The sequence below is a fragment of the Gambusia affinis genome, linkage group LG07 (assembly GCF_019740435.1).
Source record: "Gambusia affinis linkage group LG07, SWU_Gaff_1.0, whole genome shotgun sequence".
Lineage (NCBI taxonomy): Eukaryota > Metazoa > Chordata > Actinopteri > Cyprinodontiformes > Poeciliidae > Gambusia > Gambusia affinis.
The window spans coordinates 11754671-11896670 of NC_057874.1; the positions used below are offsets into that span (position 1 = coordinate 11754671).

General features: G+C 38.5%; 11 protein-coding genes and 1 long non-coding RNA gene across 14 annotated transcripts in view; 10 read left to right on the plus strand and 2 right to left on the minus strand.

Moving 5' to 3' along the window:
• The first annotated feature begins 24321 nt into the window (after positions 1–24321).
• ip6k2b (inositol hexakisphosphate kinase 2b) lies at positions 24322–31196 on the plus strand. The gene is made up of 5 exons (XM_044123359.1): positions 24322–24922; positions 27919–28153; positions 28250–28407; positions 28521–28696; positions 29573–31196. Exons 1-5 carry the CDS (start codon positions 24703–24705, stop codon positions 30164–30166), a joined length of 1383 nt encoding a protein of 460 aa, XP_043979294.1. The 5' UTR covers positions 24322–24702; the 3' UTR covers positions 30167–31196.
• Positions 31197–32342: 1146 nt separating this feature from the next.
• Positions 32343–33466, plus strand: LOC122834686. The gene is made up of 3 exons (XR_006371234.1): positions 32343–32565; positions 33050–33282; positions 33367–33466. It is a non-coding gene; the product is annotated as an uncharacterized LOC122834686 (long non-coding RNA).
• A 9095-nt stretch (positions 33467–42561) lies between these two features.
• sec61a1 (SEC61 translocon subunit alpha 1) lies at positions 42562–47979 on the plus strand. The gene is made up of 12 exons (XM_044123360.1): positions 42562–42704; positions 43295–43362; positions 43474–43539; positions 44052–44130; positions 44201–44332; positions 44407–44516; positions 44776–44929; positions 45069–45229; positions 45955–46152; positions 47162–47353; positions 47448–47524; positions 47696–47979. Exons 1-12 carry the CDS (start codon positions 42698–42700, stop codon positions 47880–47882), a joined length of 1431 nt encoding a protein of 476 aa, XP_043979295.1. The 5' UTR covers positions 42562–42697; the 3' UTR covers positions 47883–47979.
• A 1434-nt stretch (positions 47980–49413) lies between these two features.
• Positions 49414–51492, plus strand: chchd4b (coiled-coil-helix-coiled-coil-helix domain containing 4b). Its single transcript, XM_044123361.1, has 3 exons — positions 49414–49656; positions 50138–50236; positions 50316–51492. The coding sequence occupies exons 1-3, from the start codon at positions 49635–49637 to the stop codon at positions 50642–50644; spliced, it is 450 nt and encodes a 149-aa protein (XP_043979296.1). The 5' UTR covers positions 49414–49634; the 3' UTR covers positions 50645–51492.
• Positions 51493–52462: 970 nt separating this feature from the next.
• uroc1 (urocanate hydratase 1) lies at positions 52463–60495 on the plus strand. The gene is made up of 19 exons (XM_044123362.1): positions 52463–52685; positions 53190–53320; positions 54883–54976; positions 55259–55318; positions 55411–55539; positions 55631–55692; positions 55958–56024; positions 56145–56288; positions 56378–56466; positions 57005–57067; positions 57179–57358; positions 57448–57545; positions 57634–57706; positions 57772–57961; positions 58051–58149; positions 58237–58336; positions 59179–59260; positions 59335–59434; positions 59526–60495. Exons 1-19 carry the CDS (start codon positions 52560–52562, stop codon positions 59664–59666), a joined length of 2028 nt encoding a protein of 675 aa, XP_043979297.1. The 5' UTR covers positions 52463–52559; the 3' UTR covers positions 59667–60495.
• Positions 60496–62361: 1866 nt separating this feature from the next.
• Positions 62362–71366, plus strand: LOC122834690 (MAP kinase-activated protein kinase 2-like). The gene is made up of 10 exons (XM_044123364.1): positions 62362–62981; positions 64637–64776; positions 67938–68002; positions 68085–68164; positions 68657–68783; positions 68922–68997; positions 69323–69447; positions 70293–70378; positions 70464–70544; positions 70655–71366. Exons 1-10 carry the CDS (start codon positions 62709–62711, stop codon positions 70892–70894), a joined length of 1293 nt encoding a protein of 430 aa, XP_043979299.1. The 5' UTR covers positions 62362–62708; the 3' UTR covers positions 70895–71366.
• Positions 71367–72660: 1294 nt separating this feature from the next.
• On the plus strand, positions 72661–76366 carry si:dkey-197j19.6 (neural Wiskott-Aldrich syndrome protein). Its single transcript, XM_044123365.1, has 9 exons — positions 72661–72813; positions 73548–73694; positions 73965–74051; positions 74643–74718; positions 74858–74918; positions 75004–75073; positions 75178–75331; positions 75468–75667; positions 75749–76366. Exons 1-9 carry the CDS (start codon positions 72715–72717, stop codon positions 75857–75859), a joined length of 1005 nt encoding a protein of 334 aa, XP_043979300.1. The 5' UTR covers positions 72661–72714; the 3' UTR covers positions 75860–76366.
• Positions 76367–77933: 1567 nt separating this feature from the next.
• pfkfb4b (6-phosphofructo-2-kinase/fructose-2,6-biphosphatase 4b) lies at positions 77934–95027 on the plus strand. 2 transcript variants are annotated; one of them, XM_044123367.1, is made up of 14 exons: positions 77934–78098; positions 87625–87741; positions 87833–87929; positions 88732–88798; positions 88883–88957; positions 89034–89090; positions 89245–89366; positions 89451–89658; positions 90458–90604; positions 90691–90795; positions 90894–91023; positions 91430–91492; positions 92682–92746; positions 94199–95027. In XM_044123367.1, the coding sequence occupies exons 1-14, from the start codon at positions 78056–78058 to the stop codon at positions 94256–94258; spliced, it is 1356 nt and encodes a 451-aa protein (XP_043979302.1). In that variant the 5' UTR covers positions 77934–78055; the 3' UTR covers positions 94259–95027. The 2 variants fall into 2 exon arrangements, with proteins under 2 accessions (XP_043979302.1, XP_043979301.1); XM_044123366.1 differs by lacking the exon at positions 77934–78098 and adding an exon at positions 85173–85383.
• arpc4 (actin related protein 2/3 complex, subunit 4) lies at positions 94932–98270 on the minus strand. Its single transcript, XM_044123368.1, has 6 exons — positions 98187–98270; positions 96732–96850; positions 96532–96643; positions 96341–96436; positions 95531–95701; positions 94932–95432 (listed from the first exon to the last, which is right to left on the minus strand). The coding sequence occupies exons 1-6, from the start codon at positions 98187–98189 to the stop codon at positions 95427–95429; spliced, it is 507 nt and encodes a 168-aa protein (XP_043979303.1). The 5' UTR covers positions 98190–98270; the 3' UTR covers positions 94932–95426.
• Positions 98271–99103: 833 nt separating this feature from the next.
• Positions 99104–110304, minus strand: LOC122834694 (ras-related protein rab7). Of its 2 annotated transcripts, none has more exons than XM_044123369.1 (6): positions 109908–110304; positions 104632–104691; positions 102733–102859; positions 102378–102596; positions 100647–100775; positions 99104–100529 (listed from the first exon to the last, which is right to left on the minus strand). In XM_044123369.1, the coding sequence occupies exons 2-6, from the start codon at positions 104682–104684 to the stop codon at positions 100434–100436; spliced, it is 624 nt and encodes a 207-aa protein (XP_043979304.1). In that variant the 5' UTR covers positions 104685–104691; positions 109908–110304; the 3' UTR covers positions 99104–100433. The 2 variants fall into 2 exon arrangements, with proteins under 2 accessions (XP_043979304.1, XP_043979305.1); XM_044123370.1 differs by lacking the exon at positions 109908–110304 and adding an exon at positions 109705–109796.
• A 4976-nt stretch (positions 110305–115280) lies between these two features.
• Positions 115281–119677, plus strand: si:ch211-157b11.8 (fibroleukin). Its single transcript, XM_044123372.1, has 6 exons — positions 115281–115772; positions 116892–117087; positions 117815–117895; positions 117975–118087; positions 118186–118448; positions 119082–119677. The coding sequence occupies exons 1-6, from the start codon at positions 115494–115496 to the stop codon at positions 119422–119424; spliced, it is 1275 nt and encodes a 424-aa protein (XP_043979307.1). The 5' UTR covers positions 115281–115493; the 3' UTR covers positions 119425–119677.
• A 13099-nt stretch (positions 119678–132776) lies between these two features.
• Positions 132777–142000, plus strand: part of gata2b (GATA binding protein 2b) — a 9520-nt gene continuing 296 nt past the window's right edge. Inside the window, exons 1-6 of the mRNA XM_044123373.1 lie at positions 132777–132934; positions 133143–133555; positions 133954–134550; positions 136295–136440; positions 139871–139996; positions 141308–142000. The exon at positions 141308–142000 is cut by the window's right edge and continues 296 nt beyond it. Of these exons, the coding sequence (XP_043979308.1) occupies positions 133327–133555; positions 133954–134550; positions 136295–136440; positions 139871–139996; positions 141308–141589 (1380 nt within the window). The 5' untranslated portion in view covers positions 132777–132934; positions 133143–133326 and the 3' untranslated portion in view covers positions 141590–142000. The remainder of the gene's footprint in view (positions 132935–133142; positions 133556–133953; positions 134551–136294; positions 136441–139870; positions 139997–141307) is intronic.

The following is a 142000-nucleotide window of genomic DNA, read 5'->3' on the forward strand; positions in this document are numbered from 1 at the left end:
TGCATTTAATACAGGTAAAAAGTGAAGGATAGGTACCTGGTAAAAACCAGTTCCTTGTTCTATGTGTCGCCTTGTACAGAGGGTCTGGACCCTCGACTATTGAAAAACAATTGATTACTGGAGGACTCTGTTGAAGTTTCAATACCCAATCACTACCATTTGACCATGACACATGTAATGCGACAGTTGGACGCTGCAAAGCTTACCGGAAATTGCATACAAACTTCTTCCACTACCAAGAGAGAAATACCGAACCAAACAAGGTGGTTGATAATTTTAGTTCAATATTTGGAGGCGTGGTCAACATGGACTGAACAGCTTTGTACAGTTCCTCCAATGCTAAAACTACAGGTAGACGACATGACAGGACAAATGACAAATGACAGGACCCGGGTCCTCGATGACTTGAGATGAGGATCCCTGGTCTAAAGACTGAACATGTTACAAAGCAATGCATTTGTTCACGGGAGGAACTGAGGGATTTTTTTGGTTGTTTGCTTTGTGAGCACTCCTTCTCTCATACACAGCCAAGCCCTCAGCAAAGAGCCATTTCAAAGCCAGTACTAGAAGGGAAGTCATTACGTGGAATGTGCAAGTGATTCCCAAACATACAGTACATTTCTATTTGCTGAGATCTTAGTACTCTTAGGCAACTGTTTCTATTCTGGTGCTCAGTAGATATTTAATGACTATCCTGACAGAAGACACGTTAAAGAGCTGTGGAAATAAAGGGACTTTAGCTCCCGGAGGATTCAGTCTCAATTCCATATGTTCCCCTGGCTAAATTTATCTGTTCTTGTCTTTTAGCACATTCTAATTTACCTGTCTTCCTGTCCAACTAAAATTGCTTCAGCTGTTCTTCCAACCATGTGATCATTATGTATGTAGGTGGTAAGCTTAAAAAACGTCTCAGCTGATCCATTGCATTATGTTAGCAGCGTGGTTTCTGCTGACATAATTACCTCCTAAGCTGACTTGTTTGCACAGGCTGTGCCACTTCAGTGCCCCTTACAAGACAAGTTAAATGGTCACGCTGTTCATCGGTTGTTTGTGTTGGCATTTGCTGCCACAGCTAAAGCCACTGTCTTTACTGGCAGCGAGCTTTGTCTGCAGTCTCAAAGCTCCCATCCATGCTGGGTCCTCAGTGCAGAGGACCAGATGCCCTTTTGCTGCCTGCCAGAAACAGCTTTACATCCTCTGCTTCTTCTGTTTCATTCATTCTGTCCATTGGCCTTTGTGTACTCTGTCTGATCAGTTTCTTGATCTCTGGGATTTACCACTGGTGGTTGTAACGGTGGGCCTGGATGTCCAGGGTTATGCAACCCCAGGATTATTCCTCAGGACAAATTGATTCAGACAGGCTGAATAACCAGTGCATGTACAGCAGATTTACAGGAAAGAATACACAGCATTTTATGTCAAAAGCTTGAAGCTGATCACACTACGACCTGCAGTACAAGCTTTGGGGATTATTTCCCCCCCTTTTGTGCTTACTTTTACAGTTTGCACAAAGTTTTTACTCGTGAGAACAGATGAGCAGGACCTGCTCCATTGGCCTACTTTGGCCTAGATCCCAGGCCTTAAAGGGATTCCAATAAAACCCCTCCTGCCAGAAAGGCTCACAGGGTCCAGTTTCCTTTGGCATCAGAAAGTGACAGAAAGAGAGCGATGAAAGTTTCAGGAGGGAGTGTTGGAAACTCCTCTCCCACAAAGCCATGATGGGTAATGTCTACAGACCTTGTACATGTCACACTTCAATGACCAATGTTTCTTCTGTCTGATGACAGAGGTCCATTTATATGCAGTTGATCAACACACCATCTTTTCATTAAAGGCCCTGTTGAAGCTGAACTGCCATGTCATTAAACTAATAATAATGAACTGAAGAAAAACATCAGACTTTTTGCCCCCATTAGTGACGGGATCAATTCGTATTTTGTGTTGTTGACATAATTTGGGATTCTTACAGTGAATAATTACTGTAAATTAATGCAAATAGTTGTTTTGTTTTTACATTTTCAGCAAACTGGTTGGATATTCATATCAAGATTTGGTTCTGCTTAATTCCATATTTCCAAGCTCATTAGTATTTGGTAGTAAACCTTTCAACTAATATAGAACCCCATCCCCGCTGTGTAACAAAGTCTTAAAATAGAAGTAGCTTAATCTCACACTCAAAACTTTGGAGCAGTTCATTAGCACTTGATGTTGAGTTTTTTTTATTGAGATATTTTATCATGCAGCTTACTGTGAATGGTAGCAAAATACAAATATTTCTTATTGGCCTGCTGTGTTAATTATAACTCTACTCATTTTAAAAGTTTTAATTATTACTCTAATTTCGATTTGTTTCAGTAAGTTGTTATTTGTAGTAATTTACCGTAGCCACAGGTGGCTTACCCGAATGATTTGTTCTCTTGTGAGTTTTATGTTGAACAGTTGCTGAAATGCATCAGCAGCAATAGGGATGCACTGGTACAAAAAATATGGTTGGATGGATGGAATATGTAATCATTTTTGTTTAGGAATTAATGCAGGAATGTGAAAATATCCAAAGTTTTAAATGATTCTGGACTTGGTTTGATATTTATTTAGTGCTGTGCACACTATCTAAAATAAAGAAAGAAAAAAAACACACCTGTTGGGAAATCCTCTCTGGTCAGATAGAAATGTGCTGTGCAGGATTTTGGACTGGTTGTAGCAGTGATTCATTACATAATGTGTACAAAGTTGCCAGAGATACAAATTGCCACAGATTTCTTCAGCCTTGACAAAAATTCAGTATCAAACTTTAATGAAGTACGATAGCAGTACGTAGGTCCTGATATAAAACAAGTCTTTTTAAAAATGTTTTTCTGCTGTCTTATGGCAGGCATGTTTGTGAAGAGAGTTTTACGTAGGATAATTACCCTATAGCTCTAGCCCTTGCAGAGAGCCTGCACAATTTTAATTGCCTCACATGTATGTTTCTGTTGCCATAAATCAAAGTCAGCTGTTCTAAGAAACCACTGCAAGCCGACCCTTGCTCCATGCCATAAGAAGGCAACGGCAAGTTCAGCATCGACCTGTTGTGCAAACAAACTTATAAATAGATCCCCAAACTTGTTTTTTGTTGGTATTCACTGTGTCTACTGAACTATTTTCTATTTATACAAGACTTTTATTTATATTACTAAATTTAAATAAAATGTTTGCAATTTTTATTGCTAAAATAAACATTTTTATTTTTATTGTTTAATTAAGTACAATTACTTTGTTAGATTTTATTTTATTAAAATGGGAAAATGACCAATGTCTAACAATGTCAGTTAGATTTTATTTTATTAAAATATAACAAAAGGTTACATTTTGTTAGATTTTAGATTTTAGATTTACATTGCGGATTGACCATAAAATATATTTTCAGTAAAAAATTTTGTAAATGTTTGGCTTCTCAAAACTTAAAATTCTTTTTTTGTCTTTCAGTTTGCAACTATGCTAAATATCTTCATTCAACTGTTTACCTCCACCGGTTAAAGATACAGAAAAAAATAATCTACAAAGTAACTTCACTGTTGGTTTCCTGGAGGTTTTTGGCTCCAGTATATAGCTGGTTCTTCAACTTGAATAAACAAATCATCATGGTTGATGCAGAAACTGAAGCCAAATCTTGAGATATGGAAGCCGTGAAACACAAAGTCTAGCAAGGTCTACTGCTGTATTATTACTGTCTATTTCTGTTTTACATGCCCTATCATATATTAAACAGTAAATCAAAAGTTACAGTATTCACTGTGGTGAATAAAGTAAACTATATCCATTAACAATAATTGGTTTTTGTACTTAATTCTGTGGAAATCTGAATTCCACGTGTTTTTTTTTTTGTTTGTTTGTTTGTTTGTTTTTTATCTACTGAACACCTAAAACAAGTAAATGTCTCACGTATAAATCAGAAAAAATCTTATGTGTCCCCTTTATGCAAGTGGATGAGTAATGGAAATGTGAAAATACTGTTGTATGAGATAATGTCATTATTTCATGTTCTTCTCATCACTCTTGAAACAGGGAAACATCCCTGATGTGAGATTGCTCACACGCCTTCCCCTTCCGGTTCTTGACTCCATCAATCTTGTGATTATCCACACTGACCCGACCCAAACCGAGCAAATTGTACCCTGAGGACGTCCCCAGATTGCACCTATTACCACAGACTCTCATTGTTGCACCAGCGTCACACTCACAGAATGTCATGAACACATTTGCAATCACCTCCTCCACTTTCACAGCAAAGATGCTGCAGTGTCTGACTGTGACTTGACTGTTTCTATAGATATAGTTATCAAACCCGGCAATGAATACAACTCATCCTCAACCACTTCTCTGGATATCCGTCTGAACATTGATGCACAACCTGCTGCTGCTGAACATGTGACCCCATATTTTAGGTTATTATGCTTATAGGTTATCATTTAAGTAATTTATTGTGTTTTTTATGTAATTCCAGTGTAACTTAAACCCACAGCAAAATAATAGAAACAGAAGGTTTTACAGTGTGAACAGTTTTGATGTAAATCTAGTGTTATATGTAGTAAAACTTTTAAGTTTATTCTTTTTAGTGGCTCAAATGATCAAATATATTTTTACTAGCTAAATGTACAGTCAGAAAAATTAATACAATTTAGGAAAATATAAACAAACGATGAGTGTGAATAGATTCATTTAAATACTATGTATGTAAAAGTCAGGTGCTTTCACTTCTTTCATGCTCCCCAGCTCCTCCAGCTATGTTTCTCTACCCATGTTTATTATGTTTCACTTTATTATCTTATCTTTTAAGTAACCTGAGTGAAGAAAGACGATCTCCAACTTGTCTTCTTTTTCATCAGTTTGCCCATCTAGTATTTTTCCATTGACATATAAGCTAGAAATGAGGTGATGGATCCTTCCCCTCAATGGCTCAGTCTCTTTTTTTTATATGTCTCAAACAGCACTCACGCTGCCTCCTTCCTTTCCATCTCTCTTTTCAGCATCACGTCGAGCCTCGGCACTGCAGCACTTGGAAAATTCCACACTGCAGCAAACAGAGGGGTGGCAGTGGAGAGCACGGCGCAGGTGCAGAGAGGAGGGAGCGAATGAGAACACAGAATGTGCCTGAACGCAGTAATCGATGATGGGGAGGTTGTCAATACATCGTGGGAGTAAGACTTTGGCTCTGTGAATGGAGCAAGTATCACAGGACCAGTGAGAAAATAAAATAGGGTAGGTAAGTTGCGTCATTAAACATTAATGAGGGAAGTAAAAACACCTTGTAAATGTAAAAAAAAATACATATATATATATTTAAATGTCTGTCATCCTCTAGTAGTATAAATAATGGGAAAAGCAAAAAGAGAGAAATGATAAATGAAAAGAGAAGGGGATTGCATTCTGGTAGGGCGAGGTGATGAGTAATAGATGTGGAAACCTCTACAAACGTGCATCCATTATCACGTGCCTCAGAATAAGCAGAAAAAAGCACTGCAGCAATTTAAAAGTGCTGCTCTGTTCAGGCAGCCACTGACTCTATAAACACTACAGAGCAAACTAACATTTCTCACATTATTCCTCCATGTTTAAGGGACATTTGTTTACATTCTCATTCATATAGCCTGTGAATACAAATAAATAAAAATAAATTAGGTCTAATTTATGGAAACAATTATCTTTTATTCTGGGAGTTTTTCTGCACATGATGGATATTGGAAAATGTGTTAATATTTAATCTTTGTATTTTCTGTCTAAATTGCTCTTCATGACATACTGAAGGAATAGCAGAGCTCTTTTGCTGTGGAATTTTCCACCCAGATGGTACACAGTACATTTATTTAAAGCTTAGCATTATTCCTTTAAAAGTTCTGGATGTGACAAAACTAGAGGAACATTTTGTGAATTTTTGCAACTCGAGGACCCTTATTTCTGACATATCTCAGTATAGTCTTTTATAAGTTGTAACCCTTACCTTGTTGAATTACAATGGTGAAAAATTACAAAATAAATTATTTTTTTCCAGATTCAAGAGCACTTATATCCTCTTTCACAATGGAGTTTGAAAGCCTTCAAAAACCAAATATTTAAGTTATTCAGCCCATTCAGATTGATGTGATATGATCGTTTACACATTTGATAACATGATGCATGTTGCACGATAATTTTCAAAGTTGTCTCAGGGAACCCTCTATATTCTTCTATGCCATGTGTCTAAATAGGTCAGCGAATATACTGTTGAAACCGAGTCTACCTTGTCTAAAATGTCTCATGACCTTTACTTCGTCACTTTAAATTAGACTTGAACCTAACCAACCAAAATGATTTCTCTTTGCTAAATGTTCTTTATGGCATTTCAGTTAAACAATAGCAAGCCTGGGGAGGCCACCCCTCAACCACACTGCTTTTATGTGTGACATCATGGAAAAATCTAAAGAAATCAGCCACAGTATCAGGAAGAGAATCACCGACCTCAACAAGTCTGGTTCATATTTTGCTACCATTTCTAAACATCTGAAGGTGCCATAATCATTGTTATAAAACACATTTATGCAAGTGTAAATTGGATGGAAATTTCTAACATTCATTCTAGTTGCAGGTTTTCCAGATTTTTGATAATCAATGAGATTGAATTATGAACATAAGCTCACATTCAGGTTTTTAAAAAGTTCTGATGGTCTCAGAAATGGGATTGTAATTGTTCTGAGGTAGCAATGTGAGAGCAGCCTGCACCGCTTTGACTGTGAATTGAGCAACCCACCAATGTCACATTGAAACAAAGTGAGCGCATCAGCACAGACGTCATAGTGGTAGAGATCAATCACTCCTACACCATTGTGATTGATTCACAACAACTAACCAGGTCTGTTATCAATGCAGTAGCACCCAGTTTGCAGATTGACTAATTAGCATTTGGAAAACTAGGAAGGACCCCAACATGTGAGAAGATGACACGTGTGCAGCGAACACTTATTAAAAAGCTCATTATAAACTCATATTGAGGTTAGGCCGCGAGTGACGCTCATTCTAACTTATTACCATCCTGTTATGAGCCACAGGGGAGGTTAAACGCTTTGAGTCAGTATTTTAAAGATCTGATCAGTGAAGTAAAACAAAGTTTGTGTGAAGCTGGCGCTGCAGCAGAGCTGCATTTCTGACTCAGAGCAAGCAGGTGAAGGGCTTTTTTTCTGAAAACTACTTTTATGAACATCAGAAAAGTCGCTGCATCCTGCAGACTGAATGGAAGGGAATGAGCAAACATACATTAATAACCTGGTTCTTATCAGTGGGCATTCATAAAATAGTCTTGGTATGTGTGTCAATTCCATGGCCTATTTATAGACACAATGTTTAAAAAAAAAAGTTATTACATAAATTGTGCCACTGCATTCCATACCAGGCAGGACTTTCTTCTTGTGGAGATTTTCAGTCTCATGTCCATATGAAAATGTAGAGACTGAATTGGATAAGTCTTTGATTTTGTATGCCACGAATTAAACTTTTTGCAGCAAATATTGATGTGTCCAATTCGGGATCACACCATGCAGACATGAAGCAGTAACCCCCTGCTATTTTCTGGGGTTAGTACATAGAAGAAGGTGTCCTTTCTGATCTCAAAGAACATCTTCTTCTGTGTATTGGGGTGGATGTTTACCCCAAGTCTCTAAATGTACAACCAGAGCTACAAAAGATAGGTCAACGTGTGTCTATGTGACAGAAGGACTCGGTCAAAGTCCAGAGCTAAATCTGACTCAGCATTTCTGGCAGGACTTGAAAATGAATGTTCAGAGCTGCTCTTCATCCAGTCTGACTGAAGAAGAATTGAAGAACCATTGACATAAAACCCCCAAACAGCTGTATCAGGTTTAGTGGGAAAACCCCAACTTTTTAGAGTTTAAATAGGTTGAATAAATAGAGTTGTAATAGTAATGAACTATCCTTTTCATAACACTGACGCTACAAACCATTTTTACTTTGAATTGTCTTCTTTGTGTACTACTCACTGTGGACATCTGAGTTACTGTTTTATAGACTGTGATGATGATAAAGTTTTACTGACTGCTTATGGGTGTGTGCTCTCAGGGAAACACATGCAACATGCCATGTTGTTTTGCAAAAGCAAAAAAAAAAAAAAAAGAATCCCCAAAATTCAGCTTCTGCATTTAGAGAAGCAAATTTCTGCTTTGCTCTCTGCTTTATAGCCCTCTTGAAGAAAATCTGTTGGATTAACCTGTTTTCCTGTTAGTGTCCAGGATAGAGATCAACATGCAGCAGAATAGTGAAAAGGTTGTTTTATGTTGTGTGTTGATGTTGGAAACCAGCTGGAGGCTCATGGGCAAGATAACAAGGAATAAACAAACATCATGTTGGCTCAGTCAAAAAAGGAAAAGGATTGCTGAAGATGGTGCCACGGCAGGATTTCTGAAATAGAAATCTAAAAATTCTGTGGAAGTGGAGCAAACCTGCCAACCTTCACCCGAAACAAACGCAGGATAGAACCATGAAGCAGATCTGGAAAAAACCCAAAACAAAACAGAGAGACCCGGTGGTACTTATACTGGCTAAACACAGATGGGTTATGGGTAACAGAAAACACGTGGGAGGTGGGATGGAAGCAAAACCAAAAGTAAGACAATGAGATATGAGTTTCATAATAAAAGGCAAGCACAATTAAACCAGGAAAGTACAAAGATCAAACAAACAAACTCATTATAGCGACGAGAAAAATAATTTGCCCTCTTTCAGATTTCTTCTGCTTTCTCCTGTTATCAAACGTTTTATTGTCAGACAAAAAAAACCCAATTAATGTTGATTTAATGCACTGAGGGGAAGATGTAGTCTTAAGCAGCCTGGTCCTGTGTGAAATATAATTTATCTTACCCAGACTGAAGTCCACACTCTCCAAAAATATTGTTTGATTTTTTTTAGTTTTCTGAGGTCACAAACTGATGGACGGAAATTTTCCTTTTGGATCTTCTGACAGAGACTAAAACTCCTGGTTCCAACACTAACTTGCAGATCTTCCTGGTTCTGACATTAACGGAGGCAAGTGCGGCTTTCAGTACTTTAGAAGAATTTAGTTTATTCTAATTTATTAAGGGCATTGATCAGTATCTGTGTACTTAAGGAAGCCAAAACAAGCTGAATATGAGGAAGGAATGGTCCAGTGCCAGCAACCCAGTGGTTCCGTAATACTTGCACCAAATATTCTGATTCTCTCTTCATGCTGCCTCTCTTGGGTAGCTGAACCTCTTACATAATGTCTTTTTTCTTCTCACTTGTCCATTGCTACCTACTGGTGACAACATTGGACCATTGTGCGAGTTGTTCCACCACACTGGTTCCGATGTTAAACCCGTGTTTGCTTAGCAACAATGTTTTCTGAAAGCACTGACTCTGGCACCATAAAACGGGTTTTATTCTGGCACCAAGTCTTTGTTGGGCTGGAGAATAAAACCACTTCCTTCAGCAGCTGTTTGTTGGCTCATGTAAATCAACAATCAATAGAAATGAATCATTTTTAAAACATTAGTAAGTTTTTCTTTTGCTCAGCGTGATCCAAAACAAAAACAATAAAAACATTTAACTCTAACATCAGTAAAATATCGGATTATTACTGGGATACCACAGACTCACTCCAGCTCATCTTTCCGATTTGTTTTCATTTCATCTGTCTTCTCGTTAACTATAATCAGAAATACTTTTAATATCCCCAGACAGTGGTAATAAATCTGTTTGAAATAGGCATGTGGAGCTACTGTTTGCATGGCTCTTCATAAAGTACGAACCAAAGGTCAGAACAGGGGAAAGGAGGAAACATTCAAACACACCGGCTGTTGTTCAAATCAGTGTTCATAAGCTGAGCTGGTGCCTACGCGTTTGTTTGCAAGGACTCTAAAATAAAACACTAGAAATTGAGTCGATAAACTGTCCCAGACTACAACCCGCTACTGAAATTTAAAATGCATCAGAGATGTGACCAAGCAATCAGTTAAAGAAATGCTGTTAGCGGCATGAGAAGGTGGCGCCGAGCTAGCTCTCTGGCTCTCAGTTGCACAGTGTGATCAGCAGGCCTCATTCATCACCACAAACTCAAGTTTTACAATGCGTCAAGTTGTCATCATGTTTGTCTGGTTTAGTCATTGTGACTGTTGGATGCTGCAGAGAGTTTGTGCTAATGCCATAAGCAATCCCCTCACCGTTCTAGATGTGCAGCCTCCATGCTGGTTGATAACATATTTCATGTCAACAAAGTTCAAAGAGCGTGTAACATTTTTGTCTTCGAGAAAGTTTTAACAGCGTAGGTTTTTCATTTGGAAAGAAATATTTATACTTAAGAAATGTGAGAATATGTTCATTATAACCAAAACTATCATCACATATTTCAGGAATTACAGTTTATTGATGTTGTTTAAGGAAGTTAAGTTTAGTTTACTAAAGTTTGGTATATTTTACTTTATCGTTGTGGTTTGTTTAGTCTGCAGGATGTTTTCCTTTGTTTTAATAAAGGAATAAGTTGTCACTAAGGCAATTATGGCATTTTTATTTTCCCTAATATCTGATTAGATGATCACATTTGACCTTCCTATACAGATGGTGAAAACAACAGTAAATGTGTAAGCAAATGCAAGGATAAACATTAAGCTATTGGTATTTGTGTGCAGGCAGGTTTGAAATATTTGAACAGTCTGTGCTCTACATCATGTCATGGGGTTCAGATATAGTCAGATTGGAACCAAAGGACTCTTACATAATAGCTATGAACACACAGAACCCGTATTCAGCCCTTCTTCTATCTCAAACACGCACACACGCACACAGAGGCAAGCACACTCATGTCCAGGAAGTACATAGACACACACACGCACGCACCCACGCACACACACACACACACACACACACACACACACACACACACACACATATGTGAGGAAATTAGGATTCATGACATTAGCACTGAGAAACAAAACACACCCGCCATGTGCAGCCAGGCGGAGGCAGAGTCTGGGTTCTGACTTTTAACAGATGATGTTTACTTTGTTTTTCCAGGAAAAAGGAGAACGATGTATGTTAAAGTTCATACAGTGAAAATGGAACCAGTTTGCTAAAAGGCTGCATTTTCATGAACTTTGCTCCTAAAAGATCTAATTTTAACTTTTTATCATAAATGTAAGGATTGAAGAAAACTTGTTTGTCTGCTGCAGCTGTAACGATCAGTTCCAAATGCAAAGTGCATTCTTTCATAGAATCCTTCTGTAAGACATTTCACTAACTATTTAATTAAAACTTTATATGACAACACATATTTTTTCAAAAGAATGTTGTAAAAGCAATACATTTCCAGGAATCAAGCCTTGCTGAAAGAAAATAAAAAACAGGAAATAACTGCTGTATAAATGCAAAGCTATAAAAATCGCCATGCGACCTGATGAACTGTTGTTTCTTGGAAGGCTTGGCTTGAAGCCTCCTGTTCATGTGAAACTCAGTTTCTGTGTTGCACGTCTGAGCGTGTAGAAAACATACATTTTCTGTGCAGGCAGACGTATTTTGAAAATCAAAATATTATGTTTCCAAATCTTGGCAATGCTTTGCGCCACGTGATTTTTATTTTCTTTTTCTTTTGCAGCACGTGTGGAGAAAAGGGAGGGGATATTCTTATACGAATAAGTTCTTCTCTCCTGCTGTTTCTTGACATACGCAGGGGTCATATGGAACGTGTTAATCTGCAGTGTGCTAAGGAGGAAAACACAAAGCTACAAACACATGTTTTACCACTTAAGCTTATTTGCAGCTCGGTAAACTCTCAGTGTCACAGCAGTCTTTAAAGCTGGCATTCCTGTTTTAACTCGGTGGATTTTTATGACTTTCCTGAGCTTCAATTTAACTTCAGTTTTAGGTTTTCTCTTATTAATTAAGTGTATTTGCTCTTTTCCTACTGTTATTTTTTCCCATAAAGCCCTTTGGAGGGCTTTGTGTATACAAAATAAATTTGACATGCATTATCTTTAGAACATTTTGGGGTTGCATGTGTAAAACAAAATGTAGTTTAATTTTGACAAGTTTAAGTTACCTTGTCGAGTTATGCTCTCTTCTGGTTTATCTTGAAAATATCTGCATGTGTGTTTGTTGAACTTAGGAAAACTTAGGAGTTCTGCAGCTGACAGGTGCTGACAGCTTGCTGGACTATGAATACAAGCAAAAGGGAAGAGATACTTTATTGAATGAAGCGAGAAACGATCTTTAGCCTAATATCCATTACATGCCCTTGGAGAATTAAAAGTTTTAATCTTAGTGCATGACAAAAAACTAAAATAAATAAAAAAAATTGTCTATCTGACAAATTTCTGAACTAAAACCCGATTTGCAGGATAGTCAAATGTTTGCTGCTTTTGTGAGGTTGAATGAAGGTTTCACTGGGGAGTTCAATAAATCCCTGCCAGCCTCTCTGGCACGCATGTCCAGCAGGATGTAGACATGACACTTGCCTACAGAGGAAGTGGGGCAGCAGACACCATGGTTCAGACCAGAACACGTGAAATAGATTTGGTGCGACTAGTTGGTCAGCACACAGAACCTGCCTGACCAGATCCTGCACCTGGAGATGTGGAATGTGACCTAATTTTGTCGCCAAGTATCCAGGAAATGATAGCTTGAGAAGCAGGTATCGCCACACGCCTTGAGTCATTTAAGAGTGGTCATATGTCAGAGGAAGGGACAGGCCATATTGGTCAGTGTGGGAGGGCGTCTGCTTACCGAAAATATTTCAGCACAAGAAGAGTTCTAACAGAACAGACAGGCCATTCCTCTCTTAAAACTATGCCAATAATTAACTACAGCATTTTCTTAAATATAAAAAAGAGTTTTTTTAAAAAGCCAAAAAATTAGTTACTAAAGTTTTTGTCATTTTCTAAAGAAGGATTTTGCAATGAAAGGAATAATCTTGGTCAGATGTCATAAATGTGAAGCTAACATAAAGAGAAGAGACATGATGCAGCATTTTCATGTGCAACATTACATCAATTAATTTAATCAGTGTGGGATTATGGTGCCGTAATAATAGATTATTTTATTTTAAGGTTTTTCACACATCTTCACAAGCTGTGAAGAGAGCTTTATGTACTCTGCTCATTTTTACCTACAGGATGAAATGTGTGTAGGATGTTGAAGCTAGGTTACTCAGCTTACCTTAAATAAATCCAACTTGAACACATTTTCTTGAACACTGACACACAAACAGACAATCCTCTTCAAACTGTTACCATGGTGAGGTGGCATGGTGCAGATTGATCTACTGGATGCAGAAACTGGGGCATAACGATAAGGCAATAAATATGATGTGCACTAACTTCAACAGAGACAGCATGCAGCAATGAGAAGTACAACACACAGCATTCTCATATTTTAATATATTTTAATTCCCCTAGTCTTGAGTCAGACTGACTGCAGTGAACTTAAAAAACATAAGAACCCACTTGATAGTAGGTCAGGATTCATCTGGTTTCCTACTGACATGCTGACAGACTGCAGCTACTTTAAACATTGCAATTATTTGCTCTCCACTTACCTGCTGATTGCTGTACCCCACCCCCACTAGCTTCTGTCCTGCAAATGCCTTCGCTATCATCAAGACTTTTTTTTAGCATGTCAACCGAAAATATAAGTGAACTATTTTGAGCATCAAGCTCTGCGTTGTAATGAAGCATGTACATTTCAGATGGGAACTTTGACAAACTGATGTCATGCTGCAGGTTACTGTCAACAACCTGGCAACGCTGCAGATTTAGTTGAAGGAAGTTTTTCTCTGCTCCTTCTCATTTCTTCTCACAGTTTGCTTTCTTTATCCTCCCCCAGTTGTTCGACATGCCTCTGATCAGAGTGACCTGGTCTCAAGGTCAGGGAAAGTATCCAAAGTTGGCTCTTGTTGGTGCCAAGCAATGCAGTGGATGACACAATCTTTCCACTTGACCTGAAGGACCAATCAGCCTTGTTGGCTGTGTCAAATAAAGACCTGACCTGTATTCACTAAACAGATTTATAATCTGTGTTCCCAGGTAACACCATCTAAATAATATATTAAATTTATGTAAACAGTATGCAAAAATAAAACAGTAAAGTTAGTAGTGGCATCCATAGAAAGTATCCATTTTCTTTCTTGCATGCTAGGCATTAACTGAGAAAATATATTTTGCTTTCAAAGGTAAACATTCCAGTTACACTACTTTATGTTTAAATTGGATGCAATTCTGTAATACATCTGGATTGGGCAGTGGAGAAGAGAGAGTGAAAACGGGACAGCTTTTCCTGGATCTTTTATGACTCATCAAAGTTTGTATTGGTTGAAGTATCTCAAATATTTCAGAAACATCTGCCAGTCCAAAACCAAAACAAACTAGACCAAAACAAAACAAAGCAAAACAAAACAAAACAAAACAAAACAAGGAAGATAAAAATTACTTTCTCAGTGGGAACTATTTACAATGTCTGGCACAATCCTCTTTGGGCCAAACAACAATGACTGTGAAGATTTCACCGGTTTTTCTTTTCGTGTGAAGCATTTTTAGTTTCCGCATTGTCTATTCTACTAAAGAATACACCTAGGAAAAAGTTGCTTTGTGGAGGTGAGTCATGTCGATAGCTTCCTTCTAGCAAATACCACTTCAGCACCGGCTGCACTGCATGGGCTCAATGAAGCTCCAGGAATGCATTTGAGGAAGGCATCCTTGTACTCAAAGGATCGGAGTTCAATGGTACAGCACTGCTCAGATGTTATCTCTAGATGTTAATCGTAGCCGTCATCTGAGAAGCTCCAGAGACGAGAGCTATTACTTGCAATCTTAGATGCTACTCCTCCCACTTGAACTTTGTCACATTTCATGTTGCAACCCCAAACTTCAAAGATTTCATCAGGATTTTTTGAGATAGACAAAATGAATAGTACACATAAAAGAAAACGTCACATATTTGTTGCAATTATTTACAATTAAAGACTCAAAGGAGCGATGTGCGTGTGTCTTCAAGTATTGCTCTGAATTTAACTACATCCATTTCCTCATTCGGATGATATGCAGCGCTGGTTTCCTCCACAGACAGAGTTTTGTATGTCGGCCAAAAAACTCAGTTTTGGTTTTATCTGAGCAGAGTGTCTTTTTTTCCCACTTGTGTTCCTGTGTCTTTTGTGCCTTCTGCCAAATTGCAAATCAGACTTCAGTTTTCTTTTAACAACGGGCTTTCTTTTTTGTGTGTCTCTCTCATAGAAGTCAGATTAGTAGCATGCACAAATGTGTGCACATAGTTGTCCTGTCGACAGATTGTCCACCTGAGCAGTGGATCTCTGCAGCTCTTACAATACTACCATGAGTATCTTGGCTGTAGCCCTGACCAGGCCTGTCAGTTTAATGTCTTGGTAAATTCACAATTGTTCAATTCTCTTTCTTTTTTTAGATACTGAACGATGCTCTTTGAGATATTTAAAGCTTGTGATATCTTCTACAGAACATTGATGAAATCTACCTGTAAAGAAACAATAAATAATACTCATTACATCAAGTTATAGTAGTAGCAATGTTTGTCATTTGCTCCTGGTTTTCTTAAAGCAAGGCTCTACAACAAAGCAGAACCAAAGACAAATTAATCTTGTTTGTGTGGACAAACTTGGTAAATATTTTATAGGCTTTTTTGAGGTAGCAGTGACACTAAACATCTGGTTTATTCTGGACAAATTGTTGTCACTGTTGCCTTCAAATGAGTCATACTGCAGCTGATATGGACATGTTTGTTATGGTTGTGGATTACTCCCTTTCTGTTGAGCTGTCCTTTCACATGTTTTAATATTTTCTCAAGCAGTAGCTGCTTTCAAGGAACTTATTCATTAAAATTGTATAATAAACTTATCGGCACAATCTCTTTTGTTGAAAGTGGAAGCATTAGGAAGGCTCATTTTGTCTCCTGTGGTCAGAGACTTTTATTTTGAAAGACGCAAAGTTAAGATTTAATTCAGACACATGTTTTATCGTATAAAATACAGTTTATTACGGCAGATGTGTTCTGATTTTTACTAAGCAGTGGTCAGCCTCCCTTTATTTCTGGCTAATTCATTGCAGATTTGGAAAGGGCAGTGGGTGTGTGGGAGGAACATGAAGGAATGTGGAGTAAACAAGACTGTCCTTGATCTGGCATTGGGCAGCCTACTGCCTGCAGCACTCATCTTTATCAACACACTTATTTTTAGTGGAACCGTTCAAAGCCTCATGGAGCCACCATCTCAGCTCTCTCCCTCTATATTCAGTGTTTTTGTAGCTGCAACAAATGCTTCCTCGCGTGCAAAGGGAGGAAGACAGAAGAGCATGCATATAAAAGTGTTTTTTAGATTTAAACCAGGAAACTATTGGGAATTCCTCAGCACTATATTTCCTTGATAGTGTCACCTACAGTTTCTGTTAAAAAGGCGCATACAGCTTAATGGTTCTAACACTGCTAAGATACTATCAGATTGTGCTGAAAAGATATAACTTTGTCACTTTCTGAAGATTAACTGGTTTACAAAACGTCTTTTTCCTATCAGTAATTTGATGATTAGTAAGATAATCCTCTTATGTAGATCAAGTCTTTAATTAGACTCAGAATTAGCAGTTTATATTGGAAAACCTGATATCGCATGTTAGAATATTCTACATTTTTTAACTATCATAAATCAATCTGTCTCATAATCTCTAAAGAAAAAAAAAGTCTATTCAATCTAAATGCTACCTTAACATTGAATGGGCTAAACAATCTGAAGATTTCAAAAGATTCCTAGGAATTTGAATTCACGCAACACAAAAATAAAATATCACTTCAACTTCAGCATAAAAAATTAATGACATCATAACTTAAGTATTAATCATTTAGTTCTAATCAAACTTACCAATTCAGTAATTATTACATGAAGAAACACACACACCAATTGAAAGAGTTACAAACAAAGTAATTACCCTAAATCAATCTTCTCACACATGAATTACTAAAAAAAAGAACATTTTTATCCCCAGAAAATAATGTTTAATAAATACCTTATCTAAACTGATTGAAACTTGACACATACTATAAGAGACGGAAGAGAAAGAAATGTTAAATCAAGAATCAATACAAGCTTTGCTCCATTAAATATAGTATCAGAATTACTTCAGCAAAACTGTCTCACTATTTCAATTCACGTATCTTTTTGTAAAACATACCTACAGTTTTTGACAGGAAATCCAGCTTAGGAAGCTGAATGTAAGCACAATACTTTACACAATATTGTTTGAAAAGCACCCACTCCAGGAGCGTCATTCGTTTTCCTTGCCACTGATTATCCCAAAGTACCCCAGAAGCAGCAATAAGGAAGATTGTAGACGTTAGCTTCTGTGATAGAGATAGTTCCACTGTTTGTATTAATGCATGACAACCTACATGGGGCAGTAATGTCACTTTTAGAGACGGTATGAAGTATTTGCGGGTTTTAGGAGTTTTCGGGGTGACTGTGGTTCATAACCACTTCAAATACTTGAGATCCACAACCTACTTGATTTCTGCTCCAACAGTAGTTCTGTTCACCAAGGACACTCTGTGAAAGATCAGTGTTACTGGTTTCATCTGGCACTGGACTTTTGATGCCTGTAATTTCCTACTTGAGATCACTTACAGAATCGCACTGCATATGAAGGGCGAGGCACTGAAATTAAGCTTTTAATTGACAGCACATGTCTGGAAACTTATTCAACTTTACACTGCAGATTAACCAAATTTAAGACACAATGTAAACAAAATAGCACAACTGAATCAAGAAAGACAAAATAGGCCTCTCTGACTTTGTTGGAAAATGCAATAAAAAGAGCATTGTACACTTCTGACGGTGTTATGTCAAAGGGCTAATCAGCCAAGGGAGAAATTAATTATGTTTTTTGCTTACTTTCTGGAAATGTTTCAATTTTCTCCTAGTTTTAAAAATGTCATCAATCTATTACTGCAGCTAATATACTGTTTTCAAATTCTTTACATTCATAAGCATTTAATCAGTATATGCATTGAATTCACATGTAAGGCTTGATACAATCAACAGTCTGATGCTCAAAGGTGCAAATAATTCTGAATTGTTTTGCAGCTTTCTAAATTTGTAAATTAAGAAAGTAGGATTATTCATAAGGAAAGAGCTTGACTTGAATTGACAGACATTTAGCCAAAACATTTGGGCATAACAACTTAGCAAAGTCACATGCGTCTTATATTTAGAAAGCCCCAGGATGCCAAATGTGCAAATAATAATCCCCTGACAATATAAATAAAATAAATTACTGTGTTGCTGTGGTGACTGGGAAGAACAAATTAAACTCGGCCTAACGGTCCACAAAGCCTTGATTTGACTCTGATTGACCAAAGAACGTGGTGGGCTAAAATCTTTAGGTCAAACTGGTTGGTATCAATTATTCACTTCACAGTTTGGCGCACCAGCCATCAAGAGTCAGAAGAAGTTCAAATTTAATCAAGTTAATTTATGACCGCTCAAACGATCAGAACATTGCTTGGATTAGGCCTATCAGCTGTGCTCTTATAGTTAAGCATTTACAGATTAAAGGTTCTTTGTCATATGTTTCTCAGACTTTGTTCAGTAGACCCTTTGAAAGGAGACACAAGAAAAGCTTAACCAAGCACCTTACATTAAGTAATTGACTGCTATCAGTACTGACTTTATACTAGCCGATTTCCATGAAAGAAGGCCACTTCCCTGAAATGTCACTATTTAATAAGTTGGGTTTCATCATCACCAGCATCATATGCTCTTCTTTAGGCCCATGTCTGACCTGATAATATTAATGCTCTTTATCTTTGATTATCATTTTACAAATTATGATGTATCAAACTTAAAAAGCCAAGTGGAGCCTATTTTAATTATATTTTCATCATTTTTCTTTATTTTAAATATCTGGTGGATATGTCAGATGAAGTCTGCAGTGACCGCTGTATGGCTATGTGGTATTAAATGTCCAGAATGGGTTTTCATATGTTATCACAGCACTGATTCACAGTCAGACCAGTGACCCTGTGGCACCACCTGGATCTGTTGTTCTGGGTCAACAGACCTGGAACGTGAGACAGTAGGTTGGAGCTGGCACAAAGCTGAAGTAAGGCAGGGCAGGATCAGGTAGAGATGACAGTGCATGAAAAAGAACACACATTTAAACTGGTCTGATTAAAAAATACCAGCAGCATTGGATCAGATAGTCTGGGTACTGGTTATTAATACATTACTATCACCTCTTTTGTTCCCCTTTCATTTTCCACAACACCATCTGAGAGACCAGATGAGCACCTGCTCCACGTGCTGATCATTTAATTCCCTCCCATCCTGGAACTGGGATATTTTCTTCCCATGTGTAATCCTGGAGAGGAACTGGAACATCAGAGATTAGAACATAATTAGGTTGTAGCCACCCAGTGACCGGAGCCTGACTGTACTTTCTTAGCTTTTTCTAGCTTGGCACACCAGTCAGACTCATTAGGTTTAGTGCCGCTCACAAAGACATTTTACATTCGGACCTCTTGATATATTTAAGCATGAATGAACCAGTTCATCAGAGTGCTCTGCCACCTACAAACCAGCTTTTTTAACGTTTTGTTAAAGCTCATTGTTCACAAAACCAGCAACCTACCGTGCATGTTTTTTAAACTCTCATGTTTGGCTTTGTTTGCTTATATTCTAAATTATGAAAGTATAGATCCTTTAAACTGTCGGCTTATTTTTTTTTTATTCATTCAGTTTTTAATTCACTCAATAATTGAAAAATCATCTGATCATCTGTATGTCAAGAACAATAGTATCAAAAAGGTATTCCCTCCTCTTTTTTCCCTCAATTTGTGACATTTCAAACTTAAAGAATAAAAAGTTTGTGTTTAAGTACAGACAGTAGCCTGCTATGACAATGTGGAAACATGTTTTGGGACAAAAAAAAAATGTGTATTTAATCTTTTTAAATAATACTTCCATTCTTATTCATATCCTTGGCTATGGTACTCGTAGGCATCAGATATGAAGTGATCATCTTCTGACAAATCTATTGAAAGATGGAAAACGATTCAGCAACATCAGAAAAGCACTGAGGTCTCCATGGTTCTAAATTTAAAGAAGAATCCTTTCTCTAGTATTGTCTTTGAGACTGGAGCAAGTAGCTGGTCCCTCTTGAAGGTATGGCTTTCAGACACATACATAATATATCACCATTTCTCCAGTCATCTCAACAGGCTACAATTAGTTTCTCATGAAACAAATAATTTTAACAAGTTTTGAATAAAATGCTCCAAATAACGCCTTCCTCGTCAGATCTGCGCACTGCTGGCTGCAAACCTAATTCGATAAAAAAATATATATATATATACATATTGTCTTAACTTTCCTTCTACTTGTTGTTTTCATTGACCCCATTTTCTCACACCTTCACCTGCAGTCTAATGGAATGCCTTTTCTTGTGTAACAGAAACTAGATAAAGGATTTTACGATTGTTCTGCCAGGAGTCTATTTATACTCAACAGGAAAGCAGTCCACCAAAACCATGTTCACTTTACAAAGGCGTTTTGAGAACGAGCGTCTCCAATGCGTTGTGAATTTTAACATTTAAAAAAACAACACATTGATTGTATTTAGCACTTTAAACTTTTATGAAAATGTACGGGCATCTAAAGAGCACATTATCTATGAGCGCAAACAATCTGTTACAGGAATGGCAAAGAGCTGTGACAGTTCACATTACTGGGATCTCAATCTCAATCTTATATATATATATAAAAAGTATGTGATAGTAACCTATATATATATATAAATAAATAAAAAAAATTCCCTTCTCACCCACCGCGGGTGGTGATTCTTCTTCCTCTTAGCTCGGGTCCTCTACCAGAGGCCTGGGAGCTTGAGGGTTCTGCGCAGTATCTTGGCTGTGCCTAGGACTGCACATTTCTGGACTGAGATGTCTGATGTTGTTCCTGGGATCTGTTGTAGCCACTGTTCCAGTTTGGGGGTGACTGCCCCGAGGGTCCCGATGACCACAGGCACCACTGTGGTCTTCACCTTCCAGGCCCTCTCCAGTTCCTCCCTTAGGCCCTGGTATTTCTCTAGTTTCTCATGCTCCTTTTTCCTGATGTTGCAGTCACTTGGTATTGCCACATCCACCACAACGGCTTTCCTCTGTTGTTTATCCACCACGACTATGTCTGGTTGGTTCGCCCTCACCATTTTGTCTGTCTGGATCTGGAAGTCCCACAGGATCTTAGCTCGGTCATTCTCCACTACCTTCGGGGGTGTTTCCCACTTCGATCTTGGGGGTTCCAGTCCATATTCTGCACAGATGTTTCTGTACACTATGCCTGCCACTTGGTTGTGTTGTTCCATGTACTCTTTCCCTGCCAGTACCTTGCACCCTGCTGTTATGTGTTGGACTGTCTCAGGGGCCTCCTTGCACAACCTACACCTTGGGTCTTGTCTGGTGTGGTAGATCTGGGCCTCAATTGCTCTGGTGTTTAGGGCCTGTTCCTGGGCGGCCATGATGAGGGCCTCTGTGCTGTCCTTCAGTCCAGCTTTTTCCAGCCATTGGTAGGATTTTCTGATGTCAGCCACTTGATTTGTTGCGGTGGTACATCCCATGCAGGGGCTTGTCCTCCCATGATGGTTCCTCCGGCACCTCAGCTTCTGTTCCCCATTGTTTGAGACATTCACTGAGCACATTGTCTGTTGAGGCTTTGTCCCTGATGTATCTATGGATCTTGGATGTCTCGTCTTGGATAGTGGTTCTCACACTCACTAGTCCTCTGCCTCCTTCTTTTGCGGTTCGTGTAGAGTCTCAGGGTGCTGGATTTGGGGTGGAACCCTCCATGCATTGTTAGTAGTTTCCGGGTCTTAACATCTGTGGCCTGTATCTCCTCCTTTGGCCAGCTAATTATTCCTGCAGGGTATCTGATTACTGGTAGGGCATAGCTGTTTATTGCACGGATCTTGTTCTTGCCATTGAGCTGGCTTCTCAGGACTTGTCTTATTCGTTGGAGGTATTTGGTTGTGGCTCTTTTTCTTGTGATCTCATCAAGGTTGCCATTTGCTTGTGATATTCCCAGGTATTTGTAACCTTCCTCTATGTCTGCTATTGTTCCTTCTGGGAGTGAGATCCCTTCTGTGCGGATGACCTTCCCTCTCTTTGTAACCATCCGACCACACTTCTCTAGTCCGAATGACATCCCAATGTCCGTGCTGTATATCCTGGTGGTGTGGATCAGTGAGTCTATGTCTCGCTCGCTCTTGGCGTACAGCTTGATGTCATCCATGTAGATGACATCAAGATGACATCAATATATGTATATATATATTTATATATATATATATATATATATATATATATATATATATATATATATATATATATATATATATATATATATATATATATATATATATATATATATATATATATATATATAATGTTTAGATCTTAGTTTGGATAAAGTGCCTCCGTGATCTGATGCACATCAACACAGCGACGGTGCCACAGTATATATTTTATGTACTGTCAACACAAGTTGTTATGACCAATAATATTTTTGTGTTAACCAACCTCTCAAAAACAGATGATACTTCTTGCTATTTAACTCTTTGCAGGTAAACACAGAATTGTATACAAAAGTGGTACAGTCGTAATCTGTGAATATTAAATATGCGCAAAGCTTTTCTAAAACCTGAAAATGTAGTTATTATATTGAGAACTCTGTGCTAACTGTGAGGAGAGCAGGAAGAAAAAGTTGTTTTTCAACAAGTGATCACAGCATGTCAACTGGTTCTATTTTGGAAAATGCCTTTAGTGACGGTTATGACTGGAATAATAATTTTGTTGCTTCTTAATATAATCTTGTGAAGACATAGGCCTACAAAAACAAGAGAGTACGTTTTTTATTGCTTTCCCAGCTGTGGTTTTCCTTTGACACTGTCCTATTTTCAGTCTGAACTTGGCCTTGAGTTGCCTCTCCATCAGCATAGTAAATGTTAGTATCGATGACAAAACTCTTGGATAGAGCTGTTTTGGCAATGCACCGTTAAGTCCACACGTGACAGACTCTAAGTCATTTATCTGTTGACATGCAGGCTTGCTTGTTTCACGCATCAGAGATGTGAAATATTGAAACCACTTGACCTTTATTTATATTTTGTCACGATGCAAAATCTTGCGTATTATAATTCATACAACAGAACTACACAAAGTAATGTGTAGTTAGATGTAGAAGCAAAGGAACAAACTTTTTTCCAAATAAAAATCTGAAAAGTGTGTCATACATAATCAGGCAACATTTTTCAGAACTACATTTCCTATTTTTTGTATATAAAGTACTGAGGTGTTCTGGGTTGTCTCTGCCATCTTTGCTCATCTGGAAACTAACAATTCTCCCATGTAAAACAGATAAAGCTCAGTCACATCACAGGGATCTGATCCTTTTATCAACTCTGTCTAGTCACTGTTAAAAGGAAGGATTGTTCCAACATGATACTGTCATCATGGTTTATGATAAGATTGTGTGTTTATGGTTAGTTTTCCCTCATGCACATTATATTGCATGGAGACCAAAACATTACATTTTGTTTACATCTTGCTGAAGCATTTCCTTCTTCAGGATTTCTTGAAGCTTTTGATAGTTTTCTTGTTGCCACTTTTCCAGATTTTCCCATCTCTGCAATACTCTGCAGCTCCATCAAAGTCGCAGTGGAGATCTCTAACCTTACTCAACCTTCTTTTGCAGAGCAAAGAGGTTTGACTAACAGCCTGCTACACTTTTTAGTTTTTCATTTAAAACTACAAATTACTTTACTTCCACTTTACAAAAATCTTAATACAATATACTAAGGATTCTGGTTATAAAAATTCTCAGTCTTAACCTTGTAAATGGGTTAGGCCATGAAAGATAACCAGATAAGCAACATCTGATATCTGACACCCTTTGAATTTTTTATTTTTTTTAATTACTAATAATATACTGCTGATCACTGAACAAAATAATGTATGAATAATTTCAGCATCTTTAAGAATATAAACACAAACGCAACGGTTACTTAATGATAAAGTTGGCGTAAGACAATTAAATTCAGTTAAAAATGTATTTTGTTGTTGTTTTTCCTGTACACCCATCCCCCCCTGTTTTCTCTCCTTCCTCTTTGTCTGCTTGATCTCTCCTCGCTGCCATCTCTCCTCCCAGCGACAGCCGCTGCTCTCTGATTGGCTGTTTCTGATGTGGGGGCGGAGCTTGCTGAGTCCTCTGCTGCTTTTCTAGCTTCAAGATCAGCTCTGTCGTCAGTTTCGGTAACAGCTACGCAAGGAGAGCGAGAACGGTGTACGTTCACAAAAAGAAACAAACGTTTCAGTAGCTTAAAAGGTTGGCTTAGTAACTGTAATTGAAACGTAAAAACAAATAGATTAGTGTTGGACCTTGGTAGCGTTCTCTTCCAGTAAGAAAAAGGGACAATATAAAGGATTTCGACGGTGGCTTTGCTTCTTCCCCTTCAGTTCTTTGTTTTTCGCCGTTCCAGTCTAGCAGGTGAGCAACAGCGCCCCCCTGTGAAGACGACTGGAAACAGCCTGAGGATAGGGAGCCTAACAAACGGCCGAGCAGCTAGCCTCCCCTGCGACGTGGGTCTCCACAGCCCAGCCGTCCGATGCGGAATGAGGATGAGTCCCGCTTTGGAAGCCCTCATGCAGGCGGACGGGACTCCCTATTCGGGGAAGGGGGTTATGCTTGAGCCCTTCATACACCAGGTGGGAGGCCACTCCTGCGTACTGCGCTTCGGGGAACAGACGATATGCAAACCCCTCATCCCCCGGGAGCATCAGTTCTACAAAAACCTGCCTCTGGAGATGAGGAAATTCACCCCTCAATATAAAGGTAAGATACCAGCGTTTAGACAAAGGGTGCAGCAGGAGGAGTGCTATTGTTTTGACTGTACTCAATGTGGGTTTGCAATCAGGGCCTGCACAAAAATATATGCGGCCTCGAGCAGAGTCTGTTTTGGGGTCTTATTTCCTGTTTGGGCCACTAAACCACCAATGATGTCTTTTTTGTTTTGTTTTTTGGTTTAGCTTAATTTAGTTGTTCTTTTTGATTATAAATGTTCCCTTTTTTACAAATATATAAAATGTTGGGAATATTCAATGTGAGAGGGGAGAGGAGGTCCAAGTTTTCAACTTTTAAATGCTGATCCAATATAACACCTGGTCAAAGAAATAAACAAGCCGTGTCTGATCTAATGCTATGTTATTGGTGCATATGTAATAAATGGAAGCAAATTATTTAAAGTTTCAATGTACAGCGTTGCAGTACAAACTAATTAATTGACTGATTAAGTCCTCCACAGACCCAAGCAGTAAAAATTATAAATGTAAGCTGAGCTGAAATGACTACAAATGAGTTAATCACTTATTTTTAATACTAAAGAAATTCAGACATTACCGTGTTTTCCGGACTACAGAGCGCACCTCACTGTAAGCCACACCCACAAAGTAAAAAAAAAACAACTTGCATATTTAAGCGGTATATATGGCTATCTACACCACTCGCAGAGAACAAGGATGCAGAGAGGCAACTTCCCTTTCTGCTATTAAGGATGCAGCCCTGCGTCTCCAGCGCCGATCCATGCATTCGTTCACGCCGAGCTTATGTGCAGCTTTCAACTTAAAAGCTGCATCATATGAACGTCTTTGTGTTTCCATGATGAGGGGATGCGAGTGCCTGCTGCTAACATGTGCTTGTTCTAAATGAAAATCAGCACTTTCTTCTTTGATTTACAATTTTGACTTCCAATGATGCGCTTCCTGCCAAAGAGCCCCCTGGTGGTTGAAGAAAAATCCACAGAAAAGTCTCACCAGGCTATAAGCCGCATGTGTCAAGGCATGGGAAAGAAGTAGCGGCTTATAGTCCGAAAAATACTGTAAATATTTTAGAAGTGCTCTCTGGGAGTCCCCTTAATTAGCAGCTTTGTTTTCTTCTGTGTTGTTCTGGGTCTGGTTATAATCAGTGGTTTAAAGAACATTGCGTACACAACAGGACACGTTCAGAGTGGACTGGATTCCTGCTATATTTTTTAAGATGCTGTTGAGCACATCTCATGTCCAGTGGGGAGGTTCAAATGGCACATGAATGTAGGAACCAACTTCCAGCCAGGAGGATGTGTAGCCAGGGGTGTCTTTTAAAACATCTACAGTTTCAAGATGAGAGTCAACCCCACCGCCTGGATCGAAAATAACTGGGCCACATCACCTGGAACGGAGAGAGGAGCTCACAAGTCATTTGAGTGGATTCTAGTTTCAGAGAGCTTCACACAAATACACATTTTCATACGCACACACGCAGGCCTTTAATGAAGGGTGTAGTGTTTCCTGGTTGCAGCCAAGGCCAACAAGCTCACATTCACACTCGCAGACAATGACACCAAATGCATGCGAAAGCAGACGTCTCCCTCGGCCAAGTTTGACGGAGCTTGGGCTCATGAGTGATATCTGACCCCTCGCTTATGCGGCTATAAAAAGATGCGGAGTGTGACTTAGATGATGGTCTTCTGGGCCTTTCGAAAGTACACCGCGTAAACTAATATTTAGAATTTCCTCACATTTCATATGCAATTAATGTATATAAAACCTAATGTTTTTAAAATTTTGCACATTTGTAGAAGTAAACAATGTCTTTTATGACTACTTTGGGTCAAGGTTCAGACTTTCAGGCAAGCAAGGAAACAGTAGTTGATGATAACCTGCATTTCAGTCATTCTCCTAATTTAGACAGTTTGTGCCCTTGGGTTGTTACAAGAAACCCCCCACACGTCTTCCTTGAATAATTCCTTATCACAACTTTCTAAGCATCCTTAATTAGGAGTGACTCAGAAGTTCCCACAATCTCCGAGAATGATTACGTTGCATCCAGTAGGATGAGTTTCAGAGGCGGGGCCGTTTGTAGGAAGAGGAAGAAGATTATGACGGTGACGTCAAAGCACATGACATCAGCCGTCCTTCCTCTACTTGCTGCAGACTTTTAGACACTAAATGTTAACAGAATACATGAATCACAGTGATGAATCAAATCCTTGGTCCTTTTGTTTATATCGCTAGCTCTTCCTTTTCAAACGCTTTCTACCTCCAGTTTCCTTCCTCTTTCTCTTTTATATGCGTCGGTCACTGCAGCTGCCATGTTTATTCTCAGTGCAACGCCTCCCCTCCCATCTCTGCAGCACTCAGGTCCTTGTAGGGAGTTTTATTAGGACCTAGTGGGGACAGACTTGGCTGGATGTTTGTTGGCTGTATCACAAAAAATTAATATTGGGATCACGTTGCAAAAGGTTAGTCATCAAGAGGTTTTCATAAGTTATTTGTTGAGCTAGTTTCTACTCAAATTTCAGCTTTTGAATTTCAGCTTTTTCATCTAACATAAAAAAAATTCACAATTATGATTATGATTTGTTTTTCATAGGCATCTGCACTAACAAAGTCAATTTTTTTTTTTGGACTGGTCAGATGTTGTGTAAATGTATAACATACATGGGGCTGAATTAGATTTTCATCTTACAACTTTGAGTACAAACAACAAACTGTTTCTCACTACCACAGAGTCTAAAAATATAGTTAAAGTGAAAACGGCAAAGATATCAATTAAAATTATTTCTAAATTGCAAAATGTTTTCTATTTTGCTTTTGTAAGTCAGAAGAAAGTGCTTGGACCAGCAGTAGGCAGCAATCTAAGGAGTTGGTCACATTTTTTTTTTGGCAATTGTAAAACTTTAACTTGATTTGGGTAGACCATACAGAATGTCTGATTAACATTTGAATGTTTGTTTTGTATGACATGTTGGTCATTAGTAAACATCTCTTCCTTTCTCCCTCCTCTTCTTGCAGGTGTTGTGTCGGTTAGTTTCGAAGAAGACGAGGAGGGAAACCTGTGCCTCATCGCGTACCCTCTCCATAGCGAATCTGTGGACTTGGAAAACAAAGACCCTTCGGCGGACTGCCAAGAACCCAAGAGCAAGATGCTGAAGTGGAGCAACAAGAAGCAGTCCCCGTTGCTGCTGGAGAAGGAAAACTACAGCAAAGACAGAGCTCGAAACAGCAGAAAAGAGGACAAAATCATGAGGTGAAGATGCTCGCTAGAATGAGAGTGGTTTCTTTATATTCTATATGCAGCTCAGGAGCTAAAACTTTTCTGTGTTTTTTTCTTCTCCCTGTGTAGTTATAATCGTGATGAGGTCCAGCAGCCTGAGGTTTTGTACTTCAGCTTGGAGAAAGGCAACGTGGTGTCGCAGATCAAACACAACCCATGGAGTCAGAAGTGTCACCAACAGCAATTACAGAGGATGAAGGAAAACGCAAAGCATCGCAACCAATACAGTATCCTTTTTTATGAATAACACTGCATTCAGTGACTTGCGTGGAGATGCATCGTTCAGCCGTAATGTACATGTCTTCTTTATTGGCGTGATCCTTGACTCCCCGTCTCACAGAATTCATTCTGTTGGAAAACCTGACGTGGTGCTACAGAGTCCCGTGTGTGTTAGATTTAAAGATGGGGACCCGTCAACATGGAGACGATGCTTCAGAGGAGAAGAAAGCCAATCAGATCCGGAAGTGTCAACAGAGCACATCAGCATCTATTGGAGTGCGGCTCTGTGGGATGCAGGTAAAGGGATCAGCTTATTTAGTTTGGAAAAGTCTGGAATTTGATTTCACTATTCTGCATGTCTGGATTGAAATGAACAAAGAAAATAAGAGTGTAGGGAAGACAAGTTCAGCTCAGTAAATTAGAGCATAATCAAAACTTTTAGTGTACAAAATCATGCCACTAAGAACTAAATGTTGTCCACTCCCAGCAGCTGCTACAATTTGATGGCATATATTATTATCAGGGCTTGCAGTTGATGGGAACTAAAATTCAGTTTTTATAGTTTCCATATATGAATTTTCTAGGATTCATTTATGAATCCTATAAAATCCATAGGACCAATATATAATCCTATGGATGTTGGATAGGACCTACAAAGAAATGATTTTTAGTTCAGAAATGTTAGCCTAGTTAAAGTTTGTCCATATATTGTATGTACAATATGTGCACTTAGTTCTTTGTGATGATGTGCTATAGATTCTGTGTTTTGGTCAGAGCAATACTGTACCTTTTAAACAAGATTTTGTTGCTTTATTAAACATTTTTCCTGTAGCTTGTGCACTATTTCAACTACAGATTTTCCTTCCACTAAGTTTTCCATTACTGTGTTAAGATGCAGCATTCTGAGCAGCCATTTTCTTTAGCTCTGTCGGGGAAATGTTAATACAAGATTTCTGAATTGAAATGCATTTTTGGAATTGGTCTTATTACTCTGACTCACACGGACAAATGTTTGTCAGATGAAGGAAAAGGTGAAATGTGAGATTTATAGACCATTAACCTGTTAGAAAAAAAATCAAAGGAGCTTAGTCCTTTTTTTGTTGACGGTATGATGTGTTGAAATGAAAATTGAGTAACAACCCTAACAGAGTGGATTTCTGCATGTCTCTGCAGGTGTACCAGTCAGACTCCGGCCAGCTAATGTTCATGAACAAGTACCACGGGCGAAAGCTGACCCTTGCTGGTTTCAAGGAGGCTCTCTACCAGTTCTTCCACGATGGCCGCCGCCTTCGTCACGAGCTGTTGACCCCGGTTCTGCGCCGGCTTCGGGAGATGCAGGCCGCCCTGGAGGCCTGCGAGTCCTACCGCTTCTACTCCAGCTCGCTGCTCATCATCTACGACGGCGACCCTCCCAGGACTCCTGCCAGACCCAGACACCGAGGAGGGGAGGAAGGCGATGAGGATGAGCCATCTGATGAAGAAGAAGAGGAGGAAGGCGAAGAGGAAGGAGCATTTGGATTCCCTCGCTCTTCCTCCACCAGTGCAGCCGGTGGTCTGTCTGGTGGCGGCGGCAGTCGCTCCTCGCATGGAGCAGAAGAGGCCAGCAGCCCCGAAGTGGACGTGCGCATGATTGACTTTGCTCACACCACATGTCGGCACTACGGAGAGGACAGTGTGGTCCACGAAGGCCAAGACAGCGGCTTCATCTTCGGCCTCCAGAATCTGATCACCATCATCTCTCAGCTGGAGGAGCACAGCACTGACTGAAGGCACATCGGAGATGACCTGGTTTAAATTTTTAGCATGGGAGAAAAGTTCTTTGGAGCTACAAACCCCACTGCTTCACCCTCTGAGGTGCTTCATGCCTGAACAGGGGTCCGCTTGGTGGAAACCCCAGATGCCTCTCGGTTAGAGGAAGAGTCTGCGAGGTTGATCCTGCGCTCTTGCTCACCTGCTGAAGGAAAGGGCTGCTACTGCCCTCTCTTGCACTTTTCTCTTTTATGAGACTGAGACTTTTTCTTTGTGATACATGGTAGGAGCATTGTTGCATGAGACGGACAATTTTTCTACAGGTTCTCTCCTTTGACGTTGTAAGACCTCCCTCCTCCCTCTCCTCTGGTACAAATCGGTATCTTTAAGTTCTCTCTGAGAGAGAAAGAAAGAGGCAGAGATGTTTGAAACTGTACTTGGGTAGGATGCCGCCGTGGTGCTTACCCTGTGATATTACATCCTTTTTGTTAATGAACTGCCCCCAACAGCAGAGCACAACTTAGTGGAGGAGGTAACTAGTTACATGAACAAGCTGACCTTAGCTGGCTCGGTCAGCAGCCTTGTAGCAACGGACAAATTAAACATCTTATAAGGACTTTGTGTTTCTATTGACGTCTTGTGAGAGAGATTGTTGTCTACCACATACTTGGATTTAGACTTTTTTTTTTTTTTGGGTGGGATATTATTTAGGTTTAGAAGAAGGGATTTGCCTTTTACATTATTTTTTCTGCACTTCCCACCTATATAAATATGTTTTGAAAAGGGGATTTTATTGGAGTTTCTTTTTGTCATTCATCTTCTTCCTCATTCCTGCAAATCTGACTTGAAGAGGATATATTGATAAGAACACTAGCTTCAGAGACTATAGACTATTTATTTGAAATGATTCTTTAAAAAAAAATGGAAACAAGCACATTCCTTATTACCACTTTAAATGTTCTGTCCTCCTGAGCGTCTGATTTATTGTTTTTTGCATACTTCTGTTAAGTGTCTTGGTAAATAAAGGCATTCATTGTGGTAAAATCCATCTTCTGTGTCATGCTTATTTAAATTCAGTCCAGAAAAGTCAAAAAGGAGAAGTGAAAGTGAAAAAGCAGATGGCACTCAGTAAAAAGGGGAAGCAGTGCTGTGATTCAGGCTTTTTACTTAAATTATAGATAAAATGTTTGCATTCTGGAAAGAACAGGTGAGTGCTATTGAAGCGAACTTTTCATTCACTTTTCTAGTCCATATGTTCATTACTTTCTCAACAAAGTAGCATTCCACTAATTTGATTTTTAGACTATGAAACAGTAGTCAAGACCACCTAACCCGAGACCAAGTCAAGACCAAGACCAGCGCCCCGCGCTACATGACACAATAAAATGTGAAATATGATTAAAATTGCTAATCAAATTGGTCTGAAAGATTCACATTCCCGTAAAAACACCTAGATATTAAATATTTAGAGCTGAAACAAATTTAACCAATATTAAAAGCAGATCAAACTCTTTGTTCTGCTTATCTAAAAAGATAATGTCCTGGGCATTTGCCCATATCATTCATGTCAGAGACTAAGTGAGGCTCCAGTCCAGGGCCGGCCCAAGATTAATCTAGTTATTGGTGTTGAGATGTTTGACCTGTGAAGATGAAGACAAATCAAAGCAATGCCAACTTATCCTGCAAAGATCAAGTTCTTCTTGTGACTTGTATTGCAAGTTTTTCATCCCTCCACCCTCATGTACCAGTGTGCAGGTGATCATGTACAATTGTAGCACACGCGAGTATGTTATCCAAGGATAACACACTTGGCCATGACTATTGCAGAATTAGCTTTTTTAAATTTCACTTTCTGTAAAGGATTTTATGGATGCTTAGTTTTTAGCACTGTTGCCTAGAATCAAACAGGTCCATGTTCTACCATTTCATTCATGAGTTCTCTCAGTTTACTCCAGTTTCCCGAAACAGTCCAAAGCCATGCAGGTAAGGGTTAATGGCTACTCTTGGACTAGAATTGGTGCTTAATTTAATGTCTGGAACTAAAATGATGTAGAAATTGCATTTAAATTTTGACCAGAATCCAACATTCCAGAACAGTTCCAAGACAATAGTCCTTGAGCTTAGTTTCAGTTATTTGCTGAAGAGTCGGTGAATACCAAGCTTCCCAAGCATGCGTCATTCTGGTTCCAGAGTTCATTAATAAGCAGTTTAGTGGATGTTCTTGGCCAAGCTCCCCACAGCTGTGACGACGGTGACTGATCTGCTTCGCATTGGAAGAAAGCTCAGATTATAGACTTCAAGCCCTCGAAACAAACTTCCTGTGGTTTCAGAGTGAAACTCAGGAAGGCATTCAGCAGGAGTGGATCAGCTGCAGAGTGAAAGCAAGAACCTGTTTTTCACTCTACACAGTTCATCAGGTGAGCAATGTGCGGCGAATGTTGCTGTTTTCCGTGGGCAGCATAATCAGCTTTGTAATGGTGGAAAATCCTATGAGTTAAACAGAGTGGCTCGACAAAGCATCATGGAAACTGTGTTCAAAATTTTCCGACATATTTTAGTAGCTATAAGCTCACCTGTTTTACACATCAAGGGTGGGGTGGAGTGAAAAGGGAGAGGAAACGTCATAATTTGTGACCAAGCCAGCTGCGTGACCAGTGCTGACTTTTACTCCAAATGTCTGTAGCATGTGGAGTAGTTTAATGACGTTTACTTCCTTGTAAGTCTTAAGAATAATCTACAGATTTTATTAAGGTTATTTGTGCATAATTTCTTCTGGCAAGAAGTCAAACTGTAGCTGTGTATCATGTACAAGAAATTTGTTCACATTCAAAACCACAGTTGGAAACAGTTCTGCTGTTTTCATGCTTTTAATGTATAAATTGTTTACAATTTTCTCAACAGCTGACTTCGCCTCCACTCTTCCTGTCATCGGTATTGCGGCACGCTAAAATCATCCTGATGAAATACGATAGTGTGAGGCCAGAGTTGTGTGGCACGAGACAGGGGGGATTATTAATTTCCTCTCATCAGATCTAAAAATAGCAGCAAAATCTCTGCTCATCTGCTGCCTGATGGGAAACAGATTTAGATTTATTTGTTTTGCTCCTGAGCTGCAGACACTCAACCATACACAGGTACCCCCTAATAAAGACACTCAAACTATATTTTCTGTTTGATTTGTATTCTTTATTTATTTATTTTGCTTTTTTTTTTTTCAGGATCAAGGGAATTATATTTCCATGTCCCGTATTATGTTCCAGTAAAAGTGATGCGTTGCTATTGAGACAAAGGCAATTTAACTGTCTGATATATTTTTTATGGCTAAACTGTAAAGTCTTAAAATCTTTCATGTAATTAAATATCAGAAAACATCACAGGCAGTGCCCTGTAAAAGTATTCACAACCCTTGAGCTTTTTCATACATTGTAATTTAAAACTTCAGTGTATTTGTTCGGGACTTTGTACAGTAGACCAACACAGAGTCTGGAGGACCTGGAGAGATCTACAGTCTAGGTGGTAGAAGTTTTTGCTTTTACAATTAATTGTTGGATTTAGACCGAAACCAAACTTTTTGGTCTAAATTCAAAAGCATATTTGTGGCAGAAAACTAGCACTGCATTTCACCCTGAACACATAATTTCCACAGTGAAACAGGGCGGCAGAGGCGTCATGTTGTGGTCAGAGTTGATTAAAATATAAATGGAGACACACAAAAGGCATTCCTAGAGGAAAAGACGTAAGGCAATATCAGAAGAGGAGTGAATACAAACGCATGTAAAAAAAACCCAAAAAAAACAAAAATTTTATTTCTTTCAATTTCACAATAATGCACTATTTTTCTTGGTGTGCCAGAACAAAAGATTTCCATGAAATATGTGAAAATTCCTAGTTACATTTTGAGACATTGGGAAATGTCTGAAGGAATCTAAATAGTTTTCCAAGTAAATCAAGTTAACCTGACACAAAAATAGACATCAGTCCTGATGTAAAACTGCGTGATTAGTCCTGGTATGATAACACCTGAATGCAGATGTACATATTTCCCTGCACTGGGATGAGCACGCAACTTGTTTCCGTGTGTTTGCATGGAAACCTGCACATTGTGGGGCCTGATATAACAAAGTAGTGCTTTGCAATTCACAGTTCAAGGGTTATGCAAATTTATTATCAGGTTGCCTGTCACTCCAGCTGCCTGCACTTTAGTGACTTTACAAGGACTCCTAATCCAAGCGTAACTTGAGACATCTTTTGTGAAAGGAAGCACTGAGAATAAATGGCTTATCTAGAGTGCAGCACATAAACTGCCTCTTTACCTGCAGCAACAAAAACAGAGTAAGTTGGAACTTAATAGAATCCAAACAGGAGCATAAAAGCATCATTAAATAGCCTTTGTGATCAAAGGTTCAAATAATAAACACTGGTTTACATGACACCCTCAGACAGGAATCGCGTTCTTTTTCTACACCTTCCTGTTCCTTTTTGTTGTGGTTGGTGATCAGAAATCTTGGCCTTGTCATCTTGGAATATTCCTGTGTGGTCAGGGAGGAAAACATCCACTGATGGAATAACCTGATCCTTCAGTGTTTTCATGGCCTCATAATGTTGCTGGACCTGGACTCAGCCAGTTACAGCAACTACAGATCATAGTGCTTCCCCCAAAGGTTGCTAAAGTAGACATTAGTCATGATGGGTGCATCTTTTCATCTGTCCCTCTTCTTACTCATTTTATCACTCTAAAGAAGTCAAATCTTAATGTACGTCAATCACAATTGTCCAGTTCAGGAACAATGGTTTGAAACTGGTGTGTTCAAAGTTCAAACAAACGTTTTGAACGCAGAAATGTACACACAGTCATGGTCTGTGTGAACAAGAGCTGGTTTAACAGGTGACAAGAGGAAAAACAGTGTGGCTTAAGTTCAAACCCTGACGTCAGCAGTGTGTTATGCAAGTCTCCTTGAAACCCTTGAAAAGATCCCTGAGATAAGTCAGCCACTGAGATGGGCTAATTGGACGTTGGAGATAATAACCTGAACACCTTGTACCAATATCTGTTGGCCCAAATTCATATCGGCCAGTTTTATATTACACATTTCTAACTTTAGGTTCCTGATGGCACTTACAGGCCTTTAAACTTCGACCCTGAATAATGAACATCTGCTGAAGTGTGTCACTTTACCCTTAGGGGCCCTTTAATACTGCTTTTTGTACCTAATTTAGTTAGTTAAACTTTTGAGGTCTACGCCCGCCCTGTGGCGGGCATGACGTCATGCATCTAAAAGACTTCCATTTAGACCCAAGACTCCAAAGGGTTAAGATATTAGATATATGAGTATACTTCTGTCTTGAACTCCCTAGCTTCTGTTATATGAAAAAGTGTCCTTCAGTTTCTTAATATTAAGGTCAGGCACATGGATTTCTCAGATAAAGTACTGTAAGATCTCAAAGATATCTTTTCTTCCCACAAGTAAATAGAAAATAGTGTTGTGTAATTCCTCAGTGGTGTCACACACTGTTTGTTTCATTTCTCCCAGAGGGGTTGTGTCAGGGCATCAGCAGCTGTTTATACTCCAAATCCACATGAGAAGCATGGAAGTGTTAGGAATCCACACTAAACCTGCAGGGCAGCTTCGACACTCTTGTAGCTTCTATAAAAATAAAATAAAATAAAAGGAACAGTATTTGGAAGGAAAAGCCAAAAATATTCCACTTATCTTTATCCTTTTGATGGTAATTTAAACATGGTGAAATTTTTTCCTCATTTTGATTTTAAAGCAAGTAATCATGGTAAAGTTTTATCTGTTTGCGATCGTGTCGTTTCTATTCAGAAAAGGGGAAATAATGTGTTGACTTCTACATCATGGAATGGGGAGTGTTGTTTGTAAAATAGGGAAAAAAAAGAGAGAGTGCTTTAGCCTAGCATGTCTCTGAATGTTTGGAGGGAGAAATCCGCAGAACACCAGCAAGACCAATTTGAAGTCCATTCCTAAATTAGCAGCCGAACCATTTGGATCACCATCGTAGGGAACAGCTGTTTTACATTTCCATGTTGACACATGAACAACACTAAAACACAAAAGATGTATTCAAGCTAAAAAGAAAACAAAAAGAAAGATTTTATGAGTTGTATTTTACTGTTCATGTCTGTTTCTGTTTATTTAGCGTTGTTAGTTTGATCATGAAGAGGATTATCTTAATAAAAGCAGCAATCGGTGAGGAGAATTTATTTTTTCAGCCAGATGATCACAGCAGAATATCAGAAAATAACCTGCAAAGCCCATCACATATCCAAGCTGAGTTTTTTTTTTCTTCTTTTTTTCCCCCCCTTTTTTTATTTTTAATGTTATTAGTCCTCTACTTATTAGTCCTCAATGTCCAAGTCTGGGATTGAGTTGTAAATGAAAACATCAGATGTAAATACCAGCTCTTGTTCTTGATTCACTGTCATTTAAAAATTTATTTTGAGTATCTCTAAAGGCGGCCCGAGTTGTTACTGCAACACTGTTTGTTTCATTTCTCCCCAACTCCCAGAGGGGTTGTGTCAGGGCATCAGCAGCTGTTTATACTCTAAATCCACATGAGAAGCGTGGAAGTGTTAGGAATCCACACTAAACCTGCAGGGCAGCTTCGACACTCTTGTAACTTCTACAAAAATAAAATAAAATAAAAGGAACAGTATTTGGAAGGAAAAGCCAAAAATATTCCACTTATCTTTATCCTTTTGATGGTAATTTAAACATGGTGAAATTTTTTTCTCATTTTGATTTTAAAGCAAGTAATCATGGTAAAGTTTTATCTGTTTGCGATCGTGTCGTTTCTATTCAGAAAAGGGGAAATAATGTGTTGACTTCTACATCATGGAATGGGGAGTGTTGTTTGTAAAATAGGGAAAAAAAGAGAGAGTGCTTTAGCCTAGCATGTCTCTGAATGTTTGCAGGGAGAAATCCGCAGAACACCAACAAGACCAATTTGAAGTCCATTCCTAAATTAGCAGCCGAACCATTTGGATCACTATGGTAGGGAACAGCTGTTTTACATTTCCATGTTGACACATGAACAACACTAAAACACAAAAGTTGTATTCAAGCTAAAAAGAAAAGAAAAAGATTTAATTTAATGTTATTAGTCCTCCACTTGTTAGTCCTCAATGTCCAAGTCTGGGATTGAGTTGTAAATGAAAACCATCAGATGTAAATACCAGCTCTTGTTCTTGATTCACTGTCATTTAAAAATGTATTTTGAGTATCTCTAAAGGCGGCCCGAGTTGTTACTGCAACACTGTTTGAGACCCAAAGATCTAAACAAAGACCAAACAGATAGGCAAACAAGAAGTAAGATGCTGCAAAGTGTTTGAGGGGCTGAGAGGATTTACGATGTGAGAGGTACTGACAGTTCTGACTACCTTCAACCTTATTTATGTGCTGCAACATGAAGCTGGAGCGGCAGTAGATGTGATATGAAGGATGGAAAGAACTGTTCATGTATGCATGCTGCACACAAACTCAATTCTCCCTGCAGCAAGCACACAGAATAGCATGACTGTGTGGTCTTAAAATAGCCCAGACAGAGACACTAGAAGCAACGGGAATGATGAGTGTACAACCAGCTCTTAGTCTGGAATAATCTGGATTAAGGCTGATGACTGCAGTCCAGTTAGGAGCGGTCATCTGTTGTGGTCTTATGTTGTGGCTTTCAGGTCAGGAGGGATTGTGTTGGTTCTCTGCTGGTTAAAGCTGTGGCAATTAATCCGCTTTGAAATATTCCACTTGCATGTTTGAACCCGTCGGGACACCAAACTCTTTCCCTGGCAGAGCAGCAGCTCTCGTAGGGGGATTACAGTAAAGATGTGTAAGGTGGAGGTGAAGGTAAAATGAGTCAGAGTGAGAGATTCATCTCACCTTGTGACACATTGTAATCCAACATGATTCCCGTCTTTTGCATCACAGAAGGGATTTTTTTTTTTAAAAGGTTTTGTGTTGAAGAGCCTCACTGAGCAGAATTTCTGATTTTTAAAACATACATCAGGCTTATATTTTATTAAATTACAGTTAATTTTTCCACTAATCTTTTTTCTACAAAGACATTTATGCTACGAAGAGAGCAGTCTTTTAAATGTCGACAATATTCTGGTGCATTTCCACTTTATTATCATGAAAGGTTCTTCATTTCTGACTGTTGGCCATGCAATTTGTTTAGAAGAGCAAAATATAAAAGGATAGTCTTGTTATGCAGGACATTTATACAAAGGCTGGTTTGTACCACAACTATTAAATTACAGGGGAAAAAAAGGAAAACAGAAAAGCAACTTCCCTTTCTGCTAATCCATTGTTTTCATGTTCTTCAACATTAGATATTCTACAGAACCAATTACTTCACAACACTTTATACACTAGAGGAACTGGTCTAAAGCTAGCTTTGCCCCAAAAACCTTTTAGCCTTGATTACATTGCAGCCTCTTGAATCAACCATCTCAGCAAGTATTTGATTAATAGCAGTGTCATTTTCTAAAGATATTCTGGATTTTGCCAAAGGTCAATAATGCAAGCAAAACACTTTCTAAATGTCAGAGCTTTGCCATTGTTTTGGTTAACATTTAGCTCTAAGAGGGCCTCAGTTTACACAATTTCAACTCTATTACCTTCTGTTGCAGTGGAACTTAATAGAAGCCATGACATTGCTACCTGGGCTTTCACAATTAGTGTAAAGTCAAAGTGGATGAAAATCTTTTGAATTTTAAGAACGTAATGAAGATTTTGTCTGTTATTATTGTGGCACTTGGATAATAGAGATAATTTTGTTATGTATGTGGCTGTAAGAGTAGAAATGTGCAAATCTCAGATTGAACAAAATGTGAAACATCCAACTGATAGTTTGAAAAACGCTTATTCTGTGGCAAGAAAAGACTTTCTTATGACTGTAAGAATAAGTGTAAGAGGTCAGAATAACTTTTAAGTAATTAAGAACATGAAAGAACTGCTCAAAATCAATCCATGACTTCCTGTTTCCTTAGGGAGTCGAGATATAAAGATAAATAGACCAAGAACTGTATATCTTTGCTGGACTTGTGAATTATTACTCGTGTGTAATTTCTGGTTTGGAAACTTTGTCTTGAATAACCAGTTTGAAGAGGTCCAAAAACAAGACATCACTGCGGAGTCTGACTTTGCAACAACTAGGTGAAACAAGAATCCATCTGGTTTCATATCCCTTGATTAAATTTTGTTTTAGATAAACAAATAACTCTTTCAGTTTTTATATTTAAAATACTAACATACTACTTTTAATTTTAAAATTGAATTCTAATCACGCAGCCATTACAATCTATATTTTTTGTGCATCTTTACCTTTGACCCTGCTCATGTCCTCATGTTGTACCAAGTTAAACTATTTTGTGTGAAAAAGACCAAGAGGCTTCTGGACTTCAGATCTTTATGTAACTTCAAGCTTGATTTCAAAGACACCTTGTTCCTCTGAATAGTGTAATGGATTACTGGGACAATTAAATCCCCCTGACCTTTGGCATGCTGAGTCATGAAAATTAGAGAGATTCTGTTTCTTAGAATTGTCCATAAATCAAATGAATCAGCTGTACGTTCTGACCCGTACAGACTGACTAAATCTTCACTTTCATTATCATGATCAAACATGATGAAAACATTTCTTTGTAGAAGATTTATGATAAAATAAAATACAAGGTAGTTTAAGGTCAGTGAGAGTCCAAACAAGCTTGTCTTGACTGAACAGCATTCTGCCGAGGTTATTCTCGACTAGCAGCTTGGATCAACGGGACAAGGGAGTGACTCACATTCCCAGGTCTCATGGTGAGCTTGTGACTTTACATTCCCACCCGCTTTCTTTTGTACATATTAGCATGCAAATCCATCCTACCCCCCTCTTCCAAGAACCATATGGGTACAGTACATGACAGAGAACAAAGCTAATCTCATAAACATTGGAAACTCTGAAGAGTCTAATTCACTCATTTCACCACGGTCACCGCTTGTTTATTTGCTCCACAGGTCTGATCATTTGTTTGCCTCAATAGACTAAAAGAAACAAACACTGATCAGATTCAGATTGTGTGCTTTTGATGTTCCTGGTGGAAACAGGGTGGTTTTAATCTCTCTAATCACATTTAACAAATGATAGAAACTCTCCTAAGTTGGGTCAAAGGAGGTAAATTTCAACAAAATAATGGCTGAAGTAAATCAAAAGAGACAAGAGGAAATAATATTTAAAAACGGGAGAATTATAGTTTCAATCTAAGACTGAAATAATGGAGTTCGGGGGCTTGTGCTAAGTGAACTCTTCCAAGTAAGATTGAAACAAAGATGTGTTGGGAAGTGGATCTATAAAGTAGTTTTTGTCAAACAGTTGATTAAATATCTTTGTGAAACTACAACAAATTAAAACCACCCACTAGTGGTATGGATTGGAACCACTTTGGAAATGTTTAAAATGTCATTTGGAAAACATCAATTTGGGGGAAAAAAAGAAAAAAGAAAACCCCTATTTTGGACCTGCTTCAGGGCTAACATCCATGCAGATTGTGGGTTCTCCAGAGTGTTATATGACAGATATGATGTTGGTTATGTCCACATGATAGCTGAGCACATTATCTGCTTCGCTCACCCCTCCCTCTGACAATAAAGTTATGACTCAAGTTACTTAAAAAGCTGGAAAACAAGTTTTACTTTTAATTCTCGAGAAAAGGGAAGTGGGTCAGCAACATATTTACATGACAAATATGAAATATTGAAAGGTGAAAACATTGTGATGAAGATGCAATATATGAACTAAAATACAACGGGAACTTAGGCAGAGGAGTACTTTCTGGTTATTCAGCATTTAATAAGTAGTTTTTGAATAGTTGTATTTTAGTCTGCTTCTAAAGCTGACATTAATGTTTTTGTGAGAGTCACTGTCCCAAACAAATTAAATATCCTATCTCCTCATGTAATTCTGCAGGTACTGTCTGGTCCTGTTTTGTCAGAGGAGTCTCTCTTTTATCTTTTCCCTTGTGACCAATTTGGACTCTTTGTGTTAACAAGAATTTCTCCAAAGTGACAAAGCTAAACATTCTCTTGAAAAGAATGGTGTCTGCTAGAATATGAAAACCCCTATTACACTGGACAAATAGTCAGTAGAGCCTTTCTCAGAGCAGCCTCAACAATGGCGACGGTTGCATGAGTTTGTCCCGTAATCAGGGATTTCAAGTTTGAATCTCCACTCTGACTGTTTGGGCAAGACGCTTCATTCATATTTCTTGTTGGTGGTCAGAGGGCCAGGCAGCCTCATCTCTGTCAGACTGCTGAAGAGCAGACCTGGCTACAATTCAGTAGCTCCATCACACCTTTAGCGTTATGTGTATATGAATGGATGGATGACTGAATGTAGTGTGCACAAAAATGCACAAAAGATACAAACATTGAAACAAAAAAGAATAAGTCACCAAACACTTTGGGGAAATGTGCTTGTTCATTAGTGAGAGACCATCTGGCATTGTAATCAAACATTATGAATCAACCACTGAATTTGTGTATGGATTTAAACATTGCGCAAACAGATTATATTCAACTTACGACTAGATTTGTTTTCTGACCCATTCTCAAAATGAAGATATGTTCTTTTCTACACATGAAACTCTTCCATTCAACAGAAGACAAGTTGTATTACTTGTAATGTTTCTTCAGCTGTTCAACTGTTAATGCAACTCTCTATTGCTTGTAGCTTCAAAGAGAACTGATTCAGAATATAAACTGTTTACAACTGAACTGAAAGCTTATTAATCACTTCTATTGAAACATACAGTTGTAGCTGCTATTTTGCCTATCTCCTAGACACTGTGTATTGGCAAGCTCATTAACCTGTGATTCAACAACTGGATGGTTTTCTGGTCTCTTCTGCTCTCTGGTGGCTGTTTCAGATCATTTGGACCCCAGAGTTGGGTATTTGTGAGGTAATAAAACTAACTGAAGTTATTTAGAGACCCCAAAGGATAGAGCGCTCTTTAATAGAGCTCATAAATGTATGAAATGTATTACTTAAATAATATTACATTATTTAATATTAATGTAATATTAAATAAAACATTTCACTGAAATATGGCTTTTTTATTATTATTATTATTTTTGTTTGTTTTCAACAATACGGTCCATTGAGATTTTAATAAAAATTGTATCAACGCCATTTGTTTGCAGTACAGATTTTCAATAAGCGCATTATCTGCTGGCACTCTTTGCTAAACCTGAACACTTCCACGTTGCTCAATGCGGTAGTAGGTACTTCCGTTTTAAGGAGCGAGAAAACCCCTACGAACATAACTTTGATCTTTTAACCCAATGAGAACAGGAGGTATGGCCACTGATGAATACGTTTTACGCGAAGCCGCTAAAATCGACGCTGTCTCTTTAAATCTTTGAGCTTCGTGTCTGTAACGGTGACGTGTCTTTCTCCTCCTTTTCCCGGTGGCTCAGTCAGTCAGTCATTGAGATTCACTCCGAGCTGATTTTCACTGGAGGGGAAAGGATATACGACAATTGTTAAGGCATCATGGGCAGTAAGTACTACTTTTTGAATGAATCTTCATCAGCCTGATGGCCGTAGCCTCTGAAGAAAACCTCAAGTTGTTGTTTAATCTGTTTTCTAACTTAGTTAGCTTACTCTATTAGGGTACACTTTAGCTTCTGTTGCTAGCTAGCGTGTGAATTGTTGCTTTTTTTTTTTACCGCTGTAAAATATTTCTGACAAAAACTTATTTGTGGAAATAATTCAGCAAACTAGAAATATTTTATAAATGCAGTTTTTTTCTTTTCTTTTTGTTCTAAAGTTCTAAGCTGCAGACCGAGTTAGCTAGAAACCTATAATGAGCTAACCACTCATTCAAACACTGCCATTCTAGTGATGACGATGCATAACAGATCTGCTCTTATCTTTATCTCACTGTCAATAAAATCAGCTACTACAATCATGTGATGCAAATGAATACTTGTAAAACAGTCAGCAACAGCGCAATAATGAATTTTTTTAATAATATTATGTATTTTGTGTATTTAAATTTTCCTTGAGTCCGCCCCACTCTCAATGCCACGTCCTACTCATCCCCACCAATTATTCCCAGTCAAAACTCTCATGTTTGATTGTTTCCAGTTAAATTCTTGGAGGTAATAAAGCCGTTCTGTGCGGTGCTACCAGAGATCCAGAAACCTGAAAGAAAGGTAGATATTTTTCATTTATATTGTTGTTATTTTCTTGTCATTGAATGACCTTTAATCTTGGTTTATGAAGCTTCCTTTTTTTTGTAATCCCTGACAATATGTGTCCAACAGATCCAGTTCAGAGAGAAGGTGCTATGGACGGCAATTACTCTCTTCATCTTTCTTGTGTGTTGCCAGGTAATTAGAAAAAATGCTTTCAATGTACTACAGTCTACTTATTATGCCAAGCATTGCTGTTTCTTTGACTCTAGAAATAACAGGTTAATCTTTATCTAACTATAGTTTGGAGTTTGTCAATTACAAATTTGTAATTGACAAACTCTATACTTTTACCTAAACATATTTTCCCCTTAAATTCACCTCTGGCAAACAATAAAATGAAAATTCCTCCAAATCCAATTCATTGTAAAAGCTGTTTGCGCGTCTTTAATTGACTGTGCTATTTATCTCTCATTCTAACAAATACATTTCATAAAAAGTAGTTATATTTATTTAGTTTTTGTCACGTTCATCTTTTTACCAAGCTGAATGTTGTATTGTCAATATCATATAAAATATGAAATCCGTTTAGTGGCAGACGCTAATTTCCTTCTGTCAATGTATGTCATTAATAGTTTTAGAAAAAAAAAGTGACTTTATTCATTAAATACTAACTAATTCAGTCTTTCTCATGATCTCTGTTCCTTCAGATTCCTCTTTTTGGCATAATGTCCTCAGAATCTGCAGATCCATTCTACTGGATGAGAGTCATCATGGCTTCAAATAGAGGTATTGGTCCAACATGCTAAGCAAAACTGAAGTCCTTCTGACATGAGCTAACGAATCTACCTTCATCTAGGTACTCTGATGGAGCTGGGTATCTCACCCATTGTCACCTCAGGCCTGATAATGCAGCTGCTGGCCGGAGCTAAGATCATTGAAGTTGGAGACACCCCAAAGGATAGAGCGCTCTTTAATGGAGCTCAGAAATGTATGAAACAGACCTGGCTATGATCTAAAACTTTCATTTGTATTTTGGATCATCTAATATTTCGATGTTTTCAGTGTTTGGGATGATCATCACCATCGGCCAGGCCATTGTTTATGTGATGACTGGCATGTATGGAGATCCATCAGAGATGGGTGCAGGGATCTGTTTGCTCATCATCATTCAGGTAGGAATGACAAAAAGTGTTTTGACTCATCAAAGCATTTGAAAGTAGGATGTGCAAACTAGAAAATTTCTAAAGAAATTTAGAAGAGGTCTGCCAAACAGTGCATATAGGTTGCATCGAGCTATTACTTACATGTTGACTAACATCGACTTGCTCTCTGTAGAATGCAAACCTCATGCCATATCACAGCTAAGCTCCCAGCAATCTTTTTTTTTATGTGTATATTTGTATTAACTGGACTGGTTGTATGTCTTTGCAGCTGTTTGTTGCCGGGCTGATTGTGCTGCTCCTGGATGAATTGCTCCAAAAGGGCTACGGCCTCGGTTCAGGAATCTCCCTGTTCATCGCCACCAACATCTGTGAGACCATCGTCTGGAAGGCCTTTAGTCCCACCACTGTGAACACAGGAAGAGGTAAACCACCAGAGACCACTCTTCCAATAGATTTCTTGATGTATTAAATATGTGCCTGTTTTTAGCTTTTCTCAAACTTGGTTTTGTATTCCTAGGAAATGACAGGAATATTTATTACTTTGGTAATTTTGTGTTGCAGGAACAGAATTTGAGGGAGCAGTCATCGCTCTTTTTCACCTCCTCGCCACGAGGACCGACAAAGTGCGGGCTCTCCGGGAGGCCTTCTACAGGCAGAACCTCCCCAACCTCATGAACCTGATCGCTACAGTGTTTGTCTTTGCCGTAGTCATATACTTTCAGGTGTGTTGCTTTCCTTCTGTTTCTAGCTGTGTTTCCATCCAACTGTCAAGCGAATTGTGAGCCAGTTTTTAACAGCCGCAAAAACAAAATTCATGCAAATTAGGCGTGTTTTTTGTCTTTGGTTTGAGGCTGTTCAAACCAGTAGACAGACCCAGGTCATGCAAAGCATTATTTCGTCAGATGTTTGCTGTAAAATAATACAATATAGAAATCTCTCCACGTTTAGTTCCTCTATAAAGACACAAAACCATCAGTGGATTAGAGCATCCTACCCAGAATACATTTTTGTTGCTCATCATCATTTTGATTTGACTCAGTCAAAAAAACTAACTGTCAGACTATTTTTCCCTGTCATTTAAAAAAAAAATGAAAATGTAAAATTCAAATTCCTCTTATGTTTATTCCCTTGAATTAGTATCCAACAATTGTGCACATCACAGATCAAGCAGATAAATACATGTAACTTTTTCTTCGTAATGACAAAAAACACTGACTGCAGTCCAGTGAATATATATATAAACATTAAAATTAAATGATTACTGTTAAAGTATGAACATGGACATAAATTGTTCTCCTGTTTGTGCATAAGCAAACGTCTCAATGTTTATACTGATGTCGAGGCTAAATCACACGCATTAAAAAAGTTGATAGAAAGATGATTTCTGTGACTGATTCTACTTTATTAATTAAGCCTCATCTAATACAAAAATCTGATCTTCTTATAGGGATTCAGAGTGGATCTGCCCATCAAATCTGCTCGCTACCGTGGCCAATATAACACATACCCCATCAAGCTTTTCTACACCTCCAACATTCCCATCATCCTGCAGTCTGCTTTGGTCTCCAACCTGTATGTCATCTCCCAGATGCTTTCTACACGCTTTAGTGGGAATTTCCTGGTGAATCTGCTTGGAACGTGGTCTGTAAGTACACCAGTATTTATGTGCTTTTAAGTTGTTTTTTTTTAAGCACTGAAACATACTTTATGACTCCCTGTGTGTTTTAAAAATATTATTTTAAAGTTTTGGGTTTTTTTTTCTACCATATACTAACATGTGATGAAGATGTAACATGGTCATGTCTGAATAAGGATCCAAATGTGAAGATGTATAGTTAAAAAAAAACAACAATATTTAGTACGTAAATGTAGAAAGATCAAACTTGGCGGGGAAATCCTAAACAAATATTCTCAAACGTTAGAATAACTGAAGTGCATCGATTGCAGTTTTCTGGCCGATTACCAATCTATTAAAAACTTACTCAATTCCGATTTTGGCCAATACCAGTCTTTTGTCTGAAATGCTGCTTGATGTATCAAGAAAGTTGCTGAACTGGCAATAACTATTGTTAACTGTAAATGTGCAGACATGACCTGTTCGGCCGGTTTGTCAGTTAAACCTCTCACAGAAGAAAAGAAAAGCATGGTGATTGATTTTTAAACATTTGCCGAGGTTGGTGACATCGGTGGATAAGATCGTCTTCACATATAAAAATCTGCCGATCAGCAATCTCCCAAAATTAAGAAAATCTGCACCGATAAATCGTCCGGACGATAAATTGGTTCTCCCCTGCTATAGAGTGAAATATTACAGGTTTGGTTGGCTGCTGAACTGACATATTAGCCTTATCTGGGTTTGAGAGCAGGATATTTCTACAAATGTTGGCACTGTATGGTTTGGTAATATTTTACTGTCTTTTATGATGAACACAGAGCTCGTCATACACTGAACGTTGCTGCATATAGTCCATGTTTTCACTCAATTCGCTTGTTGACTGCACGGTTTAAAATCAAAACCCAACCATAAGACAGTTTTCTATTACCAAGGTTTTTGTTGAGCAAAATAATTTCTAGGAAGCCTGTATTTCAAATAGTTCTAGGTTTTTGGGCTTTTTTTCTTTAATAAAATATTCTTTACCTGTTCACGATTACAGGATGCAACATCAGGTGGCCCAGCCCGTGCCTATCCTGTCGGAGGACTTTGCTACTACCTCTCTCCACCAGAGTCTTTCGGTTCTGTTCTAGAGGACCCAGTCCATGCACTAATTTACATCTTTTTCATGCTCGGCTCATGTGCCTTTTTCTCCAAAACCTGGATCGAAGTTTCAGGCTCTTCTGCAAAAGATGTAAGTCATGGCTGCAGTCTGTCGAGTGGTGGAGGTGTGGGTTTGTTTTCAACGTTATTTTAGTATTCAAGCTGTGCTCTTCATCACCATCCAGGTAGCGAAGCAGCTGAAGGAACAGCAGATGGTGATGAGAGGACACAGAGAAACCTCAATGGTCCATGAACTGAACAGGTAAAACGGTTTTCACTGCATGGTGTTTATCTGGTCAGATAAATCATTTGGACATGATGACTGTCTTCACTCTTCTTTATCTACTTCTGACTGTATTTGTTAATATTTTGTCACAATATATAATTTTTTTCAGCCATAAATAAATTTCCCCATAAATGTTTTTGTTTTTAGGTACATTCCAACCGCTGCTGCCTTTGGTGGACTTTGCATCGGCGGTTTATCGGTGATGGCGGACTTTCTCGGTGCCATCGGTTCTGGCACCGGTATCTTACTGGCTGTCACCATCATTTATCAGTACTTTGAAATCTTTGTGAAAGAACAAAGCGAAATAGGCAGCATGTCGGCCATGTTCTTCTAAAAAAAAAAAAAACTAAAAAAAGAAGCTGTGATCCTGCCATCTCCTGCCAGCTTTTACTGAGTTTTGTCTGTATTTCATTTTTGTTCTTTTTTTTTTTTACAACCATGAACTGTATCTGCTCTGCTAAAGACATTGAGGAACCTTCAGGAGTCCCAGCTGAAATGGGACGCTTTGGGGAAGTGAACGCCATGCTGACTTTCACATCATTTACTCACTCCTCAAATCCTAAAGGAGATGAAGAGAACCCCACTTTCAGCTGGATGTCATCACAACTCCAGATTCAAACCAAGATTTTCTGAATAGCTTCTGGCAGTGATATTTTATTCTTTTTTTTACATGTTTTCCCCACACAGGATTAAGTGCTTCAGTATGCAGGCATACACAATTAGGAAGTGGCTGCCAGCTGCCTGGGTGCTTAGTGATGCATCTTTAGTTAAGCTTTTACTCTCAGCTTAGTTATTTCTCTGCCGATCAGGTTAGGGTGCGGACAGGAGCTGGCCTGTCAAGTGCTGATTCAAATACTGTAAATGTTCCTTTGTGTAACCTTGGGTTGGAGCTGAGGCCTCAGAGCTCACATTGGGCTCCAGCCTCAAGAGGGGTGCTCTGAACACTCATCCACTAAGTGTTGGTTCTTGTTCTTTTAATGTGTGGCTTTCAGGGATCTGCAGTATTAGCTCACACCTCATCTACATTCCTGTTAGCCACATCTGGGGGATTCTTTTGTTTTGAAATTGTTCCCTCTTTTAGCTTTTTTTTCAGACAAACTTAAAATGTTTCTGTACATAGACCACACATTGAATAATGTTGACTCTGTCTTAAGAGTAAGATAAAGTCTTTGAATATGTAAAGAAAAAGATAAAACATTTCAGAACAAATTTGTTTAAAAAACATTCTGAATAAAAGAGACTTTTGTGAAAAAAGTATTTTTCAATAACTTGTCCCGTGTGTAATTAAATTGCAAATTTTTTGTTTGTATGAGTTCAAAACCTTCAGCAGCAGTTGCTGAGACATTTCGATTTTAGATATGCTTTTAAGATATCAATCAATCAAATTTTATTTGTATAGCACATTTCAGCATCAAGGCATTTCTAAGTGCTTTACATCATATCAAACATAAGAACACAATGCAACATAGAATCAATAATCAAAACACAACATTAAGTCCAAGTTATGTCAATATGCTACAAAAATAAAATAATTTTTACTTCATTTGGATGCAGAAGTTGCTAATTAGTTATTTAGGGAGTTAATCCATAGTATGTGATTTAAACACATTTGCATTTATTACTTTTATTACAAATTTATTATGGCAAAATACAGCTTATTTAAGGTCATATTCATTTGTAAAAAAGTTGCAAATTAAATTTTGTCATTGAGTTAGTTGCTTTATTGGCCTGGAAGGTTAAGCTTTACAATATTTATTGTTTGCTCAAAATATAGACGAATATTCTTAAAGCAATGCATATGCAACTTGCACCAATCATTAAATAGCGTGCTTTTTATAATTTTCTGGCGTTTTTGACCTATAGGTGGCAGCAGAGCATTGACGCTACCGGAAACGATAAAAAAGAAGAAGATGATCTCTTCATACTTTAACAAGGATAGTTGTGAAACAGCTTCTTTGCTATGTAGTGAAACGCGTAGATGTTTTTGTATGTGTTTTAATTTTTAAAGTTTGACCATATATTCCGGGAGCTGTTGGCTGCTAAAGTGAATTCAAACGAGGCCTGTAGCTTGTCCCAGCTGGAAGAAATGAGCTCGGTCCGGGAGGAAGGTGAGCATCCTGAGCTAGCCGGCGGCTAACTTTTCTGGAAGGCTGTCACTAAAGTTTATTAGTGTGATTAGAAAATTAACCCTGGGGTTCTTATGCAATATCTAAACAATAATTTATTGTTATATGTGAGACATTTTGAGGCTGTGAAGTCTATTAGGAGCGGACGGAAAACCTGCTGTGATCATCTCAGGGTTTAACCTTGAGCACACACAAGATGCATGTCACAACTAGCGTATAACTAAGATTAAATTAATAAAGGTTGCTTAGCTTCCGTCTGAAACCGGATTTTGATACTAATCCATTAGGATGGAAACATCCCTGTATGTCCCTAACGTGACAGAACATTTAAGAGTTTTTAACTTTGAAAGCTGAAATTTGTTAAACAAGATTGTGATAGATTAAAGCTCTAACCTCTCTATCTGATTTGGTTTTGTGAGGTCTTCTCAAATAGTTTGTCATATATTTTTGCTTTCTGCTGCAGGTAAAGACAAAATCATATTTGTCACCAAAGAGGATCATGAAACACCGAGCAGTGCTGAGCTTGTAGAGGAAGACCCCAACGATCCGTACGAGGAGCAAGGTGAGCCGGTCTCTGGATGAGTGTCTCTGATTTCTGTTATGCAACGTCTCAACCTGGACTTCCACTCTTATCCGTTTAGGTCTGATTCTCCCCAGTGGGGAGATAAACTGGAACTGTCCCTGCCTGGGCGGGATGGCCAGCGGTCCCTGTGGGACTGAATTCAAGGACGCCTTCTCCTGCTTCCACTACAGTAAGGAGGAGGTGAAAGGCTCTGACTGCCTGGAGCAGTTCAGGACCATGCAGGAGTGCTTGCAGCGCTACCCAGAGCTTTACCCAAAGGAGGATGATGCACCATCCAGCCAGGCATCTGAGGAATCTATGTCTGTTGAACCGTCAGACCCAGCAGCTGGCTCTGAGAAAGACTCTGATCCCACACTGCCTAACACAGAGAGCTCAGCAGAGAGCTAATACAGAGCCTTACTATGGAGCTCATAGCTCATTTCACATTCAGGCATCTTGTTAAACATCTGGAAAGAAAAGAAAACATACAAATTTCTCTAATTAATATTTATCAGAATTAAAAGTACTATGATAAAAGGGCTTGTTTTGCTGTAAACAAAAACAAAACGGGTCAAACTCGTATCATACACGCTGATCATGCAGCTGTAGGCCAGCAGCAGCTACTGTCAAGTCAACAATCATTTCTATAGGCAGGTGGTTTCTCTGCAGAACAGAACTCATTTCATGGGATTTATGGAACAGAACTGTTACAGTATCAATTCTGCTACAGATTATCAGAACTCACTAAGGTTTGTGGGTTGCTCTGGTCAAAGATGGGTTAAGCAGGAGCTAATTACTTGACTTTAGTCTGTGATCTTACAGGACCAAGCTCATCTTGTTCACCGGGTGCACATTGTGTATACCTCTGTTTGCCTTTCTGTCTACTCTGATTGATCATAACTTCAGAAATTGTAAAACTGCAGTAACCTGTGTGTTAAACTTTCGGTTGTGCCCTCCTTTTTGCAAATAGGCTTTACAAAATTTCAGAGAAAGCTGAAAGTGTATTTTATTTTCACCGTCCTGTGGCTGAATTCTCAGAGACATGAAGAGTTAATAATACTTGGTCACTTTTCATTGTGAGCTCCTCGGTGTTGTTTCCACTGTTGCCTCTCAGGCTGCACTTATTCTTCTTAATTTATAACCAGACTTGAAGAATTTACCTCATCTGAACCAAACTCAACCTTTTGTGTGCAGCAAAAGAACGATTGCAGTGAAAATTGCTTACAGTTTTGTAATAAAAAAGCATTGTAACTTTTCATTGTGTTGCACTTTATTTTTTTAAAATATTAATGCAACCAACCAAGTAAAACTGACTTGGAACTTTCCTGACCATCAAAAACTAATGTTTTTACTTGGACCTGGAATACTCCAGAATATTACCAACTATCAAGCACGGTGGTGGCAGCATCATGCTGTGGACCTATTTTACTGCATGTGGTAATGTTGCAATGCATAAAGTGTTTTTAAAAAAAAGATGGAACAGCACAAACGAGCAGGTCAGCATTCAGGTCAGAACCCAAGCCCGCTGAGTTGTGTTAATTTTGGTAATATGGCTCACTGTCCAGGGCAGCATTAAATGTGGGGTATCACAAGGGCCCCAACGAAGTATTTTTTTATTGCTTAACTGCATATTCAGTCAATCTGGAGGGACATCTGAGTTGCAGCTTTCAGCTTGGTGCAAACTTTAAGGTTTCTTGCTCATCTTTTAGATTTTGAATCAAGTCTAATTTAAAATCTAAAATACTGAATATGACCAGACTGCTTCTGTATGATTACATGCTTGAGCTTTCATATAAAAAAGTTGTGATTATGATGGCTAATGTTTTCCACTTTCATTATAAACAGAATTTAAGACATTCAATATTTAATAATGCCTATTTAATCAAAGCACCGAAATAGTGAATGAGCATTTCAAGCATTTCAGTTTTGGAGAATTCATTATTTCTCAGAAATTGTGAACAATCAGAGTCCAAATGATTTGGATCAGATTTTGTCACTCACTGAATCACACTTTGTTATAAAACAGAGGTTGGTCTCCATGTTTGTCTGCTCGGTCTGTGCTACTTCAGCCTCTTTCAGCGATCAATAATTATCAAACATCCCTGTGGAGTTAGTGTGTTTTCATTGGTGAACCCTTCCAGATCAAAGGTAACGTAAAAACCAATGGGACGGAAAGGGAAGAGGGACTGACCCCAATAAATACACAGATCCTCTCTACACAGATGCTTGTTTGTTGCATCAGTCGTAGTTACCATCGGTGTGTGGCCTGAACTTTGCCTCCTTGGTTTCTGCTGCAAACGTATAACAGAGAAAAGTCTCCAGGATGTCGGATTTAAAGGAGCTTTGCAGCGGTCTACCCCTGGATCCTTTGCCACCAAACCGAGGAAGAGATCCAAATGTGCCACACGCTCCGGTCCGGACTCCTGACCTCACAGCTGAGGAGAAACGAGTGAGTAACTCCTGACATCTGTTCTTTCATGGAAGTATTTTATTGGAAGATGTTCTAGCTGTAGTTATTATTGCATGCATTTCAGCTTTGATTCTATTACCATTACCTTTTAAATACGCACTGTAAACTGAAACCTGCATAACATCCATTAAAAAGTAAAAACCAACTACATCTCTGCCTGTTAATAATGCATGAATGATAACACTGTTAAAAGATCAAAATTTACCATGGAAATGATTGAGCTGAGAGCAGTAATCAGAGCCTCATCTGCACTCTATTTTTTCTTGCATCACTCTCTGTTGGTCCAACCTCTAAATTGATTATTTTCAGAGGTCCTAAAATGATTGCCCAAGCTCAGAAAAAACACCTCAGTCAATAATTAAAAGAGGGAAGCAGGGAAAGCTTACGTCTGACATGAAAACTTGAGAAAAAAGGAATGACAGGTTTGTGAGACAAGTCTCTGCTTTCACTAACTCACAGTGAATTGTCTTTATCCTTCTACAGCTGGCACTGAGAAATGCTCTGCGCTACTTCCCACCATCCCACCATTCAACTCTTGCATCTGAATTTGCTCAAGAGCTCCGGCAGTACGGACATATCTACATGTACCGCTTCTGCCCGGCGGTGCGGATGAGGTATGGGGCCCCCAATGAAGACCTGGCTAAGATTTTCCAGGGATCAAAATTAGACAGTAGTGTTTCACAGGATTAAATAACTTGAAATTCCCTTTACTTCATACAATCATCTAAATTTAAATAAAAATACGATGAAAAAAATTAAAGCCATATATTTAGGTTTTATAACTAATGTAACATAAATGCTATGTTTGAATTAAGTCATTATACAACAGTGCCTTATAAAAGTATTTATACTTTTCAAACATTTCCAAATTCTCTTATGTTATGTTATAACCACAAACTTCCTTGTATTTCATCAGAATTTTACGTAATAGACCAACACAGAGTAGTGCGTAATTGTAAAATAAAAGACAAAATACACATTTTATTTGCAAATGGACATCTGAAAGATGTGTTCACCCTAGTTACACTGATACCCTTAAATAGAATCACACGCAGCAGTTTTCATTTATAAGTTGCCTAACTAGTAAATGGAGTCATTGTGTATTTATTTTAATCTCAGAGGCTTTAACAGAGTAGCACAAGTACAGCAGCTACTCTGTTAAAGGCTGTGAGGTTTGCTAGAGAACATTAACAAGAGGTTACAAAATGATAGCCCTAGATATGAGCTTTCCAACGAGAACTGTTCAATTCATAATCATAACATGTAAAATTTGACATAGAAGGACATCTAAAGAGAGGATTAATCAGTGAGCAACAGAGACTCTGTGGTAACTCTGGCGAAGCTACAGCGGTACATGGGTGAAAAACACTGTTAAACTGACAACTATTACTCATTCACTCCAAAAATCTGGCCTTTAAGCAAGGGGGAAAAAATGAAAAACATCAGAAAAAAAGAATTTGGGAAAATATTTAAGTATGAAATAAAGCAAAAATTTGGAAGAACCAAAAGGGGCTTTTTTTGGTCTGCATGCAAGCTTGCATGTATGCAGGAAAATGAACAATACACGTCAACCTGAGATGAAACATAGTAGTGGCAGCATTATACTTTTAGCATATTTTCTTGTGCAGGGGCAGGGAAGTTTTTTAGAAATACATGGTGATAATTTCAAGATAATCCCAGAAGAAAACTTGTTAGAGGCAGTAAAAGACACCAGACTGGGTTGGAGGTTCATCTTCCGGTGACAATAAGCGAACAACCAGAGCTTCAGAATGGTTTGGATCAAAACATATTCACCTTTTTGATCAAAATCTATTTGAGAATCGATAGCTTACATACTTTTAAGATTTTTATAGATACAAATTTTGAAAGAAAGTGTCAATTTTCTTGATCTTCCACAATTTTTTATGGCTTTTTGTGGATCAATCACAAAAAATTGTAATGAAAGGAAGGAAGTTGTAACATGACAAAATGTGAAAAAGGTTTCGTTTGGATTTTTTTAATATCAGCTTTCAATCATATCTTCAAAAATTTAATAATTTTTTTTTTTTTTTACCAATTTATGCTTGATGCTAATAAAAAATCTAAGTTACTAACCAGCATTGTATCCAAATACTGTTGAGCCTGAAGGTAATTTCCTGCACCGCTGCTACGATGTGAATCCCTGTCTCTTCTGCAGAGCCTATCCAATTGATCAGTATCCATGCCGCACACGACAAGCAGCAGCCATGATGCTAATGATCATGAACAACCTGGACCCAGCTGTTGCTCAGGTGAACATTTTGTGCTCTGCTTGACTAACCATATCTAATTTAACCATATCATGAACAGGGGCGTCCAAGTTCAGGCCTCAAAAGCAACTATCCTGCAATGCTTGGGTGCAAACCTACTCCAATATCACTGAGTAAATGAACGGTTGGTAACCGGTCGTCTACAGAGGAGGAAGTTCAGTCACGTGGCAGGTGTTGGAGCAGGGATGCCTCTAAACGTTGCAGGATAGTAGTAGGACTTGGGCAGTCCTGGCATGAAGGAAACCAACTTTCCTCCTCCTGTAGTTTCCCCAGGAGCTCGTCACATATGGAGGGAACGGGCAGGTGTTTAGTAACTGGGCCCAGGTGAGTCCTGAGCAAACCCAAAATATAATTAATCTCTTATATGATATGCTGACTTAAACAGCTGAATAGTAACTGTTTGCATCTGAGTCCAGTTTCGCCTTGTGATGCGCTACCTGAGTGAGATGACTGAGGAGCAAACTCTGGTCATGTACAGCGGTCACCCCATGGGCTTGTTCCCCAGCCTGCCTTCCTCTCCTCGGGCCATCATCACTAACGGCATGGTACCGGCAGAACACACACCACGTGTTAACAACAGACACAAACAACAAACTCACATCTGGTTCTCTGTGTTTGTTCTGTTCGTTTTCTCAGGTTATTCCAAATTATTCCTCCAGAGAACAATATGAGAGGATGTTCGCTCTTGGTGTGTCAATGTAAGTCTTTTCTAAGCTGCTGGACTGATTGTGATGGAAAACAAGAAAAAGAAGACAGTCAGAAGTTTGCATACACTCACCATGGGCTTGAATGTCATATTCATGTTGGGCCTTCAATAATGCATTTTATCTGCTCATCTTTAACAGCCTAAAATCAATTTGGCATTCTTGCAAATTATTGTTTATAAACTTCTGACCAGCACTGTATTTATACTGTGTTACGACTACATGGTGTAATTTGTGTCCTGTTGTTGTTTGCATACAGGTATGGCCAAATGACAGCAGGCAGTTACTGCTACATTGGACCCCAAGGAATCGTTCATGGCACAATGGTTTGTAAAAAAAAAAAAAAAAAAAAAAATCCATATCATGACATACTGCACCATATTGTTGTAGCACACAATGAACTGAAGGTTTGTTTTTAAAAAAAAAAAAATATTTTCTTTGTGCAGCTGACTGTGCTAAACGCAGGTCGGAGGTACCTGGGCACCGATGACTTGAGGGGCCGCGTCTTCGTGACGTCAGGCCTCGGGGGAATGAGCGGCGCCCAGGCCAAAGCGGCTGTCATCGCAGGCTGTGTCGGAGTGATTGCCGAGGTCGGTTGGTTTCCAGTGGTTCCTCTGTCTCATTGAAAGTCACTTTTGAGAGCCAGAATAAATGAAAAATGTTTGTCATTCCTGTGTAGGTGGATGAAGCTCCACTGAGGAAGAGACATGAGCAGGGTTGGGTCATGGAGGTGACCAGTAGCTTGGAGCAATGCATCAAACGCATCCGGTAACACAGAACAACACATCGTCATAATTCATTTCCTACAAATAATATCTTTGTTGGATGGTTAAAATGCTATCCATAATAACGGTACCTGTTAGCACTGTTGCTTTGCAGCAAGAAGGTCTTGAGTTTAAATCCTAGCTCGGGTCTTTCTCTATGAATTTTGCTTGCATTAAATTTCTTAAGGACAGCAAAATCATTGTTAAAGAGACGTCTGTGAGTAACACAACCCACAAGTTGTACCCACAAGTTAGTTGTACCAGTTCTAAGGAATGGGCCAGAAACACATTGAATCCTGTGAAATGTTTGTGACGGGACACATAAATGCTGATTCAGGTCATAGAGTTGAAAAGGCAAGCCAAGAAAATACAATAGTACATAGATATTTGTATACATCTTCAGATATGCACTGAAAACAAAACAAAAAAGTAAATCTATCTTGCAAATCCAACTGCAATCAAGTTTGAAGAATATGTATTTTGAAAACTGATCAATTTCCCTGTGAAAGGATCTTTAATATTTCTCTGTTGTTGTCTCTCAGAGAAGCGAGGAACTCCAGGACGCCCCTCAGTTTGGGATACCATGGGAATGTCGTAGACTTGTGGTGAGTGAGCTGTGAAAACCTCCACCAGACATGGTCAGGGTCTGTGTTAAAAATGAAACACTTTAGCTCAGTTGTTGCTGAAATTGGTCCACTTTTTCTGTTTGTAATCAGGGAGCAACTGCTGCTGGAGTTTGAGAGGACAGGGGAACTCCTGGTAGATCTGGGTTCAGACCAGACGTCGCTGCACAACCCCTACAACGGGGGCTACTACCCCGTCCAACTCAGCTTCCGCCAGGCCAACCAGCTCATGTCCACAGATCCTGGACGCTTCCAGAGCATCGTCCAAGAGAGGTTCAGTTCAATCAATCTCAGAGCTGTACCGTGTGCAGAATTTCATTGCTGATATTGTTTTTACTACCACTTCACCAATGCAATTACAGTCTCAGAAGACACATAAAGGCCATCAACAAGTTATCAGATGCAGGTATGTTCTTCTGGGATTACGGCAATGCATTCCTGCTGGAGGCCCAAAGAGCAGGTGAGTTATTTATAAAACATGACACAAAGAGTATGAGACTCAGGGAAGATTTGAGCAGTAAACAGGAACATGCTTTTGGCTTTAATAGGTGCAGAGGTCAGCAAAGTTGGTGGAGGAGCAACCGAGTTCCGGTATCCGTCGTATGTCCAACATATTATGGGGTGAGTATATATCCAGGGATTTGTTGGTCCAGTTAGTACAGCTTAGTAATAGATTCTTGCTGCAGGGACATTTTCTCTTTGGGGTTTGGGCCGTTTCGCTGGGTTTGCACATCTGGTGATCCACAAGACCTGGCCGTAACCGACGACATCACCGCTAAGGTGCTGGAGGAAATCGCTGCCAACGTGTCGGAACATGTAAGGCAGCAGTACAGAGACAACATCCGCTGGATCAGGGAGGCTGGAAAGCACAAAATGGTCAGCTAAAGAAGAACTCTAACTATGAAATTATGTGGCAACAAAAAAATAAAAAGATTATTTTTTAACCTGTGTTGTTTCTTGTTCAGGTTGTTGGATCTCAAGCTAGGATTTTGTACTCGGACCAGAAGGGAAGAGTGTGCATTGCTTTAGCCATAAACCAGGCTGTTGCTGACGGAAGAGTCTCAGTAAGAAGATGAACTCAGCTGAAGTCTTAATAATTATGAATTGACAAGTGAATCTCAGTGTTGTTGTTTTCTGTTCTGTTTCTTCAGGCTCCGGTGGTCATCAGCAGAGACCACCATGATGTCAGCGGCACAGACAGCCCCTTCAGAGAGACCTCCAACGTGTACGACGGCTCTGCGTTCTGTGCAGGTGTGTGTTTTATACACAGCTAAGATGATGAATATGCCTTCAGATGGAAATTTGAGATTTTTGCTGCTTGTACTTTCTGATGCTTCAGCAACTTGCAGAAGTATTCACACCCCTTGAAAATCATGCAGTGTTTCACCTTCACCACAAAGTAATGTGCTATTTAATGTTGATCTATCACATAAAATCCCAGTATAATTCAATGACTTTAGCGGTTATGACATGACAAAATGTGAATAAGTGCAATTAATGTATGCTCTGCAAAAGGAAATAGTTAAATAGTTTGTCGATTATGTGCAGGTAGTTACAACTTCAGGTTTACAAAGCTGATCACTCATGAATTTACTTTTTGAAACTATTTCAGGTTTTCAGCTGTCAAACAGTAACACAACTTTGGTTATGTTAATGAGTAAATATGCTAAGTTTACTTATGACAAACAGACCTCTTTTGTAGAAGAAACTGTGAAGATTTAAAAAAAAAAAACCTGAGGTTGTTTGCAGCAAAATCTGGTTTGGGTTTGGTTGTCTTCCAAAACCCAAAAGTTCTACCTCCAGAAAACCAGAGTATACAAATAACATCAGGGGTGAATAGCAATTTTGACCCAATAATTTTTTTGGCTTTTGATTAATCATTTCATCGATGGGTGCAAAGTGAAATACGGTAATTATGCACTGAAACGAAAAGCTGTTTATCTTTCTTTTTATTTTTACTCAGTTTAACAGCATTTGGAAAATCCTTTTTAAATTATAACAGTTTTGTATTATTGTCAATAACTTTCAACTGTAGACATGCAATAGAAGAATAAAAGAGACATTTTAGTTTTTACGGTGCTTCCTTTCTTCAGATATGGCCGTCCAGAACTTTGTTGGCGATGCCTTCAGAGGTGCCACTTGGGTCGCTCTGCATAATGGCGGCGGTGTTGGCTGGTGAGGGCAGTAAACAGTAATCTGGCTGTGTCGATGTGAATCACTGTGTTTTCATGTCCGTCCCTCGCCCTCAGGGGAGAGGTAATAAACGGAGGATTCGGTTTGCTGCTGGACGGCTCCGACGAGGCGGCAAAGCGCGCCAGGTTGATGCTCAACTGGGACGTTTCCAACGGGGTGAGGCTGCAGGTGGAGCAGCAGCTTGATGCATCGGCGTGGAGTCGTTGCTCTGGTCGGCTGCATTCCTGTGTGGTTCTGCTCGTTGCAGGTGGCTCGTCGCTGCTGGTCTGGAAACACAAACGCCTATGAGACGATCCAGCGCACCATGGAGGAGAACAGGCAGCTCCGCGTCACCATGCCATTCCCAGTGCAGGATGAACATGTGCTGGACCGAGCCCTGCAGGGATGACTGGTGATGATTTTACCTAGTTAGACACAGAGAGCAGAGGAAGGCAGTAGCTATATTTACCACAATGTATTTATCAAAATGAGGCCTGGCCTCACTCAGTGGTATGAATTATACAGATTAAGAAGAATCACCCAGTGTTCATGTCATGATTTGGAAATGTGTGTGTTATAATAATGTCTGTTTTTTTAAAAGGTTTTAGTGGCTCTTGTGGCCTTTATTTGATAGTTAATTGACAGGAAAGTGGGTAATGAAAGAAGGGGGAAGACATGCAGCAAGGGTCACCAGGCTGGGAATCAAACCCTCGACTGGCTGCGTCGAGGACCAAGGTCTCCTTATGTGGGCTGTGCTTAACCCCTGCACCACCACAGCACATCCCAATAATGTCTGTTTTAAAGAATGAGATAGAACTACAAGAAGTGGCAAACCTGCACTGATCGTTTGGTTTCCAACTTTTGATGGATGGACCATCAATACAATACATATTGATACTAATATATGTAATTAGGATGGTCCATGTAGAGGGGATGGATAGATAAAGTCACCCACAAAATAAACTGGACATCTTTTAGGAAAGGCCAATATATAGAGGGAAGGTTCAATGCAGTTGAACACTTTTGTCATGTTTGAGCTCTTTTTTCTATTTTTGTGCTGCAAATTAATAAATAAAATGTTTATTTTAATATTAAAGATTTAAATGGCTTTGTGTCTCATAGTGTCGTAATCTAAATGTCATTTACTTGTGGTGAACCGTGAATAAAACAAGATGTTTTTCCCCCGTCTAAGTAAAAACAGCCTTGTACCAATAAAAAGTTTATGAGTAAGTAAGAAAGTATTGGCTTTTTCTATTGAAAAAGTATTTTGGCAGGAAACCAAACAGAGACATGGAAGACGCAGTTACACAGAGCAACACCTGATATTCATGTCTCAACAGGATGGAAATGAGAAACTAAAGGCTAAAAATGTTAATGTTTCTCTTTAACTCAGACATCTCCAACAATAATTATATGGGAAGATAAATTATTATAAAGTAACTGAACTAGATTCTCAAACAATTTTTCAAGGATAAATTTGACCACTTTTCCCCCACTCTATTGAGATGACTTTAAACTCAATATATCTGAAGCACATTATCCTATCTGGATTAGTAATTGCTGATATCTGCTACAGCGTTCTTAATGGAAAAACTTTCATTCCAGATATCTAAAATCCCAGTAAGACATTTTCAACTAGACGTTTGACATGAAAAACAGTTCCAAATATTTGTAAGTTTTCATCCAGGATGGGCAATATTTACAGTATGACTTGTTTGAAGATAGTTTCAGGCAATAGTACAGTTACAATCAAAATAAAAATCCAGGACAAAGATATTTAAATATTCCTTAAGCCTCTGTACATTAAATGCCATATTAACTTAAAACAGGAGCAATAGCAAATAGAGTTATTAACATTTATACAAACAAATCAAATATGAGTTTTGTCTTCTGGGAATTTGTTGTTTTTTGTTTGTTTTTCGGTTAGGGTCTAGTTTTGAATATCTAGGGCACAATACCTAATAATTAAATATATAAATAACATTCTCTGTCAGCAAAAGTTCAAACACCTGGTTTATCTAAAATATCAGCTTTGACTAGAAAGAACTGAATTGTGCAAATCTGCATTTTATGCAGTCCTCTTTGCTTATTAGCGCAATAAAGACCAAAAACCTAAAATCCTGCCTTTCACTTGAGTTTATAGGGTGGAGGGATTAACAAAACAACTTTACAGTTACTGGCACTCTGCAAGCCAAATGGAGCTGAAGCATTTATGTAAAGTGTTGTTTTTTTAAGAGTCAGGGATCACTTAATTAGCAGTTGGTAACTTCCTGTTTCAGTGCAGTTACACAGAGTTCCTTCCCTGCAACTCAGTGTTCACAAAGGGAACAACAGTAAAACACGTCATGAAAGGGAATTAGATGTGTGCTGGTTTTCATGAGCAAGCAAAAACAGAGTTTATTTGACTAAAGTTGCATATTATTCAGAGCAATAACTAAAATGTTTTAAAAGCAGCAAAGGGACCCGGGCTCTCTGGTCTGAAGCACTGGATGTGTTTTGTTTTTTAATATAGCCTATGTCCAGATCACCCTAAACTACATTAAAAGCATCCAATAAGACTCTCAGACATAATTGGAGTTCCATAATAAAACATTTTATTTCTATTCAACAACTCCCTTCCATAAACCTGTCACTATTAATGTTAAATTAAACAGGTTTATTACTTCACAAAAGCACTACACATAGTCACCAGGTGATTACTATCACAGGGTCTCAGATTTGTCGTCATGAAGTTGTTTTGAGGTTGTTGTTTTTTTATCAGTCGGGGGTTTGCGGCTGGAGTAAGTTCCAGAATATTTTAATACAACATAACTTATTATTTTTGGGCCAGGGTAAGCCCCCAATCCTTCAGGATCTTAACAACGCCTCTGTTTAGCAGTGTGGTTTGAATATATGTAACAACGACCTGCCATAAGTTAATGTTTTCCCGCTAGCTGCGATATTTTTCCAGGGATCAAGTTTCCGTTTCAGCAGCCGTAAGGTCGGACGTTGACCAGCACTGTTCTCAGCTCTCTATCCGTTCCTGCTGGTTGTCCGTCGTTACGTGCCTGTTCCTTTAAGAAATCTGTGAATGGTGACTGAACTTGAGCTTTCCGCGCTGACGTAAAGGGTTACAGAGGTTGATGTTCCCTCAGAAAGCGGCAGAGATCTGTAATGAGGACCGCATAGGGGGTGGAACTGATTTTCTTATTATTATTTATGCTCATTTTCAATGTTTCAAATTAAGTTTTAAGTTGTCTTATATTTACTCTTGGTTCCGCTTAAACCTCCGCCCTCTTTTGAGAACCTCTTTTTCTTTATTTTCTTTTTTTTTATGGCTTTTTTTCCTCTTTTTTTTTTCTTGCTTTTGCAGCCTAAACAGTTTGGAAGTCCTCTTGTTGGATCACAATGCCGCTGGATTGCTCCTGTTGGAGACGGCAGTGAGCTTCAGTCGGTTCGGTTTTAAGTGAAAATGCTTCACATTGAGGAAGAGGAGCAGGAAGGGACTCCAAGCCCGGGGCAACACGGGACAGCGCTCCGCAGCAGCGGCTCCTCCAGTCTGGGCAGCAGCAGCAGCAGCAGCAGCACAATGGGGCTCCTGCCACCTGCTTACCCTAAAGTGGAGTTTAAGAGAAACGCGGTGACGGATGACTATAAGATCACGTCTCAGGTTCTTGGTCTGGGAATCAATGGCAAAGTGCTGGAGTGTTACTGTAAGAAAACAGGGGAGAAATGCGCCCTGAAGGTTTGTATTTGCTTTAATACAATGTATTAAAAACCATCAATAATGAATTTCCCCTCAATCTTTTTTATTTATGCTTTAATGTCCAACATTAGCGTAGGTTAATGAACTTTCTTGTTGTTTATTATAAGTATTTATTAAAATATAATTATTACAAAAATAAATTTTAAGCAGTAGTCTAAAAGCTGTCAGAGGGCTGCCCAGACAGTGATGTGCTGTCTGTGTCGCTTTCAGCTTTCTCTGTTTTTTTCCCCTTTTTTCGCTGCCTGGACAATGATATGCTCTGTAATGATATTGCATAATGGTCTGTATGACTCTGACATTTCACAAAAGTTGTAATTTTCCTCTCATCCGCTCCACAGTGAGCATTCAGGAATGAGCTCAGATTTAATCAACAAGTAGCACGTTGCAGCAGAGCTTTCTAGACAATAAACAGGAAGAGCGGCTTTAAGTTTCTTCTTCCAAGAGTATTTCTTTCGAAAGTCTGTTGAAGCTATGACTAATGAGCTATGGTGAAATTTTGGGAGCTCCCGCATTCCTGGTCAGGACTCATTTATGAGTAGCACACTCTTCAAAAGAGCTGGTTAAAACAAACATCTAATTAGTGTGATTTTCCTGGCTAACCATAACCCTGCACTGAACGAGCGAAACTGGTTTGGGTTTGAAATTAGCACACTGAATTTTCATTTCCATTCAGTGGTTGTCAAATTTTGCAGGTGAAATACTTTGTTAGAGGAAGATTGTTTTCAACAAAATTGAAAAGTTAATTATAGTCAAACATTTACAACTTTTTAAATTTCCTTTATTCAATTATTTTGGTTGTTGTTGCTTTTTAAGAAACTTTTTTCCCTTCAAATTGTGTTTTTTTTTTCTTAGAATAAACTAGCAGTAAAGTGAGAACTGGGTTTTTCTCCAACCCTAACAAACCGTTTTAAAATGCCTTTACTCATTCAAACAAACTGAAATTAAATGTTTATTCTTGTTATGTTTGTGGAAGAATACCAGACAGATGTGTTAATTTTTTTTTCTATATTTAGAAAACAATACTAGTGAGCTTTTAAGTGCCTCTAAGGCCTTTTCTGTAGATAATGTTCCTGCTTGCGTTAGCCTTCAACTTTTCTCCCGACAGACACTGTACACGACCTGTTCAAATCTGCTGCTACGTCACATTATTTATTCCAGCTGAATGCTTTCAGCTGCCAGACATAACATTCACGGAAACTTCGAAAGCCACTTTTCTGAATACCTATAAACACACCATTATTGCTCAGACTGCTCTTGCACCTAATTTAAGGTAACACCTGACAACAGGAAACACTTTCAGCTCTCGCTCTGTTGGCTGGGATAAAGTTTCCCTGCGCTGCTTGTTATATGTTGGCAGGCTGATGCAGAGTGGGCTTGGACAGACTCCCCCGGTGAAGCTGAACGTTTTCTCACCTTCATTGCTCTTCCAGGACTCAGATAGCACTTGTGATTTTTCTCGAGGATTGAAGCGAGAATCTGGGGAAACAAACGTCATGCCCTTCGCCTCATAAATGAATCATGTTACTGAATACAGTCTGATGGTTTCAGTGCTAATGCATTTTAATGTGAAGATGAACTAACAATAACTCTGGTTTTACATGAACATGAGAAATGTATTTTTGGTGTTTCATCAGATTCTCTATGACACTCCTAAAGCCAGACGCGAGGTTGAGCTTCACTGGCGAGTGTCAGGAGGCCCCCACATCGTGCGAATCCTCAGCCTGTACGAGAACATGCACCAGGGGAAGAAATGTCTGCTCATTGTGATGGAGTGGTGAGTGTCACCAACACTTGAACAAATTCAGACATAAACAGCTTACCACTTGGTGCCAAACAGGAAATAACTACCTAGAACTACGAGAAGTCTCCTAATCTTTTTAAACGCCACAGCTGAAAACTGGGGGTTCATTAAAATTTGCCCCTAAGCAATGGTTAAACCAAAGGCAGAAAACTAACCATAAATGACAATTTACTTTGCCCTGTCATTATATTGCGTCAGAACCTGAATGTTTTTGGGACTCTGTAACCAGAGTCACCATCTTTGTTTCTGGCAGCGAGGATGGTGAAGTTGAGTTAAACAACAAAAAGCTCATAAATGTAAGTCAGGGAGAAAAATGCCAGGTGATTCACCGAGGAGTAATCAACACGGCTTGCGTTTTTATTTGTTCATGGCTTTTTGGTAGTTATGTAAAAGAAGAACTTGTTCTAGTGTAACTCCACGTTTTCCTCTCATAAAAAGCTTAGAGGTAAGACATTTCCACAAAACCTGTGTCTCAACTCCCACAATTAAATTTTACCTATTTTGAATAAAACATGGCCACAAGAGAATGCCCTTGTTTTTGTTTGTTGTTTTTTTTGTTTTTTTACATTTGTTCTTAAGTTAAAAACAGCAACTTGATCTCTGACTTAGATCAATATTTATTTTTCCTCCTTTCTATCGCCTGTGAGCCAGAAGTTTTTAATTTTAATCTGTTTTTTTGTGTCTGCAACATTTTTATTTTTTTATTTTTTTTTTTACTTTTGCTTTACTTTACTTTAAACTTTTAAATATTTCATTCTGTTTCTTTTCAATTATTTTATTCACAATTATCAGCACTTTTGTCAGTGTCTGCTGTTTTTAAAGTTCTTGCTTGTTCTGGTTTGGTCCATTTTGGCTTTAAGGGATGTTACTGTTATGCTGCCCTGAACGTTCATCCTCTGAATCCTGTTTACCCTGAACCCTTAATCTCCCCTGGACTGTTTTTGGTCTGCGTTTTGATTAGTGCTGATATTTCTGTGAAGCACATCATCTGATGTTGCCAGACTCGCCCAAATCACTCCTCCTCAGTAGCTTAAAACCTTCTGAGGTGCTGCCAAGTTTGTGAGGTTTTACTCTGTCACTCAAAACTCCAAAACTTTAGCTGTGTTTTAATTCATTGTAATGGTTGCAGACTTCTGCTGTCACTACCTTTGTTGGACTGAAGTGATGAGGCAGAAAATACGTCAATGTCAGTACTGGTGGTCAGAACTTTTTTTTTGCATAGAAGTTGGTCTAAACTCGGTGAAAAATCTTAATTTTCAAACATGTAATAAATGAAGGTAATTCCCTGTCTTTAAAAGGGTGGAGTTATGTAAAATCAACTCTTTTGAGCTTTACAATATGTTATTATGTCAGTGCCTCAGCAAAAACATACCTGGAGCGTTGCTTTGATTCTTTCCTGCTCGTTTGAGAAATCGTTTAGTCTCCCGTGGCAACCATTCGGTTTGCCTAAACGCCCTCTCATGCAATGCGCTGTCCAAAGCGCCACTCTGGGGCTCCAGTCTCCAAGCTATGTGTCTGTCTCACAGAGCACCCCTTCCATTCAATTCCACCTCACAGCTCCTCCAGACTAGCGGCAGCAGCAATTAGCAAACAGCTGGTGCCAATGTCAGTCTGCTGAGATCATTATTGCAACTACTTCTCAGTCGAACACTCCTAAAACTGTTGTAACTGGAGAAACATTGTTGTGATCGCGTGCTGAATGTGCAGTGTCAGAAAGAGTAAGAGCTTCTTAAAGAGACAGAGGCCCAATTTCAAGGCGTCAGATTGCAAAGTAGATTTGTGTTGTTGTTTTTTTGCTATATATAGCATTGTTATAACAGCTTAAGATAGCATAGTTACTTTATTATGCAATAAAATGGCTTTATGTGCCTGTAAAGTGTTACTGAGAAACATTCCTAGGGTGTTGTAATTGTGTCTGTTTGAGTTCCAGAATATATATAAAAAAAACAATTATACTTCTAACATAAAAAGTTTAACAATGAAATATAACATTAATTGGAGAATTTACTTTCTATGTCTCTGCAGAAGCTTAAGTCCCTTTTAAATGAGCTGTCGAAAAGTTTAACCTCGGATATATTATTCAGAAAATTAATCCCATCCATCATTTTGGGACTTTCTGCTACAGAGCCCCATCCTGGAGGTTCAGGTTGATGTCCAATCTGTTGCCTCCCTAGTTGTTGGAACTGTGGCTTCTTCGTGCATCTTGAAATTGAACTCAAGGATAAACCATACTTGTGAAGGTGTATAGTTTTCTATTTTTTAAGTTTCTGAAGAAACAAACAAAAAAATCTCAGTCTAAATCTTCTTTGTCATCATTCTCTTATTTAGCGAATAGAAATTATTTTGTGCATCATAACTGACCTAAAGCAGCGAAAGTTAAGTCAAGCAGTGATGGGGGGAAGATTATTTGTCTTTTATTTGTATATACACTGTACAGTGTATATAAATGTAGTTTCAGCTGAATATAAGTACATTTAAATGAGATTATTTTTTTTTAATGAAAAGTAAATTAAGTAAAATGTTCAACTAATATTAAAAGCGACTGAAAACCAATGGGTTTTAATTAGGGAAATTAAAATGATTGACTGTATGAGGTGTCAGTCTCTAAGTGGCAAAAGTCGAATGTTGTACAGATTTGCAGCCACCTTTAAAACGTTTTTCCTCTGATTTTGAAATAGGAGCTTGAGTTAAGGCAACAATTCCTTAATGTTGATGAAAAAGTACTAATTACATTGGCAAATGTTTTCACTGAAGACGTGGAAAAATGTCTTGCTGTAAGTAAAATAATCTCCTAGTGGTACAAGTAATTTTCAATCAATATTAAGAAATAATTGGTGTAAAACAATCTCTTATATTTTGCTGAAAAGTTACTTGTATGTTAGTTTTGTCTATCGTATTTGCACTGGAAACGAGACCAAAATTACTTTGTAAGATTTTGTGTTTTTGCAAGGCATAAATATGTGTTATAATCTGCACTGAGTTTGGTTTTGCTCTGAAGAGTGACCTTCTAAACACTAATTGACCAGGCACAATGGTTTGCTTTGTTCTAATGTGCCGTGGAGAACCGTCCTGTAAGCATATGCCAAGAGTGTCCTCTCTGTCCCAGTTCTCATCTTTTGTCCACCTTGTCTCAGCATGGAGGGAGGGGAGCTGTTCAGCCGCATCCATGTCAGAGGGGACCAGGCCTTCACTGAGAGAGGTGGGTCAGCTCTTCTGATCAGCCGCCTGATTCACGTCTCGTCAGGCTTCGCCTCAGTGTTTACGTTGAACTTGTCCCTCAGAGGTGTCGGAGATCATGCACGACATTGGCACGGCCATAGCGTACCTCCACCATGTGGACATCGCTCACAGAGACGTGAAGGTAACACTGCTGGACAATATGGCTGAAAAATCATGATGTAAGGATTTTATATCAGTCCATATCAATAATTATCGATTGCCTTTTTGTTTTAAATATATGAAATACTGCCAAGCTAGTGACCTGATCTTTCCTGTCTTACAGTTTTCACTTCTTGTCATTGTTTTTTTTGTTTTTTTTAAAGCAGTTATGCGACACGTTTGCAAACCTTAAACTGCTGCAGCGCGTGTTACTCAGCAGATTGTTGCTAAGTAACCAAAGAGTGAGTGAGTTACTTGATGCCACCCACCTAGCTTAGCTGGCTATGAGAAGTTGAGCACATAAAGCTTTTTCTTTCTACCTACATCACCCAGATTGCTGCGCGGCTTTGGATCGGAGTTCAGTGAAATTATTGATCAGACGTATAATCTATTGATGTTGTTATTGATTTATTGTCCAGCCTTAGTAGAGCATAAAGAAGGATTCATACCTCACTTTTCTTTTTTACTCTTGCAGCCTGAGAACCTGCTCTACACGACAAAGGACAGCAACGCTACGTTAAAACTGACCGACTTTGGCTTTGCAAAGGAGACTAAAATGCACAATTCCCTCCAAACCCCATGTTACACCCCGTATTATGTTGGTGAGAGATTTAACCTCCACTGGAAGCTACTATCAGCCGTTATATGAGTGATTGATGTCAGCTTTTTATGTTGCATCACTTTGGAGCATCTTTCTTTGCTCGTTACTGATTTGTTTTGTTCTTGTTTTCTCCACGCAGCGCCTGAAGTGCTCGGGCCGGAGAAATACGACAAGTCATGTGACATGTGGTCCCTGGGGGTCATCATGTACATCCTGTGAGTATCATGTATGTCTCGACCTCATTCAGCTTCTTTTGTTATATAGATCTGCTATTCAGCTGCTGAAACAAAGAAAAATGTTTTTCTATGTTGTTTTATTTAAATTTTTCAGAATTTGTCTCTTTTTTTCTTTCTTTTTCCTTTTAATTGTTTATTTATTTTCTTATTTTCTGTTCTTTCTGATATTTTCTTCTTAATTTTAATTTACTATCTTTTTTCTGACTTTTTTTTCCTTTTGTTTATTTTATTTGTTTCCATTTTCTTTTCTCTTTTTTTCATCCCCTTATATGTTGATTTGTTTTTTTGTTTGTTTGTTTTGCAGACTCTGTGGATTTCCCCCGTTCTACTCCAACACAGGCCAGGCCATCTCTCCAGGTATGAAACAGAGGATCAGACTGGGCCAGTATGAGTTTCCCAACCCTGAGTGGGTTGACGTTTCTGAGGAAGGTCAGTATTTTTACCATTTCCTACAACACACAAATTAAATAAGTAAATACTGGGCGTGCTGTGGTGGCGTAGGGGATAGCGCAACCCACGCTTGGAGGCCTTGAGTCCTCGATGCGGCTGTCGGGGGTTCGATTCCCGGACCTGACTGACATTTGCCGCATGTCTTCCCCCTTTTCTGTCAGCCTACTGTCATATAAGGGACACTAGAGCCCACAAAAGACCCCCTGGTGGGAAGAAAAATAAGTAAATAACATATATTTTATTTATTTGAATCACAAAAAGGTCCTGAATTAACACAAAACACTTATAATTAAACCATTTATTTTAGATCTTATGCACTTAAAACTAGAAAAGGTATTTAACCTGCAAAAAACCTCTAAGTTCAGGTTTTTAACTTACTGAGTCTTTCCTTGAAATCTTCTTTTTTTGCTTATTTTCTGTCCATTACCATGTCAGTATTACCTGCTACACTAACAGATGAAACAGTGTTGGGTCGACCTTTAAAAGAAAAATATTAAAAGTATCTAAGAAGGAATAAGAATGTTTTTGTGACAGAATGTCAATAATTCAAGGTATAAGATCAAATATAACATTTAGTTGACTAAATTGAAGAAATTGAGAAGTTAAAGGTTTATTGGCTGCAACATATAAAGATATTTAGTGAAGATTTAAAGTTGTAGCACAGAACAGAAGCTCTGAAAACAGACAGCATATGTAGGGAGCATAATGCTTTCTGTGGTTTTGGAAGTAACAGACATCCTGCTTGAATTCAGTTAATTGTAGCATCTTAGTCCATTGCCATAAAAGCACATTACAGTAAGAGCTGCTCGCTTCTGTACCTGCAGCCAAACAGCTGATTGTTCAGCTGCTGAAGACAGACCCCAGTGAGAGGATGACCATCGGTCAGTTCATGAACCACCCCTGGATCAGTGTAAGTTCATACTTTGCTTTCTCTCTGTCTCTAAATCGTAACGGTAGTCTGTTCTGTGTGTGATGTTTATGCTTTGACCCAACAGCAGTCGATGGTGGTCCCACAAACACCTCTGCACACGTCTCGGGTTTTGACAGAAGACATGGAGTTGTGGGACGATGTGAAGGTGATGCTTTGTCCATCTGCTTGTTTTTTTTTTGAGTGTATTTTTAGAAAATTGCCACTAGGTGGCAGACACGTTCCAGATCACATTTATACCTCAACCTGTTCCTGCAGGAGGGAATGACCAGTGCTCTGGCCACCATGCGTGTGGACTACGACCAGGTGAAGATTAAGGACTTGGACACGTCCAACAACCCTCTGCTAAACAAGAGACGCAACAGGCCAGCAGGTGGCGCTACAGGCCTTGCAGAGGGTGCAGAAAGCGGCAGCAGGGGTGGAGGAGTGGGGTGCATCAGTCAGAAAGACGTGGCCTTTAATGAAGAGCATGGAAAAACAATTTCTGGACAAAATTAGTATAAAACCAAGTTGTACGCATTACTCCCTCCACATATCATTTACATTGTGTCTTTATTGTTTGTGTTTCATTACTCATTAGTAGAAAAAAAAAAATCACATTTGTATTTGAACAATTTTAGCTCTGAAGCACAAAAATAAATTTTGTTTAACACGTTTCGTGTCACTTTTTACACCGAAGATAAATCAGTACACGTCGAGTTATTTACTCTCTTAACAAAAGCAAAAAAATTTGCAAATGAAAGCAAAAAAAAAAGATAAAAAAGAACGGCATTTATTAAATATAATGGTTCACAGCTCTGGAAACAGGATAAAAGACCACTGCAAAATGATAAGTTTACTTTTTATAGATAAATGTTTAAGTGAAATAAACACTGTTCCTTTATTCTATGAAGTACTGACAACATGTCTCTGAACTTCAAATCAAAAATGTTGTATTTTATTTGCAGAAAATGAGAAATGGTCAAAATAACAAAAAAGATGCAGTGCTTTCAAACCTCAAACTATGCAAGGAAAACAAGTTCATATTCATTTAGGACCAATAAAACTAATGTTTTAATTCAGGAAGAGTTTGGAAATCAATATTTGGTGGAAGAACCAAGATGTCTATATTGGGGTTCAGTGCAGCGGGATCTTCATTCATAACTATTTATTGGGCCCTCCAGAGTTTAAAGGGCCACATGATTAGAACATTCCAGTTAATAGTTGTGTGTTTAGATATTATTTTATCGATGGAATCAAAGTAGTTTTTATCTGTATACGCTTTACAAAGTGCTCCTTGAGATTACAGACCCAGAATTTCATTAATATTCTAACGGTTTATCAATGGATATTTTTATTAATAGATTCTGGCACGGCCAGTCCTTTGAAGACATTCATGATGCAGTCATACTGCTGTCGTAACACATTTTGTGGAGTAGTACACAGCAAATTCTGCAGAGTTAAATCGACACCGAGTCTATTTGGTCCTTATCAGAATTGGTGTTATTTTAAATCTTTTCAGAGTTATTTCAACAAGAAATTGACTAATTTTAACACTTGAAAAAGTTAGAACTGCTCAAACTATTGTTGAAATAACTCTGCAGAATGTGTTGTGTAGTAGCATTTTGGAGGTTCGGTACGTCTCTGTAGGAAGAGCATTCTGGTCCTGGAAGGTTAGATGGATCAAGATTATCCTTCACAAATTAATTTCCTATTAATTTGTGAAGGAGGATCTGGAGGATGGTGGCAGCATTATGCTGTGGGAATGTTGTTTTTCAACAGGGACAAAGAAGCTGGGTAGACTCAATGGGAAGTTGGATGGGGTTAAATAAGTGTCAATACTCAAAGAAAACTTGTCAGAGGCTTAAAATAATTAGGTTCCAGCAGGACAAACAAATGCTTTGACCCAAATGTGAACTAAAGCCTGCAAAAAGAATAAATAAATGAACAAACCTCATCCAAATGGAATTCTTGTAATTTAACAGTTTTTAAAGTACAGTTCAGATTTGGATACCCAAGTGGAAATGCAACACCAGTTTCAAACATTTGCTTGGGTGAAATCAGTAATGATTGCAGCTCTATGTGGACATATGTGTGTCTGAGCTGAACGGGTTGAATTGTTTCATGGTGGCTCTCTGACGGCCACAGTACATAAACAGATTTGCCTATTCAAAACTGCGCTCTGTTCACACACTGTCCATAAATTTACATAAATGCTTGTTTCACTGGAACTGAAGACATTCAAAGCAGGCATGAGGATGTGTCAATGGACACATTTAGAAAGGACGCAAGGAAAAGCTTGGGGCAGCTGAGCTGAGCAAAAAAACCAAGTGGAAGTGATGGCGCTCAGTCAGATCCCCCAGTCTCATGTAATGAGTGACCTGCTGACGATCCGTGAGAAAGGCATCCTCGTTCGTCTGCTGGAACCGCACTGCAAGGTCAGTTCAGTTTAGAGCCACTTTACAGAACCAGTTAGTCAAATATGGTAAACATGCAGAAAGATTTGACACAGAACAAAAACTTTATTTGTGTGGTTGATTTTTGCTCTTGTAAAAGCATGATTCCTATAGTAATGACAGTTTCTATGTTATCAGCTGCTTCTATCAGGGTGGATGGGCTTTAGTTTTCCTGGTAGCCGATGTTTGTCCGGTCGGCCAGCGGCCCCCGTCTGGCCACCCAGTTTTGTTGGTGACACTGTTAGGATGACCAAAGCCACTGAAACTAAGATCAACTTTGAGACACATTATTGAATCATTTTTGTTTACTCCACAGATAGAAATAAAACCATCTCTACCTCTAATTAGATTTTGATCCCTCACATCACCATAAAGTTGGGTACCAACCCTTATGGTTTTATGAAATCAGTGAAGTGAACTTGCCATTTCTTAGTGGTAATCATTAATGCACACCATATCTAAAACATGTTGCATGTGTCCAGTGTCCACTTAAAAGTAATTAAATCCCTCTTCTTTAAAATAATGATGTTTGTTTTATTAAAAAAAGAAAGAAAGAAAGACAGAAAGAGAGTTTTTGCTGCTGCAATACAAAGTAATCATTGTTTTCTTTGCTTTTTGCCCATCTTTACTAGAGATGCAATAAATGTTGGTGCAACAGTCAAATACCGGATATGTAATATATATTTGCCTGTGGTAACTTAAAAAATGTATTCTAGTTGGTCAAAACTACGGTTGCCCAGATACTCCAGGCCAATGATTGTGAGGGTGAGAGCCGGAGCTGGCATCGTGTGGACTGCGGTGTGGTCTGCCTCATTGAGGACACGTCTCTGCAGTCCTTTTTCCTGCGTCTCTACTGTGTCCAGGTGAGTAGAACAAGCGAGAGATTGTTGCTCCTCTCACTCACACATGCAGAAACATGCAGGGGTTTTTTTTTCCCCTCTGTAAAGTAATTTTTGTTTGTTTTGGGTGTTCAAGCAGAGCTACACGTATGGGTCAGCTTCCTCTAATCTGCAGTTTCCTGTACAAACAATGAGCCCTGTTTAAATTGGTGCATCTGCACTGTTGCACGTACAGCTCACAGTTTACGAGCACTTTTACTTCTTCTTTTTGCTTTGTCCCTCCCTTTACTACAGCGTGCCAAGTTACTGTGGGAACAGGAATTGTACATTCCTTTCAAATACTCTGCAAGTCGAGCATACTTCCATACTTTCCCTGGAGAAGTAAGTCATCTTGTTTGAATAGCCTGTCAGTGTGTTTGCAGAAACACTCATACCATTTAAACTTCTTCACATTTTGTCACATTCCTGCCTTAAATTTTAACTTACGTTTGGGTGTTTAATCCCCACCCCTTTGTTAATAATTCATGGAGCCATTCTTTTCTCTTTTTTTTATTACAGTTTTGCGCTTTTGGAAACTGAATTTTGAATCCAATTTTTAAGTCTAACCTCAAATTGGACGGAGAACATCTGCAAACTTAACAGTTTCAAATATTGTCACAGATTTGTCACTTCAGACTTTGACTAAGCCCATTCAAATGTATTATTATGACTTGATGTTAGCTATTCAATTGTGGCTCTCGTCATTCCCATGAAGAAGAGCAACGGCAAAGCATGATGCTGCCACCACCATATGCCAGAGACGTTTGGGGTAGTGGGCAGGGTTAGTTTTCCTCCACACATGGTGTTGATCATGTTAGCCAAACTTAATCTCCTCTGACCAGAGCATATTCTGCATATTTGTTTTATCACAAAAAAGAATGAGAAACAAATATTTTGTAATTCACCATTGGAATATTTGTTCCTTCCCTGCAGGCCCACCAGGTCGGTCTCAACTTTGCAAACGAATCTGAGGCAGAGGAGTTTCAGTCTGCAGTGGAGGTTGTTCACGGTTAGAACAAGGAGCAGATCAATTGCCTGTCTTGTCTCACATAAAATGTGTTTGGTCCTCTTCATAACATATTTTAAAAGAGAAACTGTTAGAGACTGTTATTCCTGGTTAATCTCCTGTTACATGTTCCTTTTTGCAGAAAAGATGACAGCCAGGATTGGGAAGTCAAAAACTGAAGAAAAGATCATCTCAACAAGCAAGTAAGAAAAAAAACGCATTTTAATGAGAAGACTGAGAAATTCTTTGAAAAGGCAGTTTATTTTACACCCTGCGTGTGTTTTGTAGGGAGAAACAAGAGGATCATTTTCACGTAGAGCCAGTTTGCTTCCCACCGGTTCCAGCCTCTCCAAGTTTGGTGAGCCAGCTTGTGTGTAGCAAACATAATGTCTTAGTAAAACTGCAACAACACTATGGAAATACTGAAACGTCTCTATACGTCTTTCCATTTCCTGATGTTAGTTTTCAGATCTGGATCCTGGTATGAAGAAGCTGTTGATGGAGGCAAGACTAAGCGAGGAAGACCTTAAAAACAAAGACGTTGCTGAAGTTGTCGACTGCATCATTAACCAATTTGGAGGACTGAAAGCTGTGCAAAAAGAGCTGAAGAAGAAAGGTATTTTTCTCTCGAAAGGATTTTTTATTTTTATTTTTTTTTAGAAACACCGCATTTTCTCTCAGTTACTAACTTTTTTATTTAAAAAGATCCACAATTGAATAAGTCTGAGTGACTTCTCTGGTACATTTGATAGGCACAGCTTCACAGACTTTACCAAGATCTGCAGGGGCATCCATTTCCCTAGCTTTGCAGAAAGGACCTTTACCACCGGTTCCCTCAACCCAAAACTCTGAGCAGACAACAGAAAACACAACCAGAAGAGGTGACAGTCAGGATTCTCCTTCTGCTGCTCCCGGACATCCAAGATTAATAAGAAGTGCCAGTTTTAAAGATGTAAGAGGAGCTCGATTCTCTGTGTGTCTTTGTTTATATTTTTAAAACTAAAGGACGAAGTCAACTCTTTTGTGTTTTTAGGTGGGCTCGTCAGCAGAACCACAAAAAAGCGATCTCATCCTGAATGCACTGAGAGAAGTATTCAATCAGAGGCAGATGCTCCGGCAAACCTCAAGAGAATTTCAAAATTAAAGACGACTTAGGAAAGAAAAAAGAAAAACATTAAGAAAGCCAGGTAGGTGGTGGAGCAGTAGATGCATTAAGATATGCAAGACTTACGGTATAAGAGCTGGTTATGACTTCTGTTGTTCTCACCCAAAGTCATTAATGCAGCAGCAAGAAAGTTCTGGAGGTAATAGATGGGAAGTGAAAGTGATGATTGTCTGCAACTCAGTAAACTTAACGTCTTTAAACTTGAAGCTCACCAGCAAGTTTCCACAGAAGCTTTCAAATAAAAATATGCAGAAACGATGCCTGTTGGATTCTTGTTTATGGCGGGAGTTTAAAAAATAGCTTTCAAAACTGACTACTTCTTCAGTTAATTGGAACAAGATCCATGGAGGTTCTCTATTTAATTATTTAACTATTTAATTAACGTCAGTGTTTGTAATGTTTCCAGACATAATGAATTGTGATGGTCACACATTTATCTGTGAAGAATTGGACACTCGTATTTCACTTTCTCACAATAAACGTAGAAAAAAGTCCAAGATTTTCTGTGATGTTTTGCTGATAAAACTTCATATTTTTTTTGCATTTGGGGTTATTTACAGAGGAGCTATAAAATATTTAAATGGGAAATGCGAGACAGTGGTAGGTAGCTTGAAGTTGTTTTAGAACTCTGTTTTGGGCTTTTAATTTTTTTAATGTTTTTATTACAATGCACATAAAAATACAAGCCATTGAGTTTTTCCAACATTATTCTAGATAACCTAGTTTTAAACGGCAGTCACAACAAAAACATTGCAAAGGTGTTTTGGAAATGTATGAAGGTAATTAACCTATTTTTAAAAGAACCGGAACTGGAGTGAAGCAGTTCCATTGAGGCTCCTCCAGGGTTTAAGGTGTGGATGAATTGCTAAACTGTCAACAAGACTGGACCCGCCCCAAACTCAGAACACTGCCAAGAACAGATTAGTACAACACTCAAAAAAAAACGGTTAGGAGAAATAACATTCCAATCAATGGCTACACATGATCAAAAATAAGATAATTATTAAACAAAAAGGATTGAAGTGAGAGACAAATGCGACACAACCAAATATAGAACAAAAATAACTTTAAAATGTCACAGAAGGGCTTGAAAGGAAAACAAAATGTGCAAATTTACCTATTAATGATGTGGGATAAACATAAGCACTCAGCAACCTCTTACATTCAAAGGGCCACTTTTGCCCCTGCTGCTACAAAATAAAATTTGCCCAGAGCTGCAAGAAACCATTTTCAAACAACATAAAATATTTTGTGAAGAACACTTAACTAAATTAAACTAAAATTTTATTCTATTTTCAAATCTTAGAAGAAAATTAATTCCTTATCAACTTTGTGACAAAGTAAGATAGGTAGCATAGTTTGAAGTTAGTTACTTTTAACAGCCTGCTGTAGATATTGAAAGCACATTTTGCAGAGGAACGTACAAGAAAATTGCAATTTCTTGTTGCATTCATAATCAAAAATATTTTCTTTCTGGTTCTGTGAGATCCACAGTTGAGCGGCCAGAGCCATAGGTTTCAGATCACTGGTGTAAGACAACGACAATACAAAAGACAAAAAATGTTTCCAGAGTGTGGAAGATTTAAAACAATAGTCTGGCAGACTAACAGTTAACAAAATATGCACATATACAAACCATTTTCACACCATGGTTCGGTGTTTATTTCAGTCTGGGTGATTTGAATTTCCATTTACTTTTCCAGACTTCAATTTCCAGAGTTCTCATTATTTAATATACAACTTCAACAATAATTGACTCAGAATATGAAGAACCTGCAATAATTTCAAACTGCAGAGTGGTTCAATGGGTGAAAGGATGAATGGATGGATGCACCACAAAGAAACATAAAGTTTGGGAGAATAAAACAAAATTTTATTCAGTATTTTCTTTCTCGTTGTGCTTCTCCAGATCTAGAAACTTTGATTTCAGCTCAGTATTTCCGCGTAAAAAAAACTTGAGAAACTGGTAGGTGAAGGTGGTCACGCACACGGTCTTGCAGGTTTACAAACATGTGCTCTCTGTTTGGATGGAGGTGAACGTGCACGCGCCCGTGTTCACAGAACAGCATGCTGAGCGCGCGCTCTCCCACTTCATTCATCGCTGCGCTCCTGCTGTAGACATCACCCACTCACGCCGCTCTGCACACTGACAGCAAGAGGCTTTAAACCGAGACCATGAGGGGCTCCTGCCACCCGAACAACCCGCGGGACAGGACAGGTAGGCACCGAACCGGAGCCTTTTCCGCACTCTCATGTGTTTTCACGTTGTGGAGCTGCTGGGAGCGAACACTATGTGCAGACAGAGCTACAGCTGGGTTAGCAGGCGGACGAAGTAAACAAGCCAGTGTCACGTAGGCTTCCTTCAGAGGTGACGGGTGGAAAGGCGGAGCAGGCTGCCACTTACAGCCGTGAAATTGGCTAAATAATGTTGTTCTGGGGTTTCTATGGTAGAAACAAAGCTTGGTAAAATGGAGAGGACTTTGTTGTTAGCAGCTCATTATCAGCAGCTTAGCCTGCCTGCAGCCTGTGAGCAGCTGACCGCTTGGAGAGGAAAATCTAAGTGTAAATTGATTCCTGAAGGAAGCAACATATGCATGTAGTTTATTAGTACATCATGCCTCTGAAACACATAACATGATAAGGTCGGAACTGAGCTTCAGTAAGTTTGTCACATACTAATTTAACTTCACTATCACTTCGGTAATATGTCTTCAAAAGATAAATACTCCGTTAAGTAAATAAGGCAGGATAATAAGTAAATAAATATTACTTCAAAAGATTTTGTTTTCAGAAAACAAATAGGCCACTAACATACCATACATTCACAAGTAAACAAAAATAAGGCCTTTTTGTTTATTTCTGCAAATAAATTGATAAGAAACTACCAGGAAGAAGTAAACAAGATTTTTTTCTTCAGTAAGTAAATAATTTATTATTATTCTATTACTATTGCAATTGCTAAAAAAAATCATTTTAAAATAACATTTTAAAAAAGGAGTGAGAGAATATTTTAATCCATTAAAGCATAATCCTTCATTTTTTAGCAGAAAGATTGTGCATCCTACATCTTTGACTCTACATGATGCTTATATTTTGAGCTCTCTGTTTAAATAAGGTTTACATTTCATGGCTTTACTTTAACACTTATATAAAATAGATTGAGTTGGACCCACAGTGAAATGGCACAAGCACTGTTTGCACCTGCTGCAGGTAACATATGTTGGCATGGACCGGACAGATGGAGAGCAGATTTCTGCGTTAATTTGGGGTTTGAAATCCAATCCGGAATGTGTTCCAGTGTTATCAGATTCACATTAACATCTGAATGCCACTGTTTCTGTTTGCCTTACTTTGAAAAAAAAAATAAAAAATAAAACCCACCATATCATTTATGTTTGAGAAGTTCTTTGAGGACAAAGGTAAGCATGATGCACCTGAGGAAGGATTTGTACTCTGACCTATATAATACAGGGTCTCATGTATTGTGAGAAGGTTTTGTTATGCAATTTCATGAGTCATGTCCTGGAAGCCTCTGTAGTGTAATATTGCTGTGCTGTCATGTTTACCAAGCAGTGTGCAGTCAGATAGATCCGAGTGCCGTAACAGTGGTTTAGATGGCTGCTGTGGCAGATGCATGGAGGATGAGCAGAGCTGGAGATTTGCTCCATTTTTACACTTCCTGAGAGGAGGGGCTGTGCCTAAAAACACACCACAGTGCAGCTTGCTTCTTGTGGAGACTGGGTTATGTATTCTAAGACATTTAAACGCCTTCACTTTGATACAGGTAGGTATTTATTTCAGCTAGACGTAACTGTGAGTCGTTGTTCCCTATACATGCAATGGTGCACTTCAGATGGTGCAGCAGACCTCTGTAGTATTTCTGAAATTATATGCCCACAACAATAGCTGTATATGCCATTAGCTAGAAGCTGGTTGAAGTAAAAAAAAAAAAGCCCTATTTTTTCTATGTCTTCTCTTATTTGATTTCTTCATTGAACATCTTTGTTTTTGCGTTAATATCTGTGACAGATTTCTGCTGTGAATCACCCTCTTCGATGATCACTGTTGTCCTTCCAAGCAGAGCTTTCTCTCCTCTCCTCCCTCACTCCGCCCTCCCTCTCTGTGTGTGTCGACTTTATCTGGGGGAAAGTTCACCCGCTTGCACAGAATCACATTAGCGGCTTCAGGCGGGCCTGTGCTGTGCAGCAACTGTGTGGCTGAGCACTGCACAGACACAGCTGACGCTTGTAGGACCATCACAGCTTGGGATTGGTTTAACGTACTTTTTAAAAAAAATTTGAATTAGCTGTAGGAATGTAGTAGAATATGCAATTCAAGTGTAAAGAGCATGAATGTTTATTTAATTATCGTCTTTTATGAAGACGCATTCAAACCACTCTTTTTGGGATTGTATGACAATGTTCATAATACAAAGACTTTAATATAGCTCAATTTTTAAAGTAGAGCCACTTCAACTGTTCTGAGAAGGCTGTCTACAAGGTTCAGACATACTGTATGTTGAAACTGACTTTTCTTCCTGAAGCACATATGAGGTCAGACCCTGATGTTGGAGAAGATTATGTAACTATTTATTGCCTTCAAAAAGCTTCTGGTATGATAATTCTGCCTTGATATTGGGCCATAATTTATATAACAATTGACAAAGTTCATTTAAATAAGTTTGGTGTATTGGTTATAATTCAACAATTAAATTGGGCAGTTGTGTATCAATCATCTAGTTGTTGAGTGAAGGTGAAACTTAAGATTTTAGAGTAAGTTCCTCATTGTTCCATTCACAGTACCAGTTTGATAAGTATGTGCATGATGAATATGTAAACTTAATTTTTTAAAGAATTTTTTTTGGCACTAGTGGCCTTTATCTGACAATAATACAAGAGGGGGCAAAGGAAAGGGGGGAAGACATGTGGCAAAGGAAACCCAGGATGGAAGTCAAACTCAGGACGGCCGCGTTGAGTCGTCCCGCCTCTGAATACGCTCTAACCACTGTGCCTCACGGCGCCCCCTGTATGTAAACATCTGACTGATGCTGCAGCATTGAATCCTATAAGAAACTTTCTTTGATCCACGAACACTGCCACACTGGTACTTTACCTCAAGAAACAGCAAATTAGACCTTTATTTATATTTCAAACAAATTATTGTTATCCATTCAAATACATTTGTTGTGGGATTTTTACGAAAATGACCCTTGTCTTCCCAGTAGCCACATGAAAAGCATTGGCTGCATTCAATATATGTGCGATTATCTGTTTACGGTTCTTGTGAAAAAAATCAAATCAGTATTTAATCAAGCTTTATCAGCCTGTCACTGTTTATCACCTAAACTCTAATCCAGAAGGAGGTCACCATTGTTCTTTTGTTTCTGTGTCTCAAGAATAGCTGGAAAGGTTTTATGTTTAACCCAGACTCAAGATTATGGTTATCTTACAGGGACATGTGACAGCAGGAAAATGTCAAGACGGTGATGGACGCACCTGTTTTGCACGCAGTCCGAAGTGACACACCTTTGCAACAGGTTTAGCATGTTTTGTAATAAAAACATTTGTTTTGATTGAACATAAGCTAGATAATTAACTTTAAAAATGTTCAAGTGGAAAAGGCATTTAAAGATTAGAGAAAACCCAACCTGTATGTTGGTACTAGCTTTACTCCTAACAACAAACATCGTTGATCATGTCAAAAGTACTTTAAAAGTTTATAGCCTTGGTCTAAATCCTTTTGAATCTTATTGGCTCAGTAAAATAAGCTGCACAGTTGTCAGCCTTTTTCTGCCACCGCAAGAGAGTTCTGGGTTCAAAAGAAAAGAAAATGAGTCTTTGTGCATGGCATTTGCATTTTTCCTCTGTCCATCCTTTCTAGGTATTCTTGCTCTCCAACTGTCCAAAAACAAGAGTGTTGGTTAATCGGACTTCTCACTAAGTATACTACTGGAACTAAATGCTGTATGAAAAAAGCATATATCTTTTTCATTCTGTCAGATATTAAGAGCTTAAATGTTTACTTTATTAGGTTAGCTAGAAGGACAAAAATTATTTATGTTTATAGAGGTAACTTAGAGAGTCTTCAAATAAACCCACTTTTATATTCAGAACTTGCCATTCATTTCCTTATTTGATGGAATTGTCTTTCAAGCTTCATATTGTGGTCAGCTGTTTTGAGTTTCCTCTCACAAACTTCTTGCTTAAATTTCAGCTCGTTCCTCTTGAGAACTGGTATAACTGGGTCAGCTTTGTAGCCCACATTGCTCACACACACCTTTTTAGTTCTGCCCAGAAACTATCCATGGGACTGAAACCGCAGCTTTGTGATGGCCTCTCCAAAACATTGACTCTGTTGTCCTTAAATTTGAGCAAAGCATGTGACTGGGTTCTTCGCTGCAGGCATTTTGAATTCATAATTAATGGATTTATTTGTGTTGATTTCTTTGTTTGTGTGGATTACTTGGGTTTGGAGATAATTTAATTTTACATTCCTATTAAAAATATATATTCTTAAAAAAAAATCTTCAAAAAATTATTGACTTAAATATTTATTTGTGCTTCTGAATATTTAGTTTTTAATTGTGCATTAGTGTCATTAAATGCTTTCAAACAACTTTAGTAATTAATCCATCCCACTGTTTATGTACTCAGATGTACAGGTTCCCTTTACAGCAGGTGAGGCGACCACGTCTGTGTGTGTTTATGGGATTAGTGAGAATTCTTGTAGTAAATTTAACAGATTACTACTAACCCTGCTGACATGGTGACTTCTTCCTAAAGCCCTCTGACCTGAATCCATCTCACAACAGAAGCTGAGTTAATAACAAAGCTTTGATCAGCTGTGAACTCTTGTTCTCACACAGGGCACCTATGTTTGTCGTCACTTGTGCATAAGCTGGTGAAATAGATTTAAAAGAAAATGTTTCTTTCAAGCGTGGTAGCACACTGCCCTCTAGTGTTTTTACTGAAGCACTGCGCTGTTTTTCCTTCAGGATGAGAAGCAGCCAAAAAGAACAGGATGTTTTTCTTGAACCAGCTAACTTTATTCAGTGCTTTACCTTTAATTCACACAACATGTGAGAGTAATGGAGACCAGCGAGACGTCTAAGTTTGCCTCTTCATTTATGGCCAAGCCCTTTAGAAATAAAAATGTCAAACATGTTTTAAATTATGACAATCAGAAAACTGTTCGTTTTGCAAATCAGTAAAATCAGTCAGTTTCTTTAAGGTCAGTTGGCTGTGGTTACCAATTAAACTGGAATATTGTACTTTTTAAATAATTAAACAACATGAGCAACACGCCACAGCTGCAAAAGTATTCATGCTTTTTGAACGTCTTCACATTTTGTCTTGTTACAACCACAAGCATCATTGTAGCACAAAGCAGCACAGAGCTATTAAGTTGATACAATCTGAAAGGTGTGGCATATATAAATATAAATTATCTTATCATTGTATTATTCTTCCATGATGACAGGTGAGGCTCTGCCTCTACTGACCGCACGTCACTGGTGCTCAATTTTATTTTGAGGGATCAAAGTAAAAGGAGTTGAATATAAATACATGCTTTGTTGTTTTGAATTCTGAAAACCATGGATCATTTTCCTTCCATACTTTATGTTGGTCTATGTAAAACTGGAATGAAATCCATTTTTTGTTGTGGCTTGTTAAAGACAAAATGCATTTAAATAAATTGATTTTTAAGTGTAACGTGAATATCTTTAACTCTTAGTGTTGAGGACTTTGCGATAAGCTACTTTAGGAATTTCTTGTATGCAAAATATTTTCCAATACATCAAAATAGCAGACTGACTGCAGTTGGTGGTAGTCTCCATTATACTTTCATAAACCTGACTGCCTGCAGCATACATATGCGTAAACAAAGAAAAGCAATCTGTCTGACAGCAGAAAGTCAACATGTTTGCATCATGACTTTCCTTCTGTTTGCATGAGTGGGGAGCGTGTCAGAAGCTGCTGACTTAGTGTGAGGAAAACTCCGTGGGGCCCGTGACGGGGTCGTGTAAAAGCCAAGACTTATAGTTTTCATGTGGATGTGTTTTCGTGAACCTCCTACAGGCAGCCGCCTCCCATTCATCCCTTCTCCTCTCCGATTGGCTGCCGAGCGTCTGCTCTGTCCTCTGATTGGCTGATTTCTGAGCTGCATTCGCTGTCCATGTGTGCATCATGTGAACAACAGAACGCCTCTTTTCTTCTCGCGTGTTTGCTTGCCGATGTACTTGAAACATTACGGTAACGTTTCAAAACACTTTTTCTCCGAAAGGAGGACCGAAAATCCTGGTACTGAAGATGTTTTTGAGTACGTTTTATTGACGCAATCCAGAACATGCACTGGATGGTTCCATTAAAAACAGTGTCGCCAGTGCAGGAAAAACAGGTGGTAACAGGAGTTTTAAGTGCAGAATGTTTTGTAATGGCTACCACTTTAACTTTTTACACCCCCCTTCACCAGTTAGATCATTTTATGATACATTTGTACAATTAGTTTTTAAAAAAAGACATACTTCAGTGAGTTTCAATTACTGTACATTAATAATTTTTACATTGTTTCACAGCACTTAATATAAATTTATTTGTTTTCCTCAGTTTTTAAGGATTTTAACAGAAAGCATATGAAAGTCTGGGGTTATTATGGTAGAAGATTTTAATCTAATTTATAGTGACGCGATTGCAAGTTCAGTGCATATGCCCTGTTATTTGATTTTTACTAAACGCAAAAAGAGCGGATTAGGCTGTTAAATGGTGTATTCATAAACTAAACATAGGATGGTTTCTTTTATTAATACAATGCCATTAGTTCCTCAAGTTGTAAAATTTTTATGTGTAGGAAGAGTCTCTCTTTATGACAATGAATACAGCAGATGTTGCCTCACAAATGTTCAAGGCCCCAGGATTTATTTTCATATATCAGTATTGCTATCGTTACACAACAAAATGCCAAAAAAATATTTAAAAAAATTTACTGCAAAAGATTAATGGAGATTATGGTGTGTCTGAAGGGAATAGACAGAATAACAAAAGACCAAAACATTATGCCAGCCATATTTAAAAAATGCACTATAAAAAGTGCATTATAGTGACTGGGAAAAAAAGTAAATATATATACATGATTCTAAAAATTAACTCGCGCAGGCGGGTGATTTAAGATGAGAGGACCAAGCCATGCATCAACATTTTGTCCCGGACATGTTTTGTTCCTTCCCTCTTTCTCCTTGCGCTCCGCCTCCACTTCTTACGGTAACGAGAAACTGCTGTTTCTCAGCTGATATGAGGCATCCACTCCCCGGCAGCCTCCTCAGTCAGGACTTAACAGGACGGAAGCCCACCGCCTCACTTTGCAGACAGGCGCTTTAACGACCGTAAGACCCAAGATGTTGGACAACGAGGACCATCTGTTGGAGAACCACCCGCGGGAACTCACCCAGAACCCGCTGAAGAAGATCTGGATGCCGCATAAGAACAGCCACATCGGGCACAGACGGGGTAAGAGATGCGGCTGACCCCACGGCAAGTGCGCCAACACAAGATGTGACCGGGACAGACATCTGCGGATATTTTTATTTTATTTTATTTTGTTTTATTTTTGCTCAATTTGCGTCAATTTCCGGCTTGTGCTATTTTTCCCTCATGTTAAGATTGATTTCTTAACTCATTAAGGCGTTGCTCGGTGAGGCTGGAAGTGTTGCATCATGCTCCTGTAATCCGGATTAGAGGAACGGCATTCAGGAGCACAGAGAATGAGAATAATTCGAGAACTTAGTTTAGCCCGAGCCAGCACTAACCTGTATGGGTGTGAGAGTTGGCAGATGCTCTTTAATCTCGCACGACAGTTTGCTCCCTGTCTAGTTTGTTCTCTCTGCAGCTCGTGTTTCTACTGACTCAAAACTCTGCTTTCCTTTTTTTATATATAGCTGCAGCCAGTCCCGTCCTTCGTCTGACAGGACAACACCCTCTGCAGCTCTAATGCAAAGATTACTGCGATTAAACCCTTTTAAAACTGAATTCGAATTGGTTTAATAACTTTATTTTGTCAGTAATTTAAAAAAAAAGAAAGATGTAATGTTTTATGTTAGGAAATGTCAGAGGTGGCCTAAAGTTGTATGGGGCCCTGAGCAGACTTTCTTTTGGGGGCCCCACTTCCAATTAATCCCATCTCATTAAAATGGTTGCACCCCCTTCTGGAAGAAAACAGACACTCCAATTTGAAGAGGGATTAAAGCCATAAAGGCATATTGCAGTATAGCAAGAAGTATGTACGTTTTTAAAATGGGAATTGATATAATTTTGCTGCTGGAAGTAAAGTAAAGCTGAAGTGAAGGCACCAGAGTCTATCTCAGGTGCTGTTTTTGCTGTTTGATAGTTTAATTAAAACACTATATTAAATGTATCGTCAGAAAAGCAATTAATCAGTTTGTTCATTTTAATAAAACAATGGTCAGATTGGATTTGAACTTTTTAATAGGTCTCATGACCCATAAAAGTTCATTTTGAACATCAACAAGATAAAAACAAATAATAATTTGATCAGAAATCACTTAGAAATCCAATAAGGTTTTCACAAATGGACAAATGATAATGTTATCTACCATTATATCTGCATATTGCAATACCAAAAACTAGCAAAGTGCCTATTTGATATTTTTGTTGCACCAAAACACTGTAGAACTTGATTTGAGTTTAATTCAAATTGCAGCATCTGGTTTCCACTAAAGGGACGTGAGCATTATGTAAGGACTAACTTCATGGATCTGTCAAACCTTTTGTAACATTTTGTTTAAAGTGCCAAGGGATGATTTCCATTTTTGACATATTTATCTCCATTTTATTTCAAGATTTACTATAATAAGCCAACAATTAAACTGCTTGACCCTCATTTCATTCATGTTAATTATCAAATGATTATCCATAAATAAATTCTGAAGATATGGTTATCTCTCTGATTTTCTCCATTTGCTAACAAGCAAATATGTACATCCAAAATAACACAATATAATTTACACGCCCCACATTTTAACCTTCAAGTCAAATTTACAGCTGACTATTCCTCTAGAACATCATTTAAAGTGTTTTTTTAATCTGTTTTGAGTATAAAAGTTGAGAACTTTTGCAAAAGCCTTGATAGTTTCGTTTATGCCTTGAGCAAATTGTTACTATGCAAAATCGCAACAACTGTGAGAAATCCAGCAGAGCTGCACATTTTATCAGATCCCAGTGGTTAAATATGTGCAACATTTGAATCACAAAGAACTTCCTGGACGCTATTGGCTGGGGATTTATGGGCTATCATAGGCAGCCTATAAATATTTGGTACTGTGGATGGACTATAGTCTTCCTTAAGCTGAGAGGCTAAAGCCGGCTGAGAGTTGTGTAATGGTAAAACCAGGAAATGGGCAGGAAAATATGGGTTAATTGTTTTCAATATTGACATGTCAGTGTCCAGGTGTAGTATTGCAATTAAATATTTCCCTGATATCCTGGAGCATCAACATAGAAGCTGTGAACTTTAAATAACTGTAAAGCTCAGTCCTGGCTTTCGTCCAACATCCGAAATGCTGCCCCTAATTAACAAGAGCATGTCTCTGGTTAGTCTGATTGGACCCAATCTGGGCCCAATTTTTTCTCTACTTTTTCATATGTTTTAACTTAGTAGTAATAACAATCTGGCCACTTTAATGTAAGATACTTGACTTACTCTTTTTCCATTTTTTTCTCGTCTTCCCTCAGTATGCATGACAAACTGCCCAACGCTCATCGTGACCGTCGGACTTCCTGCCCGAGGAAAGACGTACATCTCAAAGAAGCTCACCCGCTACTTGAACTGGATAGGCGTGCCAACCAAAGGTATGAGAGCAGTTATCCTGGCGATTATCCGCATGTCAAAGTGAAACGCAGCTGGTCTCTTTGGTTTGAAACGCGACTGTCTGGTTGTCAGAGTTCAATGTCGGTGATTATCGGAGGGAGTGTCTGAAGATCTACAAGTCCTTTGAGTTTTTCCGTCCAGATAACGAAGAGGGCGTTAAAATCAGACGGTGAGTTTTCACAGACGTTTTAAGGATCTAAAGTGTTCAGTAGATAGAGTGACACTGAGTCGGTCAGATTTTCCATTTGAAATTTTAAGTTTTTTCCAGACTGAAATTCCTAGATTTGTTTTTTATAAAACGCTAAACAAAACATTTACCTCGTCGATTTTTTTGGATGTTTTATTACAAAGATCATCAGAAACTGTTGGCTTCCCATGCAGCAATGTGGGGGAAAAAGCCATTTGCGCCACTTTATTTACTTTTTTGGCATCTGGACCAATGTGGATCAGCTCTGTTTCAAAATCTTTAACCCTTGTACATGTCAAATCGAGACTGAATCATTCTCCTTTAAATGGAGACATCCTAAAGCCCTTTCTGATCGGTCATACTTTAATCTTGTTTGTGAAAATTAAAAGAAATATAAGTCACTGATAGTTTTGTGCTTTGTTTAGCCTCTAAAGTGTGTGCAGTTTAAGAACCAACAGTGCAGTTTTAAATATATATTAGAGGACCCAGAGAACACAAAAGCAAAAAATTCCCACTTGTTAAAAGTTTTTAATGGGTGTGCACTTATATTTGTTCTTAGTGAGTAGATTGCTGATAAATGAAGCAATCTAGATAGAAATCAATGTAAAAAGTCATTTATTAATTTTGAAATCCTGAATTTAATATATTCATCAACAGAGAAAGGAATAAACTCTAAAAATCGAATTACCCCGACTTGGAAAATGTCCAAATCCATTTCACTGAGTCCAGACGGACTGATCTGTAAATTGTTTTAAAGAGTGTCTCCTCTTGTGTCCTTTCACAGTCAATGTGCGATGTCTGCGCTGAATGATGTGCGGCAGTATCTAAGTGTTGAAGGAGGACAAGTTGCTGTAAGTCCTCCAGTTCCTCCCTGATGTCTGCAAGCGAAGCAGCTGCACAGCGCTGCTGTAATAACGCTTTCCTGCTTTTTTCAGGTGTTTGACGCCACAAACACGACAAGAGACAGAAGAGGAACCATCTTGAAGTTCGCTGAACAGAACGGGTTCAAAGTACGATCGATCGATCTGCTTTTAACTTCGAGTTTATAGCTTCAAAGTTTTTTACAGTACGTTCTTCTCCACGCAGGTATTTTTTGTGGAGTCTGTGTGTGAAGACCCAGAGGTCATTGCACAAAACATCGTGGTGAGCACCATTTGTTTTTGATTCTGTGTTTATATCAAATAATACGCCGCGTGTAATCCTGCCTTCTAGAAAAGTGAGCGGACGTGTTTGTTTTTATTCAGCCAACGTCTGCTTCCTGCTTTTCCTTCGCTCACATGCCGTTTTCTCTTTGAAGCAAGTAAAGCTGGGAAACCCAGACTACATGAACTGCAGCTCAGAGGAGGCCATCGAAGACTTCATGGAGAGGATAAAGTGTTACGAGACCTCCTACCAGCCTCTGGACGAAGATCTGGACAGGTGAAGATCCGCACACGAACCGACCCGAGGATGAAATCACCTCGGTGTTGAGGAAGTTTGACCGATTTTTCCTCTCTTTTTCAGCGACATGTCTTACATAAAGATCATGGATGTGGGCCGTCGATACTTGGTGAACCGCGTTGTTGACCACATCCAGAGCCGAATCGTCTACTACCTGATGAATATCCACATCACTCCACGCTCCATCTACCTCTGTCGTCATGGCGAGAGCGATCTCAACATCAAGGGACGCATCGGAGGCGACTCCGGCTTGTCTTCCAGGGGGAAAGAGGTCAGTTTCTGTACATGTCTGAAACATACAGGAATGTGCAAAACGTTCCTTAGGCTTTCATTGAAGAAAAGGCATAAGAAACTTGATTGTACATCGCACAGTATTTTTGCTTTGTTCATGTTGTAAAGATTAAAAAAAATGCCACTAAGTAGGAATATCTTACTCCACAAATGATCTAGTCAATGTCATTTTTCTTCCATTTATCATTTATTTGTTTTCTTCTGTCACATTAAACAGGCCTTTCAGGATGTTGCAAAGTTTTTCTCTTATGATTGCTGTGGCCTAAAATTACAGATTTGCCAGCACCTTTTTGTAAAACTTTGTGGTTTTGAAGCTTTAGTTTTCCCCTGACGTGGTCTTCAAAAAAGTTGAAATTGCTTCACATGACCTCCCCATAAAGTATTTTAACAGTAAAGTGAAAATAACAAAGTAGCACCCTCAATGCAATTAGAATAATGTTCTGAGGAATTGTCAAAGTAGAATTTCATAGGTCAGAGGTCAGCGTCACACACACTTTCATCTTGCAGCTTTGGATTCAAGAGACATCGAGAAGCAAGTTAGAAAGGGTCGAAAGGTGACTGATCACAATTCACCTGAATTTCAGTGATTGGTCAGAAAATAAGGAAAGAACATTTTAAGATAACTGGTTAGACTTGTGGAAAAATTGCGATGATCGATGAAAATTGCAAGTCTGCGCAAAATTTGCGAACGTAAAGTGAATTTGTCCTGATGTTTGCGATTGTAACTTCCTGGATTAAACTTGATCAAGATCTACGTGAAATGGTTTCTTATCATGCAGTTTGCGAAACGCTTGAGGAGCTACCTTGAAGAGCAGAAAATCAAGGATCTGAAGATCTGGACCAGCCAGATGAAGAGAACCATCCAGACAGCAGAGTGCCTTGGCGGTCCATATGAACAATGGAAATCCCTCAACGAGATCGACGCTGTAAGTTCCCTCCTGGTCTCATCCCTTAAGAAGAGATATCATTGCCAACGTATCGTTTTAAAATCTGTTTTCTTCCTTCTACGAAGGGTGTGTGTGAAGAAATGATGTATGAGGAGATCCAGGAGCATTTCCCTCTGGAGTTCGCATTGAGAGACCAAGACAAGTACCGCTACCGCTATCCAAAAGGAGAGGTGATTAAAGGGATTTCTCTGAATGTTTCACTGTATTTTTACATGAGTTAGATGGGTTTTTTGTGCTATATGTTGAGTATTTTGTGGTCTTGTGTTAGTCGTATGAAGACCTGGTGCAGCGGCTGGAGCCTGTGATCATGGAGTTGGAGAGACAGGAGAACGTCCTGGTCATTTGTCACCAGGCTGTGATGCGCTGCCTGCTGGCGTACTTCCTGGACAAGACTTCACGTAAGAGAGACTCTTTAAAATGTGTCAATTATGTGGTTTCAAGTTTGTATGCAAGTATAAATTGGAATCTGTCATCCATTTGTGTTCAGCCATCTCATAAACAATTGTTTGCAACCAGCTCAAGCAGATACTTAATGGAGGGCATCTGAGAGCACACATCTAAGTCCTTACACAGATTCTCAACAGAATTTTAGTCAGGGCTTTGACTGGGCCAATTTAATTAATGAGTATGTCTCAATCTACACCTGCAGCTCCAGAGCTTCATAACTCTTGCTTAAAATTATAGTCAGTTGTTGTGTTAAATACAAAACGACAGCTGTTTGAGATATACATTTATATTACAGCCTCTCCTTCATGGTTTGAAGTAAACTTACTGTGATTTTCTGCTTCTCTCTCTTTCCTACAGATGAGTTGCCTTATCTCAAGTGTCCTCTGCACACCGTCTTAAAGTTGACACCCGTTGCTTACGGTGAGCATTTTTGGGGAGTTTATAAATGTTTTTCTAAGTATTCTTTCATTTAGATTATGCTGTATATTGAGAGGCTTTCGGTATTAATAGGTATTTAATGTGATTATCTTCATTTTAGGTTTTAAAACCCCACAAATTTTCCAATTTAGGTCAAAAAATGTGTTTATTTTTAGTTTCTTCCACTTGTTTTTTTTTTGTTTTTTTTATACAGTGTGTGGCATTTTGGTCTTCTACACTTTGTAGTTCTGGGTTGGAACTGAGATGTTTTTATACTGACAAATTACAACCTCATAATGCAGAGAAGCAATAAGCTCTGTAGACAACCAGCCTTCCCTATGAAGTCATTCCGCATCTGAAATTGCCGTATTGCTTGTTCAGGCAATGTAGCGTTCCGGTTGCATAACGCTAACAGCTCCTTCGTCGTTGGGGAGTGTGTGTGAAACAGGTTAGGCTTGAAAACAGGCATTTATGTAATTTGACAAAACTTGTCATCAGTAACTGCTGCGAAAGTTATTCTCATATTATCGGCTATTAAGTATGTAGAAATGTCTTTGGGAAGTTATGTTCTATAATTCACTTTAGTTTTAAAGCTTTATGTCATGTTATACTGTTATTCCCTCATCAAAAACATAACTGGAAGGTTGCTTTGATTCAAATTCATCCTTGAATTTCTGGTAGCAGAGATTGGGGGTGCCTAAACGCTTGCTCCTCTCTCACTCAGCTCCACCAGACTAGCAGCAGCAGCAACTAGCAAACATCTGTTGTAGCTGTGTGTCTGCTGAGCTCATTATACAAACTACTCCTCAGTCCAACTCTCTTAAGAATGATTGTAAACGGCATCATGGAGTAGTATGTTTGCGGTGACTTCCTGAAGGTAGAGTGTCAGAGCAGGAGCTTCTTAAAGTGACGGAAGCCCAGTTGGAAAGTCAAATGTCTTTTAAGTCATGTTTGATATATATTTAGCATTTTTATAACAGCTGAAGGTAACACACTTGATTGTGCTCTACATGCCTGGAAAGTACATAATACAGCACCTTTAAATTTTAGTTCAAGAGTCCTAGGAAGTCTTCATCACAAGCTAAAGGAGACCAGCTGCAGCCTGATGCACACAGAGGTTATTATCATGCCGATACAAAACTTATTTCCTCTGAATAATGTATTATTTTCCTGTTTGTTTTCTCCTCCTCAGGATGTAAAGTGGAGTCTGTGTATTTAGGCGTGGAGTCTGTGAACACACACAGAGACCGACCAGAGGTGGGTATCACAAACAGCATACTGAGAAGTCTGAGAGCAGAGCGTTGACTTCGCTGCGTCATCAACCTCACGCCGTCCGTGAACCTCGTCCAGCTCTGGGTCGGGTCGGGTCGGGTCGGGTCGGGTGGGGGTTCCTCTCTCTAAACACACAGACTGTGACTTTGTGCCTAAGCTCTTCAGAAGTCACATCACGTCCTCCTACATATTCAGTCTGAATCCCCCTTGCAGCTCAGCTGTCAGTGTTCAACCCGTTCCTGTTGTGACAGAATATGAAGAATGTATCACAAAACAGCTGGAACCAAAACCAATCTGTTGACCCATCATTTCATTCTTGTTTCCAGTGTTAGGAAAATAATTCAGCTTTGTGTTTCTATCAAGAAAGTGTGACAAATCAGTAGACTACGGGGAGTCCTGTGGGACAAACAATCACTGCACATAACATACGTTAATATTTAACCAGCTGATTGCAGACTAGAGCTGATAAAGAGAAAACTATCATATTTCAGTCTCTGAATAATTAACGGTTGCATCTGTATTTCGTTGTATGCGTGCTTGTGGTTAATCTCTAGTTCAAACCTCTCTGTTTCATTATAAGTTTAATTTTAGTTTATTTATAGCTTTTGTTTATTTTCGCCGCTGTACGCACAATTTGAAATCTTAGCCTGAATCATGCTGCACACGACGCACAATTGTCCTGCCTATTGAGTCATTGTTAAAGCTGCACCTTGAGCCTAAGCTAAGTATTGTTTTTAAATGTTAACGGTTGACCTGTGATATTTACCAGCAATGTTTTCCGTTTGCTGTTAAGTTTCGAAGTTTGTGTTTTTACTTAAATCGAATGTAATTTGTCATATGTTGACATTGTTAACATGTGTGCATTGTAAATAAAACAAGTTCATTTCAATTATTGTTTCTGGCCAAATTATCTTTTATTTTGTGAAAAGTAAAGCAGACATAGTGACTTATATTTTCAAAAGCAAGTTTTCTTCATTATACATAAAATTTCAGCACTATATTCAGAGCAGTAAGGTTGGAAACATCTAAATGTATTCTGCAGCCTCTTCATATTGATTTTCTGATTTTTATATATCTAGTTATGCCTAGAAACAACCAAAGCCACTTATGCCTGAAAATGCATATTCCACACACCACAAGGCTCCTAGTGGAAGGCCTTTGCTGCCCTCTAGTGGACAGAAATGTCTAATTTTGCTCATTTTCATATGAAATGGACATAATATACATTTAATATGCTACATACAAATTAATCTGCTTAGATTATTTCTCTTAGATAACCTGAAATAAAGTGTTTAACATTCAAAAGCCTCTTTCATAAGATCCAACCCAGCATTCGCTTCATGCAGGATTTTAGTTTCGAAGGTTTCTTTTACTGTGTCAGTACTTTTCAGCTCTATCAGGTTGTGATAATCACTGTCCCTCTGTTGCTTCTTGCAGAACGTGAACGTGCAGCGCAGCACCGAAGATGCTCTGCAGACGGTTCCGGCTCACCTCTAATATCTGGGATCGCTGCTCCAGCAGGAACCTCATCCTGTGTAAACGACGCCTGCTCTGCAGCTTCAATGTACTTTTAGTTTCTATTGGGAGAAATCTATTCCTTACCTGTGGGACCACTGTTACTGGTGCTAAAATAATCCCATCAGTATCATCTGTGACTGTAGTGCTGAGTCCTGTGTGTAACGTCGCGCGCGTCTGTTGGCTTGGAAGATGTTTTTAGTCAACTGGAAAAACTCAGAACTCCAGAACCTTATAATAGTGTATTTCACAAATACGTGTTCTTTTTTTTTTAGACCATTGCTTTTTGTTTTTTACTTACTGCATTATATTTTATGCTGAAGCTACAAAGGAAAAACAAGAACTCACAGAGCCAGATGAACCGTATGCATTCCACTGAAGGACAAACTACAGAAGACTCTAAATGTGTTTTTGTTGCTATAATCCAAAATGTGACAACTGCAGTAAAATCAAGGACTTTGAATGTAGCTGATTTTCATGCTTAGATACTAAACCGAAAATATATCTACAGTCCTGTTCCTGGTCTGCTTTCTGAATTCAAGTATGAAGTGTGGCAGATGCACATCTCTATCATATTACTGCCTGTTATTGTACATAACTGTGCTGAATGTTCAGCTGTGGAAATGGAAATGTGAAACAGATGAAAAAGAACCACTAAAATACAAAGACTACTTTATTTTTTATTTTTATTAATTGCCAGATGTGTAAATTTGTTTCATCTGTTTGCATGTGAAATAAAACATTAACTGATTGCCCTCATGATTCAATGTTTGTGGTAACAAAACAAAATGAAATTTATGTGCATATAATATATATTTGTAAATATACTTAAAAACATTTAAATTATCTTTTTTAAAAAAAACATCTGTTTCATCCTGTGCTCAATACTAGAGAGGCTGTGTTGACCTTTTACAGCAAGAGATGAAGGTATGGTTGGGAATATTATACACAAACGTCAATAATTTGAGCACAGGACAAGTTTCAGGTTAAAGGGAAGAGTCCCATTGGCCCTCACAGCCTCACTGCACTTCTTTATCTTCTTTTCCCCTCTTGGCGGATAACGCCAGCGAAGGTCTGCCCTGCCGTGAGTCGGCTCCACAGTGACGGCCAGTATTGCAAAAGGAATGTGTTCTGAGGTCTTCTCTCGCTTTCAGAACTGCAGAAATAAAACAAGATGCCATTTTCAAGCTCACGCCCGCAGGAAACTGCTGCACTAGAAAATGGAAAGGAAGAACGGCTGAGAACCGAACGTACGTTTTTGAGGAACTCCTCTGCGACGATGCGAGCCCTGGCGTTGACGGACAGCTTCATTTCACTGATTTCCTTGTCGATTTCTTCCATAAAATGAATAATAAAGTCCACTAGTTTGTGCTTGTACATCTGCTCAGTGTGGAAGTTGGTGATGAGAAAAGAAATGTCGTATCCCTGCACAACACAAATGTCACGATTAAATATTCGAGATTAGTGCGGTGAAATACTCATATCATTACAAAGATACATTTTTCACTTGTTTCTTGCATGAAAAAAAACAACAAAAAAACAATTAAGGTTCAAAATTAAAAATGATTTATTTGAAAAAAGGTAACTTTGGCTTAAGCAATTAAACTTAACCAGTTTGTTAAAGTAAGAAAGTGCCAAGGCTGAACGTTTCACCTTGCAGAGCTCCACTCTGAATATCACTACTAAAGGAAAAGATTGCTTCCTGACTGACTTTATTTATTTATGAAACAAAAGCTTAAAAAAAACATATGAAATAAACAAATATAATAAGCCATGTTGCGGTAATTTAAGTTCCTACTAAGAGGTTATAAACATGGACAGGTTAATGCCAGACGCCATCATGATGAGATTACTCCTGATCACATCATGATGCCGGTAAGTCATAATGGCGTTAATATTTTAATAATATCCTGAAGTAACTAAAGTTCAAGAATAAATAATGCATCTATCTACACAGCATGAGTGGACATAGAAGAGTTTAACAGGACATAATCAATTTCATAAGTATTACATGTCTGCTAGAAAACTTAATGCAAAGTTTCAATGGCATTTTCCGTCACTTACCTCGACTGGTTTCCTCCTCAGGATGAAGAAGTTTTCCGCCCTCATCATCATGAAGCGCATGAATTTATGGCACAGGATCTTCTCAATCTCATCTGCCTGCAGCAGCAAATAAAACGTGCATCCATTAAAGCCAGGAAGCTGTTCGGGTCTTGCTCATCGTTGTGTCGGTTCTGGACAGAAATCTGGCTGACCTGCTTCACGGCGATGCTCACTCTGACAGAGTTGATGGAGCCCTCGATCAGAACCTTCTCCTTGTCGTTGCGACTAATGATTACAGGATGGAGGAGCAACTCTTTGCTGCTCCTGGACACGAGCAAAGGCGCCAATATAGAGCACGTCACCACGAGTGGCAAACTGAATACCTTTCTCTCAACTGTGACGGTTGTCTCACCTGACTTCCACCTCCGGTTTGTTGTGCCTTTCCACCACCTGAGAGGAGAAGTTCTCCAGGCAAAGAGCGGCCTGCAGCGTGGCACGCACCGCGTTGAGATACGGACGCAGAGTGGCCGTCTGATGGTGGGAAAACAAGAAGCTGAACTGAGGAAAAATGCTTTCCAATGAAAAATGAATGCACCTCACCACACACTGAAATGGTTTAAAAGAATTCAACGTGTTTCTGGCTGATGAATAACCAGCTTTCCAAAAGATACTCTCTCACTCTGTGTATTAAGGATGACTGTGGAGACCTTTAACCTGCCGATTCCTCCAAAGTTTCTTGCTACTGCTCTGCAACTTTTAGATACATTCCTGCTCCAACACAACTGAAGCAAATGAATGGCTCATTGCCAGGCCTTTGTCAAAAATGATGGCATGCTGAAGCAATTCAATCATGTGATTCAGGTGGGTTTGAAACCTCCCAACAGCTTCTATTCCCATCAAAACCAAAACGTGACCATTCCGGTTACATTAGAAACGTTTTGGAGGATTGCACTGACACATAGTGGTCTTCTTGTCTAAAGGGAAAGAGGATTCAAAGTGTATTAACTGATAACACCGCCTGTAACACAAGATATACCACAGGATTACCGAGCAAATAGGAGGGAAGGTTTTCATTTCAATTATTCATACTGAAATAATCATAACTACAAAAGACTTATAAGTGAAGTCAGATCTGAACACGGTACAACAACAGAGCCCTTTTATTATTCAAGACTAAACATTTCCTGTGTTACATGTTTGTTTTCTCTATTACCAGAATAAGAAATTATAATTTTTTTATTACATTAAATTCAGTAGTGTACACTTTATTTTACGACGCTAAAGTAAAAGTTCTGAAACAAACTCCTGGTGGTTAAATCTCTGAACTCAAACAGATTATAAGAAGCAATCTGGTGAGTTAGGGATTAATCGGTGAAACCGCCTTTATTTGCATAGGTTAAATACATATTTAGCATACAATTGTTAATGATGGGGGAGAAATCTGCTCCAGACGGCAAACATACATTACATCTTTTTTCAATTTTATCATTATTACCATCATCAGGTCTAATGAAAAAGGAAGCAGGAAGCTTCACCAAATATAATTTTCCTTTAAGTGGTTACACCCCTGTTTTAAACAGCAAAGTATTACTATAATATGTCAGTACAAAACGATGGCTAATAAAACAACTAAAGACATCCTCCTGCTACAACCTGATAGGAAAAAACCTAAAATTTCTCATAGCTTGTCGATTAGCTAGCGTTAGCAGCGAAGCTATGACTCAAATGACAACAGGATGGACAGAAATAACCTCCGTCTATATTAGCTAGGGAAGTAATATCAAAACACTCACTACTCACAAAAAGTCTGATAAAATAATAGTTAAAATTGGACATTTTATGCGGACATATGTCAAATTTCTCTCACCATTTCTCAGTTTCAGCAGAGGGAGCTAAACGCGGAAGTAGTTACTGTTCCGTTTTCCGCGAACACACCGGAAGTGCCCACGGCTGGCTGGCTGAATATATATATATAACCTCACATAACCTCACATTATATAAAATATTTTAAATATGTATCTTCAGCATTTAAACTTTAATCATATTATTTCATCATTTGAATTTTGAAGGTTTTACAAAACATAGGATAGCAGAGTATTGAGTATTGAGCTAATTTATCAATTTTAGATGCTCCTTTCCCATTTATTGTAAATCTAAAAAACTACTTTATTTATATTTTAAGTATTCAGTTAATCAAATAAAATGCAGCGTAGTGATGGGAGTGAAAAACAAAAACATGTTATTCTGTTGTATACGTTCATTCTATGCAATTAGCCACATTCAATGACATTACAGACTTTCTTCACAGCATTTAGCTTCTTGCTATGACAGAAACTACGAAGCCGTCCACTGATTACCAACATTCTTTTTGCATTTACTTTATCTAGAAAGATTAAACTTTAAGTATTGGTACAAAGATCCAGGCTAGCATAAAGTTAACTTAGTTTCAGGCTATTGTGCACAGAAGGATTCTACATGAAATCAAAAATGTTACTAGCAGCCGTACGCGTCCTCTTCATGACTGTTGTATACGTGTCTTCAGTCAGAAGTTTCTTTTGAATTGCTGTAATACAGACCACTACAGGAGATTCTTCCTGCCCACAGCATCTACAGCAGCTCTTTGAAGACTACATAATATAAGCTGCATTTAATTTCTCTCTGGAAATAAGTATTTAATTTGATTTTAATTATTTAAAGCGTCTAGTCCTATTTTTAATTACTGAAATTAACGTTTTCACAATATTCACCATAAGATGCACCTGCAAGACATGAAACACCAACCTCTTCATATATTCAAGAGTTTTATTATTTGACGTTCAAATTTTCTTTTACATCATTGGCATTGCTGTAATGTTTTCTGTAAGGAAAAAAAAAAGTAATACCAGGGAAAATTGTTGAATATTTTCTTTAAATGGAAAGAAGAAACATTTCAGTTCTATACCATCTATACACCGTAATACACAATCCGTTAAAAATATTAAGTACTTAGCCAACCTGAGCTACAAGCAGATAGATAGAACAGCAATAGTGAAAGACGGGACAGGAGACGGGTGTATGCAGTGTTGGTGATGCATGTGGTCACCCTTTACCATTGAAAGGTGTCTGAAAGATGAGGAGGACATAACATACAGCAGTAATAGTAGCAGTACAAGTAATGTTACATAAAAGGCAAACTTTATATATCAAGGTTTTAACTTGTTACACTGTGACTCCCTAATCAGCTTTTACTTGACACAGTAACATATATTCAGCAGTGTGAGGCAGTTAGAAACCCTTATCCTGAAGTGAAAAGGCAATACAATCACCAGATTGTTCAGAAGATTCTCAGGAGCTATTCGAAGGAGGGAGGAGGTATAAATTTAGAGTTTACCAAAAGGCATGTGATAAGAGATGTTGCCCAAAAAAAAAAAAAAAAAAAAAAACAATAACAAAAAAATCAGTCATCCCTCCATAACACTTAAAGGCAAAAAGAAAAGTGCAAAACCACAAATGTTTAAGATCAGCTTTTAAATTAACCGCCAATTACAACAATTATTTTTTTTTTTTAGTTCTGCTAGTTTATTTCATGAGAAAGGCGCAAAAGAAAACAAGTAGAAAGCAGAGAATGATATTTGGGATGCTGCATCTTGGGAAAAGCCAACATCATTTCACAACAGAGCTCGCTTTGAGAGCCCTGGAGTCCGTCCAGATTTCCTAATTGCACTCTGAAAAATGGCTCCACGACCTCACCCTCTCAGAGTGAGTCAGGGGCAAAACCTGACAAACATGGCAAAATACAGGAGTTCACTCACTACTGAGTCATGGGTGTGAGGTCACGAAGGGTGCGTTTCTTCTCTCATGTGATTTTTACTGCGCTGGATTTGTCATCGTTTTATAGGTGAGGGGGGAACTAGTGTATTAATTTATGTACTAAGTGGGGAAAGAGGTTTGGGGGCGAGGGGACGTACATCCATGTGAGGGGTGGTGGTGTCAATGGAATGAGCGGTGTGTGAGGAAGACCAATAAGGGAACTGGTTTTTTTTTGTTTGTTTGTTTGTTTTTTTCCCCTGGGAAAGAGGTTGATGACATGTAACAGGGTGATGACAAGATGAGAGAAGATGGTCCAGTTTGTCCCTCAGCAGCTGCAGCTCTCTGCAGAAGGTTTAGCTCTGTCGTTCCTATCCAGCTTTATGGGCTCTGGGAATTCATTATACAACTCCACCTCTGTCTCCTGAGAAGCATACAGGGGGGAAAAGAAAAAAAAAAACAAGTTAGAAACTATTCTCTGTTAATTAATAGTAGAAATGTACACTGAGATGTTAAGTTTCTGTTTTCTTGTTCAACTCGCCTGTTTGAGAGCGTTGCGTGCGATAGTCTGGAATGCTTGTTCTACGTTTATGGCTTCTTTGGCGCTGGTCTCAAAGTACGGGATGTTGTTCTTGCTCTGACACCAGGCCTGAGCCCTTTTAGTGGTCACCTGAACACAAAGGGAAAAAAAAAAAAAAAACACACATCCATCAACAATGATAAGGAAAGTTTCAATGCTAGAATCGTCTGACTTGTTATTTTTAAAGAATATAATTCACTAAAAAGCAAGTTTGTACCGAGTAGTGGACAGTGATTAAAAGCTGCCAGTTCTCAGTGATCAGGAGGCTGTGATTTTTTTTTTTATTTGTTATTAACTGAAAACTACCTTTAATAGTCTGTAAACCAATAGACAGGGTATAATGTGATTCACACTATATTGCAGTAAGACAAAAATCAAAATGATTAGGGACATTAACATTGATGCATGAACACGAATGTTCTTCTAATTTTTATTTTTTGATGGATTGCAAACAGCAATATGAATTTCATTTCCTTTAATTGATTTTTTTTTTAAAAAAAAAGAGAAATATAAAATGTTTACAGAAACAGGACGGATACATCGTAACATATACACACAGCACGTTTTATTTTTTCTATGAAAAACTGGGTCGATATCAATACACGGTATTAATGGAGCTTTTAAGGCCAACGTTACATGGAAACTTCAGTATTCCCTCGACCTTTGAAAAATATCGACCACACCGCTGACTTCACCACTGCTTCAGCTGAACTACCCACAATCCTGTTCTGCATCACTATCACATGACTGAACACACAAACCACATGACCAACCGCCTCAGCACCCCATCCAGAAACAAACGGCAAAACCCGCCATTTTTAAAACACACTTGGGATTATTTTGACCAAAACTATATGTGAAATTCATGCTGCCCATCACAGGGAGCATTCTGGCCAAATGTTTAGGTAATCCCAACAAAAACTAGACTCAGACTGTTCTGCCAAACTTAAAGACTGCTTCGTAACATAAAGGTCAAAAACAACATTCAGATAAATTGGACTGCAGCGACACAGGAGGGAGAGGAGGGAAATAAAACTGGTGGCTCTGCTGAGGAGAACAGAACAACAGGATGTTCTACAATCTAACCAGGTATCACCAATTTTTAACTTACTTGTTAGCAACTTCTTTTTGGATACATGCAAATAATTTAGTCTTGAATCCTAAAATACACTGAAAACCAGATCAGAGCTGCTGACGTGAGAGCAAACAAAGGAAGTTCTTCCTGCCTCAGTGTCTGGATGCACTTCACCTGTTCCCAGTTCAAATGCAAACTGCAAGCATTTCATTTCAGATTCCTAAAATATGTTTCATTTCAGTTTGGATTTTGTTTGCTATTGAGCGTATTAAACAAATTCAATAGCAGACTTTTACGACGTATATTGATGCAATATCCTCAGGTCTGGGGAAAAATCAGAAAGGTTTAATTATTTGTGTACTGTCACCACTTGCTCTTTTACAGCTATCTCCCCTGAGGAATTACAATCATGTCTTCATAAGTCAAATTACACACTGATATACCATTAGGGTTTTATGGTTGCCCTGAAGAATCACAACAGAACGTAGACGGCGAGTCATAAACATAAGAATGCACACATGCAGACGGAAGATTTGCAACCCATTTCCTGCACTGCAGTCCTTCAGAGTGGGCATTAGACACAGTCTCTGTTTCAGGAAGGTGGAACCGATAACAACCTGTCTGTTCTCCAGGTCAATCTTGTTGCCTAGCACCACGAAAGGGAAGTTCTCGGGGTCTCGGGGGCTGGCCTGGATTAGAAACTCATCCCTCCAGCTGTCGAGCGTCTTGAAGGTGTTGGGTGCAGTCACGTCAAAAACCAGCACGCAGCAGTCTGCCCCGCGGTAGAACGCAACACCCAAAGACTGAAACCTCTCCTGGCCAGCTGTGTCCCAGATCTGACAAAAAAAGAAAAAAAAAAAGAAAGAAAAAAAAAACAGAATAAATCAACTCAAACAACGCCATCTGACTTTGGATTTTTCCCAATACTCCAATGCCACTTGATGAAAATGAGTCATCAAGCTGGGAATGTACCTGCATCGTAACAAGTCGGTCGTCCACCATTACCTCCTTGGTGAGGAAATCTGCTCCTATTGTTGCTTTGTACTGGTTACTAAACTTTTTGTTCACGTACTGGTTCATTAGGGAGGTCTTTCCAACTCTGAGGGGAAAGCAAAACAAAAAAAAAAAAACATGAGAGCTACCGTGTTCAAAACAGGCATGGGAACAAATTAATTAGAAGCACCTAGCAAACAAATATAAAACAAAGATTTATTTCCTTAAGTTACACTCAATAAGGCAAAAGCATGCTGTCATATTTGTACAGTAAAATCTGATTCTCAGTAAAAAAAAAAAATAATAATAATAATATGAGATAAACAACTTATACAATATTTTAAACAGATTTTAGTTTGTGCAATGCTGGAAACTTCTGTCAAGCATTAAGACTTGAAGGAGACTTTTCTCAGAATGTTAAAAAAGACTATTACATTTATGAGCATTTAAAAATAATGAACTACAGCACCACAGAAAAGGGGTGCGGGAGAAAAAATCTGCATGATCGATTATTTCATGCAAATTCATCACAATTAGAGTTAAACTTTACTAGAGACATTTTATTGAATAGCAGAAGTGCGTATTTGATAGAGTACTGATTCCTAAATTGGACTGAAATATCATCAGTCAGTAATAAAATTTACTGACTGATAAAATATTCAGTCAGTTTGCATCGACCACAGAGCTAAGATGCACACATCCAAGTAATTTTATTTTTTTAAATAGTAATATTAAGCTAATATTAACATTCATTTTACCATGAGAACCATTTTAACATCTTTGGTGCTGAAGGAAATTGAAGATATAAAACAAAGTTTATGCAAAACAATCAAACTGCAACTAAGTGCGAGTGAACAAAAATCCACTCACTATTAAATCTAAAGCAATGACGTGTCATGAGTATTTTATTCTTGCTTTATATAAAACCAACAGCTCTAGTAAACTCCATGTAACTGTGCTTCCAATTATGAAATATCCTATTAAAATTTTGCTTAATAAAAAAAAAAAATCTACTTTAAGCTCATCTCCACCAACTGCATGTCTGAATAAACAGAGCTAAATAATACAGACAGCAGGTGGCAGTAGAAGAAAAGTAATAAAGTAACAAAATGGCTGCATAAAAGAAAAAAAACAACTTTGAAGAAACAAGCAAATAAAGCCAGTCATTTTGAAAGTGAAATAAAAAGTAAACTGCATGAATAGCTCCAGTTCATTTTCAGTGAAAAAGGATGAACGCTGCTGTAAAAACAATTACAAATTCAGCTGCCCAAAATGTATGAACTTGTCTTGGTGATTGCTGAAACGGGGGAAACGAAGCAAATAAACTTCAGTTTTATGTTTGTTAGGATCTTAAAATGTTCACTTTTTTCTTTTAAAGTGAAAGCTGGAACTGCGTTACGTCAAAAAGCAGCAATTTTTCTAGCTAAGTTAACTTGCTTCCTCTTGTCATTTACTTTAAACTGATAACTAAACATGAATCCTAAAAAAAAAAAAAAGAGTTTCAGTTCTGGTAGAAAATGGAACTGAAATCACTAACGAAAGTGTTGATTCATGGTCACGGCAAACACAGGAAATTTCTAAACGACAGCAGCGGCCATGTTCCAACAGCTCCACAGATTAAAAGTCAAGATTTTTAAGTTATGGGTAAAACCCTAAAATCTTTAGACAGAGCAGAAGTGGTAATCTGCCTGGATACAGATTATGACTACTGCCGACGCCAATGAGGAAGTAGCACTGAGCATTCGCTTCAACCAGAAAAGCTACCAGAAAGAAGAAAAAAAAAAAAAAAAGATTAACTATATTTAGTGGTGACCTGTGTGGTCCTTCACACTGCTGAATTTGGCATGAAGAAGAACAATAGACCATCTTGTGACTCACCCAGAATCTCCCAGGATGATGACTTTAAGGAGCACTTTCTTCCTAGACGTCATTGTTCAGCTGCAGGAAGGAAAAAAAAATAAATAAAACTGTTGAAAGTCTCTCCCTATGTCCCTGCTAACCTGTTCATTTTAGATCAAAAAAACAACCAGCTTCATGACGACATAAAAAAAACAACTTGACAGTTAACTAAACGATCACTGGCCTATTGAGAAACAGTAACGTAGAAATCTGAGCTCAGTTTTTAACGCTCCTGCGGCAGTAAAGTTTGAATGCGACTTATTCCAGTCATGTGCTGCCTAAGCTGCCGAGCAAATCACGAGGCGCACATCCCTCTCTTTTTATTTCTCTCTCTCTCTCTCTCTGTCTTACACACGCAGACAGCAGGAAGTTGTTGCACAGAGTCAACCCTTGCAGATATTACCGGCACAGAGATAATAACCTGATAGAGAACATATTTCCAGGACCCAAGCAAACATCAGAAATACCTCAGGAGGACGATCTGAACTGCTTTCACAAAATACATGGTTGGTCTCACCTGACAGCTCAGATTTTGTCTAAGGACGAGGAACCGAAAGAAAACTGCAAGCGTTTTCAATAAAGTGATTGTCCCAATTTATTGAACCTTAACTCTAACGAACCATAATCAATGTAACTTGGGGTTAAAAGTATCAGAAACAGGCTGTCGTTGAGAATCCATGAGTGACTGCAAGAAACGAGTAAATTGCACAAGACAAGATGGGTCGATCAAATTGTGGGTTTAGCCCAGTATTTAATTGAATTAGATAGGTAGCCCTCGCAGAATAGGATACGCAATACAAAGTATATTATGAACAGGAAATTCAGCACTATTATTCTTTGGTGTTTTATCAAGGCTAATAAAATGAATCCCTGAATTGCACAACCAATAAGTGAAGTAGATATTCTCAAAGCATTTATCAAACGCTCTAAAACTAGAGATGTACTCAATCTCTGAATGTTCCCTGTAAGAGGAGGACAAATAATACAAAACAAGGGGGGAAAAAAATACTATTTTCAGTTTCCAAATACATTTATGTTTTTTTAAAAGTTTCATAAAAACAACAGGTAAAGGCCTGGGACATGTGTTTTGATGGTGGATCTTCAAAGCTACCACCAATGCACAGTGAAATACATTTAGTCTCCAAGGATTATCTTAAACATTTCCCTCCACAAACAGGAGAGAGACTATAGAAGCAACGGTTCAATAAAAGTCTGCTCTATATCTGCTCAGACGTTTGTGAAATTTGGTTTAAGTAAAGAATCGCTGCATTCCTTGAGTAAAGAAAAAAAACAAACAAAAAAAAAAAACACAAGGTGGCAACTACTGCACACTATAATATCTAGCAGTGTTTTACCAGTCATTTATGTCCCAGATACATAAGTGCTTTTCATATCTTATCCAGACACGTTTTAAATAGTTAAACACTCATTATTCTCAGTTTGATAACCGTCAAACTGAGAAACTGAGTCTGTCATTAGTACTCAGGGTAATAAATGTCTGCTTTGCTTTTTTTTTTTTTTCCAAGCCAGTGAAACACAACAACAGACTGTACAACAATTTCACAGAAAAGTTTACCACTTCCCATCAGCACCGGGTCAACTTACATCCTGGCATGAGGACAATAAAACGGTCCCAACTGTTAGTCTTTTGTGTTTACTTCAATTCTAGACCAAGAAGTTTTGTTTGAAAGAAAACAATAGTAATAATAATTTTTTTTAAAAAGACAAAACACTTGAGCTGTAGCCCTCAAGAGCAGCAAAGTAAACTTGTGTTGCACATGAAGAGAACAAGCATGGCTCTCCAGTGACAACATTCCTGTGAAGCGTGCCAGGAGCTGGAACAACAGCAAGCACCTGAAGACGTGTTCAGACCACAGTCACATGATTACTGAACAAAGCAAGATCAGGTATCACCGAAGCACAGCTGAGAGAAAGGAGATGCGTTTCTAAACGGAAGAAAGTCGGCTTGACAAAGAGTTTTGACATGGAAACATCAAAGTGGCGACATATTTTACTGCTTTACTGAGCTGTAACAACAGGTTTCCTACTTATGGTGGGAATTAATGCTTAAAAATAGTGATGGGTAAAGGAGGCGTCATGAAGCCTTTCGACCCTTAGCAAAACTGTATTGATACTGTGTCACTGAATACTGACACCTGCTGGACATTAAAAATCCCTACAGGCAACGTAGCTGACAGACTGATTTGATGACCTAGTTGTACAATAATATTTTAGTTGTTGGTTTTTATAGTATATTGTAGATTGTTTTAGGTCATATCTTCAGTTAGATTCAAAATATATTTGATATTTTTTAGATACAGTCAATAAATAATGAGAACATGTACCATAAAGTGAAAATTTAAGTGAACGAGTTTGGAATGAGGATGCTTGTGGACTGGGTTTTTTTTTCCCCCACAAATTTTCATTCGAAAAAATAAGTTTTCCCAACATTTTGAAATGTAGTCTGTTACGCCTTTTTGACACAACTTCTCCTGCTGTAGAGGAAATGAAGTAAACAATACATTTCTATGAAATAATTTATAAAAAGCAGCTGAGTAATTTGTAGAATGGCTGTACACCTGAGTTTATCCGAGGTGTATCTGGGACTTCATTCTGATGCCTGGCACTATAATGCCTCAACATTGAGGAGGTGGGTTTATCTAAATAAGACAGTTCTGCCAAACATATGCAACACTGGACCTGCAGAACATAATATGAAAGTAAACTAAGAGTCAATTTCAGCTGAATTTGGATTCAGATAGATCAAGTAGAAGATGGAAAGAACCGGATGAAACAACAACGAAGTGATAACCAATACCTTATTTTCTGATGTAAGATCAAAATGGTCCCAAACTACGAAACCTTTCGTTTGCCTTGAGGCTCAATAGTTGATGCTGTACCGTAAAAGATCAAGAATTATTTTTGGCATCCCACTGACAGATTCGCTTCCTAATGAACACAATTTAGCGCGCCAGTGTCATTTCAAAACAGTTCCTGTATCGGTCACGTGACTTCCTGAAAGCAATGCGCGCACCGACACGGGGTTTTGTCTAAGGGTTTGACGCATGCGCCGACACATCTGTGTTGCCGGACCCATCTGTGCTGCCGGACCCATCACTACTAAAAAAAGATTTTCACAATACATTTTGTCTTTACAAGTTTTTTTTATTTCCCAACTAAATATTCTGGTCAATTATTACCCTTTCTTTGTAGGCTGAGGTAACGATAAAAAGTGTTTCATTGCACCAAAACTGTACAATATTACATAATTGCTCTTGAATCCAAATTGGGAAATGTGTTGAAAAATGTGACTCAATGAACTTAAGCAGAGTTATTCCTTCCCGACTGCATATCTGAGACGAGAGCAGCTAAAATCTACTCACTGTGACATGGATTAAGAATGCACACAAGCTGGATTAAATATAGAAGGCAAAATGTTTCTTGGTGCTCAGTTTGTCTCAGAGTCGGATCATTTTTAAGGGTTCAGGTAAGTTTTCATAACTTGAAAAAGCAAACTAATAAAGAACAGAGATCAATTTTTAGCAAAAGAGCTAAACAGAAACAACCTGTTGTAACAAATTCAGTATTTTCTAGATTTGCAGAGAAACGAATAAATTTGAAAGTAGTTCATAATTGTTTTTTAAGGCACAACATACAGCATCAGACACTGAAGTGTTAAACTTGTGGACTGAATAAACAAAGTGGAGCGATAACCAAAATTCAAGCCATTCCAAGACAACAGGCTGGTATGTTGAGTCATTCACTGGTATTGAGTAAACTAAGAAGTTGATTACGTTCTGGGAATGTTTGCCAATGACAGCAGTCAATCATTAAAAACACATCACGAGGCAAGAAGACAGGCCATCCCATACAGGTTAAATTTAGATTTTTAGAAAATCAAACAGACTAAACAAAAAGGTACCGTCTAATAACTGGTTTGGAAATTTAAAAACTAAACTTTTACAATTATTTCATAAACACCTGAAGGTTTTTTTTTTCTTTGCATTACTGATTGATAAAATACTTCCATTCATCTCCCTAAAAGTCAAACAAACCAGTCATGTATCAAAATGCCCACATCCTTTTCCAACATTCATGCTGTGTTTCTCTGTTATCCTCTGATTAATCTGACCTGCTAACGGGCTGAAATTCAATGAAATGCAAATGGACAATGAAGTTGACATCAACAACTTTAGTTACAAACCCAAACACCATTTAGGTATTTCGGTGCCAAGATGGGGACATCCAACTGACTTGATGTTGGCATGTTAATATCGCTGTTGCTTGAGCCTAAAAATCTCTGACATTCTTTGTATCAAAAAGGCATAACGTTTATCAAAAACTTAAATATCTCATGGGAGTAGCTAAATAATATTTCTAATATTCTGTGACATTGGGTAAAAATAAATTTAAAACAACTTGAAATGTAAAAGTGAGGGACATAAATTACCTAAAATCTTAGGTCTTCTATTATGTTTTAATAAATCAAAATAAATGTCAGATATTTTTTAAAAATGTCAAAATTCTTGCGTTGGAAAATGGAAGTGGTACAGAGCAGAAGAGTTGTTCAGTTGTACCAACTAGGTAGCACACATAACGATCGCTAAACAACAAATAAAGATGTTGTTATTTAAAAGTACACTTGATTTAATACAGACTTCCTCATAAGTCCCAAATCTTTCAACCAAACTGTTTAAATTAAGATTAAAGTACCTGATCTGTTCCGCAAACTCAGTGACTCATGCTAAACAAAAAGTACTTGTCACAGAACACTGGCAAGTTTCCACTGCCTGGCAACACAAAAACAAAAATATGAAAAAGATGCTTCACGCAGCCAGATGTCAGGTGATGTGTCAAACCTAGACCCCTGTTAGCATAAAGCTTACTGTAGCATAAGGTTCAAAACCAGCCCAACATTTGGAAATGGGTGGTGACCAACCCTCCATCTCTCGGCACATACATGGCATTTTAAATATCGTTATGTAAGCAAAGAAATAACCGTCGAACATATGATAAAGCTTCTTTTCACGATATTCCCTTAGCTCGGCTCACCGGTTCTCCTTCCTCTTTGGAATCGACCCAGACTGAGCCAAAGGCCGGCCTTGTTGTTTTTTTTTTTCTACATCAACCAGCTTCTCAAAAAAAAAAAAAAAAAAAAACACTGCACCACCATTAACGGTTTCAACATCAGGGTAGTCCGGCCACCAAGCAGACATTTAAACACATGAAACGAACTGTTGGCGTTTAAAACTCACCTTAAAGTTGCGAACACTCCTTAGAGTCAACTTCTGGAACGTTTCGGAGCCGGGTAGCGAGCTAACTAGCTGTTATTGTTCAAGACAGCTAACCGAATTAGGCGTTGCGTTAGCCAGCTAGCTCTCCGGAGCTCGACTGGTCGACCAGCGATAATTAGGGAACGACTCGGCTCAAACTGCCCAAAAAATGTGCTATCCTTGGCGTAAACACCAAAAACTAAAACCGATCGTAAATTGACGAAAGAAACACAGAAATAAATAGTTTTAAATTTAGCACTTTGCCAGAGAGCTAGCTTTCTTGTCTCCCAATCAGCTAACTACCCAGGACCCCAGCCTATGATCTGGCTTCTCCTTTCACTTCCTTCTCCACAACCACGTATCATGTGACGTCAGACGCAGACAACCATGTCACAAGAAACGATCATTTAAAACTTAAAAATATACATTTGAACAGTAAATAAATTGTTGGTCTTTCACAATTTGATGTAAAACGTATTGATGTGAAAGAAAGTTTATTTAATAAAATAGAGTAGAAATTTGTGTTAAAAATTGCAAAATATGTAGAGTCCAGCGGAGGCAGAAATAATTTTACAAAATAAAGCTCGTTCTGTTAATTCAAGCATCCATGAACAATGCATCTTTTAGCTTTCTAACTTATTCCTATAACACAGGATGCACTCAAATTAACACCTTTATGTATGAAGGAGGACGCTTTTTTGACATCTACTATACGGTGTTGATTAGTAAATTGTTTTCAAGTGAGCAATCAAAAATTTACATGCCTTGTATTTTTATTGAAAAAATATTGGGTTTTTAATGCAGAAAAGAGGTGTTAGGCATAAACAGACAGTCGACATATGGCTCAACGCAGTCTGTCACTTCAACAATTTCTTTCAGGCCATTGTACAGGTAACAAAAAACAGCATTTCCATGACGAAAGAATCGAGATTTTTTTTTTTAAATAACACGCTGACCTTAAAAGTGAGTGCAAACACAAATGTTTTCCATTATAAAATACCATGTAAGCATGGACAGAAACGGGAGAATCAAACCAATGTGGATTCACCTTTGGTTCTAGTGTCACTGTCACAAGAAAAATAGAATAAGCAGTTGTGGGAACGGAGATATACTGATGAACTAAGAATAATAAAGTGATAAAACAAAGTTACTCTCGACCTTTTAAAGCTTGGTCCATCTTAGATCTTTTTCTCAGAAAATTTCTTAAAACTTTTTTAAGAAAATAACAAAAGCTTATTTTTTTTAAGAAAAATGTTTTCTGAAAAACTTTTTTTAAAGAAAACAACAATGTGTCATTATACACAGCTCTCTCCAGAAGAGGTGTGTATAACTCTTCTTTTGTATATAACAATGTGAGTTTCAGATGAAAAAACAAATGTTGCCTATAATATTTAGAAAATATGGAACACTAGGAAGTTTTTCACTTAGTTTTTTTTCCACCAACAAATTTTACAGTTCAGTCCTCATCATAATCCTCATCATAATCCCCATCATCTTTTTTATGTAGCTTGAATTGTCATACATGATCATGTTGATGACTATTCAAAGTATTTTCTTTCTCTCTCTTCTTCCACTACACTTCTTTTTTATATCTATGATATACATAGCTAGTCAATACACCTTAAGGATTATGGTTTTAGAATAACTACTTTTGTGGAAAAAAATATATATATATTTTGAAATGGCATTTAATGATAATTATTAAGTAAACAAAAGTTTGTGGCTGAATTGTGGCTGGTATGACATTGATTACTTTATAAAAATATCAGAATACTGTTCAGTGACAAAGCACCTTAAATACCTGCAGTACCAAATATGATACACACATTTTAACACAATTTAAATGTAATATAACAAACACATTTCTAATTAATTGTGCATTATTTCCAAACATAAAATATTCATTTAAAACAGTGAATAACAATTTATATATTATTTTTACTGTAAGTTGTCTAAAATTGTCAAAGACTTTCCTAGAAAATGTGTATGACCAATCTCATGCAAGAAGACATTTTGAAAAGAGCAAAAAGCTGTTTCTCTGCCTGCAGTGCAGTGATAATCCAGTAGGTGGCAAAATGCAAATCTCAAATTATGTATAATAGGTTGTTTGGGTAAGTATTGGTCATGGTGTAAAAAAAAAAAAAGGAGACCACAGAATCCTATGTATCATATATGACACATCCGGTGCATAAAAAAAAAATACATTAATAATAAGAATTTAGATTTTGCATACACATTGGTCTTTGTTCCTCATCTGAAGGTAACCAATGGAAACTGAATCACAATCACATGACTAGTCCTGTTTCACTTTGTGTGCATGGTCTACACATGCTGAAGCTGCAAGCTGAGCTTCATCTGATTGTAGGCGCAGCAGCAAACAGCACAACATGCAGTCAAGTCAGGACATATCTGAGTCTTGCAGTGACATATCTGTAAATGTGTGATAATAATAACAGACAAAGGGCTTCAAACTAGTTTCTTTGTTTCCTCAGAAATCCAGCATGCTTCTTAAGAACTGCTTTCAAAACAAATGGCTTTGCAATAACTTTTTCTATCTTACTGGGATTTGTAAGATCCAGGTGAGAAGAAGTGTTTAGAAACCTCGCATAATAACTGTCCTTACGTATCAAAATGAAATTAACACGAGATAAGGTTGCCTAGTGTAACTTTATTGACTCAACAGACAGCATAATTGTTGTCAGATACACATACTATAAATACTTTAACCAAATCTGGTGCAGTTTACTTATGTGTCTGTGTTTTTAACAGCTGAACACTTGCTGGAAATCCACTCTCATCTTCGAATGAACTGAAGGAGCTAAGATCTCCAGCCTTTAGTTTAACACCTGCTGCTTTTCTATCCTCCATATCATGCAGATTTGGTTTCAGGGTTTTATATAAGCTGATATGTTATGTCCATTCTTACAGTTGATAAACACAAAAAGGGCAAATCTTTCAAAGTCAAATAGGCTCTACATCAGTCCACAATTAGGATTTGAATAAATTACGTTGACATGTACAGTTTTGACAAAGCGATGCTGCTAAAAGCATCCTGCTCTTATTTCTGTTAAATCATAATTCCTATAGATCAATTTAATAACTTTGACGCTGAATTAAATTTGTCTGTCTTTATCTTTAGTGTCTGATCTAGTTATTTAAAAGTGGCAAGATCAAACTTGTCGAAATCACTGGTCTAACCCTAATTATATTAGAAGTATTACACTTCTGTGTGAGAGTGACAATGGTAGGAGTTTGTCCTGTAACCAGTGGGTTGCTGGTTTGAACCACCGATCCATCTGTCTTAGTTGATGTGTCCGTAGGCAAAACACTTCGCCTGCCTAACCTGCGGATGTTGGTCAAAGGGTCAGTCGCGCCGGTACATGGCACTCTTGCTTCAGTCAGACTGCCCCAGACTATTCAGTAAACAGAGTGTAATGTGAAGCATTTTGGAGATAAAGTACAGACCATTTTCAATGTTTACCATATGTTGGTGATATTCTGCTTAATTCAGTTGTTTTATTCGTTGCAGTGATTTATCAGCATGACAAACACAAGAGGGAAATAACATTCGCCACTAGAGGCCAGTCTTGACTTGTTTTTGGACGGTTTTGGACTCGCTATGTCATCTAATCAATGTGGAAATTTAAATTACACACCAACACGTTCACTTTCCTCTTTTGGCTGAATTTTCCAATGGCCATAATCATACTCCATGTCTTACAATGGTTATAGATTAAAGCTCATTTATGTGTTTAAAATGGTCTAGTCGAAGTTAAGACTTGAAAACTGATGCTCACAAACTAAATAAAATCTGACTGGGTTTTAGCTGTCATTGATTCGAAGTGTGGTTCTACAAACTATTAACATAGGGTATGAATACACATTAGTACAATATTTTAGTTGTAAAAACTTTTGCACACCACGTGTTTTTGATTGTTGACAAATTGTGAAAAATTTCATGGGTGATAAGTACTTTTGTGAGGTATTGTGGTTCTCTCAGTGTTTCTCAAATTATTGCAAATTATCTCACTTTTCTCGACAGAAAAAATGGTATTAAAAATGTGATGAATAATTTCATAGAAGATGAGATGTGAACAAGTTTGGACTTTTTAAATTAAACTATAAATGTGAGTAGAGTACTTACATAGAGTTAAGGGGAGTGCAAAGCTCTATATAAATTGTGTGATGGATAAAAGAGGAGAAAAATATAATAAATAGAAAATATAGTTGTAAGATGCCCAAAAGCCTTACTAAGATGAGGTTTTCTGTCTTATCACAAGATTACGTGGCACCTAGCTGGACTCTGTTTCCTAACCAGGTGACTTCTGAGAGTGATTGACTACTGCAGGGAATTTAAAGTTAGGGAAAGTGAATTCAAATACACATCCAACATGGACAGATCCCCAATCCTTCAAAGAGATGTGCAGAACAAACACAATCACCATTCACAAACTAACCTAACAGTTACATTTTGGGACTTTGAGAGGAAGCCGGCGTACCTGAAAAACAACCTTCTGGGAGAACATGCAAACTCCTTAGAATTTGGGTTGCAATTCAAACCCAGGACCTTCTTGCTGCAGCCCAACAACACTAACAATTAAGCCATAATCTGGAACTCATCACACTCCCACATGCCAATTCGGAGTGTTTTAAACCCAAAGTTTTCTTTTACTTTGTAACAAATATCATATCTGGATAATTAGCTTTTATTAGTTACCATTTTAACATTGTGATTCAGTTTACGTGTTCAGTGATCCATAAGGTTGAGTCCTGTCAGTGTTCATTATTCACGTCTGAATGCACCGCCACATGTTTATCTTCCTTATTACTGGGAGTGTGTCTCTGCAGATGGGATAACTCTGCTGTTTGGAGAAGGATTCCTGTCTTCTTTACCTATTCAATGTTGGGTCTTTATGGCTTCTTTGGAATTCAGTTTGCAAACACAAGCGCTGCGGCACAAAGGCTACGAGACTTAGGAAGTTGTTCACAGGACGGAAGCAGCTAAGTTGCTAAAGCAACTCCATGATGACCAGGGTGAAAAGTAGGAGATGTTAGCTCACACATGCTACATGAAACATGTGGAAAATATGTTCACGGTCATGATCATTAATAGTTTAAGACAAATTGGTGCAAATATATGCATAAACATGCATCGCTGTGTGTGGCAAAGTGGGAGTGTAAGTTGGGGAGATGAAGAGATGGCGTGTGCGTGTGCGTGTGTGTGTGTGTGTGTGTGTATTTGTGTGTGTTGGGGGTGGGTGCATTGGTCCGTGTCAGACAGCAAAGTGTGCTGCATTTATCTAGGAATCCGAGCCAAAGTAGCCTCACAAACACAGACAGGGCAGGACTAAGAGGAGGACGAGGAGTGACATGAACTGAGGAATAAAGGCAGAGAGGACAACTGGATGAAAAGGGCCAGCATTACAAAGATCTAAACAAAACGGATAAAAATGCAAGGACCTCTTGCCTGCAGAGGCACATCTTGGACATAGAAAGAAGAGAAGAAACATTTTCCAGGGAACTGATGACAGAAAAACCCTGCAGCATCTGAACTAAATATTTATTCTCATGGTTTCTTTCATCTCTCTCATCATGCTCACCCTGCTGTCTCTGTATGTGGGAGCACTGCTGTCCTCAGATGCATCTCCTGCCTGCTTACATCCACCTTGCAGGGACACTTTAGTGTCTACCCCTGCTTCTCCAGGGCCAGGAGCAGCAGTGACTACTAAGGCCAGTGAGGGTCAAGCTGGGACAAGTTCATGCAGATTGGGTGCTTCTGTTCCTGCTGCTTCAGACAATCCTGAAAGGGAGGAGCAAAGACTGGATTTCCCTCAGACTAGATTGAAAGTAAGTAAGACAGGAGTGAGAAAAAGTCATTTGTTTCACTAATCCTATGATTATGAAATGACTCCATCTTGCTAATGTGTAAAGATTGGCCAGACATGAGATCTCTGACTGTACTTTTACATGTACCGGTGAGAGTAGGTAGCGTACGATCAGAGAACAGGCCGGAGATGCTAAACTCGGCGCCGCCAAACAGCTACCGAGAAATAACTGTCGGTGATCAAAGAGGGGATAAAATTAGGAGAGCTTTAAAAATGTCTCGTCATATGGTGAACTCATGCTGCAACAGGTGTTGGGGACTTGATCACAATGAGTGACATAAGTAGGAGAGACAGAAAAGAGTTTGGGGATTAATATTTAATATGTAATGTCTTTCTGACTCAGGGACTATATGCACACATCATTCCCCCCACCCCTGGATTATATTTCTTATTTTTCAAGGTCTGGAATAATTGTAAAAAAAAAAAAAAAAGTTGTTTAGTGACCACAAATAAAAGCTTCATAGGAACATGACCACAGCATGATAGTGTCACCACCCTGATTAATCATGAGAATGTTAATTTTAGTTTCATCTAATAAAATGAATAAACTAAATTACTCACAGGAGGACACTGTTCACTAATTTGTTGACTTCTGAAGGAAATTGTTTGCACTGGATTTTATTTAATAGTATCAAACTAACGGGGGCTGAATAAAATTTTTCGGACACTTATTTGCAAATCAGTTGGAAAACAACGTATCATTTCTTCTCACTTTATGACTATACATTTTACCATTGGATTTTTATACATATGTTGTTAGTCTATAAGAGAAAATACCAATAAAATTGATTGAAGACTTCAGCTTTTAAGGTGATAAAATGGAAAAAGTTCAAAAGTGTGTAAACAGTTTAGATAAGTTCTGGAATTCTGTTGAAAATTACAATATTTTTTCTATAACAAGATATAAATCTTATGGTTCAGTGATAATGCCCCCTTTTGATGACTAATCTGAAAATGTGCCTTCATAATTTCACAGATTTCAAACATTTCTGTCCACATTTGTCACCCTACGGCATGCTAAGTAAAGCTTCTCTTACCCTGCAACCATATTTTCTATTAACCTATAAGTCCTGTCTTGCAGAGTGGAGGTGTTAAAGAGCGCCTGGTTCAGCTGCAGAGCTGCATGAGCTCTCTCCAGGAATCAGGAGGCCCCCAGAGTTACAGGGACCAGGAGAGCAGCTCTCTGGGGGCAATCCTGGCTCTGATGGCAGCTGTGCTGACAGAGTGTGACCTCCACTGCCACAGCCAAGCACTTGGAGAGATGGCCAAGCGACTGGGTGGGTCACACATGTTCATAACCTGCAAGAAACACACACACACACACACACACACAGGAAATTATGCCAGTGCAGTCACTGCTCCTCTGATAGAAAACAATCATCTGCATAGTGTCATAGGTGAGTGGATAGGAATTTAATGATGCAAGGAGGTAAAACATGTTCTGTCTTAACATATTTTTACACAAGTAGAATTTAAAAAAAATAACTGTCCAAGAAATGACTCGAGTAAGAGCAAAAAAAGGATTTTATAACATGCCTACTTGAGTACTAAGAAATTTGACCATAATACCTCATATTTTATACTCTGTTAAAATATGTCAGGCAGAAAAAAACATAAAATGATGTGCAAATTCTGATATTTTAAAGATTGAATTAAAAAAATATTACAAATAGATTGTTAGAAAATAGCAAACACTTCCATGTAAAATATATTTCCAAGTTAAAACCATTGAAACTACTTACTGTAGGTAGTTTGTGTACATGTGACAACAGGGATATGTATTTTAGGAGACAATACATACGCTCAGGCTCAGCAGATAGAAATTAATGTAAAAATAATGAAGCTTGTGTACAAACAAGAGGTCCTACTTTAACATGAATTATAAACTAGACACAGACTGTGTGTCGTTGTCTAGTGCATGTTGGTTAAAATATTTTTGTTGTACTGCATATAAAACTTAGCAGTCATGTTGATAAATTACTTACTGCTGCTCTGGGTTGTTAGAGAGTGCTGCATTGGGAAGCAAAGAGGGTGAAAAAGACTTGCTGCTTTTCCTAAAGAGCATCACACAGTATTCACCTACAGGTGAGAGAAACATTTGTGTGCATCTCCTGAGAATGGTGGACTAATAAGCTCAATAGAAATGTGCCCTGTGTGGCTTCAGCTGCTCCCATGGAGAGGTTACATCCACAGGATTGTGCAGAGATTTACAGTCTTGGGATCAAAGAGACTGGCATCTATACCATCCAACCTGATCTACATGGACCAGCATTAGAGGTATTTTAATGTACAAAGATCATCAAAGGTAATCTTCAAAAAGCTGAGCGCTATCTGTGGAAAAGCCTTAAATCATGTCAGTCTTTGCTTTGGCTCAGGCTAAATGTGACATGGAGACAGCGGGCGGAGGGTGGACAGTGATCCAGAATCGGCAGGACGGCTCAGTGGACTTTAACAGGACTTGGCAGGAATACCGGGAAGGCTTTGGTAGTCTGCAGGGAGAGCACTGGCTGGGGAACGCAGCACTGCACGCCCTCACCTCCACCGGCCTGCACCAGCTCCGCATTGAGCTGGAGGACTGGTACCAACAGAAGCGCCAGGCGACCTACAGCAACTTCAAGGTGGCCTCGGAAACAGAAAGGTGCACAGAGAGACACTAGATGCTCTGAATTACCTATGGCTGTATCAGGAGTAGCAGATTTTTATTTCAGTTGACCAAAAGCTAAACCTGTTTTCTTTTAATCACTAATGCAGCTATAAACAAGATGAGACTAAAGCTGTGTGGAAGAATATTGGCTGCTTGGATTAAACGGATCAGCATGCTGTTCTGTTAAATGTTTTTAATAAAGCAACCTTTTTACCGTTGGGCCAATTCTTGAGTAACTCCAAATGTTAAGAGTTATTAGTGCCCAAACATCATCCAGCCTGGGACAGCAACTGATGGAACGACTATATAAAAAGTGTTGCAAAGCCTGTTTACACTTTGCCATATGTTATATGTCATTGCATTTTGTGCAACAGAAATGCTTTTTTTTTTTTTTTTATTTAGAAAAATGCACTGAATTATTTGTTTCTTTTGGAGAATATCCCCACCAGTTTTACACATTTCAAAACTAAAATGTTTTCACCTACATCTGCAAAATAGCACAACTCAGATTGAACAGAGCCTTTAGAAGGCGTTAGAGAGAGAAACTTTGCACTACACGAGTATAAAAACCTTTAAATAATATTTTACTACAAGTTTGCCACACAGTTACCACTCCTTCTCTTCCAGGTATCGTCTGACAGCCCACGAGTACTCTGGCGATGCTGGCAACTCTCTGAGCTACAGCAAGCGCTACAACCACAACGGCAGACTGTTCAGCACTGCTGACAGAGACAACGATCGCTACGCGTCTGGAAGCTGTGGTCAGTACTATGGCGCAGGCTGGTGGTTCGACGCCTGCCTGGCAGCCAACCTGAACGGGCGATATTACCGTGGCCGTTACACGGGTTTGACCAACGGGATCTACTGGGGGACGTGGTACATCCTGACAGACGGAAGGACCGGGGAGCGGTACTCCTTCAAGAGGGTGGAGATGAAGACGAGACCCAAAAACTTTAGGGGAACCAAGTGAGGAACACAAATGGAGAGGGCTCACTGCAGTATATGCATAGGATGCAAGGCCTTTTATTTTATAGAGGGCAAATTTTAAGCAACTTCCTGCTAAGATTTACATGGATTTCAGTGAATGGATTGAAGACAATATAGTGAGTTGCAAAATCATTCATACGCCCTGAGCCTTTTCACATTTTGTCACAGTAGAATGAAGAACATCATTGTATTTTTATCAGGATATTGTGTGACAGACTAACGCAAAGAATTGCATATATGTGGCATGCATAGAAAAATATAGTTTTTATGTTGTTTTTTTACAAATAAAAAAACTTAAAAGTGTGGTGTGCATTGGTACTCAGATACCCAGTAGAACCACCTTTAATACATATTTACAGGGTTATGACTCAACCAGTTTTGCTCCTCTGTAAAGAGTGATTTTGCTTAGTCATTGTGCTTCGGGAATGTCTGTCATAACATTCAAGTCTTGCCACAGATGCTTAATTGGATTCATGTCTGGGTTTTGAGTAGACATTGTTCTCATAAAATGCTTCGATGTAAACATTTTATTGTAGCTCTGGTTGCATGTTTCAGGTTGTTTTTGCTGCCCGAAACATACAACATGCAAACATGAAATTCCAAAAGGGATTTGGAACCTCTTTCCAAATCTCACCTTTCCCATGATTGTCTTGCATTTAGCTTATTTGATCTTCCCACTATCTCTGAATAGCTTTTCTGTTCCTGGTGAAGAAAAAAAACCCAAACATTCCCACAGCATGATGCAGCCATCACGTTTCACTGCCTTCCAGGTGACCATGCCATCTTTGTGGAGTCTTCAGATATGTGAGTTGATCCACAGAGTTTGATTTAAGACAAACATTTTGTCTCACGTGGCCAGCAGTGAGTACAGAGGCCCACAGTCATGTTTATGCACATTTGAAAAAGAAAAAAAGAGATGAGGCAAAACCCCCCCAAAAAAACTCTGCGTTGAACTGCCTGTTCTTAATGCCTGGTATTTATAAACTTCATAAACTCATAAACTTTGTGTAACCACGGAGCTACACATGCGCACTCAACCAGAGTGGTCAGGAAGATGGTTGGAGAGCATTCCTGACTGACCACCTTACAGCTGGTCTGATTTACCAAATGGGTGGAAAAATGAGAATAGTTTTAATGTTGTTATTTACACCAATCAATCTGCACAACATGTACTTGCTTTACTTACTTTATTTATTCCATTACCGCTTCGGTTTGGGTAATTAGAAACTAATGCTAGAAATGATTTCTGTTGTTCAAGTTATTCAGGAGAGCTATTTCCTGAATAATTTAATATATAGTTAATTATATTTATTTACTTATTTATGCTAAAAATCAAGTTACAATGCCTTTATAAATGGTGTACAATCACTACCAGACATGATAATATTGTCCGTTCTCAATTATAAGCTAAAAGAGCGTTGTTCTACATCAGCAGAGGAAGTTTCAAACCTCTTGACACACTGACTGACCATCAGGATTTGCTCTGTCTTCTCAGAATCCTTCCACCGCCACTGACACACACTCAGCCTCACCTGCTATCTGCACTTGGTGTCAGGTCGGCTTCTTCCTTCGTGGCTGTGCTCCCCAAAGCCTTTTCTTTATGTGTGTGTGTGTGTGTGTGCGTGCGTGTGTGTGTGTGTGTAAATGCCTATTTTAGAAGCGTTCACAACGAGCTGCCAGTGTCTCCAACAAGCTGGCTGTCTGATATTAACAGGAAGAGGCCGAGGCAGAAAGTCAGTTCAGCAGAAGTAATGCAGGTACTTCTGCTTACACATGAATGTGACTGTATCACACACACACACACACACACACACACACACACACACACACACACACACGCATTTCAAATTCATCTCCCTCCCAGTGGAAGAGGCGCATGATATGCTTGGCTTCATGAAAATAAATGGGCCCTATATGGTGAGTTAATTATTGTTAAACAACCATAAGCTCCTCTTGCTCTGGTCTCTGTGTTTCATTACGTTAAACACACTAATACACATACAGAGAGGTCAACCATAGGCAATCAAGATCAGTCACCCTTTATAACCATCATACGTATCGGCTTTCTGCTTTGATTTTGTCTGTGCATCTTTGTCTGAGCGCAGTCAGTGTTGGGTCACTTTGTTCTGCCCCCTGGTGGCCACTGGTGTTTCTGGGGAATTTGAGTCAACCTTTTTATTTAGCTGAGATCCAGCTAATAAAACTGGCACTGAATCAATTCAGACTGAAATGGTTATTTATTTGTGACGTAACTGAAGACTTTTTCTATGAGATGTACTGTTAAAATGTACAGCATAATCTCTTGAATGAAGACAGCAATGATTCCCTCATCAGTCTTGTTGACAAGGGAGGAACAGAAGCCCAGAGTTGAGTCACCACAGTATCCTGGCACAGTGTCTGGAACGAGGTGATAGTAGTGGTGCTGCGGGCTGTGAGCCGCCACCGCTCCCAGGGCCGAAACCCCTAACTGGGCAGCGGTTAGCCAGTACAACCTTTTAGATAAACACGGTGATCCACTGTGGAAACTTTCTGTCTAATCTTATTTATTACTGAGAGACACAAGAAAATGTTTGTCCTCTATGTATTTCTGCAAGACAATTAACACAAAACCTAAATACATGTGAGAAGTGAAGAATGATACACAAAATTACTTTTTAAACTCAAAATATTTTCTGAACATTTTGAGTTATATGCACTTTTATAGGGATGTCCTATCTTAGTCATCTGACTGGCTGGTTCGGTAACTTAATGTGGGTCACCAAAAAACAACATTTCTGTTTTAACATGTGAAATAACATGTCAAGTAGGGTTTAAAGTCGGCAGGTATATTCCAAAATACGTTACTGTCGTACGTCATTTTTCCGAGGTAAATGTCTGTCCTGTGATAGACTAAAGCTACACTGATCATGTGGTCTGAAGTCTGAACCTTTAGTTTCTAAATCAGCGGTGGACTTTGGTCCCTGGTGAAGAACACTATCCCCAGAGGATGATGCTGCTACCACCATGTTTCATCTTAGGAAATGAGATGTTCAGGAAAATCTTACTACTTACTTACATCTGCTGTGTTGATTGGAAAATTTTAAAGAAGTTTTCTCCCATCAAAGGGTTACTTCTTAAAAGTTCAGATTTCTAGAGTGCAACTGATTCCTCCACCTGAGCGCCGGCTCTCTGCAGATCCTCCAGAATTAAAATAAGCATGCATCTAATAAATACACTCATTGTGTGAACAGGACTTTAATTATGTTCAATATATTAGCAATGACACAGCAGTAATTCTGCTTTGGTATTTTTATACTGAACTGAATTTAAATATAGACTTTTAAGTGATATGATGCACAAATAGAATTGGATGTTTTGATGAGATCTGATATACTTAGAAAATACGTAAGGAAAATAAAACAAAATTCTTATTATTATATCAGGAACCCAGAAATCTGCTGGACTTTTTAAATAACCTGAATATTAACTCAGAAGAGTTATTAGTTTGATAACTGGTATCAATTGAAATGTATTTATAATTGTATTGAAATTATTTTCCTGTAAAGTGTCTCGAGACAACAGCTGGCTCCATATAACTAAAACTGAATTGAATAGAATTGAATTAAAGGCTTAGAAATCTGAGCTGCAGTACTTGTTTTTAACACTAGGAGCACTATAACTGATGCTGTGGGTCAAAGGGCAAGCAACGTTCACAGCAGGAGCAGTTTGAGATATGTTAGGATGCATTTGTGACTTGAAAACAATGCCTGAGCAGAAATCTGTGAAAACGTGCAGAATATGTGGAGAAAACAGTTTGGAGTCGTGACAGCCCAGAAGAGGCGGGTGGATGCAACGAGCCAGGCGGCCTTCAGTGGAATTCAACTCTCCAGTCTGTAATAACCTGCTCTCGCTCTGATAAGGGCGCGTGTGGCAGATGTCAGGGCCAAGGATGGGGAGGAAGACCAGGGTGTGGGGAGGAAGCAGGAGCTGGTGAGGTTTGAAAGGTGTCTAAGCATAACGGGCCGTTAGGGCCTCCCCTTCCCTGACCACAGGACCACCGAGAGAGACAGCGTGTGCTTGCTTTTAATACTGATCCTGCAGAAAACCAGAGCGAGGCAGCGTTCCGTTTGAAACCGGAATTCAGAACAACAAGTGTATCCTGATGTGGTGAGGAGCTGGGAGGGGAGGAGGGGGAGAGGAGGGCAGGGGACACAGAAAGCGCCACGTGGCAGGCCTCAGTCCAGGGCTCGGCTGAATCTGAACGTCAAAATAGGGGATCTGCAGGCAGGGGGAGGAGCCAGAGACGGTGCTGGGGTTCAAACAACAAATTAATTAATAATGACTAGAAATATTTACGTGATTAACACTAAACTTCTGGAAGATGACCTGTCTGAGATACAGCACATGGTTCCAGGGCTTCATGCTATTGTTTAATGATCTGAAACATTTTCAATAGCTCTGCAGACACTTTAATTCACTGTAATCATTTACATGTTGTTCTAAAAGATGCTTCCTAATGACTGATAATCATGCAAATTAGGTAGCTCCAATTTTTTTGGTCTGTTCCAGTTTGAGGTTGGATGCTATAAATCTTCTTTTTTTAGATTAAAGCAGAAAAACTTTGAAACCAAGCGCTGATGCTTTTGTATCAGTAATTCAGAAGAGCTCACCAAAGTGATGAAGTTGCTGTTCTGGGACTTTACATTTCTGGACCCAACATCTCTAAAATGCTGCATGAATGCTGCAAATTCAAAGCGCCTCACAGAGTTAATGATGACCCATACAGTCTTCCACTTCCTGCCTTGTTAAAAAAGAATACATGTCTATGTGTGCATTGTAATTTAAGATTAAACATCAAACCAAAACAGCGAATGATGGTGAAATGTAAGAAAAAGGATGAACGTTAAAATATGCACACAAAAAAAAACTACAGAAAAGGCTTGGAGAGCATTTTCTTGTTGCTTACAAGGAAAAACTAAAATGGCCATCCCTGTCCACCATTTTCCATGGTATTTTGACACATTGAGGATTCATCAACCACAACTTACTTCATCGCAGAATGAAGTAAGTTCATTTGAAACCGACTCGCTTTCATTGCCAAAACCTGCGGGTATTTTATTGCCTTGTGTTTGCTGGCCCCTCAGCAGAACATCAGCAAAGGCAAGTCAGTTATTAAATACTCGAATCTAGAGACCAATAAACAAAAAGGTCAGAAGAACTTTTCCTTGTATTCCTACATACTATGGGACAGTGAAGAAAGTCCACAATAACTAAGGAAAATATGATGGGAAACTAGATGTCCTTCTCTTTCCAAACTTCATATAAAGATAAAACAGAAACTGATCAATGAGGCTGCTGAGATGTTTTTCAACAATCAATGCTTAATACCTGCTTAAACGTTGTTCTTTTCAAAATGTACTTTTAATCTGACAAATGGGCCTTGTCTGAGAGCATATGCTAATATATTAAATATGAGTATTCCACTATCTAATGCTTTACACATTAATATTGGTATATCATGTTGGTGTACTTATCTCACTTACAGCCCAGATGTTTTTTTGGTTTTTTTTCATCTTGGAGTTTTAGATCCATTTTCAGATTGCAATTTGGTCTAAAACTTACAAAGTGCCACCCAAATCAGTGTGATATTTGATAACAGGTTTTTCATTTATTTTTGTAAGGTTCCCTCACTCTATCCAGTGCAGGAGCAGAATGCTCTTGTCTGACACTCCTGGGACCTGCCGTCGCCTCTGTTATTCAGATATTTTAGAGTGAAGCAGTTTTTGCCCAACAGCTCACCGTCTTCCCAAGGAGCTGCTGCTCCATTGTGATCCACCAAGTGAATCAAAGGAGGATAAGAGGCAGCGAATGGCAAGAGAAAGGAGAAAAAGATGCTGATCAGGCTGACTCATTTTAGGCAAATCAAAGGATTATCTAATCTGATAATACCCGCTGACAAGAAAGCAAATCCAGAAGGTCAGAAGCAGCTCATCCTAATCCAGTAAAATCCAATAAATATGCACATTGTGTTTGTCAAATCATAAAACATAAAGGGGAAGAGCGTGTGTGTTTGTACGTGTGTGTTGTGGAAGAGGTAAATTAAAATATAAAGGATGTGGTAAAGCAGCTCAATGGGCAGCCGTGTTTCTCTTCTCTGTAATTTCCACCTGCAGACTTGTGGCAAAATGATGAAAACCGACAGATAAAAAAAAATCTCCCCACTGTGGTTTCACCAGCTGGAAAAGGATGAACTCATCAGAATGCCTTTAAACTCTGCTTTCGCATTGTTATGTGCACGTTTGTGTTTGCACGTGTGCACGAGGAGCTCCTGTTTTTAAACAATGACCGAAAAGAAGATCATGTGAGACAAGAGATGGATCACATCTTGTTTGTTTGGTGTGTGTGTTATTTTTTCATGGATGGGTGAGTTTTATTGCAGAGAATGAGAGGAGTAATAATCTGAAAACAGCAAGAAAATAATACAGAACTGGGCGAGAGATCAAAAATATACCTGGAATCAGAACTATTCCTTCTCTTACTGATATTTCAAATGATAGAAGCTGCAGTATGTAACTTTCATATTTTAATTTTTTTTTTACAATTTTTCACAATTGTTGAAATTCTCATCATGTCGTGACAGTATAATATGAGAAAGATAAAAATCAAGCTCCTCTGCCTTCTCTCGGCACTTTCAAGAAACAATCAGAGCAAGGAGGAAGGTCTTAGTGCTGTCAATCACCCTCTGCGTGGCGCTGCTCATGTCTCCCTGCTCAGGCTATTTGGCATGGCGACTGATGGTGGCAGATGAATGGTTTTCCTCTAACAGTAAGTTGTTTCTCCACCATTAGCACATTTAGCAGTAAATACATTAGTTGATTGACAGCGATGCCACCCTGCTTCTTGCTCTGATTGGTTGTTTTAGGTCAGGGCATCTCAGGAGTGATGCATTTATTCAGACGGCAGTGATGGTTCAGGGAGGAGGTAGAGGAGATTGATCTTTTCACAGATTATCTGTCTCATAACATACAACATGGTGACTGTTTCAATAAATATGCAATGCATATCAGAATATATATAAAAGTTGTGCTGTGATGATGAAGTCAGGAGAATGGAGGCTAGAAAATGGACTCAGAAACTTAAACTCCTAATGACTAGATATTGTTTTTCTGGCCAAATTCACTCTGCTGCCCACAAACCATCACACACTTGTAAGCATGTAAAGTATGCTCACATACATGCACTCAGACTAGGCAGTACTGCAGGATGTGGACTCCTGCAAAGAAAAAAAAAGGTCTGTTGATGTGAGTTTTGATGAATCCTCACAGGTTTCAGTTGAGACGGGACGACGGGGTCTGGTGGCGACGTTGTTATGAATTCTGCAACTCCCCAAACACCTCTGGTGAAACAGAGATTGACTGACAGCTGGCTGATGATGAGGTGTTGTAAACTCTCACTTCCTGCTGTTTCCTGGGCAGGAAGTGAAGTACTGAACCTTTGACCTGTAATTATTCTCGCGGCCACAGCGGCAAGCCAGAACAAGTAGGCTCAATTGCAATTAATAAATAAAAATGTAAATCTAGAAAATGAATCGAAGTGGTACATCATCAGTGTTTGATCAATTCAAGGCAAAACAAGTTAATCTAACTTGTAACAGACCCACAAATGTTACTGCAGTACTCTGTAGCCTATTTCATAAATGTTACGCCTGGTGTAAGAACCAAATCTCAGATAAAAAAGACATTTTTGAGGCTTTTGTATGAGTAATATAAGTGATGTAGATTCGGCTCAGCTTTCCCAAAAACATGTGGCTTACCATCATTCTGTAAGATAGTAAATATTCTTTCACTGTGTTATGTAGATTTGTGATATTGCCATACATTTCAAGAATTATAGCTAATAAAAACACCACATTCCACCTTTCTGCGATTTGTCTATCACATAAAACCAACAAATAAGGAAAAATACAGCATGTGACTCACTGAGATGCCCCTCAAGTGTGTCCACGCAAAATCTTTTTCTTAAAAAAACCCCTAGAAAATATTTGAAGATTATAATATTTTAATTCTTTTGGTATTAATTAACAATTATGTTTAGTAAATAAATAGGACTTACTGTAAGTCAAATGAATACAAATTCATCTGAAATAACTGTTTTAAACTAAATATTTTCTGGCTGCTCATAATAAAATTTTCTCATAATCTCTTATAATAATCCCAAAATTTGGATTCTACCAGGATTTTCTTTTATTATTTTATATTTATTTATGAGTCCAACTCCAATTTTATAATAATAATAATAATAATAATAATAATAATAATAATAATAATAATAATAATAATAATAATAATAATAATAATAATAATAATAATAATAATAATAATAATAATAATATGAAAACAGGTGGAATACAGTATTTGAGCTGTCTACACTTTACAGCTACAATTAGCAGGACAAAATGATCCATTATGGAGATTATGACAAACACATCAAGTACAGCTGTGAGTGTCGTGTTTTGACCTTTTTTTGACTGAAATAAACTGGAGCTCTTGCAAAGCACAGTAAATTTGATTAAATTAAGAGGCAGGTGCTTTTTCTCCATCTATGTGACGATTAACCGACCAATAACCTTCCTCTAGGTGTCACTGTTCACCTGATTACTATTACAAACGCCAGTAGGAATCCTCTTTAAAGGGACCTCAGGTTCAAAGCAATAAGGGTTTTTTTCTGTTCTGCATCTCTTAAAGCAGCAGCGAGTTCTGTTAAAAAGATGGATTGAAGCCCGTTTCTCTCTTCCAGTGGGGGTCTGTGTCAGTCGATTTAGAATAAAAGGAAATGTCAAATAACATGAAAATCTAAACCAATCAAGGTTTGATTTTTATTTCAATAATCCTTGAAAATTGCTAAAAGAAAAAAAAAGGAAAAGGTGTACAAAAATTGTTCTTTATGAGACATTAATGGGCATAAAATCAGTTGTTAAAGTGTGCATGTCTTTATGAACTTCTGTATGACAGAGAACATAGTTGCCCGAAATATAATTTTTCATGAAAACTTGTAATATTTTTCAACTTCATCTTTAGGGAACACTGTATTTTTAACTACTCACATACATTTCTCCTATTTCCCATTAAAAAAAAAAATAGATATATAAGTGTTTCAAAACAAGATCCATAAATAACATTAAAATAATTGTGTTCAAGTTTGACTGAGGTATGGCCACTAAGCTTTATATCACATTCAGAGCCTGTTCAGAATAAAATGCCTTTACTGTAAAATAGTCAAACCTTGTCTTTAGTGGATACAGCCTGTTATCTAACAGCTGTATCTGTGGAACACAAACAAATCTCGCATGTCTCGGCATTTCAGTGACGATGCATTGCATCCTCATTTTTATCCTCTGAGTCAAACGTAAAACAAAGTTTGTCAAAATGAACAGTTCAAGTGAAATGATACAGATTTTATGCGGACAATACCTGTGTAAATCAGAAGAAAACACAAACATAGAAAAATGTGATGAGTTACACAAGATAAAACAAGAAAAACATGATGTTCTGAAAAACACATTCAGGGATTTTTTTTTTTGTTTGAGATTGAAGGCCATTGTGTATCAAAATGTGTGTGTCTTTATCAACCGGGATAAATGGAAAGAAAAGGTAAATGCACTGTTACTGTGAGGAGGAGGAGGAGAAAGAAGAAGCAGAAGAGGAGGAGGAGGAATCCTGCCTGGCTTGACTTTAGGTTTGACCTTTTCGGGAAGGAGAACTAATCCTTGAATATAATAGACTGTAAGATATGGAAAATGACTACGCTGTTATCTCTGTTACCCTGGAGACCATCAGCAGACACAGCAGGGCTGCTGCAGCTGCCAAGTTATTAAGCATCCAGTTATGGGATAGATTGGAAAAATACCTTTTTCTTGCCATTACAGATCATCCTAAAAGCACATGCGCTTAAATATAAAGTATAAAGGGTTTTCCTCTTGATTCTTAATGCCCAACAGGACACAGTGCATTTTAAAAAGGACATTTTACTTATATGAGTAATTAATTTTATGAGATAAAAATTATTATTATTATTATTATTATTATTATTATTATTATTATTATTATTATTATAGACCATTTTTGCTTAGTTAAAGAAAATAATATGAATGAATCAATAAATAACATACAAAAGTAACATTCTGCGTCCGTGAGTTTGGAAATTGTCAAATAAAGACTTAGAGAGTGAGTGCAAACCAACTACGTACTTTATATTATTGTTGTTTGCATTTGCAAAAATTACAGACACACTCAAATATTATTCAAATATGTTTGTTGTCTTTTCCCCTGGATGAAGTCCGCTGCGTCTGTTTAGCTCGTATTCAGTCAAATCCAAGATGAAAGTAACAGGATACCACAACAAAGACGCTGAATCTCTGATGACTCTCGCCGATAACCTGGAAAATAATGAGAAACCAAAGAGCCGCACTGATGCTGTCAAATTCGCCGAATAAAGACTTTTTCACATGCAGAACATTACACTTGTTAATAACAACCATAAGCGCAATCCCCCTTCCTCTTTCTGCACCCCTCCTCTTCCTCCCCCTTCTCCTCTATCTGCCCATCTATCAATCAAGCTCGCAGATCTGGTCCAGTAAGTGATGCATTCGCAGCATTAGCTGTATTTGTTGTTGCGAGTTTGAAAAGACGGCGATAATCTGGGAGCGAGAGATAAGAAATGTCATTTATTCCGCGGCACTTTGGAGCCTATTGCCCGGGCCGATCAGCTCCTTTTCTCCCCGACACCTCCAGCAGCTCGCTGATAACGATTGGGCTATTTATTATCTTCACAAAGAACAAAGATTAGGCGGCACCGATGAAAAATTACCCCGGGATAGGCTATAATCAGTGCGATCCGAGGAGACCAGCCATGGATTTCCCTTTCTGTGATATTCTCACACAGGCACAGATTTATTCAACAAAATAAATATATTAGACTATAACATAATTATAACTTGATACTAAATTATACAGCAAAATGTAGATATTTTATTAAATAATAATAATAATAATAATAATAATAATAATAATAATAATAATAATAATAATAATAATAATAATAATAATAATAATAATAATAATAATAATAATAATAATCATAATAATAATAATAATAATAATAATAATAATAATAATAATAATAGTGTTCAAATGTATATTTTTAATCTAGTATATTTTGTTTTTGGACCCACGTGAGGGAAAAACGACGCGTAAATAAAGGCGTGGATTGAATTAATGTGAAATTCTTTTCTTTAAAAAACAAAAAAGAAAAGGAAAAAAAAGATGCAAGTGGATGTTCTCCGCTGATAAGGATTTTTATCGCCTATACCAGATCAAGAAAGGAGGGGGTCACAGTCCAAGCATGTGTCTGCTTCCTACATTATCATGCTGATGAGCTCTAATATACGCTCACTGTTTTCTCAGTCTGTTTGGTGGATTTCCTCTAAACTGGCTTTATCTGAAAGGAAAGGGAATTTTCAATCTTGGCTAAACGAAGATATAACATATAAATACATAAATAAAATTAAACCCAAAGAATGTGAAACAAGTTAAGATATAGTACAACTACATTAAAATAAACACGATAGATAGATAGATAGATAGATAGATAGATAGATAGATAGATAGATAGATAGATAGATAGATAGATAGATAGATAGATAGATAGATAGATAGATAGATAGATAGATAGATAGATAGATAGATAGATAGATAGATAGATAGATAGATAGATAGATAGATAGATAGATAGATAGATAGATAGATAGATAGATAGATAGATAGATAGATAGATAGATAGATAGATAGATAGATAGAAATTGATGGAACTGAAACGAATCTAACCTAATTTCTCTAAGGTGTGTTACTCAGGGTTTGTTGTGCATTATAAATGCTTCTACGGCGTAAATATCAGCGTCTCTTCCTCACGTTCATCCGCTCGGACTGCAGTAGACCACCAAGCAGACCCACACCCTGTCCAGCTCGGCTCGGTCTTTCAGTTCTCTTTTTGCGGGAGAAAGTTCATGTCCTGCTGTATCTTTATTTATTTATTTTTTTCTAAAATGCAGTGACGTCAGGAGACGGCGTCAAGCAGACGGCTGCGTCGGCCAGTCGGGACTGCACGCGCTCCCTCTACAATTATTGTCTGTCAGTCATGCACGAGACAGACAGAGACAGAGAAACAAAGAGAGAGAGAGAGAGGGAGAAAGAGAGAGAGAAATTGTTGTAGAATGTTGTATCGTCAGATTTTTAATTTTAAGAGATTTCAATTAACTTAAAACTTTGCCTCCTGTATATAAATACAGTTATTCTATAGTACTTTCTTGTCCCTTTAAAGAATACTTGTTAGCCTCTTGTGTTGGTATAATACGCTCTAAATCATAACTTAAAGTCATACCAATGCTTCCTCATGCTGGTGACCTCACACAAGGATTAAACAACAAGGGCCAACCCCCAGAGACTCAAATGTAACTTTCTAAAGTTTTTGTCGCTTTGCATATGTGTACTGTGTCTTTCATCTCATCAATCAATTTTAAAGACACAATTATTTTAATAATTGGGGGACTCTTTAAAAGTGAGACTTGTAGGCTGACGGGATGAAATTTTATCCCCACTCAATTATAGAGCTTTTTGGCTAAATCCCCCAAACCCCAGCAAAAGTCAGCATTGCTTTAAAAAACACGATCATCTCCAAGACTTTTGACTAATCAAATATTTGAAAGTGTGGATCCCATTGGGTCAGGTGTAAAACTAACATTTCAAAAATAGAAAATATCTACAATCAGACACGGAGGTGGTAGTGTGATGGTCTGGGGTTGGTTTCCTGTAGCCCTGACTTCTGCTCTCAAATTTGCTCTCATTATCCAAAATGCAGGCAAAGCAGAAGTATGTTTTCCTGTGCAATTTGTTGATAATAATAATAATAATAATAATAATAATAATAATAATAATAATAATAATAATAATAATAATAATAATAATAATAATAATAATAATAATAATAATAAGTGGATTATCATTGACATGACCATTTCAGTAGCTGACCTATTCTTCTATTGTTTATATCGCCCAGATACAAACACTTTTAGTCAATTTATTGCAGAAAAAAACGTTACATTTTCTATTGGAAATGAATTTCTGTTGTTATTTATTAAATTACGCAAAGTCTGACAGTCAGACAACGTGCATTCATGACTATAATAGAAATATCCCTCCGTGATTTTCTGGCCAGAGATTTTGCCTCTGAGGTTTTGTATGGAGGCAAACTTCAATTGGCTGGGTCCCAGCCAATTTAGACTCCGCCCTTGACTCCTTAACTAGGCTGGCCCCGCGCTGTCAGCCGCAGTTATGCGCGTTGGTTTTAGTCCCTGCGGACGCAGCTTACTCTGACAAACACTGACTAATAGACGGCCTGCAGCGCGACGCGGAGACAGGGAGCCTTTTCTCCAAAGAGGTCAAAAACACCAGCCTGAATAGGTAAGGCATGTTTATGTTACTGTCACGTTGAGCAAGGCCGCCTGCTGAGCGCTTAAAGTAACAGTGCACACCGATGTGCGTCTGTAAGTGATGAGATTTTAAAACGCATCCATTCAGATTTGTAAAAACGGCACCACTTTCACCAAGAAGCATGCAAACATCTTAAAGCGCAACTTTAAAGTGTTAACTACATGTTCGCTTCTTGCAGGTTTTCTCCATGCCCAAGAGAGGAAATTAAGCCAGAACATCAGTAGTCTTAGGGAGCCCATGGACACTGCCAAGAGCTCTTAAAAGGACGTTATTTTTAAGAATCTCCCTGGATATTGATTCTCTTGATTAATAATAAGAAAAGGCGCTTCGGGGAACCTCCAGAGAGAAAGAGAGAGTGAGAGATGGATGTAGCGGCTGATCAGCCCCGCTGGATGCATCCCCACGCAGCCATGCTGAACGGACAACACCCGGACTCTCACCACCCCGGCCTGGGTCACAGCTACATGGAGCCCACCACACAACTGCTCCCTCCAGACGAGGTGGACGTTTTCTTTAATCACCTGGACTCGCAGGGAAACCCTTACTACCCAAACACTGCCAGGGCCAGGGTGTCCTACAGCCAAGCGCACGGTAATTTGAATAAAATACAAATAGGTCTTCTCACAAAGTTCACACTGTAACTATCACGTATTTTTATTTTTTATTTTTTTTTTTGCATTTAAACTCTTATTAAGATAATGAAGTTTAGCTTATTTAGCTTACATTATTTTTATTTGTGCAATTTTATTGGAAACAGTAACTCAACGTCGATTTTCGGGGGGGATTATGTTTAAATATGCCATTTAATTACTTCTTTTGGCTTGCCCGTTTTATTTTACTTGAGTAACCTAGGTTACATTATATATTTATGCGCATGTAAATAAGGAGAATGAACCCTCTGAATCAACAAGTCTCCTCGCATCTAAACTCCCTCAACCAACATAATAATTTCATCTTCCTTATAATAAACTTCTGATGTTGTTTCCCAGCTCGTCTGACGGGGACTCAGGTCTGCCGGCCTCATCTCCTCCACAGCCCGGGGATTTCATGGCTGGACGGAGGGAAAGCAGCCCTGTCGGCCCACCACCACAACGCCTGGGCCGTGAGTCCGTTCAGCAAGCCCAGCCTGCACCACCCGGGCTCCGCTTCCCCCGCCGCCCTCTCCGCCGTCTACCCGTGCAGCAGCAACTCAAACGCGGCTACCGCATCTTCTTTGACGCCGCCGTCCCAAACCAACTCCCACCTGTACACCTTCCCCCCTACACCCCCGAAAGACGTCTCCCCAGACCCGGGAGCCGTCTCCCCTTCCTCCGCCGCCGCGGTCCGGATGGACGAGAAGGAATCTATCAAATACCAATTGTCTTTATCGGACAGCATGAAGATGGAGGAGTCGAGTCCGCTCCGAAGCAGCCTGGCCTCAATGAGCGCCCAGACCCCATCCACGCACCATCACATACCGACGTACGCCTCCTACTCTCTCCCAGCGGCCCACGACTACGGCGGCAGTCTGTTCCACCCCGGCAGCCTGCTGGGCTCCTCGCCCGGCTTCACCCACAAGAGCAAGAGCAAGGCGCGCTCCTGCACCGGTGAGCAAACACCAAACATCAGTCCAAAATCCAAAATAAATTCAAGGATATTAACTCTTAGAAAGAAAGGAAAAAAGAAAGAAGGAAGGGAAAAAAAGAGCCTGCATGTGTAGAAAAGGCTGCCTGTAGGTTTCATGATGATTTTATGGAGGGTCTGCAGGTTGGGATTTTTTAAAGTTCAATCAGATAATAAAGAGAACCAGGTTAACTCTGTTTTTAAATTTATATTATAATGAGCATGATCGACATGTGTATAAACCATGGTTGGTATTAAGGGTCCCGGCCAATTTGCCCGTTGTCATTTTGTGCTTCTTTACTGTGCATCGTTATATTAACCCTGTTAGATTATTTCTTTTTATTTTATTATTATAAAATAAAAAGTGCCCAGATCTCAACTATGTGCCCAGATCTCAACTATGGTTGAATATAATTGTTTATTGGGGTTTTAATTCAGCTCTATTTAAATCATCTAACTCGTTTGTAAAATATGCAAAATTTCAACTCCGGAGCAAACAAAAACAAAGTGAGCAGCTCAAGAATATCATTTACTACTGTAATATGACCTCAACTACCTTACGAATAGTTTGTAGAAAATTACTTTAATTTTAATCGTTCACGTGAGTACGAAGCGTCCCGAAATTAATTTCGGGTACGAAACGTCAATATCTATTAAGGCACGAAATGACGAAGGGACGAGATCAGCATCAGCAGGTCGGAAAATGTTAAAAACTGACCGCTCTGTTAAATGTATAAAATGATTAATGGCGATTTTTAAAAGGGAGCAAAAACGCAGTTTTATAAAACTAAAAAAAAAAAAAAAAAAGCAAAGAAACATCGTCCACCAATTGGCTGTCTGGATATTCATTAATAACCTATAAATTTTTATGACGAATTTCTATCATAATTTTGTGATGAAAATAAAAAAAAACTCCTCAGCAATGAATAGCTAAAACCTAAAATTCACAATCATTTTAAAAACACAAAACGTTTTTCTTGCAAACTACAGAATTAGTGAGTAGTTTGTATTTGTCTAGGACAGAGGAGAGTGACTTGTAAAACCCTCTTTAGTTAACTGTGACTGTGTAATTACGGCTGAGCTGACTGCAGCTGCAGCTGCTGCAGCAGCAGCAGCAGGTTACAGAGAACTGGATCCGGACCAGAGGTGTGAAAGGAAAATCCACATTCGGAGCTGAGAAGAGTGGGAGCCACAAACCCGATATTTAGACTGGCAGTCACTTCTCTGTTACATAAGGCGCTGTCCTGATTGTTCTGACACTGTCCTGACTCACTCTTATTTGATTACAGACCAGAGATTCAAGCATGCTCCTGGTTTATATGCAGCGTAATTACACACCCAGAAACTTATTCAGCATCAAGTTATTCAGCTTTAATAGAAAGATGCTGATTTCAAGATTAAACAAAAGTTTCTGTTATGATACTGACCTTAATTATTTCCAGTGTGTTTGATTTGTGTAGTGTCAGGGGTAATTTTGAAACAATTGTAATTTCCTTAATCATTTTCAAACATAAGTTATATATATATATACATACATATATAACGTATAAGTGCTCTGCTTCACTGTTGAGATTTTAACACACAACTCTATGTATTGCTGCAGGAGCAAAATAAAACTGAAGAACTTTGTGTTTACAAAAAAGAAACAAAAAAAATCACCCATTTGACTTAATAACTTAATTTCTTCTTGATAAACTGACCTGTGTGTGCATGCCTGTTCCTTGTCAGAGGGCCGTGAGTGCGTAAACTGCGGAGCCACCTCCACGCCCCTGTGGAGACGGGACAGCACCGGACACTATCTGTGCAACGCTTGCGGCTTGTACCACAAGATGAACGGCCAGAACAGACCTCTCATCAAACCCAAACGCAGGCTGGTGAGTCCCCCACCCTCTCTGTACAGAAGCCAACGTCGCTGTGTGTGCGTGTTTTGCGAGAGGGAGTACATAAAGAGAGTGTAAGGTGAAGGGTGAGGGGAGAGGGAACAATTCCTGGAAAGTTATATTTTCCCAATCAGTTTCCAGGAATTGTGCTTCTCGCTCACCTTTTGCTCCTTTGGCTCAGGCAGCAAGCAGAGAGAGGCCATCTGTGTTGTTGGTGTTATCATTATTACAACCACCTCTGATACTGTCATTGATAGCAGGCCAGATGGACTTTGGTTCAAACGAAACACTTAATTCTGCTGTGTGCTACTTAAACCTGGAACTAAAAATGTAACATTGGCTGACATGTTGAAAGGAGAGTGCTGCTCTGCTCCCAGTAATAAAGGTTTGGGTGAAATGTTATTATTTGGCTATTACTTCACACACGGTGATATTAACTGTTTTGGAGATTGTAAAAAGTCATCCCATCTTCCAGATGATGATCTTTTAAAAGTCATAGTTAATGCAATGGCTGAACACAGGTTTGTTTGTCTCAGGAAACATTTTAAAAGATTTTCAGCTGCATTTGAAATCAGCATCAGAGATCATGTGCTGTCCTTAAATATCAGTTTTGGTGATGGGAATAAGCAAACAGCTTAGAATGTGATAATAACCAAACAGAACTGAATAGGATGAGTAAAATAGAAAACAACGAGAAGGAACAGAAAACAACATTACCAGGTAGAATAGAATATTAATAATTTTTTTCATCCATGTTTATGTCCATTTCACAATAATATAAAATCAAGAAATGGGTCTTCTATACATGTAAATTTACCTGCATGAAAAACCGATACAAAGTAAAAAAAAAAAAACAACCAAAAAAAAACCACAAAAAAACTTTCTATTTTAACCCAAAAAAAGTTTTGAAAGAATGAATGTTGCTTTATTATTCAGTTTTGAATCTATCAGATTAGTAGTGATGCAACCTACTTATACTGGGATGGAAAATGACAAAAAAATATATACATATTTTTTGAAGATTTACCAAAATGTTTAAGTTCAGCGGTTTGTTCTCTTTGTTTTTACATGAAAAACAAAGCATCAATGTTGCAACCTCAGATAAAATCCATGAAAAAAAATTACAACATGAAAAAACCCCAGTAGTTTGAATAAGATGATGAACAGTAAAGAGGTCTCCTTCACCTGCATTAAGGAGCGCTTGCTTACGCATATGAACTGATCCTTTTAAAAATAAAAACAATAGAAAAACAACCGCCTGTTTCATACAAATTGTACGACCTTTCCCCCCTCCTCCATGTTCTCCCCGACTCTGGCTCGGCCCATACATGCAGAAACAGTCATATATCAGCTCTGTCTTCCGTATGCAGCTCGGCCCGGGGTCGCAGCGCCGCACCGTGCCTTTCGCTCAGCGGCGGCAGTAGCAGCAGCCTTCCAGTTGTTTCCTATCCGGATGCCTGACCGCTCCAGATAAAGCTACACGGCTTCCTCCTCTGGCCTCCTAACTACAGGGCTACACCTCAGTTTTTTAGTGGTCAAGCTTTCCGTCCACCACAGAGACAGAGCAGCGCAGGGAGTTAAGAAAATATAGGCGCAGCAGGGCATTTTTGGAAGATGACATATGTGTCAGAGGGCATCGTTTAATTATACTATGCAAAAAAAGCAACAACAAAAACATTACGCAACAACAACAAACAGATTTTATGTTTACATCCTCTAACATAATGTAAATCAGGAGTCAAATTAATGTGTCCGCAAAATAAACAAGGCTTGATTTGTAAAACTGCTGCTGCACTGACTAAACAATCTGTTGGATTTAATTGATAAAAAAAAAATTAACAAAGTGCACTCATTTGATTGATCGATTCTAATCAATACTTCTGGTTCATGGTTTTAAGTTAAACAAAATAGGATACTATTTAAAGATACTTTAAAAAATTAGCTAAATTCCAACATTGTTATTCAATTAGATTGTAATTGTTTGGTGATGTTAAAGAGGCAAAAAATAAGAATATGCAAATAACCTCTAAAATGTTAAACTTTTTAAATCGACGGTGTTAGTTAGGATGCATACCTAATTAATGTAAACCATAGATACAGTGTGCTTTGTGTGCATGGTTTGTTCTACACAGGGGCCAACAGGGGCCAGTGCCCCAGTAGAACTGGTTCTGGCCCATTTTGTGGCCCCTGTATGGAAGAAATAACACAAAATAAGTTTCTTATTTTATGCACTCCCACAGAAACAATATATAATTAGCCTCTTTGACCAATTATGTTTTTACCTTCAGAGTTTTACTTCAACAATGAATTAAAAATTATGGTGTTGTACTTTTAGCTTCAGCCACAGTGTGACAGGGTCACAGTTCTCATCTGTTAGGTCAGGGGTCTGCAGACTGCAGCTCTGGAGCCATGAGTGGCTCTTTGGCTCTGTGCCTCATTTATTATAATAAACAATGAAATATTGATCTGTTTTTTTCATCCTGTAGATCCATGAACAAGACACTGTGCCCTTCCTGGATCCCCTTGCTAAATTTGGCATAGAACCCAAATTTAACATCCTATATTTGCAATGAGTTCCTCAGACTCAACAAAAAGCTCTGTTAGCTAGCAAGTTTGACTTTAACATTAGCACTTTAGCAAGATGAGATTAGCTTCTTGCTTCAAAGCACATAAACCTTCTCAACTACAAGTTAGGTAATAGTCTTTAGCTTTTATGAAGCTCTTATATTGAATCATGTCACAATTCATTAAAATATATCATGATATAAACCAAAACTAACAAATGAGAGTGGCTAATAGTTCGCTGAGTCAAAGTCTGTTAAATTATTTATCTCATTATTTAGGTTTGACTTCTTATCTAAGTAAAATGGTTAATTTCATTCAAATCTATTCAATCTTGATTATTGTATTTGCAAACTAACATGATTTATCAAAATGTAAACAATTTATCTGGCTAATATTATTCAATCCATACCAAAAAACCCTTCTCACAATGTAAAGACAAAACTCACATGTAAATATGAGCAGTGCCTTTGTCGTCTTTTGCATGAAACTAAATGATTTATAAAGGTTATTGTTTTATGTTTTACACACAGATCCAATTCAATTCCAGTAATATGAAAATACACATAAATAAAGGAATGCAGTGCATGTTCACTAATAACAATTATGCCACACAGACAGGTTCAGATTCTGTAACGTTCAGTAAAAATTTAGTCATTGCCTTCATATGGTTAATTTATGTCACGTCACTTCTTTGCAGCTACTGTAAATAACAGCAGTATGATCAAGTTGGCAAAGCAGACTTTTTTTTTCTTTTTTTTTTTACAGAAATAGAAAATTAAATGTGTTCTCTCAAAGTCTCATTGCTTGTCTGCTTTTGGTGTTCAGCACCAATCAAACCTGAATCTTAATTAATTTGCAGTCGGCTGCCAGACGAGCGGGGACCTGCTGCGCTAACTGTCAGACGAGCACCACCACACTCTGGCGGCGCAACGCAAACGGAGACCCGGTGTGCAACGCCTGCGGCCTCTACTACAAGCTGCATAACGTAAGTTTCCTTTGTGTCCTTGGTGTCAGCTCATTATGAAGCTGGGTGGACGTAAAGTAAACGGCTCCATTGATGGTCGAGTATTTAGACAGCAATGAAAAATAGAGAGAAGAGGAAGAATTGAGGGGTTTCCTATTCGGACACTGTTGCTCTCCTTGGTGTTTTCTTTCTTTGTGTGGTATTGTTTCCATGGTAGGCGTAATTCTCTTGAGAATAACAATGGTGGGACTGTTGTGTATTTAGGAAGCAAAACACACCACTTCACAGAAAAACGTCATTCTTTATCGTTATCTTATATAATACTCATGGTCAACAAATGCACAGTTTGGTTTTGAGATGTACTTACTAAAACTTAAAGGCCCATGATGCCTTAGAAAGATACACAATCATTGTTTTTGAGAGTATTGCTTATGTCCAGTTCTGATCAAGTTTCTGTGTTAACCAGCTGACCAAACACTCTGGACAAACTGAATTTCAATTTAAATTTGATGTGATAGTCGTCAGATAAACAATTAGAAAACCCATCATAATCTGAAAGGGATCAAGCTTATTTTTGAAAAATTACAAGATGGAAAATTATTAGAGCACAATATGAAACCAAGGGTTTTGACAATCTTTTTAGAGGCCAAAACACATACTTTCAATCCTAAACGCATTTAAGGCGATTTACATTGGGAAAGTTCCACAAGCTCACACATCACATTTCTTTCTTTCTTTGTTTGTTTGCTTTGATGAATAAACTAAAGCAGAAATTTAGCACTACCTTTGCTGCTCTTTACAGATGAACAAATCCTGGTATTAATTGGTTAATTGGGGGGATATTTTCTCAGGTATCAATCCTGCAGCTTAATGAACATTCTGATCATAGTTGACCAATAGTATTACAGTGTTGCTGTAACAAAAGAGACGGGCGCTGTTCCTTCAGCTTCCACATCTGTACTTGTCCAAACACTCAAGTTAATCAGCCAGCAGACTAGTAGTGCAAAGCAACAAGTGGGGGAGGGGCAGCACTGACTTACTCCATGCTTTATACAGCTGGGGAACCTTTAGTTCTTCTGGCACTTCAATATCTTAAAAACTTGCCATGCATTGATACTGGTAACCAGCACGTATCTGAACGCCACTTGGACACTTGAACATACTTGTATTCTGTTGGGTGAAATCTTTTTATAGTCTTAAAGATGAATCTTTTCCTCTGATGATAGATAACTAGATATGACCCAGATAAAGCCTCATGCTTATACAAATGTTCTTATGCAATTTCTAATTAAAGGCATGACTGACCTTCTCTTCTTATCCTCGTTTCAACAGGTGAACCGGCCTCTTACCATGAAAAAGGAGGGAATACAGACTCGCAATCGGAAAATGTCCAACAAGTCCAAAAAGAGCAAGCGGGCCAGCGACAGCTACGAGGAGTTTTCCAAAAGTCTGCATGACAAGAGCTCCTCCTTCACCTCTCTGGCCGGTCACATGACCATGGGCCACTTGCCGCCTTTCAGTCACAGTGGACACCACATGCTCCCCACGCCCACCCCTATTCACCCGTCATTCGGACACCCGCACCACTCCAACATGGTGACAGCGATGGGCTGAGGAGACAGGATTTTAGCATCCTGAAACGGTTTCATGTGAGGGGATAAGAGTCTGAGTAAAAAACAGGACGTAAAGACCTGCTGACGTGCAACACATGTCTTTATTGACCATGTGTCTTGATTGATTATAGAAGTCACACATTGTGAAAGGAAAGGCCCTTTTTCTCCTCTATCAACAGGTACCGAATTTGCTGGAGAAACATTGGGCCTTCTTATTTTTTGTTACGTTTTTTTTTTTAAATCCAGGCACATAAAACGTGTATTTGCACCATGTAGTTTTGTCCCCACTGACTGCCTGAACATCGGCACAGCTCAACATGTACTGAGCAGGTTCCCTAGTAACTGTGAATATTGTAAATATGTGAGACTGGAGGGTGCATCCCAGGCAGAAAAAAAAAATCCTTTTACCACT

Coding starts and splice junctions, on each gene's coding strand:
- arpc4 (XM_044123368.1), bottom strand. Junction 96,437..96,531: donor TGAGCATCGCCGTGAAGCAG/GTCAGCCAGATT, acceptor TTGCTGCTGCAG/GCAGATGAGATTGAGAAGAT. Junction 95,702..96,340: donor TGAGGAGGAAACCAGTCGAG/GTAAGTGACGGA, acceptor TGTGTTGTGCAG/GGATACGACATTTCTTTTCT.
- ip6k2b (XM_044123359.1), top strand. CDS start 24,703: ATGAGGATGAGTCCCGCTTTGGAAGCCCTCATGCAGGCGGACGGGACT. Junction 28,408..28,520: donor AAAGCATCGCAACCAATACA/GTATCCTTTTTT, acceptor CCCGTCTCACAG/AATTCATTCTGTTGGAAAAC. Junction 28,697..29,572: donor TGCGGCTCTGTGGGATGCAG/GTAAAGGGATCA, acceptor ATGTCTCTGCAG/GTGTACCAGTCAGACTCCGG.
- chchd4b (XM_044123361.1), top strand. CDS start 49,635: ATGAGCTCGGTCCGGGAGGAAG. Junction 49,657..50,137: donor GAGCTCGGTCCGGGAGGAAG/GTGAGCATCCTG, acceptor TTTCTGCTGCAG/GTAAAGACAAAATCATATTT. Junction 50,237..50,315: donor CGATCCGTACGAGGAGCAAG/GTGAGCCGGTCT, acceptor TTATCCGTTTAG/GTCTGATTCTCCCCAGTGGG.
- si:ch211-157b11.8 (XM_044123372.1), top strand. CDS start 115,494: ATGGTTTCTTTCATCTCTCTCATCATGCTCACCCTGCTGTCTCTGTAT. Junction 115,773..116,891: donor TCCCTCAGACTAGATTGAAA/GTAAGTAAGACA, acceptor CCTGTCTTGCAG/AGTGGAGGTGTTAAAGAGCG. Junction 118,088..118,185: donor TACATGGACCAGCATTAGAG/GTATTTTAATGT, acceptor GCTTTGGCTCAG/GCTAAATGTGACATGGAGAC.
- pfkfb4b (XM_044123366.1), top strand. CDS start 85,272: ATGTTGGACAACGAGGACCATCTGTTGGAGAACCACCCGCGGGAACTC. Junction 88,958..89,033: donor CTGAACAGAACGGGTTCAAA/GTACGATCGATC, acceptor TTCTCCACGCAG/GTATTTTTTGTGGAGTCTGT. Junction 89,367..89,450: donor CTGGACGAAGATCTGGACAG/GTGAAGATCCGC, acceptor TCTCTTTTTCAG/CGACATGTCTTACATAAAGA.
- LOC122834694 (XM_044123369.1), bottom strand. CDS start 104,684: ATGACGTCTAGGAAGAAAGTGCTCCTTAAAGTCATCATCCTGGGAGAT. Junction 102,597..102,732: donor ACCGACTTGTTACGATGCAG/GTACATTCCCAG, acceptor TTTTTTTGTCAG/ATCTGGGACACAGCTGGCCA. Junction 100,776..102,377: donor TTGACCTGGAGAACAGACAG/GTTGTTATCGGT, acceptor CTTTGTGTTCAG/GTGACCACTAAAAGGGCTCA.
- uroc1 (XM_044123362.1), top strand. CDS start 52,560: ATGTCGGATTTAAAGGAGCTTTGCAGCGGTCTACCCCTGGATCCTTTG. Junction 56,289..56,377: donor GTGTCGGAGTGATTGCCGAG/GTCGGTTGGTTT, acceptor ATTCCTGTGTAG/GTGGATGAAGCTCCACTGAG. Junction 58,150..58,236: donor TTGCTGACGGAAGAGTCTCA/GTAAGAAGATGA, acceptor CTGTTTCTTCAG/GCTCCGGTGGTCATCAGCAG.
- sec61a1 (XM_044123360.1), top strand. Junction 44,131..44,200: donor CATCATGGCTTCAAATAGAG/GTATTGGTCCAA, acceptor ACCTTCATCTAG/GTACTCTGATGGAGCTGGGT. Junction 44,333..44,406: donor CTTTAATGGAGCTCAGAAAT/GTATGAAACAGA, acceptor CGATGTTTTCAG/TGTTTGGGATGATCATCACC.
- LOC122834690 (XM_044123364.1), top strand. CDS start 62,709: ATGCTTCACATTGAGGAAGAGGAGCAGGAAGGGACTCCAAGCCCGGGG. Junction 62,982..64,636: donor GGGAGAAATGCGCCCTGAAG/GTTTGTATTTGC, acceptor GTGTTTCATCAG/ATTCTCTATGACACTCCTAA. Junction 69,448..70,292: donor GGTTGACGTTTCTGAGGAAG/GTCAGTATTTTT, acceptor CTGTACCTGCAG/CCAAACAGCTGATTGTTCAG.
- si:dkey-197j19.6 (XM_044123365.1), top strand. CDS start 72,715: ATGGCGCTCAGTCAGATCCCCCAGTCTCATGTAATGAGTGACCTGCTG. Junction 74,719..74,857: donor TGCAGTGGAGGTTGTTCACG/GTTAGAACAAGG, acceptor TCCTTTTTGCAG/AAAAGATGACAGCCAGGATT. Junction 75,074..75,177: donor TTCCAGCCTCTCCAAGTTTG/GTGAGCCAGCTT, acceptor TCCTGATGTTAG/TTTTCAGATCTGGATCCTGG.